The 115,042-nt window shown below is 34.5% G+C and overlaps 21 protein-coding genes and 1 non-coding gene across 25 annotated transcripts in view; 14 read left to right on the top strand and 8 right to left on the bottom strand.

Moving 5' to 3' along the window:
- The first annotated feature begins 3,549 nt into the window (after positions 1-3,549).
- On the top strand, positions 3,550-8,871 carry LOC120261845 (protein ALTERED PHOSPHATE STARVATION RESPONSE 1-like). Its single transcript, XM_039269849.1, has 4 exons — positions 3,550-5,135; positions 5,970-6,166; positions 6,673-6,896; positions 7,405-8,871. The coding sequence occupies exons 1-4, from the start codon at positions 3,917-3,919 to the stop codon at positions 8,177-8,179; spliced, it is 2,415 nt and encodes an 804-aa protein (XP_039125783.1). The 5' UTR covers positions 3,550-3,916; the 3' UTR covers positions 8,180-8,871.
- A 1,434-nt stretch (positions 8,872-10,305) lies between these two features.
- On the top strand, positions 10,306-14,625 carry LOC120261727 (protein disulfide-isomerase-like). The gene is made up of 11 exons (XM_039269709.1): positions 10,306-10,558; positions 10,739-10,769; positions 10,857-11,144; positions 11,247-11,435; positions 11,558-11,683; positions 12,508-12,645; positions 12,744-12,863; positions 13,018-13,135; positions 13,428-13,540; positions 13,918-14,153; positions 14,377-14,625. Exons 1-10 carry the CDS (start codon positions 10,365-10,367, stop codon positions 14,146-14,148), a joined length of 1,548 nt encoding a protein of 515 aa, XP_039125643.1. The 5' UTR covers positions 10,306-10,364; the 3' UTR covers positions 14,149-14,153; positions 14,377-14,625.
- Positions 14,626-15,051: 426 nt separating this feature from the next.
- LOC120260207 (acyl-coenzyme A thioesterase 13) lies at positions 15,052-17,495 on the top strand. The gene is made up of 3 exons (XM_039267647.1): positions 15,052-15,277; positions 15,345-15,488; positions 17,108-17,495. Exons 1-3 carry the CDS (start codon positions 15,095-15,097, stop codon positions 17,249-17,251), a joined length of 471 nt encoding a protein of 156 aa, XP_039123581.1. The 5' UTR covers positions 15,052-15,094; the 3' UTR covers positions 17,252-17,495.
- Positions 17,496-18,052: 557 nt separating this feature from the next.
- LOC120260470 (cx9C motif-containing protein 4, mitochondrial) lies at positions 18,053-19,372 on the top strand. Its single transcript, XM_039267952.1, has 3 exons — positions 18,053-18,222; positions 18,294-18,470; positions 19,088-19,372. Exons 1-2 carry the CDS (start codon positions 18,059-18,061, stop codon positions 18,406-18,408), a joined length of 279 nt encoding a protein of 92 aa, XP_039123886.1. The 5' UTR covers positions 18,053-18,058; the 3' UTR covers positions 18,409-18,470; positions 19,088-19,372.
- Positions 19,373-19,583: 211 nt separating this feature from the next.
- LOC120260469 lies at positions 19,584-20,676 on the bottom strand. The gene has a single exon (XM_039267951.1). The coding sequence runs from the start codon at positions 20,442-20,444 to the stop codon at positions 19,983-19,985; it is 462 nt and encodes a 153-aa protein (XP_039123885.1). The 5' UTR covers positions 20,445-20,676; the 3' UTR covers positions 19,584-19,982.
- A 1,835-nt stretch (positions 20,677-22,511) lies between these two features.
- LOC120260558 (probably inactive leucine-rich repeat receptor-like protein kinase At2g25790) lies at positions 22,512-26,085 on the top strand. Of its 2 annotated transcripts, none has more exons than XM_039268055.1 (2): positions 22,512-23,001; positions 23,921-26,085. In XM_039268055.1, exon 2 carries the CDS (start codon positions 24,000-24,002, stop codon positions 26,031-26,033), a length of 2,034 nt encoding a protein of 677 aa, XP_039123989.1. In that variant the 5' UTR covers positions 22,512-23,001; positions 23,921-23,999; the 3' UTR covers positions 26,034-26,085. The 2 variants fall into 2 exon arrangements, with proteins under 2 accessions (XP_039123989.1, XP_039123988.1); XM_039268054.1 differs by having other exon boundaries at positions 23,142-26,085.
- Positions 26,086-27,521: 1,436 nt separating this feature from the next.
- LOC120261454 (probable leucine-rich repeat receptor-like protein kinase At2g33170) lies at positions 27,522-31,106 on the top strand. The gene is made up of 2 exons (XM_039269353.1): positions 27,522-30,478; positions 30,572-31,106. The coding sequence occupies exons 1-2, from the start codon at positions 27,880-27,882 to the stop codon at positions 30,877-30,879; spliced, it is 2,907 nt and encodes a 968-aa protein (XP_039125287.1). The 5' UTR covers positions 27,522-27,879; the 3' UTR covers positions 30,880-31,106.
- A 1,229-nt stretch (positions 31,107-32,335) lies between these two features.
- On the top strand, positions 32,336-32,899 carry LOC120261578 (neuronal PAS domain-containing protein 3-like). The gene has a single exon (XM_039269517.1). The coding sequence runs from the start codon at positions 32,336-32,338 to the stop codon at positions 32,897-32,899; it is 564 nt and encodes a 187-aa protein (XP_039125451.1).
- Positions 32,900-38,096: 5,197 nt separating this feature from the next.
- LOC120262413 (amino acid permease 3-like) lies at positions 38,097-40,243 on the bottom strand. Its single transcript, XM_039270517.1, has 5 exons — positions 39,971-40,243; positions 39,653-39,886; positions 39,464-39,557; positions 39,146-39,360; positions 38,097-39,066 (listed from the first exon to the last, which is right to left on the bottom strand). The coding sequence occupies exons 1-5, from the start codon at positions 40,098-40,100 to the stop codon at positions 38,270-38,272; spliced, it is 1,470 nt and encodes a 489-aa protein (XP_039126451.1). The 5' UTR covers positions 40,101-40,243; the 3' UTR covers positions 38,097-38,269.
- Positions 40,244-42,928: 2,685 nt separating this feature from the next.
- On the bottom strand, positions 42,929-46,353 carry LOC120260900 (ultraviolet-B receptor UVR8-like). Its single transcript, XM_039268479.1, has 12 exons — positions 45,844-46,353; positions 45,566-45,752; positions 45,318-45,464; positions 45,048-45,129; positions 44,813-44,968; positions 44,405-44,578; positions 44,023-44,094; positions 43,848-43,919; positions 43,585-43,703; positions 43,413-43,498; positions 43,280-43,332; positions 42,929-43,202 (listed from the first exon to the last, which is right to left on the bottom strand). Exons 1-12 carry the CDS (start codon positions 45,914-45,916, stop codon positions 43,143-43,145), a joined length of 1,281 nt encoding a protein of 426 aa, XP_039124413.1. The 5' UTR covers positions 45,917-46,353; the 3' UTR covers positions 42,929-43,142.
- A 138-nt stretch (positions 46,354-46,491) lies between these two features.
- On the bottom strand, positions 46,492-49,944 carry LOC120260899 (lipase-like PAD4). Its single transcript, XM_039268478.1, has 4 exons — positions 49,429-49,944; positions 49,020-49,344; positions 47,484-48,209; positions 46,492-47,397 (listed from the first exon to the last, which is right to left on the bottom strand). Exons 1-4 carry the CDS (start codon positions 49,449-49,451, stop codon positions 46,624-46,626), a joined length of 1,848 nt encoding a protein of 615 aa, XP_039124412.1. The 5' UTR covers positions 49,452-49,944; the 3' UTR covers positions 46,492-46,623.
- A 1,300-nt stretch (positions 49,945-51,244) lies between these two features.
- Positions 51,245-63,153, bottom strand: LOC120260897 (protein translocase subunit SECA2, chloroplastic). Of its 3 annotated transcripts, none has more exons than XM_039268475.1 (31): positions 62,935-63,153; positions 62,696-62,827; positions 62,541-62,610; positions 62,370-62,434; positions 62,156-62,276; positions 61,938-62,029; positions 61,697-61,762; positions 61,549-61,613; positions 61,387-61,474; positions 61,201-61,266; positions 61,006-61,121; positions 60,598-60,688; positions 60,008-60,091; positions 59,802-59,894; positions 59,620-59,715; positions 59,435-59,520; positions 58,953-59,031; positions 58,765-58,878; positions 58,235-58,330; positions 58,052-58,115; positions 57,663-57,946; positions 57,233-57,288; positions 55,821-55,938; positions 55,644-55,724; positions 54,678-54,757; positions 54,015-54,069; positions 53,861-53,930; positions 53,559-53,748; positions 53,343-53,466; positions 51,609-51,683; positions 51,245-51,505 (listed from the first exon to the last, which is right to left on the bottom strand). In XM_039268475.1, exons 1-31 carry the CDS (start codon positions 63,121-63,123, stop codon positions 51,341-51,343), a joined length of 3,171 nt encoding a protein of 1,056 aa, XP_039124409.1. In that variant the 5' UTR covers positions 63,124-63,153; the 3' UTR covers positions 51,245-51,340. The 3 variants fall into 3 exon arrangements, with proteins under 3 accessions (XP_039124409.1, XP_039124410.1, XP_039124411.1); XM_039268476.1 differs by having other exon boundaries at positions 61,938-62,005; XM_039268477.1 differs by lacking the exons at positions 51,245-51,505; positions 51,609-51,683; positions 53,343-53,466 and having other exon boundaries at positions 53,615-53,748; positions 54,712-54,757.
- Positions 63,154-64,094: 941 nt separating this feature from the next.
- Positions 64,095-66,973, bottom strand: LOC120262365 (40S ribosomal protein S14). The gene is made up of 6 exons (XM_039270464.1): positions 66,891-66,973; positions 66,568-66,690; positions 66,452-66,497; positions 65,211-65,296; positions 64,978-65,107; positions 64,095-64,361 (listed from the first exon to the last, which is right to left on the bottom strand). Exons 1-6 carry the CDS (start codon positions 66,891-66,893, stop codon positions 64,294-64,296), a joined length of 456 nt encoding a protein of 151 aa, XP_039126398.1. The 5' UTR covers positions 66,894-66,973; the 3' UTR covers positions 64,095-64,293.
- Positions 66,974-67,163: 190 nt separating this feature from the next.
- Positions 67,164-67,243, bottom strand: TRNAL-UAG. Its single transcript has one exon. It is a non-coding gene; the product is annotated as a tRNA-Leu (tRNA).
- A 5,256-nt stretch (positions 67,244-72,499) lies between these two features.
- Positions 72,500-75,173, bottom strand: LOC120260504 (protein ORANGE, chloroplastic-like). Its single transcript, XM_039267990.1, has 8 exons — positions 74,921-75,173; positions 74,196-74,310; positions 73,980-74,093; positions 73,797-73,883; positions 73,434-73,510; positions 73,218-73,345; positions 72,846-72,982; positions 72,500-72,752 (listed from the first exon to the last, which is right to left on the bottom strand). The coding sequence occupies exons 1-8, from the start codon at positions 75,130-75,132 to the stop codon at positions 72,675-72,677; spliced, it is 948 nt and encodes a 315-aa protein (XP_039123924.1). The 5' UTR covers positions 75,133-75,173; the 3' UTR covers positions 72,500-72,674.
- Positions 75,174-76,457: 1,284 nt separating this feature from the next.
- On the top strand, positions 76,458-81,023 carry LOC120261563. Its single transcript, XM_039269498.1, is given in 6 exon segments — positions 76,458-76,472; positions 76,546-77,623; positions 77,626-77,668; positions 78,003-78,126; positions 79,936-80,102; positions 80,372-81,023. Coding segments are annotated over 4 exon segments (1,149 nt in total). The 3' UTR covers positions 78,016-78,126; positions 79,936-80,102; positions 80,372-81,023.
- A 121-nt stretch (positions 81,024-81,144) lies between these two features.
- Positions 81,145-82,306, top strand: LOC120261204. The gene is made up of 2 exons (XM_039268988.1): positions 81,145-81,370; positions 81,603-82,306. Exons 1-2 carry the CDS (start codon positions 81,193-81,195, stop codon positions 82,034-82,036), a joined length of 612 nt encoding a protein of 203 aa, XP_039124922.1. The 5' UTR covers positions 81,145-81,192; the 3' UTR covers positions 82,037-82,306.
- Positions 82,307-89,832: 7,526 nt separating this feature from the next.
- On the top strand, positions 89,833-90,663 carry LOC120261559 (NAC domain-containing protein 90-like). The gene is made up of 3 exons (XM_039269493.1): positions 89,833-89,983; positions 90,058-90,323; positions 90,403-90,663. The coding sequence occupies exons 1-3, from the start codon at positions 89,833-89,835 to the stop codon at positions 90,661-90,663; spliced, it is 678 nt and encodes a 225-aa protein (XP_039125427.1).
- A 5,012-nt stretch (positions 90,664-95,675) lies between these two features.
- LOC120261105 (probable UDP-N-acetylglucosamine--peptide N-acetylglucosaminyltransferase SPINDLY) lies at positions 95,676-103,601 on the top strand. The gene is made up of 18 exons (XM_039268803.1): positions 95,676-95,816; positions 96,390-96,819; positions 97,073-97,234; positions 97,392-97,567; positions 97,657-97,732; positions 98,194-98,322; positions 98,561-98,680; positions 98,808-98,876; positions 98,999-99,080; positions 99,486-99,580; positions 100,188-100,252; positions 100,782-100,980; positions 101,207-101,401; positions 101,576-101,670; positions 101,772-101,907; positions 102,046-102,263; positions 102,364-102,491; positions 102,882-103,601. Exons 2-18 carry the CDS (start codon positions 96,421-96,423, stop codon positions 103,304-103,306), a joined length of 2,769 nt encoding a protein of 922 aa, XP_039124737.1. The 5' UTR covers positions 95,676-95,816; positions 96,390-96,420; the 3' UTR covers positions 103,307-103,601.
- Positions 103,602-104,369: 768 nt separating this feature from the next.
- On the top strand, positions 104,370-107,966 carry LOC120261755 (vesicle-associated membrane protein 714). The gene is made up of 4 exons (XM_039269738.1): positions 104,370-104,692; positions 106,353-106,543; positions 107,178-107,341; positions 107,634-107,966. Exons 1-4 carry the CDS (start codon positions 104,470-104,472, stop codon positions 107,722-107,724), a joined length of 669 nt encoding a protein of 222 aa, XP_039125672.1. The 5' UTR covers positions 104,370-104,469; the 3' UTR covers positions 107,725-107,966.
- Positions 107,967-108,690: 724 nt separating this feature from the next.
- LOC120262357 (NDR1/HIN1-like protein 2) lies at positions 108,691-109,490 on the top strand. The gene has a single exon (XM_039270455.1). The coding sequence runs from the start codon at positions 108,696-108,698 to the stop codon at positions 109,362-109,364; it is 669 nt and encodes a 222-aa protein (XP_039126389.1). The 5' UTR covers positions 108,691-108,695; the 3' UTR covers positions 109,365-109,490.
- A 5,007-nt stretch (positions 109,491-114,497) lies between these two features.
- LOC120262007 (cationic amino acid transporter 6, chloroplastic-like) overlaps positions 114,498-115,042 on the top strand; it is a 2,996-nt gene continuing 2,451 nt past the window's right edge. Inside the window, exon 1 of the mRNA XM_039270043.1 lies at positions 114,498-114,915. Coding sequence (XP_039125977.1) covers positions 114,498-114,915 — 418 coding nt within the window. The remainder of the gene's footprint in view (positions 114,916-115,042) is intronic.

Raw genomic sequence — 115,042 nt, 5'->3', positions numbered from 1 at the left:
TTGATATTTATTTTATTAATAGTGAAACAAAAAAGAAAGAATAAATATAGGAAGAAATATTATTGATATTTGGTTGAGAGATAAAATTGTGAAATTAAAGACATTTTTTTAATATGTTTGATTAGAGGGAAGGATTTTGTAAGTTTTAAATTAGTTAACACTCATCAAAATTCGATATTTAAAAAATCGAAATTTATTTTTTTAAATAATATTTTTTATTAATATTAATACTTTTGTATATTTAATTGTTAGATGTATTTCAATAGAATTAATTAAATAACTTGGGATTGGGCTCATTGCCGTCTAAATAGTGAACACAGGCTTAAGGGGTTTTAGCAAAGTGAAAGAAATGAATATGAGTTCAGAAAACTCTCAAAGAAAGGACAAATATTTGCTGTTAAGACAAAAGATGAAAGAGAAGCAAAAGATGAAAATGAAATTAACAATGTGAAATTTTTTAGGAGAAAATTACCTACCTTGATTTTTCAAACCGATTTAAAAAAAATATTAGACAAACGTTACTGGTTAATTAACAGATAGATACATAAAATATACTAGTTAAAGTGATTTATCAACCTCATAGAAATAAATCACTTTATCCAACGAGTTAGTGCATGAATCTTTTATAAAAAATTTAGTACCTTAGAAACATGGCAAGTGAGTAATTATTAAGTTATGCTTTGGTTTTTATGAACAATACTTTAATAATTTAAAATACTTTTTAACAATTTTATTTTTAATTATATTTTTATTAGGTCAATGACTTTATCTCAAAATTTTTATTTTTAATTCCATTTTTTATTTAAGAAATTATAATTGAATTTAAAAAAAAATAAAAAATAATAATATTACTAAATAGAATATTTCACAGTGTGAAAAAAAATCATATATATATTTATATAACTATGAAAAACTCCATGAAAGATTTATTTATATAAAACAAAAATAATAAAAGAGAATGTGATCCACCAACCCACTTTATTAACCCCATAAATTTGAAAGAAGAAAAGAACAACAACAACAACAAAGAAAAGAAACAAAAGCCGACAAGCTTTTCTTTCTTATCTCTTTCATGGTTTTGAATGAACCTGCAACTCATTTCCTCTCTAAAAACAGAGTGACAGTGATTGAGCTTGCTTTGAGAGGAGTAAACAAAGACAGAGAGGACCATGAGCTTCATTTTTTGAAAATTCAAAAAAATAAAATAAAATAAATGCATAATAATAAAAAATAGGAAAAAGGAAAAAAAAAGGTCAAAATGAGAGGGCATTGGGAATGGAGTGCAAACAAAAAAAAAGCTCATAGAAATGGGGTCCAATATTAACTTTTTGTGTCCACTCTTTTGTACATCTCTCTCAAGTCCCAATGCTGTTGTTTTTATGGCTTTAAAATTTTGATTCTCTTTTTGTGAATTCATCTTCTGCTTATTTTTAGTGAGTTTTCATTTTAAAGGTTTGAATGGATTTAATGCCCTTGGTGTGCTTGAATTTCTGTTTTCTCTTATTTTCAAATCAAACCTTTTTTTTTTTATATAAGGATGAAAGCTTGTCATAACAATTGGATGATGGACTAAATTTTGTATAAAATGTTTATATTTTTATTCAAAATGTGAGTTTGAACATCACTTTATGTAGGGTGAAGGAGTAATCGAGTTAAAGGATTAATAATAATCTAATTAGAGTTCATACCAAACATTTTTGAATGAAAAATAAAAATTTTATCTATAAATATTACTATTATTTGTTAATAAATTGATCCACAGGATAAAAGTTTAATTTTTTAAATAAATAATTTTGAGTTCAAGTTTTATGTATAAAAAAAACTCAAAGAATAGAAAAAAGTTTATATACGTAATGAAACTCTCAAAAAATAATTTTTAATAATAATAATAATAATAAAGTTAAATTTTAACGGATATGAACGGATTTAATGTTTACTGTGTGCTTGAAGTTTCTTTTTCTCTATTTTGAAATTAAGCTTGCTTCATTGTGAAAGTTTGTGATATAGGATTGGATGATGGGTGAAGCTTTTATATTAATATTATTTATATTTTACAGACTAGATATATCACAAATATTTAGTAAAAATTAGCAAATTAAAAAGGAAAAAATCACAACATAAGAAAAACACAAATAAATAAATAAAATTAAGTTTAAGCTCACCAAATATAGTAGTGTTTACTGAAATCATGTGTGTTTATTATTTAATATTATATATAAATAGGCTAAACATTTTTTTTTTTTTTAGAAATGCGACAAGCGTCGAAACCAAGGGATGAACACGTTGGGAAGCCACGCTAACTACCGAACCGTGCCCTCACCTTGCGCGAGATGTGGATCAAACTCGGGGAGCCACATCCGACACTCGAGGCAAACACCCTACGTAAGAGACCCGATGCCAATAGATTAAATAGTCGTTAGCGGCTAAACATTTTCCTGCGTATGTCCGCTGAAAAGAAAGAGTATAAAAAAAGAATGAGTTGGTGTTGTTTTTGATTTTTTTTTTTTTTTAATTGAGAACACATGGGGTTCACACACATATATATTTAATATTTTATCAAATATAATTAAAATTTTAGATTTCATTGGTAGCTTAATATTTTAACATTACAAAATATTAGTAACCGTGAGAAAAATATTTTTTTTCTTTAGAAAAGAAAATTCAATCATCCATTATTGTTGATTTTTTATAAAAGTCTAATGCTAATGTCCACCCATAATCTATTGAAGAAGTATTTAACTTATAAACTAAATCATTTTGACTAAAAAACATTAAATATATAAAATAAATAATTCCCAAAAGCTAACAAAATTCTTTGTTATTAGGTATGTGTTAGATAAGTGACATATATTGTGATTTTATAATATGCTTAGATGTCTCAACTAATTTTAACTTGCAACCTAATATTAAACCTATCACTCTAATTAGTATGTTTTGGTTATGCCTTCAAAACACACATCACTTACACTTGCCAAGTAGGTCAATGTTAGATGGGTGGGACACAACCAACAACCTTAATCACTCTCTTGAATTTTTTTTCCTCAAAATCTTATATTTAAGAGTTTTTTTTTTTTAATTTTCCATATTCTTAGAATTAGAAGAAATTTCTTGCTACCTTTTTTTGTATTATTTTCTCCAAAATTTATTATAAATAAATTCATTTTTAATAATTATATAATACCTCAATTAATATTTTTTTTAAAAAATAAACTAAAATAAATACATTTATACTGATTGTGAACTCATATTTTTGGTTAGGCAATACTGGTGGCTTATTGACTATGCTCAAAACGGGCTCGACATTCTGATGAAAAAAGTCATAGATTAGGGGTTTGGACTTGATATCTAATCCATATTCATCCCGATGAAGGTACATGGGTGGGTCTTATTGTCTCATGTGTGCACATCTACATGCTTATTGCATTTTGTAAAAAAAAAAACTAATTATAAAATTTACATAATTAAAAATAAATAAATATTTATTTATATTGTTAGTTATTAAGTTGTTTGCTATCAACACCATCACTTCTTTATCACAAAAGTTAATCAAAATTAAGCCAAGCCGAGCCGAGCCGAGCCACCGCCTTTCGGTACCAACAGTGGCATTCTAGCAATTTAGTTTGAAGTACAGGGTCAAACACGTCAAAACACGTAAAAATTTTCAGAGAAGAACATCGGCGCGTGGATCGCCTTCAAAGCTCCAATTTCTCGCTCACGAAAAAATCGCCGCTTCAAACTCGCCCTTTCTTTTCATGCCCTTTTTTCCGTTTCGTTTCCCCTTCGATCGCGTGAAACGCTATTTATAACCCAAACCCCTCTTTCTTGGGAAACGCTAACGCTTCTCCATGAACGCCGGCGAGGTCGCTGATCTAATGCCGGCCTCCGACGAGCTTCGCGCCTTTCTAGTTACCCAGTGATGGGCTGCGCGGGGTCCAAGGAGGAGGACTCGCCGGTGCTGGCCCTTTGCCGGGAGCGCCGGGACCTGATCCGCGCTGCCGTCGATGGCCGCTACGCTCTTGCCTCCGCCCACGCCGCCTATTTCCACGCCCTCGCTGCTGTCGGCGATGCCCTCCACCGCTTCGCCCGTGACGAGCTTATCCCTATCTCTTCCTCTCCTTCTTCCCCTCACCTCACTCTTCCCTCCTCTGAAGGTAAACCGAAGCCGTCTAGATCGTCCTCCAATGGTGCTGCGTCTTCGTCTTCGTCTGCCACTCCACTCTCGCATTCCCTCTCCTTTGATGGCTCTCATATCCATTTATCTTCCGATCCTCCATCGGAACACAACGTCGAAGGTGAACGTGATGATGTTCGAACTCGATCGCCGTCGCCTTCACCGTCTCCATCACGGGCGGCTCCTTCGGCTATGCCGAGCCCGTACTATAACTACATGAGATCATCTGCGATCCCTACCATGGTATATGAAGAGAACCCCTACGCGTATTCCTATGCGGGATACGGTGGTTATGGGTATAGCTACCCGCCTTATGGTGATCCTATTGGATCGCCGGATCCGCCGGGGACGGATGCTGCTCGCCGTGATTCCTCTCCTCCCCCACCTCCTCCCCCAGCGGGCTCGGCTTGGGATTTCTTCAACCCGTTCGATTCGTATGAGCAGTATATGCCGGAATATTCACAGTTTCGGATGAGCTCGGTGGTGAGTAGCCCGGATTCGGATGAGGTGAGAGAGAAGGAGGGCATTCCTGATTTGGAGGACGAGATGGAGCCTGAGCCAGTGAAGAAGATGGAGAAGGAGAAAAAGGTAATAGAGGAGGACTCTGGCGCTGGGACTTCAAAGGCCGTGGCTCCGGAACAAGAAAAAGAGGAGGTGAAGGACGTGGTGGAGGAGAAGGAGAGCAAGGAGAGTGCCTCTGAAGGTGAAAAATCTAAGGGGAGTGGGTCGGGAACAGAGGAAGGACATGTAAGGCGGAAAAGTGTGAGCTTTGAAGAGGATGCGTCACTAGCTACGGAGGCGAGTGGTGTGACGGCATTGTCAGTGCACGCGACGAGGAATGTTATGGAAGCTGTGGAGGAGATCAAGGAGCAGTTTAAGTTGGCTTCAAGGTTTGGGCAGGAGCTATCGGTAATGCTTGAAGTTGGCAAGATGCGGTACCGCAGTGCCAATGGAATTCTGAGAGGTTGGTATTCCGTTGATTTGCTTATCTGTGCATTTCTTAAATTGTTTGCTGTTCTTTGTAGCAACTTGGGATGGTTTAGTTTGATGTTGATAGGAAGAGAGGATTATTTCTTAGGATTGCTTTAGCCTGATCCTAAAAAAAATAAAGAGAAACCGTTTTGTGATTGAAGGGATTCAAAGTGTTCTGCTCTCTTTGCTAGAAAATGTTTGCCAAAGTGTGCAACTTTCCTCTGCAACACAATTGATTTTAGGGAAATATGGTCCCATTGCTAGACTTGAATTTTATGTTCCATTTTAAAATTTTTAACTCTTGTATGTTCTTCACTGCAGTGATTTTTATTTTATCTGAATTGAAGGGCATCATGCTATCGCCATGCCATTCCATAGTAGGTGCTCTGTAATTTCTTGTTGTTTAAGATCCTAAGAGTATTCCAAGTCAAAATGTGACGGCCGCTAGAATATGATTCTTCCTCAGTTTGTTAAATTGATATTGTCCATATGACCAGTTCTTCATTAAGTTTGATTAGTGGAGAAATTTCTAGCTTTCTCACTTAGCCCATTCTAGTCATGCTAATGTCATCAGTGTATATCTGACTTGTTACTATGTACAGGATTTAGATGAAGTTTTCCTTTTCTTAGCTTACAAGTTATTAAGAAGTTGTTGAATAGCCTGTCAAAAGATAAAAATAGATGCTCCTGACTGTATAATTTTCGTTGTTTACTGCAACCAGCTAGAAAAGATACCGTTTCTTTCTCTATCTCATGAATTGTTCAATTACGTGAAGTAATCACTTATAATTTTGTGGAATTGTGAATCCTGTAAGTCTTGTTGCAGCAATCTTTTCCTGGATCTTGGATTTCATGGCTCTGCCAGTCTTGGTGTCTTCCCAAAATTCTTATGGTAGTGTGTTGGAAAGGAACAATATGGGTCATGCAGCTTCTGAAAGTCACACTAATATGAAGTTTAGCAACCTTTCATCAACTCTGGAGAAGTTGTATGAATGGGAGAAGAAGCTTTATAAGGAAATTAAGGTACTACTTGTAGTAATTATGTACTATAAATCATAGAATTGCTTTATAAAAACCTTAGAATGAATTTCTACCTTTTCTGGTTTTTACCTTTTTTGTTAAGCTCTATTAAATTAGGCTTTTATCCCATATTAATTGATCAATGTGAGGTATAACTTGAACTCCTCAATAAATTTTGAAAACTTGTTCCAGTTATTTCTTTGTATACATTTTGTGCTTCAAAGTTGAATTGCCCACTTTGGCCAATAGCAATTTCAGATTTATATACCAAGCAATGTGTTAGTTACTGTTGCACTCCTGATTGCAATATGGACATTAGAAATCATACAAGATTATATATAAACTAATGGATTTTTTCCTTTATTGTCAAGAATATAACTGCTAACTTGTGCTGATGGCCTGATATGTTCCGTTTACTATCCTATTGGAACGAATGCATTTCTAAAGAATTTGTACCATTTCATTTGAGGTCAAACTTTCTTTTAAAATTGCTTAGGTGGTTGTGATAGGAGGAAGAAAGACTTCGGGTCATTTATGATAAGAAGTACATGGAACTGAAAGCTTTGGATGACAGTGGAGCCGAGTCAAACAAGATTGATTCTGTTCGGGAATCAATAAGAATTCTTCGCACAAAAATAAGCATTGTTCTCAAATCTGTGGATGTCATTTCAATAAGGATGCACAAAGTTAGAGATGAAGAGTTGCAACCTCAACTGGTTGAGTTAATTCAAGGGTATGAATGTTCATAGTTCGTTTTTTACTTGTTCTACCTTTAGTATGTTCAACCCAATTTCTTGCTCTATCACTATCATTAGTTTTCAGTTGCATTGATTTAATCTGACATTTGTTTGTTGAGTGTATGCATGTGTGTACAAGCTCATATTTCCATGAGTTATTATTCTGGTGGTTATTGTTGAAATTGCTTCCCTGTTGTTAGTGGTGTTCAAGTAAGCTTTACGACTTAAGTACTTAACTACCTGGTTTTTTTCTGTAGAATGAAACAACACAGAAGGATTTCATGGAGAGTATGATGAGGTTTATTAAACAAGAGTAGAATTTTACCTAAAGTCATAATGTTAGACATGCTGGAACTAAAATTTAATTCTTGAAACTGATAACCTTTCTTGAGTCATTCTAATCCTAATTGCAATGGATGGTTTTAGGTGACGTAGAACATCCTTATCTGGTACCCTACTCTTGCCAAGCTTAATTTGAATGCAAAATCATTATCTGGTGTGCAGGTTGATAAGAATGTGGAAATTTGTGCTCGAATGCCATCAAAAGCAATTTCAGGCCATAGTTGAAAGCCAAAATCAAAATTTTATGGCTAAAACAGCAATCCAAAGAAATTCTGTAGATAAGGCCACAATAGAACTAGAACGGGAATTGTTACACTGGTGTTCTTCTTTCAATGAGTGGATCCAAAGCCAGAAAACTTATATCGAAACCCTGAATGGATGGCTGATTAGGTGGCTTCCTCGAGAAGAGGAAGTAACACCTGATGGTGTTGTACCTTTCTCACCTAGCAGAATTGGAGCTCCGGCCATTTTTATCATATCCAATGATTGGTTCCATGCTATGCAAAGGATCTCAGAGGTTGAGGTCATTAGAACAATGCGTGCTTTTGCTGCAAATGTGCATCAACTTTGGGAGAGTCAAGATGAGGAACAACGACAGAAACTGAAAGCTGAATATTTGTCCAGAGATTATTCTAGGAGGCTGAAATCTCTGTATCAAGAGAACAGCAATCTGAATGTTATCTTGGCCTCTGAAAACAACCAGGCACCCATTGATGATCGTGTGTTGGCACTAGACTCGATCAAGAAAAGAGTGGAAGAAGAGAGGGCCAAACATGCAGAAGCTGTGAAGCAAGTTCAAGAAGTAGCTTCCGGCAGTTTGCGAAATGGCCTTGTGCCGATATTTGAAGCATTGAAAAATTTTACTTCAGACACATTGAAAGCATATGAAGGGCTTCGAATGCCTGATGAAATAGCACAGAGCGCCGGCACCACTTAGTTACTCTATCATAGTGCAAACTGGGTCAATTGCAATACTTCTAGCCCATATGATGGGATTGCAAGTGATATCCTTTACAGCTAACATATCTATATATTCACAGCTAATATTCGGAAATGATTGGTATTTGGTGTGCCCTCTTCGGAGACAGAAAAATGCTTATTGAAGCGGAGAATGGATGGAAAGATCGGTGTATCATCTCCGCGGGTTCTTGAGGTACATTGATGCTAGCTAGTTAGAGGAGACAGATGTGTATATAAATTCATTCATTTGTTCATTGGTTGTAGAGTAGTAGGAGTTCCTCTGATGCTTTCTTGCAGAGCTGGTCATGGCCATGGATTAAGAATATCAAGATATGGAAGAGCTTTTTGGTGACCAGTTGATTAACCAGTAACATATCATTTCAGTTATTCAAAGGAGGTTTATTTTATCATCAAGCTTCTATTTTGTGAATCATATTAGGGTGAGCTGCAAGGGAATTTTGTGTTTAACCCTAAAGCAGCAAAGAAACCATTCTTTCCATGTTCTATTATGCTTATGTTTAATGTCTTATTAAGCTTTGTTGTTGTTGTTGTTGTTGTTGTTGTTGTAAATGGGAGATATGATCCCCTGTTTTACTATCATTTTCTATTGTTGAACATTAAGAGCAGGCCCTTTCTTCTTAATCATCATCATCACCATCATCTTTGAGTTGGCAATTTGGCATGTAGTAGTTCACATGGCACCCCATCTGTATTTGAATCCATATTTTTCAGATCTTCGCTCTAGATCCAAACTTTGGTGTGTATAATAAAATTTATTCATATTTTCAAAATTATCATTATTTTCGTGATGACATATACATATAATTATGCATTTGTATACATATATAGTTTCTTTAAACAACAAATCATTTATCAAAAAATTTACTAACCAAAAGATTTATATTTCAGTTGTAACGGATCACCAGTTGTGAGTGTGCATTGATTTGAGAGCGTATGGAATAAATGACAAAATTTTTTTTTACCAGATCGATAGAAAATTAGGATTTAAATAAATGTCCACAAGCAATTCGCGGACTATGTGTATATTTATCAAGTCTAGCTACGGCATGTGAAGATGGTTCACGGGAGCCAACCAACGATACGACAAACTAACTCACTGGACCAATGTCGCCCAGAAAGTAGACTTGCATCAAAGATGCTTTTTTATATTTTATATTTTATTTTATTTTTAATATTCCTGTTGAGCTCACGGTGGTAGTTAAGATTGCCTTAGCTCACCAGAGCTAAGTACAAGTTTAACTAGACCGGATTAAGGCATCAGGCCTGAGTGACATATTTTTTTGGTGTACACAAGTCTCTGCGGAGCAAATGGGAGTAGGATCTGCATATGCATGGGTGTTGGGACCATTCATACATAACCTCAAATATACTCTCACTTGCGATTCAAATTTTCATCACTTGTGAAAGGTTTTAACAAGGATCTAAATACTATTAGACCATTTGATTGTCAGTCTCAATATCAACTTAATTAGTTTTGACATAAGTTCACATAAGCATGATGGGTGAGCTCACTTTGTCCTCGAATCATTTTTGAGGTAAGCTTATATTTATTGAGGTTGCTAAGTGAGAAAAACTCACTTTTATTATATGATAATAATCAAATAGTTTAAGTATTGGACACCCATGCAGAAGATAAAAAATTTGGTTCTCTTAATTGATGTGCAATAATAAAAAATTATATATTTTCCAAAACATGATGATTGGATTATAATAATAATATATATATATAAATTTGCGGAGTTCCCGCTAGAGGCTGCAGTTGATGTTATAGGAAAATAGTAATATTAGATAAATTTAATTAAATTAAAAAACATTGCCGATATATGAGAATGATTTTGATATTATGAAAAGACGTATAGAATAGTGCAAGAAAAAAAATTCCAAAGATTTATTAGACATGTTGACGTTTAAGACACTGCCCTCCGTTCTTCCTTACAAAGTCCACAGAACCTATACATTCCGATCACGTGATCCGCTACGCGTATAGAACACGCAACACGCTGAACATATACACGTGTCATAATTCTATTGGACAAGACCTTGACCCAGCTTGCCACGAGTACTCATCTTATGACCCGATCGCTGCGGTGCAGCGATCTCGGTTCACGCAAGAAGCCCTTCATCTCTCTTCTTCTCCTCCAATGGCGGTCTCTAGGGTTTGGATCCACTTCGCCGTAGCCGTTCTGCTACTCTGCGTCTCGCCGTTGAGGGCGGAGGAGACTGCGGAGGAGAGTGTAGTGGAGGAGCCTTCTTTTGTTCTTACTCTGGACTCGGGGAACTTCTCTGAGACTGTAGCCAAGCACCGTTTCATCGTGGTCGAGTTCTATGCGCCTTGGTAACGATTTACTTTGGTTTATCTCTTGTTTTGTGCTCTGAGAGTGTTGATTTCTGTTCAAAATTCCTTCTTGGTTGTATGCATCGTGTTTTGGGGAGTTTTGATGGTGTCTAATTTTAAGTGAGATTTTTGTGCCTTTTTTTTCATGGAGGAAATAAGTTTTGCTGGTTTCTTTAACAGGTGTGGGCACTGTAAGAGTCTTGCTCCTGAGGTAATGGTCATTTAAAAATGGAGGTTTTACTTGTTGGGAAAAAACTAATCTTTGCTGAAAGTTTGATTTTTTTTTTTTTCCATGTAGTATGAGAAGGCGGCGGCAATTCTTAGCAAGCACGACCCTCCTGTTATTCTTGCAAAGGTTGATGCCAATGAGGAAGCAAACAGGGATCTTGCCTCGAAATATGATGTGAAAGGTTATCCGACACTTAAGATTATAAGGAATGAGGGGCAGAGCATTGAAGATTTTAAAGGCCCTCGAGATGCAGAAGGTATAGTTGAATATCTGAAGAAGCAGGTTGGTCCTGCATCTTCTGAGATCAAATCGTCTGATGATGCCATTAGTCTTCTTGATGAGAAGAAAGTTGTTATTGTAAGAACTTATGTTTTTCATTTTCCCTTTGTTTAGTTAAGTGGTGTTCTGATTTTTGTTTTTTACTTGGTATTGATTTTGTTTGAATTGACTTGATTGCAGGTGGGGATATTTCCTGACTTTGCTGGCGAGAAGTTTGAAAACTATATTACCGTAGCTGAAAAATTGCGTTCAGATTATGATTTTCGCCACACTTCTGATGCTAAACTCCTTCCCCGTGGAGATTCCACTGTAAAACATCCCACAGTTAGATTACTTAAGCCTTTTGATGAACTTGTTGTTGACACCGAGGTATTTTTTAATCTCCATATTTAATTGATTTTATGGAGTCATGAAATTTATCTTTCCTTGTCTAAAAGGGTTTAAAAGGGTATAGACTACCCTTTCTCATGAGTTGCCTTTTTTGCTTGCAGGATTTTCAAGTGGATGCTTTAGTGAGCTTTATTGAAGTTTCCAGTACGCCTGTTGTAACCATGTTTAACAAGGATCCCTCTAATCATCCATATGTTATAAAATTCTTCAACAGCCCTAATGACAAGGTAAGGGCAGATTGTATAGACATAGACTTGTATGTATGGCATCATGCTTTCTATGTTTCTCACCTGTTTTATGTATATTGTTTTTATAGCTCATATTGAATAATATTCTCCGCTGCAAGTTTTAGTTATATTTGTTGTTTACACATAATTACATCTGGTATTCTTGGCATTCTTATATGACTAATAATGCAGACTTTCATCTCCTTGCATCATTGCTGTTTTAATAATGCAATGTTTAATTATTTGGCATTGTCACTTAAGTGCACTCTTTTTATGGCGTGTTAAGACTTTACATTAACCTTTATATATTTGTCATTGTCTTCTTCTTTCTGATTAACTTGTAGTTTCTCTTGTGAAGGCTTTATGTGAACCTTTATTAATTTCTCACTGTCTTCTTCTTTGTAAATGACTGAATTTGTCCGTCACCTGATTTTTTAATGGTGCTTTTTAGTATCTCACATCTTTGTCCTTAACTCTTCAGATGTTAATATTCCTATCTGGCTCCCTGCATCTTTCTCATTTACTTTGCAACTCGCATTTTAGATCTATATGATGCCCTGATTTTAATTTGGTATAGTGTGGTGATGCTACTGCATTATGTATCAGAGGTTCGAAATTATCATGATTTAGCTGCTTGCATCATTTTAGGGTAATGCAGTCAAAATTCCTAAATAATATTGGATACTAGAGAGTTGCTAGTAATATATCTCCTTGGTATGCTAATTTTTTATGCATGATTAATGTTTGAAGTTTGATATGGTCAAACCAATGGATTTGTTTTTCATCTACTTATGTTCTTCCTATTTGCATCTGGTAATTTACAGGCTATGCTCTTTCTCAACTTCAGCAATGAGGATTTCGAAGATTTCAAGTCCAAGTATCAAAGTGCTGCTGAGCATTACAAAGGGCAGAACATAAGCTTTCTTATTGGTGATATTGATGCCAGTCAAGGTGCCTTCCAGGTTGTTCCTTGTTGATATTGATTGATTCTTCTTTTTCTTTTGTTGCTTCTTGGATATTATTTGACAAGCTTTGCACTTGCGAATGAATTTCTTGACAGTTCTTTGGACTTAACGAGGAGCAGGTGCCCCTTGTCATTGTAATAAATTCTGATGGCCAGAAATATCTAAAGGCTAATGTGAAACCTGATCAAATTGCCCCTTGGCTGCAGGAGTTCAAGGTAGGTACTTCTCCCTTATCACAGGAGGGTCTAAACAAAGAAGTTTGATTATTTTCTCTTAATATTATTTGTCTTATTGATCTATTCTCATAAGCAGGAGGCTTCCTGCTCCAGGCTATTTATTTTATTTTAACGCTTGATGTCATGCCCTCAGGATGGAAGTTTGACACCATTTAAAAAATCAGAGCCTATCCCTGAGGTTAATGATGAACCAGTGAAGGTGGTTGTGGCCAACACCCTGGATGATGTAGTTTTCAAGTCTGGAAAGAATGGTTAGTTCATTTGTATCCTGTCTTGATTGTAATGCACATATAAATGTTTGCATCAAATATACTTGATCAGCTCATTGCACACATATTAACCTTTTCTGAAATTTTCTGTGGACTTGTTGGATCATGCTGCTAGGAATGCATGGTATTGTAGCTCTTAAAATTCGAGAATAGGGGACCTGTCTAGTGTTTGCAGAAATTTATATTTTTAATTTTTTTTAGCACAAGATTAGCCTTTTGTGATTATAAGTTGCTTCATTTGACAATACAGCAATGCACTGATTTTATGTTGCAGTTCTGCTTGAATTTTATGCCCCCTGGTGTGGACATTGCAAGAAACTAGCTCCTATTTTAGATGAAGTAGCGGTCTCTTTTCAAAACGATGCTGATGTGATCATTGCAAAGATGGTAATTTTATTTCATCCACTTAAGTGCTACACTATCTTCATTTCTCTAAGCTGAAGTTTTATTTTCATCTTCTTTTGCTGATTCTACATTTCTCTTTGTAAGTCAGTTAATTGATGAGCCAGTCTTATTTAATCTTGAATCTGTTTCATGTGATCTTGTCTTAGTCCTATATCTCCCAGAATACACTTTATGCTTTTATTTAGCACAAACACCTGCTTCCTCTCACTCTTTACCTACTTAGTGGTAGCATTTTTTATTATGCTGTATTGTTTCTTATCCACAATCCAACAAAATGTTAAATTGCATGAAATATACTGAATCAATTCTCTATTGATAACTTTGTTAATCACATTCTCCATTGTGCCAATCATTTGCAGGATGCAACTGCAAATGATGTTCCAAATGAGTTTGAGGTCCAAGGTTATCCTACCCTCTTCTTTTCATCAGCCAGCAACAAGCTCGTCCAGTACGATGGCGATAGAACAGCAGAAGACATGATCAATTTCATACAGAAAAACAGGGTGACCGACAAAGATAAGGATGCTGCAGTCGACCCAGTTGAATCAGTTGAACCAGTTGAACCTGACTCCATTAAGGATGAACTGTAACAAAGGTACTTTTCTTATCTACTTAGCTTTCTACTTGCATTCTTAAAATATTCATCGATGAACCAATGTAGCGCTTGCCATTTCTTTTTAAATAATTATAAGAAAGCCAGGCAATCTGCTCAAATTTTGAAACATGTTCAGGTCTCCCGAGGTAAATGTGATGAATTATAACCAATGTTTTTAACTCTTTGAATAATTGCTAATTGTAATTACTTGTTTTTTCTCCAGAGAGAACGGCTGATAATCTGGAGAGGCAGAGTAGATGTAGGGTCTTGTTTCACCACCCTCTTTCAGGAACATCAATAAGTGAAGTCTTGTAATTTTCAGAGTTTGCTTCTACAAGCTATTAAACATTTCCATTACCTTTTTTTTTTTTATTTTTTGTGTGATGAGTACTTAGATATCATAAAACTTTCTAGATTCAAATTGAACAATTTTACCCATAATAATAATTTTATAGCCGATGTGGGACTAAAAGGGTTAGTTCATTTGTAATTATTACATTACCCGGCTGATAAAGACACTGACCGGCCTAGTGGTGGAGAATGCCCATCACTTATATGCACACAAGGAGTCCATCTCATAGCCGATGTGAGATTTAAGGAGTTAGTTTATTTGCAATCATTACATTAACAAATAGAAAAATCTTGTATGGAGTTGGTCCAATCTGATTCAATGACTATTAATAAAAATTAAACATTTAAAAAATATTTTTTAAAATGTTGTTTAATTGAAGATCATCAAACATATTATAAAAAAACTAATTGAAAACAAAGCAAAATAAAATAAAATAAGAAATTTCCAACATGATGATCAAGAGCACACTTATTAAAGTACACATGTAACTCTAGCAAAGAAATAATCTGGATCAACCTTTGACCACGTGCTTTATATTGAGATTTTTATCATCGTCTCGAACGGGACGCAAAGAAGAAATCCCAAAGCCATGGATTCGCAGGAGAAGGTGAAGAAGTCCCTCGAGGCCGCCGGCGAGGAGATCGTCTCCACGGCCACACTCAACTCCTTGCCTCCCCGCTTCTACGATGCCTTCATCGTCAAAGGTCTCCGCATAGACGCCATCGAGCATGGCCGCGTCCTCTGCTCCATGACCGTCCCTCCCCGCCTACTCGTACCCTCCTTCTCTTTCTCTTTGATCTTTTCTTTGGATTCATCTAATCTGGTGGTTTTATGGGTAGAATACGGGGAATTTCCTGCACGGGGGCGCAACGGCGTCGCTGGTTGATATCGTGGGATCGGCGGCTTTCTATAGTGTTGGGGTGGTGAGCAGTGGTGTCTCCCTTGAGATCAGTATCTCTTATCTCGACTCCGCTTTCGTCAATGTTAGTGATTATACTCTAATTGATACTTTTTTTTTTCTTGTTTTCAATGCTTAGCCTTTACTCTGACTATCTGGTTTGTTTTTCTGAATCTCCGATAACTCCATCGATGTTATCATTTCAATTTTAATTTTAGGCTGGAAGATTTAGAGAACGTTTATTAGTGAATTGGATTTATTCTAAGAGATCATCAATGAGCACAAAAGCATGAAAAAGCGTGAGTTTTGGGATAAGTTTTGATTTTAGAAGCTTGTGGCTGGATTTTGGTTTCTGATTCATTTTGGTCACTGAAAATTAAATTAAAAAAAAAAAATCATTGTTATCCAGGTATTAAAAATAGAAAATGAGGACTCTTGTCTTTAGTTTGTTGGCCAAAGAGTACATCTTCTTGGGTTTTTTGGAACAAAATGAATATATGGGTACTTTGGGAGCTATTCTGGAAGTTTTGTTATTCCCTATTATAAATTTTGTCTTTACCCATTTTTGGATGAAACCATAAACTCTGGATTAATATACGAACTTCGCCTATTGTTTTTTCAGAGTCTGTTTCTAGCATCATTTTCTATTCAAATGTAAGATGAATAATGAGAGTTTGTTCACTATGGTGTCTCGGACTTTCTGCTCATAGTACCTCTAGACACTGATATTTATTTTGTTGGTGGCTTTGTATGTTGATCATTGGGTTAATATTGGTATTTTTGAAGGTTCGTCTTTTGCAGAGTAACCTGTAAATTGTAATTGTTTGTTTGCTGACTTAGATTTGGTGATCTAGTTGAAAGTATTAATTTCTCTAACAATGTTTCCATAGCTTGCATATTAATTGTGTTATATACGAAAATGCTTAAAATTGCCGAATACATCAACTTATGCGGATGACTTTGATGCATGTTTCTTCATGTTTTGAATCTTGTTATTCAATGCGTGCCTGCTTATAGGTCTGCTGTGAGTGTCCACATACCATCAGACTTGGGATTCTGATTTATGTAAAGTCCATATGTTCTAGTGTTACAGTTACAACAAATTATCAAGTCCATGAATTCATCTTCGTTTGCATTAAAATCACAATTGCATATGTTCAAATGAACATAATTCTTTTTCGTTCATGGTGGAATTTTCTGTCTTCAGGTGTGTATCTATATTTTGCTGTTGCTTTTGTTGATTTGGGTGATCACTGTCTTCACAATATTTTGTGGCATAAACAACTCACAGCAGAGCTACTACTACTACTGTTTTTATTTTATGATAAAAAAAGATTCAAATAGAAAAATAGTAAATTATTTCTTCTATTTAGTTTTCATCCATTAAAAAAGTAGAAAACCTATTGTGATGATGCCCATAAATGATGCCTCTTGATATGTCATCTTCATTATATTCATCCACAGCTTTTGTTTCTTTCCAGGATAACTTTTTTTTTTATAAAACTTGGAGAATTATACTTGAAGGCATGGGTAATCCTGAATGGAATCCTACTGAATATGTTCCTCTTTTTAAGTTACATATAATTATACATTCTGCTTGGATGATTGCCTTGCATGTATCTTTGCATTGTAAAGCTGCTAATGCCCACTAGAAGGAATACATTTTATTGAGTGAAGTTTATGTTGGAGTTTGTTTTCTTTCAGGAAGAGATTGAGATTGAAGCCAAGGTTTTGCGAGCTGGAAAGGCCGTCGGAGTTTCCACAGTGGAGATCCGAAAGAAGAAGACCGGAAAGTTAATAGCTCAGGGCCGGCATACCAAGTATCTCGCTGCAAGCAGCAAGCTATGAGTCTGAACTATATACTGTATGAATAACTCATCCTCCAGCAGAAGCCTTTCCAATGATCTGCAGAAGGCTTTAGATACTACACAATTTACCATTTACTACTTACCATTTGAAATGATTTCGGATCATGATCTAGAACCATTGTGATGTATGTTGTTACGGAGTTTGTGATGAATATCATGTATGCAAGGATTACTGAATTATTGTCGATGATTATAATATATATATTGCTTGTAAAGTTTCTCCATTCTTATATGCTACTTCCTCCGTTTCTTTTTATTTGCCACAAATCCATGTTTTTTTTTATCTGTTATTTTCTAACATTAAAAAGCATTTATTATTTTTTTTTCAAAATTATTTTTAACATTAATATTCAACTCCCTTGTTAGAACTAAATAAGAGAATGTTGGAATTAAATAAGGGATTTAAATGCGAAGATATAAATTAAACTTAATTTTAAAAAAATAATTATTTTTTTATAAAATTTTGTGAAATAACTAAGTTTGGTATGTGAAATTCAGTTAATCATAAAAAGAAATGGAGGGAGTAAATGAAACAGAAATTATTATATATTTTTTCTTCTGAGTCCAATCAAGTAATTTTATCATTTGCTGATTAATAAAATATATGTTTTTATTTTTATTTTTTTATGTGCATGTCTTGATGCTTAACATGTTATGACACTCCAAATCATTTTAATGATCTATGTACAAATTTATATATCGGATCATGAGACCTAATAAGTATGTAGGATCCGAATCCGATAAGCAATTATACGGATCTCAGGCTCATATCGGGTCAACCAAATTCATGAGACCTATCGTGTTTCTCTTCTCCTTCGTTTCTCCGGAGACGAAGCTCTCGAGGTGGGAATCCATGGCGACTGGCGACCAGAAGAAGAACAAAGAGCCGTGCAAGAAGGAGGCATGCGACATCCAAGCTTGCCTCACTAAGAACAATTTCAATCCTCAGAGGTACTAAATTCTCTCGTTTCTATCCCTAATCCATGAATCATTTTTATTTCTTGTGATTTTTTTGATTGCAGGTGCCTCAAGGTCATTGAGTTGCTGCAATCGTGCTGTGAGAAATGCGATTATAATTCGACTCATTGTGCTTCTCTTTCTGGACTCCTGAAATCAAACACCAAACGAAATTTGTAATTCTGATGCTGCTTAAGGTTTACCATGGATTGGGGGAGGTTTCCAAATGATCTCTTTTAAGTGTAAGTGAGGCTTTGATCTTTATTTGTTCTTTGATGCAAGAGAGTTTTGTTTTTTATGATCAATTTTGTTGATAAAGGAGAGACCTTTGCATTTATTTTGATCCTATGATAGATATAGTTAGGAACAAGTAGAGAGAGTGATAATATCTAGGGTTTAATGAGATTTAGGTTTACTTGTGAGATTGGAAGTAGACATCACCTTCCCGTAGGAGGACTCTTTCAATACAGTGGGGTTGATTTGCATTTAAGGAAGTTATAGATTCAGAAAATTCATTATTGCCTTTGGTTTGAAGTTCTTCCAGAGGTTTTCGGCTACATGTGAACATTTATGAGTTATTTTTGGTGTCCTTTGTGTAGGTTTCACACATGATCTCATTTCCCTCTATTTGTGCAATGTTTATTTTGGTGCCATAGATTCTTATCTTCCCAATTATGTGACAGCATTTGAACCTCTATTTGTTTTATGAATACTCTTCTTGCTGTGAGCTGTGAAAAATTTTGATTATTCTTGTTGTCGGTCAGCATTTTATTCTGTTTGTTCACAATCCTGAATAACATTTATGCCTCGATATATATTGTCTATAACATTTGTTGGAATTCTTTATTTTGTTTCACAGATTTGCTCTCGGATCCTCGTGTGAGAAAGGAACACTTAATGGAGATGTTGTCATGGCGTTGCTACATGAAGATAGCTTTTACTGACAGTTATTTTTGACAAAGCATTGCTTCGTAATATATTTGTCTTTAATAACACTTCTACTGGTCACTATAAATTGAAATCCCATTTGCTGGCATTCGTGCTCTCTTTATTAAGCCTTCACTGATGGGAATGAGTTTGGAAAAATTTGCTGAACATTTTGATTGTTCTGGAATTTTTTATGGGAAGGCCATTATTTTCTTAATTTTTCACTAGGGTACATTGATTTTAAGTTGCTGAAATGTCATGGCGAGTGGTTTTAGCACATCACCAGGCTGGCATCCAAAATGTTCTATTAGACCATGCTTATTAGATATTAATAAGTTTGTTGGATGTTCTTAACAGAGCTGTCTTATTGGCTTGCACACAAGGGCATCATCTGCATAAAAAGTCAGTACCAGCTAACCAGGTTGTTTCATCCCCACTTTGATTTTTCCTGCTTTTAATTTTCTGTCAATATTTGGGTTTTAACCTGCCCTGTTCAGTTGCGTGAATTTAGTTCAGAACTATATACAATTTGTTTGGATCGTGAAGGGTAAAATTCAATAAGAAACAAAGAAATCTAAGATTTTCGATGATGTGGCTCCTTTTCATAGAGATAGAAAACACAGAGACATCTTCTTCTTCAGTCATTACTTAGAAATCAAAGGTTTAACAACACACCGGCACACCAAACTAGACTCTCATGCATTTGTTCTTCCTAAGTATATGCAGAATTTCCTAGATATTATATTAGAGTTTTATACCTCCATGGTTTACTCATTTATGTATATTACATTGGAAAGAAAGGAAAATTACTTTGAAAGATTGAAAACTCATACTTGATAAATTGATGCCTTCTTGGACGCGCTAGTCTTCTGAATCAAGATCAGTTTCTTCAGCACCTTCAGCATTATCACCAAGCTCGGTCTTTGGTGGCGAAGCATGTTTCGGGTCTTGGGCACACAACAGAGCTCCACCGCACCGTGCTGCGCCATTCCAGATTCAGCATCGGAGCTAGAGCTCATCTCTTCTCTGGTAACATCTTTGTGCAGCTCCTCATTAAAGTCCTCCCATAACATGTCCATCCTTTCCTCCTCATCAACAAGACACTCACTCTCGTCTTCTTCCTCTTCTTCATTTCTTGCATGTGAATCCGTCTGAGTCTCCGGGGAGCTCTGATGTGGTCGTTGAGCACCGGTGACAAACCACACCGGCAAGGTGGCAAAGTGAGGGAAAGGGGGGTTGTGGGGGTTCTCTGGCTCACCAACGATCGTCGGGAAACTGAATTCATCCATCCTTTTTTTTTCAATCTTTTCCTTCTCTCCCAGTGCTTTCAGATTACAAAAACCAAAGCAGCATTGAAAGAAAGAATGGTGTCATTGTTTCTTATAAATTATAGTAGTTATAAGCTGTAGCAGAGAGTTGTGGACCCTAATATGCTTGTTTTTCAAAGAGTTCTCTATCTCATGGCAGTTGGGCATCTCATCTACCCGCCAAATGAGGTTAGACAAGGACTCAATTTAATGCATGGAATTTTTACAATTATTTTTATATATATATATATATATATATATTTGGATTTATATTTTTTATATTGAAGTCTTGTGATTGAATTATGCTGAAATGCAGCATTGAAAAGAAATTGGTGAAAACATATAGAGAAATTTCATGCAGAAAGTTTGCTTTTCTTGATTTATGGGTTCATCATGGAGTAGTCAAACTTTTGAACTAGAGCACTTTCAACAGCAAAGTTGGTTTGGGTTTGATCAATTGTGATTTATAATTAAATCATTAGTGGAGCTAAAGCAAAACTTTCAGCATCTCATTAATCGTTTTTATCATATTAATAAAGCTTTGCAAACATGGGACCTGGTTTTCTGGAAAATGGGAAATAAAGCATGCAATTCGAACTATTAGATATTAAAATGATAAATAAAGTTAATATTAAAAAAAAATAAAGTAGTTACATAATCATCATAAACGTGGAAGTAAGTGTTATGATTATTGAAATTTAAGAGATTAGTTTATTATAATTAGATAAAAGCTTGTTTAATCTTTGTATTTTAAGGATTTAGTAATTTTCATCATGGTGATGAATCACAAATGCATTGAATTTGTTTATTTTTTTTATTTTTTTTAATGTTACGACTGTTTTTAAAAAAAAGCAAAATTTTTGAAGTTAGGTAGTCTCTTGGTTTGGGTACCTTCTATGAGCCTTTTTTTTTTTTGGTTCACACAAAAGTCAAATAGCAGAAAAAGACAAGGGTTTTGTTGCAAAATTAGCTAAATTTATTATTTTTATTTTTATTTCAATCTTGATTGGGGGCGTGATTTTTTGTAATTGTTTTCATTTACTATTATGTTTAATTGAGGACTGAGATTGTGTTTTATAAATATCTTTTTTATGCGCGTCTCCATGCTTTAAAAAAAAATAAACAGGAAAAAAATCAATAAATGATGTGACATTAATTTTTATTTTTCATTTTTTTTAAAACCACGTCAAAAGTTACGTACATATATATATATATATATATAAACAAACAATTTTTTTGTAATTTAAATTAAATTATTTTAAACTGATAGAAATAAGAGGAGAAAAAAAAAACTTTATTATTATTATTATTATACATTTTGGGGTGTTTTCTTTCATTATAATCAGCACAAGATATTGGCCTGCACCCAAGAATGGCAGAAGTGATCATCGGCCGGGAGGGGGGGACGGCGACGGCGGCGCTGGCGGCGGTGGACATTACCTCGTTGTCGTCTTCTCTTCCGAAAAGGGCAGATACCTGGAATGATTTTTTTTGTTGTTGGTCTTTCGTCTTTGCATCGTTATTTAGAGTGAAATTTCATATCTTTGGATCCATTGATCTAATGTGAACATTAGGGTTCTCTATCGGTATCTACATATTTATGCATTTGAGTGTAGATTTTAGTGGTAAAGGCTTGTCCCAATGTTCATCTCATAAATTATTTTTTTTAATGAGATGTGATGTTAATGTGACATTTTAATGTAGTTTTTACAATTGATGAAACAATTATGCCAAGCATACATTGTATTGTTTTTGCCTTGAATTTCCCAAATTTATGAATCCTCTGACCGTAATTATTTGTGTGATAATTCAAATGAACTATTTATTTATTTATTTATTTGAATAATAGACTATAAGTGTATTTTTTTAAATAAATATAAACAATATCAAACAGTATTAGAATCCGGATGTACAATATATATATATAATAAAAAATAATATAAAAATTCAAACAGTATATGAACAGTACGAAAACCAAATGAACTATTTGAATAAAATAATGAGAGAATTTTTCTTGTGTTTTATAATTGTTTTGGTTTCAAGAGTTGATTTAGTCTGTAATCATCTGCAGAAAAATTTCTCTAGATATCATTTACATTTTCTTTTCAGAAGTTTACTTGTTTATTAGCAATACGGAATGATTCGATTGAATTTTAGTTTCTTGGTCCATAATTCTGAATTTCCCAAACTAAATATTACTGAATTCTTAGCACCTCCTCCTTTGGTTTACCTGAAAGCAAATGGCTGGTAAATTATCATTTGCAACAAGGAACAAGCTGCAAACTTCTCCAATTTTTGAAACAATTTGGGATATGAGGCATTGCATCTTCTGTAATATGTTTTTCTCCTACTTGCATGGCTGGAAAAATCTGATTACCATTGAACCATTTGAGTTTGATATGTTTCTTTTGGGGAACTTTTATTTTTGGTATATTTTGCTTAATATTTAACTTGAAGCATGTCATATGATTTCTGCGTTTCAGGTTTCTGCCTATTTGCCCCTTAAAACATGATGATTTGGATGGTTTTTCTGCTGAAGGTATGCGTCCCTTTTTAATTATTAGGAATCCGTATGCTCATCTTGATCTACTCTTTGTAATAGCATTCCATGCCATAGAAATGGGCTATTCCCTCTGAATTTACAGGCTTTGATTCATGCTTATACATAATTATATTTAGAAGGCGTAAAGAGAGGACTGCTGTGTAGACAGCATAGGCAAATAGTTCTTCCTGATTTCAGAGGCCACATGGCGATGTGAATACTTAGAATCACCAGAATGCACTGACTGACAGAAACTTGGCATGCTTATGCTCCGACCTCTTCGGTATTAATAAATTTGACTGCAGTGTCATGTACGCAATTGTGGGAGTTTTAATTCTTTATCTCATGTGAGAAACCCGAAAGTTATATACTATGCTCCACTTAAGATCTGTCCAACTGTTAGCTTATGTATCTTCGTTGTGCATTCCAACTGTAATCTGAATGTTAAGGACTCTTTTAAACATGTTGCAATGCATTTCATGTACGTTGTATATATACATGCAGTTTTCACAAGGTCTTCTTTCTTATTGCTTTGATCAAGCCTTCATGGTCATCATCCAACACTTAGGGAAATTTTTAGCAAATTTGTCCAACATGGGGTATACTCCAGTCCAATTTCCTCCAGTCGAATTCATTATCACTGCATTTCTTGATCATTGCCTCTTTGAAGAGTAGCCTTTATTTTTTATGTTCTTCTTAATTGTTTAAATCAAGTCTTCATGGTCATCATGAAACGCTTTTGGAAATTCCTAGCAAATTAGTCCAACATGGGGTTTACTCCAGTCCATTTTCCTCCAGTCGAATTCATTATTACTGCATTTCTTGATCATTTTCTCTCTGAAGAGTAGTCTTAATTGTTATTATTTTTTTCTTCTTAATTGTTGTCATTATCTTCTTAATTGTAACTGGTTACCAGGAATCCCATTTGCAACTGATGGTTCCTCTCCATTTCCCATCTCTTGACATCCACTCTTACAGCTGTTCCATCTTTTAAAATGAACTCTAGTTGCACTTCTTTCCAACGTCTTTCACACCAAGTATTTCATTGTTGCAAGTTATCAGAAGATCCAGAACAAGAAGCCATGAAGAGCTATTCTACTGTTCTCCTTCCCTTCTTGCTATGCTTCTTACTGAACATTTGTTCATTGGTTGAAGGAATGAGTAGTGTCTCCTCTTCTTCACTTTCTGGAAACCAAATCAACACCATGTTCAATCTCTATGACACTCTCTCCGCCATACTATCCCCCAAGTCATCTTTGGAAACTAACTATGATCGCAATCCTTGTTCATGGACTTCTTGGGTGACTTGTTCTACATCGTCATCTTCTTCATCTTTGCAAGTGACTGGCATCAATCTATCTGGGCATGATCTCTCAACAGAAACCACCAAGAACACCTCCTTCTTCTCCCTTCTCTGCCAGATTGATTCCTTGCAGTACCTAAGCCTCTCAAACAACATGTTTGATTCCCTTCCTGACTCCTTCCTCTCCAACTGCTCTGCCCGCTCTCGACTCAAATTCCTCGATATTAGCTTTAACAAGTTGTCTGGCCAGCTGCCAAACCTTTCACAGTTCACTGGTTTGGTGAGTCTTGATCTTTCTAGGAATAACTTGTCTGGAAAGGTAGACAGGCAGTTGCATGGTCTTGTATTGTTGAAGAGCTTGAACTTGTACTTTAACTCCATTACTGGAAACCTTCCAATGAATTTGAGCTTAGCTCTTGAGGAACTGATTTTATCATACAATAAGTTTGAGGGTTCAATCCCCAGGGAGATGTTCAGACATGCCAACCTGAGTGTCCTGGACCTCAGTCAGAATCAGCTCTCTGGGTCTATTACTGATGGAATTGAAGGGTTGCTCAAGCTTGAAGAACTACTCCTTTCTGGCAATTATCTAGCAGGGGAACTCCCCATGATTAAGACACTCTCCTGGTTTGCTGCCGATAACAACTATTTTAATGGAAGTATTCCTTCTGGGATCACTACAAATTTGCAATTCTTGGACTTGAGTTACAACAATCTTACTGGAGTTCTGCCAAACAATTTTCTTTCTCACGGCAGTTTAGAGCATCTCGATTTGACTGCCAATTCCCTTGAAGGTCACATCCCGCAAATTTCAGGTAATTGTTTGACAAAACTTAACCAGTTAAAGCTTGGTCAGAACAAGCTCAATGGGAGCATTCCTCCGGCAATTGGTGAGCTATCAGGTCTGATGTATTTGGAGTTGAATGACAACCAATTTGAAGGAGATATCCCCGTTCAGTGGCAGAAGTGTAAAAATCTTTCTCGTCTGAATTTAGCAGGAAACAAATTGCATGGTACATTACCAAAGGACTTTGGAAGTCTTGGTGAATTGAAGGTCTTGCGGCTTCAAATGAATAATCTTGATGGTAGCATCCCTGACGAAATTTATAAGTTGGTGAACTTGCATATTTTGGATCTTAGCCTAAATTCCTTTACCGGTGGGATATCTCCATTGATTTCTAGCTTGAAGAACATTTCATTCTTAAACATGAATGGCAACAAGCTCGGAGGAAGGATACCTGATTCAGTTGGTAACATAGGACCATATCTGATTGAACTCCAAATAGCCAACAACAAGTTCAAAGGAAGTATTCCTCAAATGTCCAGCAACTCACAGATGACTACTCTCAACCTCAGCAGCAACCTATACATGGGGCCTTTACCTGAATCTCTTACTGAATTGTCCTCTTTGAAGGTTCTTGATCTCTCGAACAATAAGTTTACTGGTGGCATTCCAGCTTCTTTTACTACAATGCAAAGCCTGACAACATTGGACCTTTCCAATAATCAGCTTTCTGGCATCCTTCCAAACTTTACCAAGTGGGTGAATGTCATTACCACTGGAAACGATATACAAAATGTTACATATCCGACTCAATCAAAGACAATTAATTTATCCGTTGTCCTTGTAGTTGCCATATGTTCCTGTGTTGGCTTTAGTTTGTTCTTTGGAGTGATTACATTTTTGAGTTTGGAAGTGCCCATTCGCAAGCGCAATGTAATATAATATTATTACTATTTGGTAGGTTTGTTGTTGATTCTACTCAAATGAATATTTTTAAACTTGTGAGTAAAATAGTTCAATTCATGCAAATTTACATCATGAGGTAATATAGTTTCATTTTCTCTATTTTGTTCATGCACTAGTTGAAGTTTTCAGAGAATGTTCAGTGATCATGGATCTATAATGGAAAATTAAGATAATTGGGATATGATTTATCAAGTTTCTTTTTCAAAAAAATTTGTGCTCTTTAATTTTGGTCTACTAATCATAAGGCTATCAAGGAGATACAAAGGTGGGGATCTAGTTATAACAATGGTAATGGTCAGGGTATAATATTGGTAAAAGATTAAAAATTTAGAACCAGTAATCGTCTTAAAACCAAAAAAAAAATAAATAAATAAAACATCATTTGCATTGATATGTAAGTATTATTATTATTTTTTTTTGCGAAGATGAAAATAATATATATTTTTTATTTAAAAATAATAATTAAAAAACAAAAAAAAAACAAAAAACAAAAATCCTTCATTAAGACGAAGTTTTGGCTTTCCATATAAACCTCACAATACGTACAAACTTTATAGATCAGGTGTGAATGCCCCTGGCATTGACTTTTAGAAACTGTGTTATTTGACTAACCAGAGAGTGTCATAATCAACCTTTCTTCATCCTTCACAAATGACCAGAACCGTCATTCTTTAACCCAAGTCTTACTTTTAATAATAATAATAATAATAATAATAATAATAATACTTTATTTTTTCAATTATTTTATTTTGATAAAAGCGACAAATATCACCCATAAAAAATTGTCAAAAGACAGATAAGTACAATAGTGTATCATTATGATAGCTTAACACCCCTAGGGTTTTATTAATTCGATCAAACGCCATATAAGACGATTATAATCCAACCGAATTAAAAATCAAACTAAATTAATAAATCATTTTATCATGCAACTTTGAACCGCTGAAGAGGAGAGAAATAATATCTACCACAAAAGACCCATAAATAGTTCTATTATAATACTTATAGAATATATTATACTATATATATAGTATTATAATAATATTAGGATTAATAGATTTGATTTTGGGTATGTTTATTTACTATTTTTATAACATCCCACTACACTAATTAATTAGTGGTTGGTTAATTACTTTTAAGTTCCACCATTTAAAGTCGTGTACATGGAAAACAAGTAGGCATGTATTTATTTATTTCTTTCTTCAAAGTCTTCTGAGTCAAATGGTCGCCGGCAAACTTTGGAAAAATTTGGCACAGTGGTCCCACACGTTTGGAATTTTCAAACATTTCAATTTCGTGTGATTTGCTCCATCTTTTAATTTCCTTCTTCCCTTTTCCTGGTCTTTGGTTGCCATTATAAGCTCAATAATAATAATAATAATAATAACAACTGCAATATATATATATATATATATATATATTGGTTTACCCAATAAAAGGTGGCAGATTGGAGCAATGCATTGTAAATAGTGATACTTTTTTCACTTCCTTTGGTGCAACTGAGAGCCACACACAACAATGAGAATCCAAAGAATCCTAAATGGAATCCAAGTCTTCCCTCACTTTGCAGTCAAATTCCATGCCTGGGCCTTTACAAACCAAAGCTTTCCTTTGTTCTTTCAGTTCATATGAATCATATCTATATATTTAAGTCATCCCCAGAACCTGGTCAGTCAACCCTGTCAACCTTCTCCTCATCCTCTGAAAACTTCCTACCTCCAACTTCATCTTGCACTACCTCATTAGACTCTGCAGAGGAAGAGCAAACAGAAGTAGAAGTAAAAGAAGAAGAAGAGGAAGAAGAAGAAGAAAGGAAGGAACTATGAAGAGGTTTGTTCTTGTATTCCTCTTCCCCTGTTTTCTCTGTTTCTTGTTTTCCATTTGTTTATTGGTTGAAGGAAGGAATAACATCTCCTTTTCACCACTTTCTGAAGACCAAAACAACATTATGTCCAATCTCTCCACAATACTATCCCACCAACCATCTTTTAAAACCAATTCTAATCCCAATCCTTGTTCATGGACTTCTTGGGTGATTTGTTCTACATCATCCTCATCTTCTTCATCTTTGGAAGTGACTGGAATCAATCTATCTGAGTATGGTTTATCCACAGAAACCACCAAGAACACCTCCTTCTTCTCCCTGCTCTGCCAAATTGATTCTTTGCAGTCCCTAAACCTCTCACACAACAACTTTGAGTCTCTTCCTGATTCATTCTTGTCCAACAACTGCACTGCCAGCTCTCGACTCAGAATCCTTGATATTAGCTTTAACCAGTTGTCTGGCCAGCTGCCGAACCTTTCACAGTTTACTGCTTTGGTGAGTCTTAATCTTTCTATGAATAAGTTGTCTGGAAATATAGATAGACAGTTGCATGGTCTTGTGTTGTTGAAAAGCTTGAACTTGCGCAATAACTTCATAACTGGCAACCTTCCAATGAATTTGAGCTCAGCTCTGGAGGAACTACTTCTATCATACAATAAGTTTGAGGGTTCAATCCCTGGGGAGATGTTCAAATATGCCAACCTTGATGTCCTGGACCTCAGTCAGAATCAGCTGAATGGGTTTATTCCTGATGGAATTGAAAGGCTGCAAAAGCTTAAAAAAATCTTCCTTTCTGGCAATAATCTAGCAGGGGAACTCCCTTCAAATATGGCCATGATTAAGACACTGTCCCAGTTTGCTGCCAATAAGAACCATTTCAATGGAAGGATTCCTTCTGGAATCACAACAAATTTGCAGTTCTTGGACTTGAGTTACAACAACCTTGCTGGAGATCTGCCACATGATCTTCTTTCCCACGGCAGTTTGGGGCATCTTGATTTGACTAACAATTTTCTTAGCGGCCCCATCCCGCCTATTTCAGGAAATTTACTGACCAACCTTACACGGTTAAGGCTCGGTCAGAATAAGCTCAATGGGAGCATTCCTCCGGCAATTGGCGATATATCGGGTCTGATGTATTTGGAGTTGAATGATAACCACTTTGAAGGATATATCCCTGTGCAGTTGCAGAATTGTAAAAATCTTTCTCTTCTGAATTTAGCTGGAAACAATTTAACTGGTGCATTCCCAAAGGAGTTGGCAAGTCTTACTCAGTTGCAGGTCTTGAAGCTCCAAATGAATAACCTTAATGGTAGCATCCCTGATGAAATTTATCAGTTAGCAAACTTGAGTACTTTGAATCTCAGCCGGAATGGTTTTACTGGTGGGATATCTGCGTCGATTTCTAACTTGAAGAAGATTGCATTCTTGAACTTGAATGACAACAAGCTCGGTGGATTGATACCTGATTCAATTGGTAACATAGGACCATCTCTGATTGAACTCCAACTAGCCAATAACAAGTTCAATGGAAGCGTTCCTTCAATGTCCAGGGACTCGCAGATGACTACTCTCAACCTCAGTAGCAACCTACTCATGGGGCCTTTACCTGAATCTCTTTCTGTATTGAACAATTTGGAGGTTCTTGATCTCTCGGACAACAACTTTACTGGTGACATTCCATCCTCTTTCACTGGGTTGGGAAGCCTGACAATACTAGACCTTTCCAATAATCATCTTACTGGCATCCTTCCAAACTTTCCCAAGTATGTGAATGTCATTATCACTGGAAACAATATACAAAATGTTACAAATCCGAACACTCCAACTCCATCTCAATCAAGGAGAAGAACCAATGTTCTTGTTGTCGTTGTTGCTGTTGTGGGTTCCGTGGTAGTTTTTGGCTTGTTTGCTGCTCTTCTCTTTTTTGTGGTATCACAGCGGTTCAATCGTGTTGAAGATGAAGACCCCCTGGTCAGATACAATCCTTCCCAGGTGATCAAGGGCTGCTTCATAACTTCAAACAATACTCACAGATCGAACATCGACTTCATGAAAGCAATGGTAGCAGTTAGCAATCCAGAGAACGTAGTGCTGAAAACAAGGTTCGCAACACACTACAAAGCTGTCATGGCCAACGTGTCGACCTATACTGTCAAGAAACTAAACTGGGGCGACAAAATGTTTCAGATGGGGAGTCATGAAAAGTTCGAAGAAGAACTCCAAGTCTTAGGCAAGCTGAGCAATTCAAATGTGATGGTTCCATTAGCATATGCCTTGACACAAGATAATGCATACCTTTTCTATGAAAATGTACACAAAGGGACCGTATTCGATTTCCTTCACAAAGGTTTGGAGACCGCTTTGGATTGGTCATCACGATACAGTATCGCATTGGGTGTAGCTCAAGGATTGACATTCCTCCATGGCTGCACTCAGCCGGTTGTCCTCCTCGATCTCTCAACAAAGAGCATCCACTTGAAGTCACTGAAGGAGCCACAAATCGGCGACATTGAGCTCTGCAAAGTCATAGATTCATTTAAGAGTTTCGGCAGTCTATCTGCAATTGCAGGCTCTGTTGGTTACATGCCTCCAGGTGAATACACACTTATTGTTGTTACCTTATCTTATCTTATAAATGCAATTGGATGATCATCACTAATATTCCCATGTTTTCAAATGTTTGCAGAGTACCCGTATACAATGCGAGTGACAATGGCCGGCAATGTGTATAGTTTCGGTGTCATCTTGCTCGAGCTGCTGACCGGGAAGCCACCGGTGAGCAAAGGGATAGAACTCGCAAAATGGGCTCTGAGTTATTCGGCTAGGACAATCGGAAAGGATCAGATTCTGGATTCTAGCATTAAAAGAACATCACCAGAGGTTCATAGTCAGATGCTATCAGTGTTGAAGGTTGCTTTGAGTTGTGTTTGTGCATCTCCTGAGTCCAGGCCTAAAATGAGAAATGTTCTCAGGATGCTATTCAATGCAAGGTAAACAAAAACAAGAAGATCATGAGCCAAATTAAGAATCTTTATACTTATATGAGATTGAAATAAACTGTTTTGAGTTTTTTTTTTCTTCAAAGATGAGGAGCTTTGTATTGTATAGCTTGCAAACGTTAATACTTAATCAGACTTACATGTATACATGTTAATGGTTTTGTATTGATTTGTCTGTTGTGGATTATGGAATTAAGCATGAGTGTCAACAAATTTGGCAAAGTTACCGGGATTCTTATATTATTTTTGTATTATACATATATTGTACATCCGGGTTTCAGTACTATTTTGTATAGTTTATATTCATAAAAAATGGCACTTATCGCCTATTATTTAAACAAATTTGACAAATGTTTGCGGTAAGATTTGAGTGAATTTCTTATTCCTTTGTTTGTTGAATTAAATTTACGTAATACTATTCTTGCATATATATAAAAAACACATGTTGAGAAAGAGTCATGATTTTATATTTTCTTATTAATTTAGTTATTAATATCTCAGTCGGACTGCTGTCACTCTTTATATTTTTACATTTTTTTAAGTAACTATTAATATTTCTAAGTTTTCTCTTTTATAATGCATAATTAGATATATTATAACTCGAAAATGAGTTGGGTGGTATAAATAAAAATGAAATGATTCAAATGATATGAACTTGGCTCCAAATCTCACTCCACCTATATATATATATATATATATATATATATATATATATATATATATATTTTCAAGGAAAAATTACTATTTACCCCTACACCGTTTAAAACTTCTCAAACAACCCCGGTAAGTTTTGAATACCCCAGACAACCATTCCTTTATCATTTCACTTCTTTTTTACCCCTTGTAGGTCATTTGGACTTGGTCCATATTGTGAAATTCCATCATTGCCCTTAAAAATGGTAGGAAAAAAACCGTCCAATCACATCAAGTCTAATATTTATACATATTTTTTTAAAACAAACTTTGGAAAGCAAATTTAGAGGGTGTTTTTGGCAATTTCCACTATTTTGAAACATTATCACATTGTACACAAATATTTATATATATATAATATCTTTTTAAAAAATGAATAATTACAATAATATAATAAATAATGATAGCATCTAGCAAGAAATAGTCAAACATCAAAAATAAAAATAAAAAATTAAAATTTAAAGAAGAGCGTTAGTTACAGAGACATGTAACGCCCTCCCGCCAATTTCTCTGTCCCTCCCAAATGCACAGCACCATTTGAACTTGTCCTTCCGCATCTCCCAACATCATCTCATTTCCTTTCTCTCTCCATCTCTTTGTCTCTCTCTTCCTTTCTCTCTTTCTGCAACTTTAGAAAATTTAAAAAAAAAAGGAAAAGAAAATCAAGATCATTGATCAACAATTACCAACCATGTTATGTTGTTAGCAACATAATTTTGCATTGATCAATTGCAAGGTCGGCATTCCGACAATCCCCGATGCCGGCATCGGAGGGACGGGCCGGCAACGTATGCATCTGGATCATTGCTTGCCTCTTCTTCATCCTCATTCTCTCCGGCGGAACTTTCCTAGTACTTTACATTACATTACCGGCCTCACCGGTTACCGCTTGGTTTCCAATTGCAGGTCTAGTCCTAGTGGGGATCCCCTGGTTATTTTGGATCATGACTTGTATTTATCGGTCTATCACATTAAATATATCTAATTTATATGAATCTCGTCCACCTAACCGTATAGCCACGGTTGCACCTATCGGTGGTGGTGGTGGCGATGGCGGTGGTGGTGGCGGTGGCAATGCTACTACGCCAGGTGGTGGAAATTCACCTGGAGGCTCTCCAACAAGTGCGAGAAGAGTACGGTTTGGTGCGGCCACTGTTTTAGGCTCGCAAGAAGGGGCCGGAGATGTTTCCGACCGCAATGTGACTCCGGCCCCGGCCGATGCCGAACCAGATGGGAACAATTCTACTGCAAATTCAAACTATGAAGGGTCATCCCTAAATTCACATGAGAGTGAGAGGCCATTGGCTTTTTCTATGTCTTGATCTTCTTGTTTTTGTTGTGGTTCCTTACAAGTATGCCCAATTTCTTGTATGTTTTTAATGTTCTGTTTTTTTTTTTGGTAGTAAATTCTTTTTTTTTTTTTTTCGAACTTTGTGGGAAAACACGGCAAATAAATTTCTAAAATCATCAATCAAATTATAAGCATTTAACACATGAACATTTCATTTCAACACTAATGTGCTTAATTAATGGTCGTGTGGTTGGGATAAGAGATCCTTTTGTTCTGCCATATTGAGGAACATAATAATACCATTGATTTTGTTCTTTCCATTGAACAAAATTAACATGATTGTTATCCTTTAGTTATGGTAGGATAAATCCATCCCATCATAAGACAGGACACTTTTTATCGATTATGCTTATCTTTCAACTAACATATGTATTTGTTTTTTATGAAACATGAACAAATCTTAAGTTATGGACATATATAAATGTAAATTTATCACCTCGACACATTTGTGTTTTTATTTTGTATTAGCTAAAATTCAAATTCACATTATTACATATGAGATTTGATGTTTATAAACTAAGGGTTGTTGGCTGTTTACTCTTTACAATCTATATTTCTCTATGTTTTCATTGAATTTCATTTTAATTATAAACTCTTTATTGCTCAATTATATATACACACACTAGCACAAAATAAAGCTTTGGCTTCCTATGCTTGGATTGATATGCATATTATTTTTATTTAAAAATACCAAAGAAACATATATATTGTATGTAACATTTCGTTGGTTAACGGAATTTTACTGTAGAAAAATATTTTCAAGATAATTATGATTTACTTTAGATACTAGGAAATTAATATATTTAATGGATAACTATAAATTTTAATAATCAATTATATTCAAATCATATTTCTCTAAAAAAATTTGGAGCTACTGATCGATAACTTGTTAAAGAGACAATATTTATTTGGAGGGTATGCTTATGAGATTAAAAAATCTTTTTAAAATATTATAGCCCAAAAAAAAAAATTATTTGCACTGAAAAAAGGATTTGATTAAATTAATATTTTTATTAAAAAATAATTGTTACAAATATTTTATATAAATAATTATTTTTTTATAAAATAGACTAGCTCCAAGGACATATCCAGTTTGGTGAATTGTCACTCTCCCCAACCAAAGAAAGTGCACAGGTACTAATTAAGCCTAATTTTTTTTAACAAAAACGATTAGTGTTGTAAGAGACTTGCGCATGGGCCAAATTTTGAATATTTAATCTTTGTATTTCACCCAATGACATAGCAATTTGGATTTTGGATCCATAATCAAAGGTCCGTCAACACCATCAAATCTAGCAAGGTTTGAATTCGAGACATTTTGAATATTCTAAACCAATACCTATTATTATATTTTATACTATCTATTTATATCAATATTTTGTCCTATTTAATATTATTTTCTCACGTATCCAATGTCACACACGCAATTCCTAAATTTGTACATAATTTATATCTTTTCACTTAACCAATTTTGATCGTGCAATTAAAATATTAATACTACTAAGAGATTTCATATAGACGTAATAATTATGTTCACATTTAGATAGCATTGATGTCTACCTTGAAAAAATAAGCTTCAAAGTACATAAAAAAAAACTCCCATATATACATCACTAAAATCAAACATGAAGTTTGATTGACTAATGTAACAAGATTTATTTATCATTAAGATAAATCTAAAAAAGTTTATTAAAACAACAAGTACAATATACTCAATTTCGAATATATCTATATATATATATATATATATATATATTTATGACTGATAAAACAATAATATTTATAATGAATAAAACAATTATAAAAGCTAATAGAATTATTTTCTAATATAAATTTGAGAAGAATGGATAACATTATACAAATAGAAATTTCTCTTTTTACATTTTTAACTAACATATATATATATCCTTGAGAACCCATCATCTAGCGACGTCCCTAGATTTCATATCTAGGGATGTCTATAGTAGCCATCGGATGAAAATCTGACGGCTCTTATTATTATGAACAGTAGAAACCGCGTTCTACAGTGTTGTACAGTGATCATGAACAGTAAAAAGGTGTACAGTGTTTATATAATCAATCAACCATCGGATGATGATCCAACGACTTAGATTTAAAAACATCCCTAGAATTGAAATCTAAGGACGTCCCTAGATGATGTTTTCCCTATATCCTTACATGGTCCAAATTGTCAAAGTACTTCTGCCTAAATTAACACAACTATATATTAAACAGATTAAAATAATTTCGATACCACGGGCCCAAAACTATAATAATCTTTTTGACCTTTTCTTGTCTTCCAATTAATAATAATAATAATAATAATAATAATACAAGAAACGTTTGGAGACGTGATGAGCCGGAAATGCATGGCCAAGCCTTTCCCTGTCTATGCACGTGAAACTAGAACAAGTACCAATCTTTGTCTCTTTCACTCTCTCGGTGTTCTTTTTTTCGTCTTTCATTTTCATAATGACCATAACAAAACGTGCAAATCCTCCCAACTTTTTGAATTCCATAAGCATCCTTATTTTAAAAAATAATAATTATTTAAAGGACCAAAAAAGATGCGAGAAATTTAAAGTAATCATAATTATTCAAAAGAATTAAATAAAGAACAAGTATAATGGACTAAATTTTTTTTTTTTTTTCGAAAACCAGCGAATGTTACATTATAAGAAAAATTAGAGTGATATTTTTTCGATGAAAATATAAGAGGGATCTATAAATTATAATTTTTTTCTATAATAATAATAATAATAATAATAATAATAATAATAAAGAGAATAACCTTATCACAATCTTTATTATTGATTCAATGAATGGTTAGTTTTCAAGGGATGCTCATGCAAAACAATGTTCCACAAGCTTGTGTTTACTTGTGTTTGTTTGTATGTGGATATATATATGGGTAAACATCAGCTGGGGACATTCTACGAACGTCCCCAAATAAGCACAGTACCAAATATGGTGGTACAGTGAGAGATAATAAAAAACTAACTAGGTTAATTAATTTTGGTTTTGTTTATAATTTGGTTCATATTGGCCTAGTAGAAATAGTATGGTTGAGATTGGTTCAGATACTGTTCACAAATTAATTGAACGGTTTAGATTAAATTATTGTACATCCCACTTTTTAATGTATTACTATTTATAAATACAGTATCACTGTTTATAAAATAGTGTTAAACGTTGGATTGAAATTTATATGTTAAAAACAGACAAGCATATTCACTAAAGTTGTTTTCACTATTCAAACTAAAAAAAAAAAAGGAAAAAGAACAAAGAACAAAGATTTTAATTAAGATGAAGATCATGAGCATTATTTTCCGTATTATTCCCAAGATAAGAAAGGAATTTTCATGTCGATTGCTTTACACTGAAATTAAGACTATTTAACTTGGACTTCAAATGGAATAATAATCTCTTTTTTGGACAAATCTTGCCTTTTTATTTATTTATTTATTTATTTATTTTTATTTTTATTTTTATTTTCTATTGTTCATCAAATTTATAAACCACTCAATTTGCTTTGCAGATGATCAGTGTTTTGATATTAATTTGGAATCTAAGTTTTTTTTTATTTGCTCATAAATCTGATTAATTTAAAACATATAAGTTTATTATTATATATAAATTTAATATTGTATTATGTTTTTTTGAATTAGGTGGATAAACCACTAATTTATTAATAAAAAAGAGAAACAGAGTATTACAAAGTTCAAAAAACAGATGTGACAAGTAAAACTAATAAAGTAGAAAACTGTAATCCTCACAAGAGATGAGAAGAGGAAAAAAAACACACACACAGAAAAAAGAGAGAGAAACTAGAGCTAGCGAAATCAACCATCTGGAGACACAAGCCTACTCAGTATCGAAAGAGGCGGATTACTCCTGACTTGAACTGGGTGCCATATCACCGGTGAAGTCAGTGGATCAGGAGCTCAGGAAACTTAAGGAGCGCTTGATTTTCTGAATGTCCTTTGTAGCTTCCTGCTGTGGGACTCCGAGTCTTGTCTCAATCGTATTATTTGCATGTGTTGCCTAACAATATATATATATATATATATATATATATGTGTGTGTGTGTGTGTGTGTGTGTGTGTGTGAGAGAGAGAGAGAGAGAGAGAGGGATTAATTGATTAATTAAGTGGTTGTAAGTCACAGGGTATGTTCATTTATTTGGCCAAATTTGGTATAAAGATTTTTAAGTATTAAGAAAAAAATAATAATAATATTTTTTTGACAAAAATGATATTTAATGACTGAAATAGAAATGAAATTTAAGATATATTGACGCCAGTAAAAATTCCGAAAATATAAATGTTTTCATAATCACAAACCTTATGTATAATTCTATTATTATTTTTTTAAATAAGCATGAACATCTTTATAAGTTCTATATTTTTATTTTTAAATCAATTTTATTTAATCTCATGGTTTTATGTTTTCATATGAAGGAAATAGCTAGATCGAATAATTATAATTTTTTAATAAAATGTTAATAAACTCAACCAATATAATCAAAAGTTGAAATGCTAATATATATATTGAAAAGATAAATAAATTACATGTAAGAATTAGAAGAAAGTATATATGGATAACAACACAAACGAAGCAAAAAATAAAAGCAAGACATAATTATTAGACGTGGAAATATAACAAAAAATAAACTAAATCAATGAAGACAAAGAAAACAGTGCCATTAAGGTAGATGATGGAGAGAACTAAACATAACTTTTTTTTAATTGTGGACCCATAAAATAGAGTGAGATACTCAAAGCTGTAAAAATGAACCTCTATATATATATATATATATATATATGAAATCATTTAAATGGTTCAAATCTCTATCATGACCGGATAACCGGATGTCCATTGATAACCAAATCATCTTAATCTAATAAAACAAAAATAAATAAATAAAATAAATATGACAGCTAAAACCCAACGTATCTCCACTCCATGAAAAAGTCAAAAATCCTCAGCCCCAGCACCAAAACCATCCTCTGATGAGTCTGATCTGATAGATGCTGCTATTGAGGAGGAGAATTCATCCCCTGTTTTTTTCAATTTATATTTTAATTATTACTATAAATATAAACATATCTCACATTAATTTAATTTAATTACTTAGTTATCTTTTACTTGCATCTCCAATTTATACATCTCATCACAAACAAACTTCCATCTTTATATTCATAATTAATTCATAAACATAACAACAACAACAACAACTATTACTGCAACAACATGCACACAATCAACAACAAGTAATAAAATTTTTTAAAAAAAAAGAAAAAAAAAAGCATCAATTGAGTTTGAGAACAATTGCATGTTCTCAATAAGTTGTCTTGAATGGTTTATAGACTTGAAGATCAGTGATAACTCCGGCAATGGACCCTGCCGCCGCGGCAATGGTGATCACCAGACAAGCCAAGCTAAGCATCTGGAAACAAACCCATCTTGTGCTCCACTTCTCCACCTTCTTCTGAACAATGTACATCTCTATTGGAAAATATACGGTAAGAGGCCAAAACCCGAGAGCTCCAAGAAACCCGACGACGTCATTAAAGAAAGGAAGAAGCATAGAAATGATCGTCGTTATCACGACAAATATCGTACGCCAAACCAATCTAAAAAGATTCAGATTAAAGGTTCGAGAACCGGGCAGAGAGACTGAGATTTCTTTTGTTATGAATTCTAAGTCTGGCCAAGTCTGTACTGCCCATTTTTCAACAAAGGCAAAAAGTGGTTGGCAGTAGACTTGATATGCTCCAACCAAATGGATGACAATTGCGGCATTTGCAATGTCCAAAAGCCAGTAAGGATTGAAGAAGCCGAAGCCGGTGAGGAGGTTACCGGGGGCGAGATCGCCGAAGGCAGCATAACCAGTGCAGCCACAGAGTAAGTAGAAGAGTGTTGTGACTCCGACACTTATAAGTGTTGCCCTTTTCATTACTTTGGTTTCGGAAGGAGGCGGAGATTTTATGGTGTCTTGAATTTCGATGAGAATGATTGAGTAGGAGTAGGCGAAGGCGATGTCGCCGAAAGCCTGGAGACTTCGCCAAATTTTTTCCATTTCAGTGACTGTGCCGATGCTGATACCGGTTAGACTACCTTTCACTCCACCATTGGCTGGTTTTAGTAAAAGGGTGAGAATGAGAATGAAAAATAGAAGAAGGAAACAAGGCGAATTGTGAATAATTGAACTTGCCTATGACTTGGATGATGCCGAGAGCGAGACCGATGGTCGAGTAAGTGAAAGACATGATCGCCGCGACGATGGATAGCCACCAAATCTGATCGAAGTCGGGGATTTGAGAAAAGAGAATCTCTGTTATGCCGAAGATTATCATGTACATGTTGCTTGATGCAGGGCAGGGACTTGTGTCACCATTTTTATGAAAACAATTAGACCTCTCTATTGCCCTGTGTATGCAAATATATATATACATATACATGTAAATAATACAGACAAAATACATCCAAACAAAAGAAAAGAATAAAAACAAAGGAGATGTAATTAGCTTACATCATACTAATGGAAGCAGCAATAGTGTACCCAATGGCAACTCCAAAAATATTGAGATATTGAATCCAACCGCAAAGTTTCACCTTAAATCCACCTATTATTATAATATAGATAACAATCTAAGTTAATAGGATAAGAAACTCAAGCTTATATATTTTGATAAGAATTAAAAAAAAAAAATAGTTATACCTAAATAAGCATGAACCGCGTCCATATAAGTATAATTCCGCTTGCCGGAGATAGGATCACCGGTCCGGTAACAGTCAGAGAGAAGAGATGAAGTGTAGTAGGTGACAAAGCCAAACAAGAACATAACTATGGGTCCGGCGATCCAACCAAGCTGACCGATAGCCCAAGCAAGCGAAAGCACGCCGGAACCGATCACCGCCGTGATAATATGCGCACTCGCCGTCCATACATTACCTTAAAATTCATAACTTTGCTTCAATGAAACATGAATCCAATGAAATAAATCAAATTATATATATATATAAAAAATATATATACCAGTTCTCTTTGCACGGCCATCATCATCCATGAACTTAGAACCTCCAGTGTGGCCAAGCTCTAATGAGGAGACATCCATTGAAGGGAAACCAACTTTTTGTTGGTACTTAGCTCCACTCTTCTCAACCATATCTAATAATTAAGCTTATTTTTATAAAAATAAGAAGAAATGTTGGGAAAACAACAGAGTACAAGTAAATAAGATTAATGAAGAGTTAGTGTGTGTGTGTGTGTTTCTATTTCTAGGAAGGCAAGTAAGGCAACCTTTGGTTTGGCAGTGAGTTTGAAGGGGGCTTTAAGGGTTATATATAGTGTTGGTTTTGGTGGGAAGTGGTCACAAAGTTATGGAAGTGCTCGCACGTGCGAATGATTTGGTCCATTGATGTTGAGGGAATTGGTTCCTTCTCTTGTGTTTTTTTCTTCCAACTCTAATAATTGAAAATTATTATTATTATTATATGTTATAATAATTTTGGTATTTATTCTCATCTTTTGATTTGCACTTTATTTGGAGCAATTTATTTAGTGATTATTATATGGAGGTGATTAGAGATGGAGAAGTGTGAACTATTGCCTTAACTATATATGATGCTTAATGCTTGTTGGAATTTTTTTTTTATTTGAAATTTTAGTCAAAAAATTATTATAATCTTTTTCTTTTTTATTTTTACTTTATTCTGGTTTTTGGTTTGTTTTATTTACCTTATTTTATTTTATTTATGTCATTATTGATAACTTAAATGTCTCAAGGCTTAACTAAATAAAAGAGAAGATTAAATTTTTAATTAACCAACTACCTCTTAACCTATTAGTACCAAATTCTTTATGTCAGGTGTTCATTTTTGAGAGCACATATATATTGAGGCATTAACTTTATGCATGTTTATATCTCTGTTTTTTTTTTAAAAAAAAATGAAGACCGTTTGTCGTCTATTTATTAAAAAAAAAATCTAATTTAAAATAGTTGGTCAAAGAATGACCAAGTTCTCAAACAAAAGAAGGAATAAAAAAAACTCTCTTTAGGTTACCATCATTAATAAATTGGGAATCATTATCATACACTTGTACATTATGATATGGTGGGTGTGTATTATTCTAAGTTCCCCCAAGACTGAAGGGAAAAGCAATTGGGAAGAACCCTAATCACTTCATTGAAGATGAGGAATATTTGAACTTTGATGTTTGATTGACATTTATATTTTTCTTTTTTGATGCTGATTTTAGATAAATTAATGTGGACTTTGTTGAGATATTTACCAACTAATAAAGAGGTGTTCCCAATTGGACGGTTGAGGAATTTTTTATATATACTCTTTGTGTATATTATTTTAATTATACATCTTCTTAAGCAATATTTCAAGAAATTACAGTGATATTACAAAAAAAAAAAAATCAAAAGAAATATCATACAAAAAAGTATAGAGATTTATATGATTTGATATCATTCCTTTACAAAATCTTCTACAAGATATATTTTTTTTCCCAACTATGTAGAATAGTAAATTTTACCACTAAATAAAAATAATTCTTTATAGTAAACCCATCAACATAATACTTTCTTTCTAATCACTCATCAACATAGTTCGAAGAGATCAACTACAAATCAAGTTATACAACTCTATTCAAGTAAAACACCTATACATACATACATACATGCATGCATGCTTATCAACAAAGGAACATAGTAAAAAATTATTTAACTCACTATTTGAAGAAAATGAATCAATTTAGTAATTATTTCTGAGAATCATTTTATTGATATTTGAGAGGGAGAGGAAATTGAAGGCAATTGTGGTGGAGAGATGGATGATCCTCCTTAAAAGAAGACATCCACCAAACAATAGCCATTCCAAAACTATGGCTTTCCAATGGTGTGTTCTTTCTTTTTTTTTTGCACCTTAAAGAGTAGGTCCCTATATATAGATATATTATTTAAAACATAGACATGTGTGTGTGTGTGTGTGTGTATATATACATGCATATATATAAGACAAGCATTAAGAGCACTACTGTATGCAGCTCCAAATTTTATGGAGCTTTTCTCAAGGACTGGCATGATGCCACAAAGGCCAAAAAGTTAATTGACTTTGTCAATATTGCTGTCATTTTCCTTGAGCTCCATTGAACTAAATCATGTCCTAATACTAATAGAGAACTAATCAAGAAATCTCAATCAAATAAAAGCAACATTATCAATATATCATCATCCATTGTCTCTTCTTCTAACAAGGGGAAAGAAAGTTTCATACACGTTTAATCCTGTTAGTTTAACTGAATAATAGATGATGTATAGTGAAACATTAGTTTTGATGATATAAGCATGAAAAAAACATTTAAGTATCACTTTCTGTTATTTAAGAAAGATGGAAACCAAAATGCTAACAAGTCATACCTTAAACTCTAACAAATTAATCAAACATTGACTTAGAAGAGACAATTATGAGAAGCATAAAAAAGGCTAAAGATTAACAGAACAAGACTAAAGATCTCAATAGTGCAAATGTATTTGATATTGATCCAAACGAGAAACAACGAATAGCTAAAGATAACTTAAAATGGCTATCACAACACAAGTGCCCAAGTTCTCACTTCTTTTTTAGCAACCAATCAATGGAAACAGTGATCACAATAAACAAGTTTGATAATTAAAGAATGAATTCTTCTGGGAAGAGATTCTAATAATGGAGAGGAAAAGGAGAGGTGAAGAACAGGGGAAGCATGTCATACAGAAGATGATGAGATTCGGATCATAAACAAACACACTAGTTTTCTCTTTTGATCACAACCAGTGAAAGTTTCTGAGCTGAAGGTCCTTCCTCTACTCAAAACCATCAAATTTGGGATGTGGGCCCCACCTTCCTTCCGGAAGAGGCATCGGTCAACCCATGGTCAGGGCCCACAAATATCTAGTTTTTGACTAAACTTGCAATAGAAATGCTTCATAAGTCACAACAATGAGACACAAAAATCTTTTATTTTTATTCACTCATAGCACAAACATGTACTCATGTAGTTCACAAGTGCAACTGGATATAGGTAACAGCATTGGACAAAATATGTGTATATATTGACTTGATACCAGTGCAAAGAGACGAGAAAGGAATACGACAAACTCATATTATTGATTTGATATTAATCTAAGAAGAAGATGGAGAAGGAATATGACAAACTTTTAGATTCTGATACGTTTGGCATCATTCCCGGGTACATTGGCATCACCGCCTTTTGAAACCTGAAAAAAAAAAAATTACAGCATCATGTCACATAAATGTAGCATGATTCATATTTTCTATTCCTAATAACTATTACCTTATCATCAGGAACAATCGCATACCGATCTGATGGCGAGACCCAGGCTTTGCCTGTCCAACAGAGTGAAAATATTAGGCCGTTTTTAGTTTTCTGTGAGTTTAGTCAGGAAAATAATTGATAGAGTTGCCACCTGATACTTCCTCTGTTTTTGATGTTTCAATCTGCTTACAAGCAGATCCATCAGCACTTAAAATCTCTATCATCTTCGGTGTATTCCTTCAGTTTTTGAAACAAAATTTAGTTAACATATTATTATTAAGCAAACAAATGCATAAATAGAAGATAATATCTGACTACATTACCTGTCAAGAGTATCGGCATGGCCAAGTTGCCCACTGGTCCCCCTCCCCCAAGAGAATATATTTTTCCTTTCCGTGACGGCAAGAGTATGCCTCCATCCACAAGAGATATTAACAACTTTCTGACAAATAGTGCCACAAGCAAAGAAACATAAAAGATTAAGAAGATCATCAAGCACAGTCCATCTCAATGCAAATCTTTTTTATCAGGGACCACATCAATTCAGACATCTTATGTAGTTATCACAAAAGAAAGTTGATCATACCTGTTCATCAGGAAATTTTACTTGTACTGGAGAACAGTGATCAGCATCATCGCCAACACCAACTTGGCCAAACTATAAAAATCAAAAACAAATGGGAACAATTAGTGAGCTGCCAAATTACATCTCTAATACTTGTTTGTGTGACTGAAATTAGAAATATGCCTATTATTAAAACCTTATTCCATCCCCAACCATAAAGCTTTCCATCAGAAGTGAGCGCCATTGTATGCCTCCAACCACCTGATATCTGAAATGAGAACATATGATGAATAATAAAACACAATGGAAATTGTTGGAAATATAGTACCCACGTCGATTGTGTGATAGAAGTGTAATGAGTTTATATATAGGTATAGGGGTTGAACCACTAAGTTTTGAGATTTTTTGGTGTAAGACCCATGAGCCCATATGGGGCCTACTAGTACCAAAATATATAATCTAACAGAAATCATTCATAGACCATGACAGATCTTTCATGGATACAGAAATGCATACGAAGATAAGATGAAAGGACCATAAATTGCAAAAAAGAGTTCGCTTTGGACATGAAACAGGACCTGTGATATGCAGTTATGTTTCAGAGCTTCCACCTGATGTGGAACAAGGTGATCCTCTAAGTCCCCGTGTCCCAATTGGCCGTATTTGCTCCACCCATATGTGTATAAACTTCCAGACGATGAGACGGTAATTGTATGGCGCCATCCACAAGCAACAATTACCATCCTAATCCCCTAAACAAAAAATAGTTCATGCAATGAAGCCTCTATAGACACAAAATTAGATCCATCAAACTACTTGCATATGTTTATCTGTTCTCTTGCTAGAATTTTTATACCAATTCAATGAGAACTAACCTTCCATAATATGCAAATTTGGTACATGGTTTACGGAATTAAGATTGAACCCTATAGTCATATATAGTGACAAAAAGGTTGTGCAGGCCATATTAAGATAAGTGTACATACGTCGATAGAAGAAACCTTCTCTGGAAGTAGTCGGTCATTCCGATCACCTAAACCTAAATTACCATACCGACCCCAACCCCAGCCATAGAGCTCACCATCTTCTGTAACTGCAGCAGTGTGTTCAGCACCTGCAGCAACCATTTTGACAGGAATTCCCTGGAAATAATCATAATAAATTAGCTATAAGCTTTTAGGAATAACACTTATATGAAGCAAAAAAGACCCTTAAAAAAACCTGGAAGGATTGAATTTTTTGCGGTACAAGAGAATCTTCAGTAGTGCCGAGGCCCAGTTGACCATTTTGGTTCCGTCCCCAACTTCACATTGATCATTACAAGACATACAAATTAGTGGAATTTATGAAATCCAAATAGATAGTTTTACTTAATCACAAAATACACCACCATCAACACATTGAGAGAATATATTAACCCCTTTGATCTCATATCTTGAACAAAAGAGGAAAGACTTGTACAGGATACATGAAGAGTTGTAAAGTTCAAACCTTTGCACCTCTCCATCCATAGTAACAGACAAACAATGGCTATCCCCACAAGCAATTTGTTTGATCTTGATGCCTTGTAATGCTTTGATTGGTTGCGGAGTAAACACATCACTGGAATTACCATGACCTAACCTTCCGAAGTCACCCCTGTAAGCACAATAAAAGCACACATCAAATTATTACAGATATTAAAAGTAACATAATGACTATCTGTGTTGACCATGCAAATTACAAAGAAAACAGTGTACCATCCCCAACTATAAACTTGCAATTTAGACTCAGAATAAGCAGTTGTATGATCAGCACCACAGACAATGGAAACTATCCCTGCATTGTCCAAAGCATGCAGCAGCGTTGGAATTAGCCGATCTTCTGCATCTCCATGTCCCAGTTGTCCATCTTCATTTCTTCCCCAGCAACAAACAACGTTCTCAGCTGCCATACGTCAGCAAAATTCATTCAAAATCTCTCTCAAATCAGAAACCATGCTAAACACCAGACAACATGAAGTTAAAATGGTATTTACAGAGGAGAGCAACTGAGTGGCTGGCCCCGGCCGAGACAAAGAGGACCTGGTAAGCAGGAGACTTAACGTCCATGGCGTCTTTGCAACAATAGGAGAGGGGAAGAGTGCCTCCATATAAAATGGAAGCAATCTCTGTGACTTTCCAAGATGGTTCACAGAAAGAGACATGAATTCACAGCACATTAAATGGGAAATGACCCACCAAAGATGTGTAGTGCTTTTGTCCATATCTACTTCACCTCATTACCTTTGTGAAGTTTTCACAATAAACAGTTTAAACTTCTTCTTCTTCTTCTTCCTCTATCTCTATGAAATAAATGAAGAAGAAGATGAAAGTTGGCAAATAAGGTGGTGGGTCACAGAGTGGGTCTGTCTGCAACCCATCCACCATCAATGAATGTATTGCAAGTCTCTATCTACGTACATATCCTCATGTGAGAGTTTTCTTGATAACAAAACCTTCAGTTGGTTATGTCTCTTGAGAAATATAGATTGTCCTGCATCATGGAACAACATGCACCAGACATGTCTATGCAAAATATAGTGAAACTGACATACTGACAGTTTTTACCATCCTCAGCAAATAACTATATATAAAGCAGTAGGGGCCATTGATGAAGTTGAATGCTCATAAATGGAGTCTTTGGGTCATTGTAAAAGAAATCAATAGTAACACGTCTGAAGGTATATATATATATATATACATACATCAAGATATGTGTGTATATATGTAGAACATGGAAACACCACACAAGCGTAGTGTAGTAATTACCAACTCATTTACAAAAATCCAATGTCGAGGTTGGATTTTAAGCCTAGCTCTGCTTTCAAACTATTCCACTCTGCATTCCATAATGTATAGCTTGATCTTGGAGCTAGTACATCTATAGAGACTTCCTTTCTGTTGATTAGTTCCTTCGCATAAAATTCAAAACTAATTAACTTCTGACAAAGATCAGTTAATCCTGTTGCATCTCTCCCCCTCCTAACTTCTTCCATCCACTCTCTGGCCTCTTCCACTTTGGCCCAAAAGCATGAATCCTGAGTTAACCCTGCATATTTGCTCCTCTTGGTGTCCACAGTGTACTTATTCCTAGTTTTCCACCATTTATCAAACACTTGATACCTCCTCTCCCTCCCATGACTTATGTAGTGTCCTTTCCTCTTGTGCATTCCAGTCTTATAGTATTCAGCTATGTCCAGTGGCTCAACAAGGAGCATGTAGAATTGAGAGGCATTCACCCACTTGGCTCTCTTGTCGAAGTCACTTGGCAATAGGTTGTCCTGCAACATGTTAATGACTTCATTCCAGAACTGAGCTAGCTTAATACGGTTTATATTCACTTTGAATTCTCTCTTGGATGCCTTTCGCTGCTTGAATGTATCATAGTAGCCCATATCATCGTCACAGGATGCCTTGTACCATTCAATTTGCGCACGGCATGGTGTCACCTTCGCTAGCTTTATTGCCAAGTTTGCGCATTTCAAGTTCGGGTTTTGCCACATTCTCTTTGATATCCTCAAGCATTCTTGAGCCTCCACTGCCTCCATATCCTGTCAATGTTTGGTTAATATCGCATGCCATTCATTTAAGTTTTACTAATTGAATAGCTAAGATAGAATTATATGTACATATGTACCTGAAATCCAATGCCTAATGCTCCAAGGGCTTGTTGAACTCCTGTACTATAATATGATTTTGGAGCCTCCTCTTGGATAAAGAACTGCTTCTTTACCAGTAACTGTTGTGTGATTGTAACAAGCAAATCACCGTAAAAGAGGTGCTCATCCTCAACACTATGATCCCCACATCCTGCTGCGAATGTCAAGTAGAGCAGGCGCAACACCACATCTGAATTATCAACATAGACAGCACCTTCCTTTGAGCACATAACATAACTACCGAATGGTTTATACAAGCTTCCATGAGTCTCTGTTGCCGCTTTATCAACATGCATAGCAACAAACTGAAATAAGCCTTCCTTCTCTTCATCAGAGAACTGCATTATGGTATTCTTCACAAGGTGAGGATACCGCATGGCCAACTGCCATGACTGTAACATATGTGCAACTAGTTGGGGGTCGATGGAATTTGGTGGACAGAAGAGAAGCCTGGGCATTATGTCATGCTGTGCTACAAGATGGCAGAACTTGTCCCCCCAACGTTCTCTGAGAATGGCTAGAGCTAACGCCTCATTGCCCAGTAATGGGCTACCAAATGTGACACACAAGAGAGAAGCCGGTGCCAGAGAATTTGAATAAGATGCCAAGCAAAGGAAGTAGAGTGCAGCCAGGGAAGCCAGTGATCCACCCACAGAGTGGCCTGTGAATATCACAGCCTTGTTTTGCACCTCATTTGCTAGCATCTAAAACAAGAACTCAGGCCACCATACTTAGTTCATGATTTCTGATGTCAGTTCTAATAAAATTATCTATATGATTTCAAATTGGTACTTAGAAATAATAACCAATTAATTCAAGAATCTCTCTAGGACCATCTACCAGATTCCTATGCATATAGATTGAGACAAATAGTTAATGTTTGTTGAATCACAATATGGATCAAAGGCACGCACTTGTGGTTGAAAACAGAGTACATAATTACGATAAACTTAATCAAGGGCAAAAGCAATGCCTAGCGAACTCCATAATTGACCATTGACAAACGCAGGAAGCTAAAAGTCCAGATGATACAAACCTGCAACTAGTTCATATATCACATCATCATTAAATGTCCCACGACAAAAAAAAAATACAAAGTTTGAAAACAGAGCATCACATTGGGAAAAACGTGTCCAATTCTTAATATACTAAGTAAACCTCCTTAATTAAGAGACTAAATGTATGAGCTAACGTGTTTGACCATCCATCCCCTTCCAATTGATATCGATCAATATCAATGAGAATGAGAAACCACCCGGGGTGAAGCTTCCCCCCACTTCCTTCATTCTCAACACTCCAACAGAGCAAAAGATTTTTATAAAAAATGCAATAAGGTATGAAGATGACATCTAACCATTATAAAACTCTTGAACTATCCAAGCCTCAAACAAGCTATGTCCTTTGCACTACTGTTTGATTCAGTAATCGATCTCCAACAAAGCACCAAAAGTTTAATACGAAAAAAAGAACAGAGTAAAAAATCATAGAAAAGATGAAGTAAAAGAAATAATCACCTGGAACTGAGGGGAATTACACAAAGCCATAAACAAGTGGAGAGAAGAAGCATGGAAAAGAAGTGGCTCTCCATCATCTTCCTCCCTAACCAACGGAGAGAAGAAGCCATGTCCAACTGGCACGGCTGAGAAGAAGCGGCCATCCGGCACACCGGCGACAGATGACATGGCCTGCACCGCAGAGAATCCAACATAGACAACATCGTCCACTTGCTGAACAAAGAAGGCGGTGTTGGTGGAGTTGGCCAGCATGCATTGCTTCCATGCACGAGGGAGTATAGGAGTGGACACCAACAGACCACCCAGGACATGGCTTGTCTCAAACCTGTTGAAGAAAAAAGTGTTTGAAATCTGAGAAAATATAGGAACAAAAAATAAAGGAGAAGGAAGAAGATAGGAAAATACTTACATGGGTTCTTCTTCTTCTCTCATTCGCTATCTCTGTAGTGGCTCTTTGAAAGGGGAAGTTACCACTTAGCAGGCGATTTTAAAGCGTTGGTTCGGAGAAGACTCATGCTGACTTGCGTTCGCTGATATCATATTATATAATAAAAAAATTAATTTTTTATTACTAAAGAAAGTGAGGAATTATTTTTTGGATTATGACTTGAAAAAAAAAAATCAATAAAGATGGCGACAACAATAGAAGCCCATGTGACACAAACTTGAGGACCACTTAGTGATCATCCCCTGAATTTATCTGAGCAACAGCATATGGAGTTGAGTGCAAGAGAAGTGGAGCGGAGAGATAAGGCTTTGATTTGACCTGTTTGCTTCAGTAGATTCATAAAACCTGGTTAAGTCTTGAGAATGAAGACAAAAGAAGAACGAATTACGTGGGAACCCGTTAAACATATAAACAGGGCTGGATTGGTGCACCAAGATTAGATTCCATTGCTTACAAATGCAGCCTGGCTACCTGGGACCACATGACGATTGATAGATGGGAACGTTCAGAGTCAGCCATTCAAACTTATAGCCGCCACCCCTGTAGCTCACTGTAAAAATATAAAAAAAAAATTATATGAATTTTACACACAGAGAGCTAGAAAAATATTTTCAAGTTTTTAATTAACACAATAATAAAAATAACACACGGTTCCTTTCATCGCCCAACAACATTTCTTGCGGGAAACCGAGTACATGATAGATTTAGAGTCCAACCACCATTAATTTTCAGAAATCAGTACACATTGATGCAAGTTGATCGACTTTCACAGTTCAACACAAGAAAAATCAAAGTTAGACTCCATTTTAAAAACCTTTTTATTTCAAAAGGTGCCCAAGTAAAAGTTTCAACCATCCCTTTCCAAGGACAGATGAGTGGCAAGGACAGCCAGTGGACCCGTGTACATTTAATAGCGAGGGACTCAATAAGTCACAAGGGTCATCATACGAAGAAGGATTGATCAAAGTGAAAACTAATAAATTAAACTAGTGGGAATTGAACCAAGAGGCATCAAACCCATAACAATATTTTTGCACTTTAAAAATTTATTACTTGAAATCTCGTAGTACAGTCTTGGGCTAAAACGAGGGAACAGGATTTAGAAAACTATAACAACATTAAGTCAGAAGGTGCAAATAATAATTAACAGATCAACATATGAATAAAGACTTTGACTTGAATAGTTATATGCATGTGCATCATTACAAGAAGTGCAGCGGAATAATGCATATAAAATATTCTGAAAAGCTAGCATAAACAGATGAGCCTGATGGTGAGTAAAAAGTAACGATACAATAAGCCCAAAAACAATATTTGAAACTTTTAACTTGACGAAAATCGTGCAATAAATAAATTGGTGGAAATACAGAAAAACCGTTAAGAGGAAAAGAGAGCACCTGCGATAGCATGAGCAAGCATACCCAGTTAGATAGCTGCAAAAAATTTCCAGCGCAAGATACAAAAGTGAAAAATACTTGGTAAAGTAAGGCCTTGTAATACTTTTGGAAAAGCATTCAATAAGTCACAAATATCTAAGTTAAGACAGCAAATTAATACAGGAAAAATAGGCTTTCGGGAATAACAACAGTAGGTAGCTAGCGTGTGAAAATCTCCAGCTCCACTGTATCAAATTTAAGAATATGAAAAAGCAAAGACAAGTTTGTAGTTTACTTACAAAAATTTCTTGCACAACTCCATGCAGTTTGTAGGAGATCCATTGTCATAATCTGTTGAGAGAACTTGGACTGCAGCGGAATACTAAAGCCATTCAAATCGATTATAACCTAAATTAGCAAATATAATAAGCATGTCCACAACCACCAAAAGAAAGATTGTACATAAGAGATACATATTTAACATTAATTGTGCATTTCTATAGTTCAAATAATTCTTCGGAGTTCTTCGGAGATGACCAATACTGAAATAAAGATTCAACTGTCAATCTTCGAGTTGCACTTAGCATGGAGATGAAAAAGCGACACCCATCTATCTTGTACTCTTCTAGTGGATTTCTATGCCCAAAACTTCTAACATTCACCTGCCAATAAGAATTCACTTTTAAAGCTGTGCCATTAAGCTATTAAGAACTTACCATAGATCAGAGCTTGCATTATTTGAATTTCAAAATAAGGAAAAGTTACCGCAGAACTGAGCCTATTCATATTTATCAGATGGTCCCTCCAGAAACAGTCTAGACTTTTCACAATTACTTCTCTCTGTGATTCAAATAAAGAAGAATATCAAAAATTTAAGAAACTAAGCAAATTGAGAGTTGAATTATCAAATAGCCGACTCGCAATTTCATATAAAACTTAAAAACTGGAGTTTCTCCTTGCATCACAACTTAAAAATATTTAGATGAAACTACACATCCTTGGAGACAAGAATTTCCTTGTGCAGGCAAAAAATGTAAACAGCAAGTACAACCAAATACAAAAAGTGGAGGAGATGAAGCATCAGAACTCTGAGTTGTTGAAATGCTGTAAAAAGCTTTAATTCCAGTCCATGCTTTTGTTTGGAAGAATAATCACAAGAAAAGAAAAATAGCAATCAAAACCGAACTTTCCCACAATAAAATTAGTTCTACGAGAAATTATGTTCATGTTTCAGATATATTAGCTGAACTTCACATTGGATGTCAGATGTTTTCAACATATACTAAATTAGCTTGCTTTACACCAGATCGCAAGATCAGTCATTTTTGTTTTTACTCCTATACCTACATGCCATAAATAATCTTGGCTTCCTAATTACCTGTATTATGAGCGCATTAACAGCTCATACTATATTCCTGTTTTCAGAATTGACTTGTTAAATTAGAGTTGAATTAACAGTCACATTGGTGTTGCATCACTGGATAAGATATTATGCAGTTGCTTGGATAATCAAATAATCAAAATCTGGAACCATTTATACTACATAAAACTAGTGTGGCCTTCTCTAATGCCCTTCAAGAATTTCCAAATCTACTTTTGTTACTCCATGAGACTTTATTGGCAAAGAAAATGATTTGCCACAGAATGAGAGCATAAACAGAACACATTATTTTGGTGAGAATCATGTGAAAAGAGCATAATTTAGTGCAGAATGAGATTTCATAAGCATAGAACATAATTGAGAGCAGAATAAGAATTCATAAAAAGAACAGGATTAGAGCAGATCAAGGTTTCATACACTACTGCCGCTGCATCTAGCACTTCCGTCCATCGTATGCCACTTATATGCTGTCAACTAACTTATGGGACGAGTGCAGAACAAACTTGATGATGCATCCATGGTCGAGTTTGGGATGGAGAAATGGTAAAGATTGTTCAGGAGTTATTAAAGGCAATGCTATATCTATCCTACAACTACATGTATTATTTGTAAAATGAGCTAATATTGCAGAGATATCTCAACTCAGTACAAGGATTTTTTTTTGCATGGTTACTACTTCAAGCTAAATTTATTATATTGTTAGAATTCAAAAGTTGCATACAAACTACCATGCAAGTGAAGAAAATTTTGAGAAAGCATGATTATGATGAGTTTACCTATAACATAAAACAAAGATAAAGGTAGGTTATACACATTAATTATGAGACGCCAACACTCTACATAGGGCCTCTTAGCATGACAGCAGCACTTCAGTTATACACAGTATTTATCTCATCTTAAAAAAATAAATTACACCTTAAGAGTGGTAATTTCAGCGCTTCAGCTAAATTAATCTGATCTTAAAAAATAAAAATTAATAACAATAATAATAATAATAATTTTCAACTCAAAAGAGCTAAGGACATTGAGTATACAAGAATACAAAAGCCAGATCAAATAAAAAAAAGGAAAGAAATATATTTTAATAGAAGCATAAGATATGAGTGAGATAAGTCTACCTCAATTTCCTGAAAATAGGTATCATCATAGCCTGATTCTTCAACAATCTGCAAATATGAAGCAATCAAAATGTCCCCAAGGTACTTACGGAGAAAATTGGCAATTCTTCGGAATCCTCCATTTCTACATGATAAGAAACCAAAGGAATGTTTTAGTTTAAGGAACATGCACATTGATCAAACTGTTGAATTGATTCAGACAAAGAGTTCACTTACTTCATTGACTCATCTGCACAAATATTGAGCCAACGCTTTAGCGAGGATTGCTTCTTGCGTATTCCTCTGAATGTTTTTGGAGGCAATGGCAAGCCCGGAAGGGAGAAAGCGTCAATGACTGTAAAATCTAATCCATGTACCTTTTCAAGGGATGACAGCATGTCTTCCTCCCTGATTTCTGCAAATTGTTCTGGCAAACTCCTTCTAGTTAGGATCATGGAACACTTAAATTGCAAGGTTATCAACCACTGTAAGCTAGGAACGATCATCATAATTAGGTAAAGTGAAACATTATAAGGTACCTGCCAAACAAGTTCCACCAATATCAACAAATTCATCTAAGAGCTTCCCCAAAGTCCAATCTCTAGGGCTCTGGCACACAGAAGCAGTGAGAGCTATGTTCACTGTACAGTTAAAACTACAATCTCACATTACATAATGTATAATGCTTCATACCTTAAGTGGATCAACATTTGCAAATACAATTTCATCCGCAACCTCTTGCATGTACCTACAAAGTTTCTACTTACAGTGACTCACCACAAACAAGTAAATAATGACTACCGAGAGAGTTGAAAATCAAACCACTGTTATAAGATGGTTTATGGAATACTAGATAAATATAGGTTCCCCAAATAACATGTCATCTCGTATCCCTTAGTTACTTGATTTCCAATAAGCAATGTATAAAAATCAATTAGAAAAATGCTTTTATTTGCAGAACCATCTCTTTCAAGAACTAGAATGTGGCATACTTGACATATGTATAGTGTATACTTTCAACCAATAACAAAAAGCAAAAGTGATTGCAGTTAGGGGAAAAAAATATAAATTTAAAACACAAAATGGCATGATTATAAGCATGGAGGCAACTCCACTGAAAAACAAAAAATAAAAAAAGACTCAATAAATGCTTGAACTATATATTGTTAAAGTTGATGTTTTCTTCTTATTCTTCTCCTCTTTTCTTTTTGCGGATGTAAAAGCTGATGCAGTTTTTACAAGGACGTCTTTTTTATCTATTGTTCATAACAGGAGGTAACCATGTTACATGTATGAACAAATTCATTGTAATTCATACACATTTCCAATACTAGTCATCTAAGATGTAATACCAACCGAAATATATGTTCGCAGCAGCTCTCAGAGTCACCTGTTAATATTAACTGCCTCAAGTCATAGACATGCTTTCTTTGAACCTGATTAGAAAAATAATGTGCAATCAAGCAACAGGGATTGCAGCACCAAACAAAATGGAGTGTCACAAACCCCCTTTAAAAACTCAGATCATGGTAAATGCATGGGCCAAACTTTTTGCAGGCAAAATTAAAAAAAAAAAAAATTGCTAACTAGGATAGTCAACCCACATAAATGAAATTCAAATATAAACTGACTCAAGATTTTTGGATGCAGTCCATGGAGAAAATTTCTTCCAAGATAGGCAGATGCATCATGAAGCATATCTTGGCCATCCAGAACTGGCTCTTAGAGACAACAACAGTCATCACAGTTAAGTAGGCCATAGGTATGGTTTTAATACCCAAAGATCAAGCTAAATTTCATATGTAACTAATCCTGTACATTAAATAAAATAGTTGAGAAACAACATATTGTCATTTGTCATAACCTTGGATAATAACAGCAGGCACATTTTAAGGAACAGGTCACGTTGAAGTATAAATAGATATTCCACTACCTTATCAACTTATGTAGCAAGGACAACTGCAATTTTCTTGGCAATTTGCAAAGCTATAAAATGTTGCCATTGGAGGAGAGGCCTAGGCCAACCCTGTTTACTGTCCACAGATAAACTGCCACTTAAATGTGTCCTTTTCTCAGAAAGTCAAAGTTAGCTCTACTGGTTAAAATGTGGAGGCAAGTTAATATAATCATAGTTTACATACCAATTGGCCTTCTTAACCTAGGGGCAAGAGAGCCATGAATTGGACCATTAAATGAAAATTTTGGCAGAAATGCATAGCACATGATAACAAATTAAATAATAAACACACACACACACAAAAACAATAGAGTTAGTTTAGCAAGTGCAAAATTCGGCTGTGTTGTTACAAGTAATAAGCAAACCTCTAAGACTTCATCAAACTCAACAAGGCTCTTTCTTATTCCAAAGTAATACTTCTCTGCATTTATCTGTAGTCCAAGAAGCTGCAGAAACAAAATCAGATCAGGAAGGATTGAAACACTTTTTACTGAATAAAAATGATATGCACTCCGTCACAGGAAAATGGTAGCTCAACAGACCTGTTTTACAATAGTGTGGCCCTCAATCGGTATATCTTCATTATTAGTTATCCTTGATATTAACCTTACAGCCCACTCAGTATCAAAGTTGAACTTTTGAAACATCTCATCCTGTAAGCTGCCCCATTACAAATTTTGAAAAATGGTAACGATAAAAAAAGAATTAATAGTAAATCACAGAAACAAAGGGAACATTTTATAGGTACAGTGGCCAGCTAAAGCAATATGCACAAAGTATGTATCAAATTCAAAATCAATCTTATAAGCAGTGTAGTTAGAATCGTACGATTCTCGATACGAATCGTACGATTCATATCGTTTTTCATCCGTAACGGTTCGAATCTTATAAAGAATCGACATTGATCTAGAATCGTGAATGAATCGTTTGAATCGGTCCCGAATCGGTCGAATCGATATGAATCGAGAAGATCAACGATTCCTAGTTAATATGAGTTTTGAATTAAAAAAAAAAAAGAAAAAGACAAATTGGCCCTTATTTAATTAATCTTTGAATTTGTTATCGAAAAACAAATTCAAAGATTAATTAAAAGATAATGTTTTCTTTTAAAATTTTAATATCGAATTAATTTGTTATCTTAAAAATCTTGTTATGGAAAGAAATCTTTTTATTTTAAAAACTAATCTTTAACATAATTTAATCTTTCTGTGACTATTTTATTAATTTTTAAATCTCAATTATTTTTAAAAGAACTAAGTTTTTTTCAATATATAGGTTTGCTTAACACTTGAAAATGTCTTCCAAACTTAAAAAAGATCTCAAACTAGGAAAATGTCTTCCAAACTATTTTATGTTTAATGCATGACTTAGAATTTTTTTTTATATATAATCATGTTATATATATATGTATTAATGTATATATATGATTTTGAAATATATATATATATATATATATATATATGATTTTGAAATGTGAACGGAATCTTACGATTCGATTCGATTCACGATTATCGATTCACAAATTTAGAATTTCGATTCACGATTCGAATCTCGATTTGACTACCTTGCTTATAAGCATAGGTAAATAGTTCAAAGTCAAAGAGATTCATGCTCACATGATTACGACTATGATTTTCATCCCTAAAATGTATGTATGATACATCAACCTTGAAAGAATAAATCTTAGCATGGACATATAAGCAATCATAGTTTTAATACCAGATTAACATAAGGAAAAGAGAGCATATTATCATACTATTTGATCCTGTTGCAAAATTACCAAGATTCTTTTGGCCTCTAGAGGAACTTCTAATGTTGAAAAAACATGTTTAAGTAAGGGTTTGAGTTATCTGATTAGGTATTCTGATTTACACCAAACTAAATAAAAGTGAGAAAGAAGTTGTTAGCATTCAATGGATGCAATGAAGGAAAAACTTGCTTTAATCATCTGTACCTCACCATAAACCTTGTTGATCCTGGATCACCTTGTCTACCAGCTCTACCACGAAGCTGTAGAAGACTAGAAGGTATAAGTGGATTTACATGACAAAAAAAGAACTGAGAAAATGTCAAATGAAAAACACTTCCTTACAAACAACAAAGAATAATAGACATCTAAAATAAATGGATCAGTCACACTCATGAATCAGCAGATGCCTACACGTCTCTTGAGAAAGAATTTTCAATTATTTCAAAAGCAACTCTGGTGGTTGCTTCTACCTAGTAAACGCAAAGTAATATTGAACAGCAACATATAGAATGTGAGACCTGATATGTTGCAAATCGATTGTCAGAAACATGAAATGAAACATCAAAAGCATTAAGATTCAAATGTCTTATGCCAATCATCGATATGTTATTATTGCAAGGGTGATAGTACTAACCTGATTGTCTATTCGCCTAGACTCATGCAAAGATGTTCCAATCACATGAAGTCCCCCCAGCCTTTTCACTTCAGCTCCTTCATTAAGACAATGTGCCTCACAATCTTGCAGCACTGAGAGATAAGCACATGTGATAGCATCACCTAAGAAAAGTTCAGATTCCTCTGCCAACAGTTTTTCTAGTTTATCAATGTCAACGGATTGACTTTTTTCAATTGACTCTTGAATGAGAAGCTTAGCCTTCTGATACGGCCAATCTTCCTTGCTCTTACGTCCATATTTTGCTGTGCAGTGTTGTTTACAAATACATTTGCAAAAATAAGAAACAAAATTACACACTAGACCAACAAGTTGATTTTGAAGGACCAGAATAAACAGAGAGCACTAACCAATACAGGCAGCCTTAGCAAGCAGAGCGATTGAAGAAGGTCCTATCTCGATCTTTGATAAACCCTGCAATATATATATATATATATATATATATATACTTTAAAATAAAGAGAGAATCCACAGACATTCAGGTAAACAGACACAGCCAGACACATTGTTAGAGTTGGCATATCAAACATTACCTTTTGAGAAATTTGCTCGCCATCAATTTCAACATTAGGAGCCTCTTCTGTCATAAATGGTAGTAATCTGTCTTCCAGAATTTTTTTGGCCAACATCTTCACGAACAGAACACGTGTGAACAAGTGGATATTTTTACTTTCTAAGATGACATTAAAACGAACGCCTTAAGACATATTTCGATTAAAAGAAAATTGGGGAAAAGCAAAAAAGAAAGGAAAATAATTAAAAGCAAGGAAGCTTTGTAACAGCACTTTCTTCCGTTTGCATTTGCATTTCATTTTATATTCCTCATTCAATGAACCGCCAGAACAAATTTTCATTCTAGTATTCTTTTTCTAATCAACCAGATGTGAACCTTAAGGCATCTAACAAGATCTGATAAATGTAAACAAAATTGAATTTTAAAAAAAGCGTAAAAATGATCATTTTTCCTACCAAAGGCAAATGCTAGCAGAAAATTAAGGCGCCATCATCAAAAGATTGCATTGGCACACAGGATTTTAATAACAGATGTACAGTGCAAGCCCACCTTTGGATTACCACCTAATATGATATCAGTTCCTCTACCAGCCATGTTAGTAGAAATAGTGATGGCATATTTCCGACCTGCTTGGGCAATAGTTTCTGCCTCCCTTGCCGCATACTGCAAAACAGAACCTTTTCTTTCAAAAAAGGAATAATGAGATACTAATCACCATACAATTAATGTGGACAAACTTTAGGCCTGGCATTGAGAACATTGTGTGGAATTTTCCGGTCTTTCAGAAGCTCAGACAAATATTCAGAATTCTCAACACTGCAACAAGCAAAAAGATTTAATGGTTTAGTTTGCTAATCATATATGAGCTGAAGAGAAAAATGGCAGACACATGCAAACAAATACCCTCTTAGAAGTAAATTTCGATAGCTATGATCACACAACCCGCACAAGTAGTCCAATCAATCAGGAATCAGCTATTGTTCACAAGGCTCCAGAAATCAAATGGAAATGGAAGAACTCCTTAAATGATTAAAATGCTCTTAGAATGTAGTTATATATTCTGATACCTTTACAGCATCATAATGAAAATTTGTGATTTGTAACTTGAGTTCAAAATATCTTTTCATTTAAAATAAAAGAAAAGAAAAATCTGAACAATATGATCCCAAATAACCTCTACCAAACCTGACTATAATAATGGTGCCATTGAAAAATTTACCTTGTTGTTCCAACTAATACAGGGCGACCCAATTGAAACATGTGTTCAACTTCTTCCCGTACATATTCCCATTTCCCACGTGCAGTCTAAAGACATTGTTCAAAGAATGTTAAACACTTGATCACAAAGTGCAAGATGCTGGAAAAGAGAATATACTAAATCTAAATGGTAATCATAAGGCCTACAGCAAAAGCCTGAATGGGCAAATCCATCCGAATATTTGGCAAGTTTGTTGGAACTTCAATAACAGGCATTTGAAACATTTTTAGAAATTCCTTCTCCTGCATGCACAAACAGAGGGGCAACTTATGTTAAAATGAATCAATAGAAGAGATTAAGGATTAATGCAACAATTCATCAGAAATACTTCAGTTTTAGCAGTCCCTGTCATCCCAGACAGCTTCGGATAAAGCTTAAACAGTGATTGGTATGTGATTTGAGCTACAACAACTGAATCAGCCTAATAGACAGAAAGTTTGGTTAAACCTTGAACATTCAAAAACAAAGTGCAAAGGAATGTCATGAGTAAATTAAACTTTTAGAGATCATGCAACTGAAATGTTAAAGTCATACCTGAATTTGCAGGCCTTCTTTAGCCTCCACTGCTTGGTGAATGCCTTCAGACCATCTCCTTTTCTCTTCAACCCTGCCTGTAAGCTGCAATATTTTTTAAAGGATAATTGACCCAGAGATAATTCAATAAACACACCATATAGAAAAATGCACCAAAAGCAAAAGTTCAAGAGAAGTTATAGAATTCCACTGTAACATCTCAGGCAATACCATACCAGTAAAACAAGAAACTAGACTAGATAGACACTTGACTATCAAAGTTATTCGTGTTAAAGAAATAAATTATGACAACATCAGAAGTCTTTTCTCCAATATTCTGTCCGAAGCCAATAAGAATACAAAAGTTTCAATACACTAAATCCCTTTCTTCTAGTTATGCAGTGCTTAGAAGAATTTGGAGAAAGAAAAAAACTGGGTCTCAAAATTCCTAGCCAAAATTTCACAGGAATTTAACACAATAGATATGATGCATTCATTAGTAATCATAACAGTAAACTGCAATCATCCTCAAGTTGAAAGTTTTCATTTCATTTACCAGTATAACATTCGAGTAAGCATCTCCAAATATAGGAAACATATGGGTGAATTACCTCATTAATGATCAGAGCCTTCCCATTTCTAACAATATATTGGACATCCCGGCGATAAAATTCTTTAGCCTTCAAGGCGTTCATTAGAAACCTGAAAAAATCACAAATATTGCTCACAAATACATTATGATGATAAAATAAAAATGATACAAACAGACAGTATCAATTCTTTGGATAAAACTTTTACCCCTGCTACTGGCACTTTCATTAACAACACAATGACCTCATCTTAATTATTAATTTAACTAACTTGCATATGAGAGTGTGACCATACAGTTTGTTCATCAAAGTAACAAGATTAGAAACAAAATTGAAAATAAAATCATAAAAAAATCCAGTAAACAAATTTCTTCAGAGATTTGCAAAACTTGGTCTTATAAATTCCAATAAACATATCTCATAAGGTACCTTGCCCAAGGATCATTCTCATCCCATAGGTCATTTGTTTCAAGAACCATCTCTGCAAGTGCAACTCCTTCCTCAGTCAGATTTACAGAATTATCCTTAAGCTCCACATCATAATGCTGCTATGCAAAATTATTTCCAGTAATGGTGCAATAGTTCAACAGTTACATTGAGTGAACAGCCAATATATGAACTTACGATGCCTCGTACAAGCAGCTCAGCAACTTTGGCTGCAACTGGGTAGCGTGCAGCATCCTTATTCGCCTGACAGGAGAAAATATTAGATTCAAAAAACTGTTGAAGCAAAAGTTCTCAGCTTACTTATGACAATAATGAAATAAAAGATGAAAAGAGATATCTCCAAATATTTATACCAAGAGTTACCTCACCACTTATCAATAAAGGGTTCCTTCCCTCATCAATGAGGACAGAGTCAACTTCATCAACAATAGCAAAATGGAATGGTTTTGGCCTGTTTTGAATATCCCATATAACTAGCAACCCATTCTGGCAGAATATGAACATAAATGATGCTTGAGAATGTACCATCGCATAACAAGTTGTCCTTTGTTTCCACAAAGATTGTCTCTTAGATAGTCAAACCCAAGTTCCTACAGGCAGCAAACAATGATGAGAGCATAGAAAAATAAATAAAACAATTGAAAAGACAGATGAAAGCTAAGGTTGGTCTCACTGAATTATTAGTGTATGTTATATCACATCCATAATTGGATCTCCTCTCATCAGCCCTCATGCCCCTCTACCAATACAATGCAAACCATGGTCAAAGAATTCTAGTCAGAAGTTGAGTGCTATCATTGTAAGGACAATGTCTCAGATCAAGCCCACATCTTAAAATATGTAAAAAGAACTTACAAATGATCTCGGTTTAAGCAGAAAGAAGAATAAAATGGTAAATTTCAAATGGATTCTACCTGTATGAGACCTACAGAAAGACCAAGAAACCGATGAACGCGCCCCATCCACTCCGCGTCACGTTGAGCTAAATAATCATTCACAGTCACCACTGCAAGACCAAACAATAGAATACCAAGAAAGAGAAGAAACTATTCTGAAACCCGATAAAAAAATCATTAACAAGTTTTGGAAACTCATATGTGCATCTGATACAAATAGACAAAGTAGTGATTACCATGAACACCATTGCCACCAAGTGCATTCAAGTAGGCAGCTAGTGTGGAAACTAGTGTCTTCCCTTCCCCAGTCTTCATCTCTGCAATGCATCCATCGTGTAGCACCGCACCACCAATAATCTAACACCAATGAAACAGCATTATCTAACAAACTCATTATCTGGGCATGTAGATTATATGCATAAAAACAAATGAGATACTTAGTCAAGATACCTGAACATCAAAATGCCGCATTCCCAGTGTCCTTCTAGCAGCCTCACGAACCACAGCAAAAGCCTCTACAAAGCACAAGCTTATCAACCAAAAAAGAAAACAACACAATAGGAAATACATTCATCCACTAGAATTCTGTTAAAAAAAAAATCATCATTGCAAAGAACTAACCAGCCTGAATATCCGCAAGGGTCTCCCCCCGGCTCAATCTCTGTCTAAACTCTGTCGTCTTTAATCTCAGCTACAAACATCGTAGACAAGAACCACATCCCACACATTAAAAACCTAATAGTCTAAACATGAACCAGAGACATGGTGCAGACAACCTGTTCGTCAGAAAGCCCTCGAACGCTCTGCTCCAAACCATTGACAGAATCAACAAGACGATAATAATCACGAACTACCCAATTGTTCAAGCTCCAAAGATCGCCCCATTTGACACCTTCGAAGCTACCCAGCTTCTCCTCAAAAACCAAACAAAAGAATACCGCAATCACAAACATCGAAACACAAGAACAAAACCATCAAAGAAGAACACAGAGAGGAGAAAAAGGGAAAATAGTACCTTCAGAGAAGTAGAGAAGAGCTTGTGAGGAGTTAGGGTTGTAGAAGACGAAGAGGAAGAGGGTGAGGAGGACACAGAGGCGTGAGGAGGAGGAGAAAGGAGACGAGAGGGCTTGAAGGAAGTGGAGAAGAGGAGAGTGAGGGGAGAGAAGGAGGGAGAGAGGACGGAGAGACGGAGAGGAGAAGCCATTGGAGGTGAGACGCGAGCTTCACTTCACTGTTCGGGGGGATCCTCTCTATTTAAAGACGATGAACATGGATCGGGCGGGGGAATGAGCAATCATGACAAAAGATCCGATAACGGTTAATGGATCCGATGTCATGATAAAAAAAGATCCGATATCAAGGATAAGGGATCCGAACTCATTTCCAAAGATCCAATATCAAGAATCCTGCAATCACTAATGGATCTGAAATCATTTCAAGAAGACCCAATATCAAAGATTTAATTGGATCCCAAATCATTCCAAAAGATCAATATCAAGGATCTTGCAAACGGTTAATGGATTTAAAATCATTTTAAAAGATCCGATATCAAGGATCCTACAACGGGTTAATGGAATGGATTCGAATGAAATCATTGGAGAAGATCCACTATGAAGGGCCGATCATACAACGGTTAATGGATCCAAAATCATTATAAAAGATCCAATATCGAGGATTCTATAATGATTAATAGATCGAAAATTTTATTCTAGAAGGTTTGATATCAACATTCTTATGATGGTTAATGAATCTAAAATCATTTAAAAAAAAATAAAACATCAATATCAAAGATTCCACGATGCTTAAAACATGCTACCCATTTTGTTATCCATGTTTTTTGAGATAACATTTATAAATAAAATCCTTTATTTTATTTATAACATTTTTTGTTTTATAGAAATATGTCAAATTTTCGGATATAAAAAACCATAGTGTCATTCCTATATAAATTTTTTTTTCATTAATTTAATATTTAAGTATTATTTACATCTGCCCAACCATAAAAAGGTTACCCGTTCACTACTTGACAAGAAGTTTAAAATCCACACATTTAACACAGAAATTTACATTTTTTTAATTAATAAAGAATAATGTAGGTTAGATAAATGCCATTCAGTGTGAATACAAGAACGGAAGAACCAGGTAACATTGCAATGGGTGACGGTTCTAAATAACTTAAAAAAACAATTCTCAGGATTTTTTTTTTTAATAAAGCATATAACATGGTGGATAATTAATAATAAGGAAGAACATAAGACCAATTCAAAACCTCTCAGAGAAAATAAAATCCCAACAACAAAATCTTCAGCTAACATCAAAGTTCCCAATAAAAAAAAAAAGGCAATTGGAGCAAGCAATGCATGTTGAAGTGAATTTAAAGCCTCCTTCCTCTTCTCCCACCCTTTCTACGAGTGCTATCAGTGGGAATTGGTGTCACATCCTCTGAAAAAAAAAAAATGAAACAAACAATATTAATTTAACAGAAGGAAATGTGTTGAAGTGGTATAAAATGTAAGCATGTAATATTAAATCCAGAGAAATGATTTGTCAAAGCAACAAATTAAATTAATCGGTTCATTGCAGGAACAAATGGGTGACATCTAGACAACTAAAGCAGATCCAGTCCAAGTCTAACATGCACACTATTGGGTTGCTACAATCATCACAAAACATAAGGAGCTGAACTGAGTCAACACTCCCAAACATAAGCAGACATGTGCACCATATTCATAACTTGAAGATTGACAGAAGTCCTGACAGTCTATTCAGGGTATAAAAGTAATTATGGAAATAATGGTGGTGTGAGATATGCAAGCTATTAAGATGAGAAAGGAAACAAACACAAGGAGCATGTACAATAGAATGGAGAAAGCAGGACACAAGCAAATGTAAGTAAAAAAATTCAGGGATCTTTCTGATAGCAAATATTTCCATTGCATATAGGAGTTTGTGAATGTCAACTTCTTGATGTTGTTATTGTAAAGTGTGACTGAACATCATGCTGGCAAGACATTTCAGGATATAACAAACAAAGACAGATTTCCCAGAGACTACTCACCAATTCGGCCAATTTTCATTCCAGAACGGGCAAGAGCACGTAGAGCTGATTGAGCTCCAGGACCAGGTGTCTTTGTTTTGTTCCCACCAGTGGCACGGAGTTTAATGTGCAGAGCAGTGATCCCCAACTCCTGCACATGCCATACAAAAGTATGTTACTTGAAAGAAAAAATAATGCAGAATGCGAATGAGAAATTCCAAAAGATAACATCCTGTAATTATATAGTTAGAAACCTTGCATCTTTGAGCAACATCCTGTGCTGCAAGCATAGCCGCATACGGAGATGACTCATCCCTGTCAGCTTTAACCTTCATTCCACCTGAACAAAAGAAATACAGAACACATTAATTAATAGTATTTCGTAGCTAATTTGGTGAGCGGGCGGGACAGTTTAGAATCAGCATAAGCCTCAAAACATCCATGCATTAAAAAATAAATTCTCAAATACAAGGTCTTCACTCTGTTTTGAGTGTGGGGGGTAGACATTCTGTTGCCATGAAGTTAAGATAGTGGCACTTCCCCCAACTTTACACCAAAAACACTTCTGTATAAAAATAACCTAAGCAGGGAAAGTGGCTAGCAATGAAAGAAAACCATTTCAGGGATATCACATGTCTACCAAAAACAATAAAGTGTGACTTCAATATTATTTCTCCCACTTAAGCCTTAAGGGGAGGCAGACTTACACCAACTTGGGCCACATTCCCTCAGGCAAACAACCCAAAATGAATGTGTACTTTTGACACTCAATCTATCACATTTGATAGCAAGCAGCAATTTTAAAAAGGATTACAAACACTGCAGCACAGTGTACTTCCCATGGGCTTAAGCCCAGTGTTATAACTACAAAAATAGAGCACAAATGTCTTCCACTATCAGAAGCAAAGCATTTCATAAAAATTGGAAAGAAATATCCTCCACTGAATTGACATAGATGAATCATGCAATGGCCACCATTCATCATATGAATCCACATTTCAGATAATCCAAGTTCCAATTTTGAGATGCTTACAAATATGAACAGAGGAAAGTTCTCAAAGAGGTACTCTTTGTGACCTGAATGTTAATTTTGCATAGTTATGACTCAACACACTTCCACTAGGAACAAGGAAGACGATCTTAAGGACTATGCTTGAATACTTAAGGATGCAGAAAAAACATTGACTTCTTGCAAGGGTTGTGCATACTAATGTAAATGGAACACTGAATGCTTCAGCCATGGGTAAGAATTAACATACCAATAAAATTCTTGAAAATAAACTAAAGCAGTTAAATAAATACAGCCTCTAAATGCAACTAAATTATACTCCTTGAAAAAATAAATTAATTAATTAATAACAGAAAGCCAGCTAAAAATCAATTAACCATCCCATGCACATGAAATACGAAATAAATCAGCGCATAATCAATTCACCTACAAAAACAGCAAATTTAGCATAAATGAAACAAGAAATCCAAAAGTAGAAGTTCTCACCGGTAATGCGAACAAGAGTTTCTCTGCCAGACAGATCGGTAACATGCTGAAGTTCAACAAATACATCACATCAAAATCCAAAATCAAAAAGAAAAACACTAAAAAAAAAAACTCACAATGAAAGTGTCATTGAATGAAGCAAAGATGTGAGCGACGCCAAATACATGCTCGCCATCGCGAACAGTTGGTCCGAGCGTCACATTCTCCTCCTTCGGCTCCCTAGTCTTCTTTCTTCCAGACTACCAAAAAAAAACACAAATGCTCTCATTTATCCACAAAAACAATCATCCGATCCAAAACAAAGGTATTGCTACACAATCCAATAGATTGATCCCAAAAAAAAAGTGAAGATCTAGCTATCTATACAGGAATCAAAGGCGAAGAAAAGTGATATTGGATTGAGAACGATAAGTAGGAGACGATGGTGGAGATCACATACCATGGCGGCGGAGCGAGAACGAGGGTTCAGGGGAGCAGGAGCGGCGGCGAAGAAGGAAACGAGAGGGAAAACCTAGCTCGATATTTATGGGGACTAGTTGGAGTTAAAAAGACGTTAATGCCCTTATACTGATAGGAGTTGGGTTACTGTTAGTGCCTTTTAATTGGGCCGGGCTTATGGACCACGAGCTTGGACTATTTTTGACAAACTTTTTTTAAAGGTTATTATAGGGATTTTTTTAAAAATAAAAAAAATAAAAAAATCGTGATTTCTTGACAGCTGTGGGATTTGAACCCACGCCCTTTCGGACCAGAGCCTAAATCTGGCGCCTTAGACCACTCGGCCAAACTGTCACTTGAGTAAGGATTGTCAATAAATTTTTTTATCTTACTTAAAATGGTTTTTAAGTAATAAAAATTATATTCATATTGTTTTCATAAATAATGTATTTGTGTATAACTTTAAAAAAAATATATTTTTATATTCCCTCCATTCCTTTTTAGTTGTCACGTTTTAGAGCTTTTCTATGTTCTTTTTTATTTGTCACATTATAAATTTTATGCATCATTAAATAATTTTTTTTCCAAATTTACCATTTAAATTGATATACTTGTACAATTTTAATAAATCATAATCAACTAAGTATTAAATTATATACTTCACTAATGAAGTTTTAAATAGTGGTGGTTTTGAAAAGTAATAGAATTTTTTATTAAATATAGGTAATCAACTAATTTTAATTAAATTTTCTTAATCGGTATGAATTTAATAAATATGACAAGTAAAAAGGAACATGTGACAAATAAAAAAAACGGAGGAAGTATGTTAGGTATTAGTAAAATTAATTTTAACATTTAAAATTAAAATATTTAAAATATCTATATCTTCTCAGATTTTTTAAACTTCTATTAAATTTAATGTTTTTTAATTTGTTCGTCTTTACACTTTATTCTCTTACATCTATCCCAAAAACTCTCTAAACCAGCTTCAATCACATTTAAACAGATAAGTTACCATACAATTTTGAAAAAGGTGGATAAACCACAATGATCATTACTAAAAGAAGAGCTTACACAAAAGAACAAGAGCAACAACGGCAATCTCCACTAGAAGTGGAAAAAAAAACATAGCAAAAAGAACACAAAAGCGGTGTAAACACGATAAACACTCCCGTGAGCGGAAAAAGCCGGGAAGTGGGAAATGTGTCGGTCTAGATCTCCACCTAATCTGGTTCCAACTCGCCGGTGAAGCTCCTACTAGCACTATCGGCGCAGGGTCCCAAGGCGACCAAAGCAATTTCCAGCATCATCTTTTTACATCCAGGGGCTGTTGGAGACTCTCTTCGTGCCAACTTTTTTTCTTCCTGCATCGGGTTGCTTCACTTGGCTTCACGGGCTTTGGAAGAAGCCCAACTCCTTCAACTTCATTAAGATCAAGCCCATGATCTTCCTTGTGTAGGATTGATGGACCATCAATGGGTTTTTGTGAAGTTGGCCCAACAACAGAAAGGGCTGCTGAAAAAACAACAATGTCTTGCTCTTTGGAAGTGGATAGATCATGGGTAAACACGTCATTACCCACCAGCACATCTATCTCTTTTGAACTGCGCGCCACACATGACTGCATCTCCACCGTGTGATCTTCAATCCTCACATGCAAGCCATGAGAAGCTTCACGTGGGTTGCGGTTTCCATGCAACCCATACAAAGCTTCACGTGTGTTGCAGCTTTCCTGTATCCCCATCACCTTGGTGGCATCACCATACATCTCCTTCGACATATCCCTTGATCCATGAGACAAAGCAGGACGATCCAAACACCCCTCAACACGTCTATACTCGGAGATGTGCCAAATGTAGGTGTCATACATTCGTACTGTCAGTGAGCAGAGTTGAAGAACTATTGGTCTCTCAATTGTTCGCCCGTACATTTGCGATGAACCAACGGTCCGACTTGGTTCCAACATTGCTAAGCGCCTATCTCTGTCATCGTGACGGGAGTCCTCCTCCACCGTCACCGGAGCTTTGATAGAGACTTCCTCGACCAAAATTCGCTTCACTCCATGCTGTTCCTCATGATCACGGCCATAAGGACGGGAGTTGACCTCCATCGTCCCTGGCCTAGAAGCCGATGGTCGTCCCGCCTGGTTTTGCTTGTGGCTGTGTTATAACCCAGCCCGTTACTATAGCAACTTTATAAAGCCCAACACCGTAGCACGGTACTGTAGCAGCCCAAAAATACTTTTCTTCCCTTCTAAAAGTTTCAGCCCCTCTCTTCCATTTCCCATTCATACTTGTTGGAAACCCTAGCCATGTCCTTCTCCTCTTCTTGCTTTTAATGGTTAAAGATAGGTAAGTAATTCTTGTTTCCATTAATTTTTATTTTGTGTTCTTGTTGATAACCTCAGTATAAACTTAGGGTTTGTGTTCTCCTTGTTTTCTCTCTTATTTTCCCTAGATTAATAGAAGTAGAGAAGATGAGAAGAGAATATGGCAAGGTGAGTGGGCTAACCGAATCATTCTTGATTTATTTTGGTTCTTGTAAATTATTTGCATGTTTGGGTGTTGTTTTGGCATGATGTTGATTGGAAACTTGGCATTTGTTTGCTACAATCTCATACTTGTTGTTAATTGGGTCCATGACAATGTAAGGCCTTGGGAGTATATTTATGGTGAATTATGCAAGTGTAGATTAGTGTGTAAAGAAATCATATTATTGAGTTATGCTAGAGTCCATGGAATGAAATTTGGGTGATGCACATAAAGTGTTTGACTAATTGCCTCCTAGTGTTGAATACAAATATTTGGGGATATAATTGTGAGAATTGTGTGATTTAATTTTGTAATGGTTTCAATGGTATTGATGGGCTTAGTTGTTAGTTTGTATGAGCACTCCTACGTATGAAGGAATAATAAGTGTGGATTCCTTGTTTGTTACTAAATATGAGTTGAAATTCTTAAATGTATTTGATTGATCTCATGTGTGGGTGATAATATGTATATCTTGTGGAATTTGGTTAGGAATCAAGAGGTAAGGAATGTGTTTTTATACATATCATGGTTTGTGTTAAAATACTAGAATGAAAGAATTATGAGAAGATGGACATTTTACATTATAGATTATAAGTATATGTATGTTGGCAAGGGAAATTTGTTTATGTGAGGGAGTTATGTTTATGTAATTCTTTTGCATGGGTTTGGAAGAGATTGGAAATGCTTTGATGATATGTCAGGATGACGCGAAGGAGTTAGAGAAAGGGGGAGAGATGTATGCTCATAATAAGATGTAAGATATTGATAAAAACTTATGTGATGAGAACTAAAGCATGAATGTTCAAGAATGAAAATAATAATGTGAGTTGCTTTTGAATTTAGAGGAATGGGGTGGTATGAAGCTAGGATTGAAGACATTTTAAGGGTGAGGTGGCATGGCAATTATGGCCGGTAAAGAATTGAAAAGTTGGTGAGTTGCTTGGGTGTTATTGTATCTTGGATATTGGAGGTGACCTTGACCTAATGTTAATCAAAATTGGGGTAATTGCTTTATATAGCTTATGTTGGTTGATGTTCAAGGGTTGTTTTAATATTGGAAGGGAAAACTAGGTTCATGCCTTTGAAATGATAACTTGTTTTAGATGAGCAATTATGATAAGATACATTATTGATAAAATCGAAATGATGGGGAAACCAAGGGTGTGGATTGGATTTATAGATTAGAAGTTTTGATTTATTAAAGACTTGTGCAAGATGATGTACTACAGGGAATCTTAAGGTTTAGCTTGATTTTTCTCACTTATGGGGACAAAACTTTGGGAAGCATTTGACAAGGAAAATGTTCAGTATGGTCCTGAGTTTCATTCGGCAAAATATCTTTGCAATTGTTAGTATGATCTTGGAGTTATGTGTTGTGAAGTGGAACAGGTTAGAAGTGATATTATGCCGAGACCTTAAGAGTGTAATTCCCAGGGTGTTTGGTTTTTATTTGATGATTTATTCATTTGGTAAATTTTGTGCATAATTTCTGCTCCTTCAGTTATTTTCCCTAATGTGGGATTCTGAAGTTCTGTATTTCTGTTCGTGTGAGTATCTGGGAACTTCTGAATTTGCAATTTCTGAACTCAAACTCTGTGTTTTGGTGTATGATTATTTATTTGTTTATTTTGTTCTTGCATTAATTATTCGGTATTTCCTCCATGCGTATTACGTATCTCCGCGGTTTTAGTACGTCTCCATTTTACGGCTCGCCCGACTAGGAGGAGTAAGTCCCTAGCCATGTGCACATGTTTTTTTACGTAGTAGCGCTACCCCCGATCTGCGGTCGAAGATCCGCTACTACTGTTGATATTCGTTTACGTTCTATTCCGACTTCACGATCGAAGATCCGACCTCGTGTTGTTGATTTACTTATTAGTCGGGGAGATGTACATGTCTGTTTTGCGTATTTTCGGCATTTCTGAGCATTCTCTGTATTTCCGTTCCGCTATTATTATGCTATTTTGCCATTCTGTATGGAAAGTATTATGTTTGGGATTGTTTCGATAACCAATTTCCGTATTCTGCTGGTATTTTGAGTTTTCTCGTGTTTTTTTGCCCCACTCACTTTGAGTAACCGAGTTACTCGACTCTCTTCTTCTATCTTTTCGTGTACTCGACTCTTAGGTTGTGCTTAAGACCTTGTTGATCGACCCGATGCTAGGATGGATCCATTAGGGTTGTCGTTTTTCTTGTAAAAAAATTTTTTTATAACCCTGTATTTATACCTTGGATTCTCGTATCTGTGAGTCTGTGTTGTATTTCTGTACCATTTTATATTGTTTCCTGTTCTGCTTGTTAGGGTTGACTCTGACCAGGTCAAATCTGAGGCCTTGCACCCAGTGGGGCCCAGCCCCGTTGGATGCGGCCGATCTGTCAACGGGCCCGGCTTTGGGGCTGGGGCGTGACAGGCTGTCGCTCGCTTCAGTGACAATCACCAGCTCTTTCTGTTCACCTTTGGAGTGGGAGATCAACTCCACCGCTCGAGGGAGGTTGTCCTCCGTCGTTCGCTCTCCACCACCATGATGGGTGAACCTTATCGTCCTCAGCTGCTCAACGGCATCATTTGACTGTCCAACAGTCGTCCAACGTCCATCACTCGCAGCACTTCCACAAACACCAAAGCAGGAGCTAGGCTCCACTGCCATTAGCCTCAGCCTGGACTCATTCTCATGCCTCCGGTGATTGTCAAGAGCCGATTTTGGGACTTGTAGAGTCTCTATGACTTTCGACAAAACCCCGGGAGCAGAGCTCACCTGTCGGGCCTTCTTTGACCTCATCGTATCAACCCCGGGAGCTCCGCTCACCGGATGGGTCTTCGCCTGTTACCATACATATATACATACAAAGTAAATTTTACCTTATATTTATATATGGTTTAAGTTTATTTCAAAATAAAACTTTGGTACTTTAATTAAATCTAACTAAAAGTCCAACTTGTAAAAAAATTCATATAAATCCAAAATAGCAAAATCAGACTTCTGTGAAACCACACTTTTGCGCTCATATAACTTTCACCAAACACATACTATGGCATTATCCCCTTCTGATTTCACTTCACTGAACATAGACCCCATTATATCCCAAACCATGTATTTATTGAACAAAAAACATAATACAAGATTCCCGGAGCATGTCCAGCACCATATTCTCCGATCATTAAACATTCATACAAACAACAAAACATAACTCAGAAGGACGACAGTCGACTGTCTGGAGTTAGCAATGCCAAATAACTAGATTTCTCTTTATCTTTAATCGAACGGATTAATGCGAGGATCATGTTCACTTGCCATTACCATACCGGTGCAAAGGCATGTGGGGCACATAACCTGAAGGCAGATAATTCCACAAGATTGACAATGTATCAGTGAGGACATATTAGTATCTAGGAAACAAATTACTAAATCAAGTGAATGCTGCACCTTCCCCGCCCCGGCACAATTTGGACACCTTTGAGTTTGAGGAGGTTGTAAAGGATGTTCACAGCCACCAGCAATTGACAATGGTTTAGCACTTACAAGCACACCGCTCGACGAGCATCGAGCACAAGCCAAGTATCCTATATTCAAAAGCTTATAGCATAAATATATGAATCAATGATACTGATGACGTTAAAAAGAATTTGTGAATTACCACGGCTGACAAAACAAGTATCAAACAACCAGCTGCTGATAAACAGCAACATTCATCTTATGTGAAACACAGACAATAGTTCAGCATCTGTCACTAGATAATAGTCTATTAACAGTTTAAATTATATATGTATATATAGTTTTGATTAGTTCAACACATACCAGTGCCATGGCAGTACTTGCATCTCTTCTTCTCTTGCTGCTCGACATTGTTGGCTTCAAGCAACATCAATGCTGAAATTACACCCACTGCTCCACCAGAAAATGATGCCACAATAGGATCTACTTGACTGCATCACAGTCCAAATTTGTCGCATTTCAGAGGAATGAATATTTTGTGCGAAATCAATGGAACAAGCATGAAACATTCAGAGTCACCTTAATTGCAGTGGCAAATGCATGCTGCGAATAAAATCTTCATAAGAGGTACCCCCGAGTCCAAGCTTAAGCTCCAACTTAAAAAGAATAAAAACAAGGTATTATAAACCACTCGAGATGCTTGTGAATGAACAGAAGTACTCATAGTGGGAATTAATAGTTCATAAAGTATTTAAAATCTAGCATCCTTGCTTTTGGAGAATAAGATCCATAAACAAGCCTCTATAGCAAGAGAATTGAATTTTCACGTAGTATGATCAACCTACAACAAGAGTCAAACTAAGGCACTCCTCAATATGATTTCAAATCCAAACTTAAACAAGCTAAAAGCAGCATGCTTTATGGAGGCAAATTTAAGCTTACCACTGGTGCAACAAGACCTCCAAAGACAATTACCCCAGATATGAATGAGAAAGCAGTCAAGTATAGTTGCTTCAAAGTTTTCGGTGTCTGGTTAAAGAACAAATATAGAATTGCAATGAGACAATAACCATAATGGCCTTATGCCTAACTTTACCAAACATGCAAAAGAACACAGCTCATCACCATGTGGGGAAGAAATGGAAGAGTTGACGGAATATCAGGCATCTCATTTTCATCATTGTTCTCATCAATATACTCTGCACTCTTTATGCGCTGTTGTACACGCAATCTCCTGACCTAAAAATTAATAGCAAATTCATCATCGAGGTTTCAGAACACATCAGAAGAATTCAGACATGTTGAATCTCATTCCTTGCATTGAAATATCAGCAAGTGTACCTCTTCCATGAGGAGAAAGATTTTGTTTCTCCGACTTTTTATGTTGTCTTGAATCTCTTGCTGTTCCATCTGCACAAAATCCCGGAGTGTCTCCGGGCCTTCGATGATGCAAAAACTGCACATCCCCAAGAACAAAGATAAAAAAAAACTACTCAGGATCGAATAACCTAATCAAACTCTATTCCTGCCCAAAGTTTTAAAACCCCGTCCACAAAGCCAACTAACTGAACCAGAACCTAAATTCTAAACCTTTTAACATCCTAAAGAACAAACACACACATTCTGTGAATTACAATAGGGCTAAACAAGAACCAAGTCAATGTCTTTGCAATATTTCTTAGCAAGAGTCCTCTTGTCCAAAATCAGTGAATCATAAAAATCAAAATTTTGCAGTTAAAACATCTGATTTCCCAAATTCAGGCAATTGATTGATATCAGTCAGAAAAACAAAAGCCCTGCTACAATCAATCAATCAATCAGTAAACTGAAAAATCAAAATTTTGCAGAAACAGCCTCTCATTTCTCAGCTTCAGGCACTTTAATGATATCAATCAGGACACAAAAGCCCGGTTACAAAACCTCTGGTTTCTCACATTCAGGCACTTAAAAACTGATATCAATAAGGAAACAAAAGCCTTGTTTCAATCAATCAAGAAACCTAAACTCTAAGACTTGCTAAAATTATACATCAAACTGGAGCTACGCAACCAAAATTAGTCACGAACCTTGATCCACTCTCCCCGGAGGTATTGGGATCGTCCGTGGATGAGCAACGAATCGGCGGAAATAGAGAGGAAACCACCAGTTTACCTCGCCAGACAGACCGCGACCTCCATGTCCTATCGCCGCCGGGGAAGATAAGCATAGATTTCGGAGGAGACGATGGTTTCCGGAGAGAGAGAAGAGAAAAGGCGGCAACTTTGCACGAAGAGGCCATCGTTATCTCGACAACGAGCTCTGTTCGACAAGAGGATACAAAAGGACAGGGAAATGATACAAGTTTGGATATACCATCAAGGATCTTACGGTCCTCCGACAGCCGTTGGATTAGAATCTGACGGTCTAGGCAACATATGTTTGACTGTTGGATTCCCAACGATGAAGCACAATTTTTTCTTTTTTTTTTTTTTCTTTTTTTTTAAAGCAGCAGAATACTCAGGTGATTCCCGCTGCTATTGTGATTTATTTAATTATTTTTGAATGGGTACTAAATTTAAAACTAAACTCAAAAAAATAATGGTATTAATCTCTTGTTTAAAATTTTTGTTTCGGGTAGATTTAGAATCGAAACCTACGCGAAGTAATGGTATGATATTGTTGATCTTGTGAATGCGCTCCACAGCCGTGTATGTCTGTGACTATTAACATTAAAAAATGTTTGTTAAATAATATAAAAAAAAAAAATTCATAGACTGATCTAATCACTTTTGCTCTATAGGAACTATACAAAATAACCCCAATGGTATCTTTAGTGTCTATGGGTCACGGACTGACCATAAATCTTGTTCAATAACTGAAACACATCAGTTATATTGGTTCTTGTTTTTTGGCAACTCTAGTAAAGATGAAGGATCCCTTTTTCTTCAGAGGGAAAGATGATGTTGCTAGACAGAGCAACTCAAGCAAAGATGAGTTCAGTGTCTATTTAGCTTAGTTCATTTCATTACATGGCTTCATTCAAGACAATGTAGAGATAAAATCTTTAAAAAAAAAAATTGAAAGAATGGAAAATTCATTACTATCTTTTAGAAGCTAGAGTACATATGAGTTTCTCCTCTGTTTCATCACCACTACAGTCAAAATTTTCAATTAAAACTTCAGTGATTTTTCTGATTGTACTGCTTTGTTTTTATATATTTGGAAACTAAGTTTAAGCAATCAAAGTAGGTTTGGCTTTAAAGATCACATCATTAGTTTGATAAACCCCATGCATCATCACTTCAGCACTCCCAAAAGCAAAAGCAAATCATGGAGTAGTGCCAATTCCAAATGTGAATTTTTATCTCATCAGAATTGGATAACACATGACAATGACTTCTAGCAGAGCTTCACAAAAAGGATTACTAATGATAAATAAGACACTCTTCTTGTGCTATGCTATATTAAGACAGTAAAATAGACAAATATACATAACATTTTAAGTAATTAGCATAACCTTTTCATCTCATAAATGCAACAGTATTTTTGAGAATTAACTTAATCTGTCACTATACCAGTAATAAAACACATTTATAGATTTGATAATTTCAAGTCACTGGGAAAATGAAGTACTTTTCTGTATGATAATGAAATAATGAAATAATGAAATCACATCACTGGGGAGATGACAACATAATCTAATCACTAACAGGATAAGAACCTTCACCAGCTATCACGACGGTCACCGGATCCGAACAAACAAGAACCAATCGCCATCAAACTGGATCCAGTCACCGCAAACCGTCAATCGTTGGATCAAGTGATCCAACGGTTCCCAGAAACAGCGTCAGGGAGCCTCACATCTGTCTCAAGATCCACAACGAGTTCGAATCTCAAATCAAAGGAACCAATCAGTATAAAGTGGAAATGGGCCCAAATAGAAGCTAGACCTCATCCTGAAAGCCCATGGGCCCCACCAGTCACCGTCTCCGTTCCTGCTGCCACGTCACTCCCCACCATCCCCTATATAAATCCCTTCACTATCGCGGCACCGAGGTCCTCCACTCATGGCCGCGATCGCCGGAGCTACCGACGACGATCCCCGCCGGTTGGTGTCAATCCTCTGATACCTTGCTTCTGCTTCAGCATGGAGCGCTATCGTCCCCACCGATCCCCCCAGCCGGATCGCTTTCTCAGCATCTTCTCACGCTCGGACCCTGTTGCGCCGGCCATCAATGGCGGACTTGGAGTCGAGCTCCTCGAGGATGAAGTCCTATGGACTGTCTCCGATTCCCCCGAGATGATCCGTTCTCCTAGAACCCCATCTCCCTCCATGCCGTCTGCCCTGGACCCTAGAGCGTCCCCCTTCAGCCGAATACCGGGAAGGAACTCCGGGATCTTGGTTGCTCTTGCTGAGGAGGAGAATAAGCAGCTCTCTGCCGCTGTCGGTCCTTTTCTTCAACGCAAAGCTTCGATCTCTGCTTCTTCAGCGTCCACCTCACCATCGTCCATGTCTTCAGTTAGAATGATCCCGACAATCCCCAAGCTTAAACCAGATTACAACGATGGTAATATGCTCCACCAGTCGGTACCGGTGAACATCCCGATGATTCCGAGTATGGCGAAGCACAGGCCGGAGGCGAACGGCAGGGGAGCAGATGCTGGTGATGTAGTGGATGGAGATGACGATGAGATGCTTCCGCCACACGAGATCATTGCGAGGAGGTCTGGCGTGGAGTCCCCGATGACGACATTCTCGGTGCTGGAGGGTGTAGGGAGGACACTCAAGGGAAGCGACCTGCGCCGCGTGAGGAACGCTGTGTGGCGCAAGACAGGTTTCGTTGATTAATCCCATCTTTCTTCGGTGAAAATCGCTTCCTTTTCCGTCGGAAATTTTTGGTCTTTTTTAAGTGTACGGATTAGTGGAAACATAAATAGAAATGTTTCCGTGGTCGGGTTATAATAAATAAGCAAATATCTTCTTGATTAATTTTCCTATATGTTATGATTTTGTTTGAAAAACTATGGCTTTTTGTTGTTGTTATTGTTGTTTTCTTTTCTTTTTTCTTTTTTTGTTGGAATGAGTATTGTATCATCCAATTGTCATAATGTGAAAATTGTTTAAACTGTTAATTGCTTGGTATGTTCTTCTTTTTCATGAATCTTCAGAAACTTTGGATGAAGTCTCATTACTGCACCGAAAATGCTTCTAAGGCTGCCCATTCTTCACATAGCTAACAAATGTAGTTTGATTTGCTGATCTTGACTTCAGTTCTTACAATGGAGTAGTCAGGTGATTAATATATTGTTTAGTTGTAGTTTTAAAAATATTTTGTTGTACCAACTTGTGTACTTATCAGGCTGTATTCCATAGGCATAACAAAATGAGACTTGAATTGGGTGTTGATGCTCTCCATTTCACTTTTGTTCTGTGAATTGCATGTGTTTTGTGGATATAATTTTGATAGACAAATGTCTGACCTGTCAAACGTAGATATTCACTTCATGTTTGGATTACTATTTGACTTGTATATCTCGATCGGTTGTCTCTTGCTTATTTCTTCAGCCAGTTTACTTGTGATTTTGGCAATCATGTTATATGCAATGTTGCGTGAATCATGTTTGGGTCTCATCTCATTTTGGCTGTGAATTTTGAGTATTGTAGATTCGTAGGGTACTTGATAGTGGCCCATGCAAGTTAAGGTCGTGCTGTAAATATTGAGGCCTGGTTTGATTTCTAACTAATTTTTTGTAGAAAGAACTCATCCTGGAAATGTGTTGTTTCTGTCGATTGCCCCATTTCTGACATTTTTACACTACACTATCTTCACTGTATGCATACAATTCAGATGATTTTGTCTATTATTGATGTGGAATTTTTAAACATCTGTGACTTATAATTGGATGATTATTTTATGACCAAGTTAATAATGACTCTTGGAAAGAGATGTGTGAGGTCAACAAATACTCACCTGAGCATATTCAGTAATCACTTTTCCTTGAATGTTACCACTTGAGTCAAAAAGTTTAAGAAAGTAAAACTTTTTAATATTTCTGTACTCACTTTTGACCGGAGTCTGCTTTTTTGTGTGTATAACTGATATTGTGCTTCAAGTTTGTTCTTCTTTTAAATAATGAGGATTGCAACCTGGTTGGAGCAAGACAAATGAAATCTTAAAAACAAGATGGCCTAACCAAATTATTATTATTCTAAGGTTCATTTGGTAGGGTCAATTAAACACTTAATGTAATGAGCACCTCTGTGATTCTTCTGTGTTCTGGTGCAAATTCTATCAAATAACTATCATGGCACAGTACTTTATTTGGAAAAGAAAGTATGAGCAACTTTAGTGCTATTGTTGTTTGCAGTATTTCTTCTTAATGTGAATATTCAAATTATCTTTTCTTTCACTTAATGTATTAATTGCGTTTTCAGATTTGAGTAAAATAGATGGTAGAAACAAAAAGGAAAGAAAGGAAAATGATCAAAGAAATTACAACGACGACAACAATAATAATAAACCTCAATCTGTGTTTATTTTCCCTTCACTTGTCCATCTTTTTTTTTCAATCAATGGAATACAGAAGAAAACATTTTCTTCTTGGTTTCTTTACACCTATTTTCCTTCAGTACAAAGTATGAACATACCCTAATTGTTATGAATTATTTGCTTTGAAATTTCTTTCTTTGATCATTTGTTTCTGGACATACATCTTGCCTTTTGTCTTCATGAACTGTGTCTGTGTCTGCTTTCTTTTGATATTTGGTTCATATCCTTGTCCTTGTTCACAGGGTTTGATGAATTTTTATTACACAAAATAAATAAATAAATAAACAAACAAATGTTTAACTGCGATTATAATTGTCTTGCTCCTGATTGTATCCTGCCTGGGTAGAAAAGGTAGAGTCAAATCTTTCAGTAGTGCTTTTGTATGAAAAGATGCTGATGGTGCCTCTATGTTCGAGTATGACTTAAGTCATTATTTGCTAGATGTATGTGCATTTTGATGGATAAATCATGATATGATATTCTACTATCCCTGGTTTTTAGGGAGGTAAAATGTTCTTCTATTTGCAATTTGAACTCTTTTATACATCCAGATTTACTTGTTGTCAGTTGGACATTGATGGTACTGTCATCCGGAGAACAGAACTATGATGATAACAGAGACTTCATCAGTTGTACAATAACTAGGATTGGCTTTCTGCTATGGACCTGCAATTCTCGCTATTTTCTGCGACTCGAGTTGATGCTGTCCCCAGAACTGGTTGGTAAAAAATTTAAGCTGCGTGAAATTTTGTACCTCTATATCAAATTTTCTCAACCGAATTGTCTGTTGTCGCATTAAAATTGCAATCTGAAATTTTGTACCTCTATTTGCCTGTTTTATTTTCTATGGTTTGGCAATGTTTCTGGTACCTCATATTTTGCTGTGAACTTTTAGCTTAGTTTCATCAAAAGTTCAGTGAATGATTATTTTATTTAATTTTTTATCAGCAGTGCTCCTGACTATGCCATTGCATTTTTATTGTCCAGGCTGTTCATTGACTTTAGATGCATAAGCCATTCATTGCTGTAAGAACAAGTGGCTCTCATTTTGATTGAAGGGAAAAAAAGAAACAGGTATTTTTTTTTTTTTTTACGCATCTTATTCCATTTGATCAATAGAATGCTACATCTTTGGATTTATTCTTCATTGATGCTCCCCAACTACTTGTTTCACCATGGCATCTATATATCCCCCTATCTTCAAGGCAAGTCTATATAACTACAATCAAAAGACCTTATAAATTAGGCTTCACTTGAATCATGAAAATCTCACAACCACAACCATGGAGTAGTTGTAGATTTAAATGCTCTTTGCTCCCCATTGAGTGCCACTGCCAGTGATGAGTCATTATTCAAACAGTGTCACTTGTAGAACCTTCTTATTAGGTGTGTATAATACCAGGACCACAATTAGTCCCAAAAAAATATAGTTTTCTGAAAAAGAAGCGTTGCTAAGATTAGAATGATATGCTTTTTTTATGTGACATATGAGTAGATTTTTATAAAACAGAACTTTTACTTTTAGAGAGCAAAGTTTTATTCCCTAAAACATATATGCATCCTAAACAGATAGAGAAAAGCTTTTGTCTTCTGAAATATGTGGATGAACATGGTTAAATAAAAAATTGAAAAAAAAAAACATTAAAGTGAACCAAACTCTAGTCACCATTGTTCATTGATCCACTTTTATGACCTCAACCACCCTCTCATTGAATAAACCAGTGCCCCATCTTCCACTATATGAATGGTCCTAGAGGCCTCACTCTGATCTCACACTCAACCAAACAAACATTGCAAATTCTGTCTCCATGGCTCTTCCTTTTCTAGTAACAAAACCTCTTCACTTTCTTCTCCTCATCTTCCTCATTGCCCATGCAAACCTTTCAACATGCACCACCGTCACCACCACCGCCACCGCCGCTGCTGCTCTACTCTTGAAAGGCTCAGTTTCTTGTCTTGATTGCACTTCTCTCCAAGACTTCTCAGGTTGTTCTCCATTCTTTTTGGATTGACTTATTTATATATTTTCTTTTAAAAACATAGTTTTCTGTTAGCATTTCACTGCTAAATGGTGTTTCATATAATGCTCAAACCAAGTGATCATTTCAAGGGACATTATTGTTTATAAAATATGTTCTTTTTTTTCCTCTAAAAACAGGTCTTTAATCTCAACCCTTTTATGCTGCTCTACTAACACAAAAAAATAAACAATTTTCAGGTGTGAAGGTGGCAGTGAGTTGCAGCCATACTAGCCAAGTAGTATCAACTCTAACCAACAAGAAGGGTGAATTTGAAGTTAAACTCCCTTCATCTTCATCTTCATCTTCATCTTCATCAGCTAAATGTATTGCTACTCTCCTTGGAGGCAAAGTTCAGCTCTGTGCCTACAGAAAAGACATGGTTTCTAAACTTGTGAAACCTCAAGGATCAACATCAAATTCTTTTGTCTTAACCACTCCTCTCAACTTCTTCACTACTTCATGCCCATCAAGAACAGTTCATGCGCCTACCATGTATGAGAAACTTGATGATCATGATAGATCATCATCATCATCACCTTCAACACCTGAGAACATCCCTCAGCCTTATCCATGGGGACTTCCTCCACCTTGTTACTTCTGCCATTTCTTGCCCATCATTGGAATTCCATAAAGGTTATGGGCTTGAGCTTGCACTACTGTTTAGAAGTGTCATCTTTATATATATATATATAAATAACATGATGTTCTCTTTAGTGTGTTATGTATATGATTAAGGCTTATGTTTATGTTTTATGGTCTTAATAAGCTTAAGTATGTGTTTAGTTTGTTATATATATATATATATATAGAGAGAGAGAGAGAGAGAGATGATGTAATGGTGGCCATATGTTTGTGTTCTATGTTTAAATATATAGATAATTAAGCTAGTGCTATTGTTACATGACCTTGTTTTGTGGTGAATGTGTTTTAACGTTTTATAATGAATTTGTTAATAGTGCTATAATTGTGCTTAATTGCAGTGGGGCTCTGATCTGATTTTTGAGGTGGCACAGTGTTTTATGTTGAGCAACCAACTAATTAATAAACTGAATTGACTGGAATCTATTTTTTTATTTTTATTTTTTTTATTTTTATTTTTTGTTAGGTCTGGTAAAAGATTGTGTTGTGATTATAAATTACAGTTTTATATTGTTGGGTGGGTTTTTTTTTGTAATTATAAGAAATTATAAAAGTTTTCTTTGTCTTTATTAGCATCAGATTTTTTTTGTAGGGTGTTCATTTTAAGAAGAACTAAAATCGAATCTGAAAACTCATTTAAAATGAATGCATAGATGTTTACATCTGTGTATATCCCGACTTCCTTGAAATAAGGAAGTTGGGAAAACATCTGTGCATATCCGACTTCTTTGAAATAAGGTATTTATTGTCTATTTGTAAAAAAATCAAAAAAAAAAAAAAAAAAAAAAAAAAAAAAAAATTCAAAAGCTATCCAACATGTGCTTTGGGAGCAAAATACTTTCAAAAAATAAAATAAAAAATAATAATAATGAGGTTTATTTTATTAGATCAATATGTTTTTAAAATACAAAAAATATACATTCTTGAAAAGGCAAGAAGACACCAACGACCTTTAGGTCAATTGGTATCGGGTCTCTTACGTAGGGCGTTCATTTCGGAGAGGATCCGGGATCGAATCTCATGTTCTACTCAAGATGAGGGCACGTGGGTCGGCATTGAATCTTGCTCCCCATACTCTGGGGTTCTAGTGCTTGTCGCCTTTCTAAAAAAAAAGACAAGAAGACAAAAATTTTGCTATTATACATAATATCCGAACTAAATTCTATAAAACTAGCAGTATGTCATGGTAGTCTACATGTTTAAGAGTTTAATTAAAAAAGAATTGCTAAAATTGTAAATTATCAAAATCAGATGATAAACATACACCCATCTATACCATATAGAGATTAAATTTAATTGTCACAAAAAATTAACTTTAACCTTATTGTTATGAAAATTAGTAAGAAAAGTAGGTGAGACTGATTGAGATGGGAGAAGAAAGATCACTTAATGAGACATATAAAAAAAATAAAAAAAGTGATGATGTGAAAGAACCTGGAAAAGTTAGACACGGACTAGACCAAGCCTTTTATTATTAATTTTATTGCATGAATTAAATTCATTGTCTTGATTGTCATAAGTACATTTGAGCATCCTTTGATATGGTCTTAAACGTTTTACAAAAGACTGGACCTTGACCCATGCATGTCTCTCAAAATCCAACTTGATTAAATCAACTCACACCTTGACCCATGCATGTCTCTCAAAGTCCAACTTAATTGGCTAAATCAACTAACACCTTTACAATGTGTTATAATCAAATAATATTATTTAAAATGCTAACAACATTTCTCAATAAACAATACTTTTACCTACCACCCTTTTAAGTTTTTTTAATACGGTTTTTACATAATATATTTATATTTTTATAAAAAAAAATATGTTTGAACCTTAATTTATACATGATAAAAGCACATATGTATTAAGGTATTAACTTTTATATTTTCATGTAGCATCCATGACGTAGACTTTATCTGTAGTTTCATAAAAATCTTTTTTTAAAATTTGTAAATTTTGACATTTGTTATGTAATATATATATATATATATTCTAACCTCTAATTATTTATTTATTTTTGTGGATATATGTTTTATCTGATATCTAGGAGATTTTTTTATTCATATAATTATTTTCTTATTTATTTATTTATTTATTTATTGTGATGTGGAGTATACAAAAGGTCTCATTATCCAAATTTCTTCATCCATCTTCCAATTATTATACCCTATGGGGCGTCAACACTTTTTTCCAATAGTTGCTAAGTCAAACACATCATGTTTGGTTGGTTTTAGAATATATGCTCTTTTTGAAAAAAATGTGGATAAACCACGAACTTTTATTGAAATAGCAAAAGGATACGATGAGACGATCTTCTCACCGGGAGGTGAGGACAAAAACCAAGTACTAACATAACAACAACATACGAGAAAACGAGAAAAAGCCAAAGATAAAAGCTGGACAGACGAAAACACCGTCTGGATCATTAGGCCTGTCCAGTCAGACATGTGTAGGGACTACTCCTGTGCTACATCTGGATCTTGATCGCCAGAATGAGGGGAGACTCTGGCACTAAGGAGATTGCTGGTTACGGTCAGAAGCTAAAGAAAACCAAGAGAGCAGCATGTTAGCAGATTTAAAAATAATAGTGTAGAACGGTAAAGCATTAAGTTGAAAAATACCGGTATTCCGTTCAATCCAGATATTCCATAAGATCGCTTGGAAGATGAAATCCCAGATACATCAGAGTTGAAGATTAATGGATGGTAACCAGGTAGTTCAGAGCGAGGGGATAGATTGTGGAGGGAAGATTGGGTCAAAGAGTTGAAGAAAAAATGCCCAGATTCGGTTTGAGAATGTGCAATTAAGAAAAAGATGATCACGGTCCTCTGAGGCATTGTGGCATAAAACACAAGTATCAGAGGTGTTTTGAAAGTTGCACCTTCTTTTGAAAAGATTTGTAAGAGTGAGAATTTTATTCTCTCCAGGAAGTCAGCAGAAAAGAGTTATTTTGCTAGGACTATGAGTTTTCCAGAAATGCGAGTAGAGTGGACTACGCAATCCACCGTCAATAAGGAATTTATAAAAGGATTTGACAGTGAACTTCCCATTTTTTTCCAGAACCCAGTGAACTACGCAATCCACCGTCAATATATGCTTTGTATTTAGATATATTTTGTAAATTTATGTTTAATATCTTATTATATTAAATATTTTTTTATTATGGTGTTGTTATTATTTAGATTGTTTTGTATATAAAATAATATTGTTATTAAAATTATATCCTATGTTTTAGTAACATGAAAGTTTGTTTGTGTATATTTTGAGGTAAATTTTTTGATATGACACCAAACTATGTTATTTTTTCAGTTGGGGTCCAAACATCCATTTGAATCAAAATGGTTATCCAACTTCAAATTTGTTTCATCGAGTGATCATTTGAGAGATTCTAGCCAATTTTTAATGATGTATATGCCCAAAATTATCTATCATCATATATATGACACTTTGTCTATTTAGCTGATAATTCTAACTCACCTGTTAATAAAGAATTTCTGACATTACATTATCAAAAAATAGCCCGAAATCTATCAAAATTGAAATTGAATAATCATATGAACTCCAAAATGAAAAAGTATCATAGTTTGATGCCTTATCAAAAAATTTACCAGTATATTTTGTATGTATATCGTTGTATGAGTGTGGAGGAGTATATTCAGCTTTTTATAATACTGTAATTAGGGTTTAAATCTCTGATGTGAGATGTTAGACGATGAGGTGCAAAAGAAGATGATGACAACCTCACAAGGAATTGTAAAAAATGAGAATCAAAGTTGAACCAAATCCCAGATTACCAAGGTTAGGTTTAAACAAAGAGGATCATTGCCCAGTTTGTTTATAAAATAACATGAATCAATAATATCAAACAAAAGGATTAGTGATCATGAGTTCTTTATGAGAAACAATAATTGATAATATCATATTGTTGTGTTTTGAGCTTCATGAGCTATTACACTTGATTATTCAAAAAAGTTAAATGAAGAGTGGTTGGAAAAAATTCTCATAAGAAAATATCATCAAAATTTGTAATTGTCTTACAATGTGGGTTTGAGAGCCTTTATATAGGCATACGGTTTCAACTTTAATGACTAAAAAACTGATCACTTAATTAATAATAAACAAAGAACCATTAAAAAAGACATATAACATTGGAAATTTACTTAAAAAAGTTTAAAACAAAAAGGCAGATCAACAAACTTCATAGCCAAACTAATCTTAGTTTCCATAAATAAAAAGCATACAAAAAAGAAATTAAATGACAAATAAAAATAATGCTATATAATCCAAAAGTACATAATCTTACTCTTAAAGAAAATTGGTGTCAAAGGTTTTTGAAAACGCAGGTTAACCCATTGGTAACTATCAGTGCTTGTGATTGAGAGCCTCTCATATTACAATTTATTTTTTGGGTCCTCTATGAGAGTTTTGTGTGAAGAATAACTTTCATTTTTTCCTCCAAGATTGTATGGATGGGGTTTATCCTTAGGGGGTCAGTCAAGTCAGTGTAACTGGTGCACCTCCGTACTTATTTGTCTTTTGTTTTGTCACTTGTCAATTTAAAAAAACAAAAACAAAAAACATAGTGTCAAAAGTAGATCTTCTTGGGCTTGTTGTGTATGCCAACCATCTCACTTAAGATAATCTTTTATGCATCAATTTCAGCTAAGGCCTCCGGGAAGTTGCTCACATATAGACAAAGGTAAGGCTTTATGAGACCCAATATATTAAAGCAAAATTTTGTTAACTAATAAAGCCATTAATCTCGCACAAGTCTTCTATGTCCATGTCATTATGAGCAACAACCAAGCCCTTTAATATATAGCATGTTGCATCTGTTTTACCCTCGTTCGCATGATTAGTCCACTTGGCACATGCATGCAAGTGAAGTGATCTCCAAGTCCAAGGGCCCATTTTCTTGAATCCCATCTTCATTAGGAGGAGTTAGATCTTTTCTCTCCTAATGTTATCAAGTACAAGAAGACAACTGAGATCCTTCATAAGGTTTTGCAAATGGTTGTGTTAATGTGCAACTTTAGTTTAAAGTGAAGGTTGTGTATATGTGTGAAAAAGAAAACACTTTTATTCAAGACAAACAAGAAACATATACAAAAACCTAAAAAGAAGATTAATTATGAGAGTGTGTTACTCTTGATTTATGCCTTTTGTGAGCAATACTTTTGGTCATTTTTCACCTCGAAGCAAATAACAATGTTAAAATTATTATGTAGTGTATACTCATGTTATCTAGGATTAGATAGTGACTTAGAGGGTTGTTGATGTGATTGCATTTGCCAACAATGCCACAGACGTAACTTTAAGGATTATATGATATGAAAAAAAAAATATATGCTATGGAGATGGTTTAACAAGTAGTTGTTACATAAAGTTAATATTGTGGACAGAGTACTAATTTTTAAATTAAACAATTAGTGAATAATCAAAACAAAGCAATGTTTGGTTTGAGAAGTCCAGATACCAAAGTCAAGAATACCGAATTTAAGGAAAATAATGTACATGCAGTTGATATTGTTGATAACACAAGTGATGGCAAAGCTAAAAGCTTGAAACTATTGAATTAGAAGCATGCCAATATCTATAAAAGGGTTGTAGGCCACTATCCACAAAAAAGTTGTAGAAAAAACTGTCTCCTAAAAATAAAGACATCGATCGTTTTTAAAGAAAAGAGAAATAATAAATAAAATAAAGGAAAATAAAGACATCGAGATTTATGTATGTTGAAAAAATTTTAAAATTTTCCATCATGCTTTTTACCCGCATAATCTCTAAAGAGAAATGAGTAAGGCTTAGACTAGTGCATGGAACGCAATGAACCATAACTTAATTGTATTAATTTTTACATTGTATCAAAGCAAGAAAATATATATTTGGATTACTAGCCAATTGTTCTAATTCTAATTTGTCATACCGGAAGTTTTTTGCTCAACTATATATATATAGTTGTTATCTTTTTTTCGTGTAACTTTTTTCTTACAATTTAATTACATTTTAAAAAAAAAATTATATAACAAATGCTTCTAGCATATCTTTGAATTTTCCGTATACATTCAAACATGTGTTAACTCATGATCTTCTTGTGCTAAATAGATATATAGAACTAATGCTCTTGTTGTACAAATGCAATTTTTAGCACTAGTTTAGACATACTGAGTTTGATGGCTCCATAGTCCATATTAATCTTTTATTTTAACTTTTATTATCCTTCTTTTTCTCCTTTTATGTTTTCTTGTTAAAATTCTATTTTTTAATTATATATATATATATATATGTAATCTCTTTATGTTAATATCATGTTAACTCTTTTAAAGAAATGTAATGATTATTTAAATTCATTTATATGTATTCAATTTCACCTGTTGTTGGACAAGCAACCCTGATATTTTATAGCCATCAACTTTTGCGAAGCTCTATTTCCCTGTTAGTGTTTGTTACAACAATGGTCCATAGAGTACTTTATATAGTTTATATATATCATACACTTGATTCATTTTCTATTCACTATGAGTATGTGGAGGTGTACTAGGATAGACATAATCAACATTTAAATATATTTTGTGAGTTTATATTTAATTTATTATTATTTTTGATTTTTTATATTAGATAATATAATTATTATTTAATAATATCAATGCATAGCACTAACAGTAACATTGCACACAACCCTTATAAAATAACAATCATTATATCATGTTCTAACGGCTATCATTAAATATCCACAGTTTTTAAAAAGCTACGGAAGTATTTTTTTTAAAAAAACTATTTTCTAAAATTAAAGACATCGATCATTTTCAAAGAAAAGAGAAAAAAAAAATAAAATAAAGATATAAATATATTGAAATATCAACCCTGTATATGTACGTACATGTTCCTAATACAGAACTTATCCATATTTCGTCACTATATATGTATATATATTAATTATTCAACAATATTTTTATGTATTAATGATGTAATTTTACTTAAAAGTATTATAACGAAATAAATAGGAATAGAGTATTTTATGGACATGAAAATCCATGGCACATATGCACTTCAGTGGAGTCGCTTTCAAAATGGAATAAAACCAAGTAACCAAGCACTCATTATTCTATGCGTTTACAAATTCGTATATCCCATATATAATAATACTATCTCCAATTACTTTTGAACAAATCAAAGAGGAAATTAATTAAGTTGCGAAAATTCTATAAAACGGGCCCTGTCATACACGGCATTAAGTTGAGAGTGTTTAACTCTTTCTTGAAACTTCAATCACTCTTTTTCAACTTTATTGAAGTCTTTCTTTTTATCTGTGCTCCTTGACTTCATATATTACAACACTTATACAATTAAATTATAATTAAAATAAACAAGCTTTAGAATATCAAATATTATATTCTGATATCACATATAGGAACCTCTTGAGGATTTTGAAAATTTTTTCTAATTGCTTAAACTTCAATGCTCAAACGCGTACAAGACTAATATATAATCATCTTTCCATTAATTAATTGTGTTTTAGTAACTTACCTTAAAACTTCCTGTCTTTCTATGTACTAATTAATTAGCCCACCCTTTAGCCATAGACTTGATCAAAAACACATTATCTACTTAATTAATCATACTTAATTCTTAAACAGTTTTTATTCTTGCATGCAAGAAAAAAGAAAATTAAGAAGCTAAGCTTGACTCATTCTCAATCTCTCTTCTATTTCTATAGCATTTACACCTACTGTATATATATATATATACAAAGTTAGAGTTTGAAAAACTAATAACAAGCTCAAGAAGAAGATGGAGAGATCAGTAGGCTTTCGTTTCTCTCCAACAGAAGAAGAGCTTGTGAGCTTCTATCTTAAAAACATGTTGGACAACAAAAGACAAGACATTCAAAGTGTCATTCCCATCCTTGATGTTTATAGTTTTGATCCTTGGCAGCTCCCTAGTAAGTAATGTTAATATTTAATTAGTTTTATATGCATTAATATATATTCATGTTTGTTGTTATTTCATGTGCAGAGATGGCAGGAGAACCATGCAATAAAGATGGTGAGCAATGGTTTTTCTTCTCCCCAATGCAAGAGAGTGAAGCTCATGGTGGAAGAAGAACTCGAATGACGCAAGCGGGCTTTTGGAAGGCTACCGGCTCTCCTAGTTTTGTTTATTCAACTGATCGGGCTATCGCCGTGAAGAAGACAATGGTTTTCTACACTGGAAGAACTCCTTTTGGCAAAACTAAATGGAAAATGAATGAATACAAAGCTCTCGAGGGAACTACTTCGAAGGTACTAGTATTGCTCTTCGTTCACTAGCTCTGACACCATGATAAAATAAATGGCACTCATTGTTTAATAATCAATGCAGTTGAGAAATGAATTTAGCCTTTGTCGAGTTTACATTAAATCGGGATGTTTGCGAGCTTTTGATCGTCGCCCTGTCGGACTAGGCATTGAGAATCAGAGAATGGGAATAGAATCATCATCAACTTCTTCGTCTTCTCCTTCTTCAATTATTGCACCATTGGCAGTTGAAGGAACAAGCTCTCACAAGAGTTCTTCATCTGCTGAACTTGTTATTACTGATGACATGCAAATGCTTGGTGATATTGATTTGAACTGGTTTTGATACCAGAGACCTAATTTTGTCTTTTATTTATCATATGCTTTTGCTTGTTTGTTTCACTGTTGTTGTTATTAAAGACTCTGTTATACTTTTTATTTGTTTGAAATCTATATATAAATGCTCGTCTTCCATAGTCTACATTGAATAATTTGGAGTTTGGATTTGCATTTTCTCTGATATATATCTTGTTGATCAGATTAATATGCTGAGCTCTTCATCTATCTGTATATTTAATTATAAACTTGATCACAACTTTGTTCCGGTTTTATAATGCAAAGAACTGGAACCGAACTATAGTCTTAAAATTTCCGTTATAGTTATAATTCAAATTTTAAGACGATCTCAAATAATTTAAATATATTAAAAAATTTATGATATTATATATTATATAAATTTTTATTTAAAAATTTTTAAAAAATGGTTGGATTATGGTTTATGTTTCCAACTTGTAAGAACCTCAACAAAACCTTACAGTCCCAATTAAAGTTTCTAGTTTGGAACCAAAATAGTAAAAAAAAAAAATTTCGTTTGGTTCAAATAACAATGGCTCAAGTTCAAACTGAACCTAGTTAAATCTATATATCGATATATATACATGTATATTAAAGATAAAACACTCTATCTAATGTGTTTTATCCTTCTCTAGAAGTACTAATGTGTTTTATACCTACACATACATTATTTAAGTTTTCTTTTCTTAGAATGTTACGAGCCGAGCCATTGGACCTTTGAGTTGGGTGAAAAATAAAATAACCCTAAATTTATATACTTACTTTGAAACCTCAAAATGTTTGTTACATAAGAGAGTTTTCAATGTCCGTCAACCTAGGACTTGGTGTTAAACTTTTTCATTAGCCCGTCTTTCTTTTGTTTTGTTTATTTTATTTTTTTTACAAATAGACAACAAGCACACCCATCTAAGGGTAGTCAGGGACGTACACGTGGGAGCGACCCTCACCGAACTGTGCACTCACTTTGAGCGAAGCGGGATTCGAACCCGGGTCTCTCCGAAATAAAAGACCTACGCAAGGAACCCGATGCCAATTGACCTAGCGGCCGTTGGCATTAGCCTGTCTATCTTAGTAAGACTCTCATGTGGGGGCAATAATTATTTTAATGAAAAATTTTCAACCATATCTTGTTTGCCATGAGATGTTTCGAATTTTTTTTATTATTTTTAACTTTTTATGCATGTTTTGAATTCTATGGTTGAGCCGCCATCATGTTGATTGACCGGTTAAAGCATTTAATTTTATAAGATTCAACTCTCTCTCTCTCAATAAATAATTAAAATATTATGGTATCTGTTCCAAATAGGTTAGTTTAGTGTTCTGTGGGTTTAGTTTAAGTTTTTGTTTTTCAATGGTATATCTAGCAGAAATGTATTTGGACATTTGAAATTGATTCAATTACTGTGTTGCATTTGATTGAAAGATTGAGATTAAAATACTATACATACTATTTATAAGCAACTGTAGTTGAGATTAAAGTTTTTTCAACTGTAGATCTAAGAGTTGATGCCCAATAGTTGGGGATCAACCCTTGTGGCATGTGCATGTCCATGTTTGGGCATGCAACAAAGGACATAGGAAGGAAATGAGGGGGGAGTGCATGCCTCTCAAACCCTTTATGCTCATCCCTCTTATTTTTGGGTTTTGGGGGAGGGGGGATTGAGCATGCCTTGATGAGGTAATGACCTTTTTACCCCTTATAATATTTTATTTATTTAAATTTTAATGATTTATATTGTATTTATATATTGTATTTACATTGTATTGGGTGAAGATTAAGAAATGACATGATATACGTTGTATTTATTTTTTAAATATTACAATTATTTTATATTTATTTTATATAAAAATAATTAAATTATATCCCTCAATTAAAATGTATAAATTTAAAAATTTATTTAGAAAATGAATAACTCATTTAATTTTTTTTATAGAAATTAGAGCTATTTAATAATAATTGTTTATTTTACTAGATATATTATTTAATTAAAATATTAAAAGGTTAGATGACGGAATAGGAATGGAAATAGGAATGGGGGTAATGAAGAAAGGGATGGAAATGGGGGTAATGGGGAGGGGATAGGAATAAAAACTATGTTTGGTTAGAGAAGGTTATGCATTGGGAATTTAAAAAATAAGTGGAGGATATATGAGACAATTACCTTTATACCCTTCTTAAAAAATAATTGTGTATATATGTTTAATGACAATTAAGAATTATTAACTTAATTAATAAAATTAATTAATTAAATTAAATTAATTATTCAATTAAATTAATTAATTATTTAGGTTAATTAATTAAAAATAATTAATTAAGTTAATCACTTATTTTATTAATTAAGTTAATCACTTATTTTATTAACTATGATTAATTAAGTTAATTAAATAATTAATTAAGTTAACAAAATTAATTATTTTATTAACTAGAATTAATTAAGTTAATTAAATAATTAATTAAGTTAACACAATTAATTATTTTATTAACTTAATTAATAAAATTAATTATTTTATTAATTAAGTTAATCAATTATTTTATTAACTGGATTAATTAAGCTTTAATTAATTATTTTATTAATTATTAATTATATTAACTTAATTAATTAAGTTAATTAAGCTGATTATTTAAGTTAATTAAAGATGGTTAGGTTTTAAGTTGGGATATACAAATAATATTTTTATTTTGAAATGAGCAAAAATGTAATTTCAAATCTCATTAATGGGTATTCCCTCAATATGGGGGGAGCCGTGGAATGACTTATACCTTTGGGGGGAGGTAATGAATTCCCCCTGCTCTCAATGATTACATGCACAAAGAACATCCAAACAAAGGGAAGGGAATGTGTAATCAATGATTACCCTACCAAGGATAATCATTGATGTCATCCAAACACACCCTTATTCCCATCCCCAATCCCCCTTCTCTATTCATATTCCCCTTCCCCTTCTCCATCCCCATATTCCCATTCCCCCAAACCAAACGGACCCTAACAAAAATGGATTTGATTGAATGATTGTGATTAAAATATAGTATATCCTATTTTTTACTATACATCCGTTTTCACTCTGCTATTATTTATAAGTACAATTTTCTTAATTGTAGGTCTAGTAGGAATGGCTTTGGACGACTGAGATTGATTCAGTTACTATGCTAAATTTGATTTAACGAATGATATTAAAATACTATACATTCCACTTTTCACTGTTCTACTATTTATAAGTAAAATTTTCTTAAATGTAAATCTAGCATAAATAGATTTGGACAGCTGAGATTGATTCAGCTATTGTGCTGAATTTGATTTAACGATTGATATTAAAATACTATATATCTTATTTTTCACTGTTCTGCTATTTATAAATACAACAATATTGTTCATGAAACTTTACAGTACTGTTGGTTTTAACGTTTATAGAGAATTGCGTGTGTAAATATATATATATATATATATATAGTGGTTATGTAACAATACTGCCTCATTTATAATTAAAAAAAAAAATGAGTTAACAAGATCACTAGCCATTTTTTTTATTATCATTTGTTTTTCTAGTTGTAACCACGAACCATTTAATTACATCTCTTGTGAAGCAGAATTAATTCAAAGTAAATAAAAACAAAATGTTTAAATTGTGCAAAACATTACACTTTTGCTATGCTCCATTGAATGTAAAAGTCAATTTAGTCACTGTTCTTTTTTTTAAATCTTTATTTTTAGTTTCTTCACTTTATATATATATATATATATGTTACGCAATTAAAGAAAAAGGTAACAAAAGCTAGCAATGAAGTAACTCTTAACATATATCTTTTAAAAATTTGGACTTCCTCTGTTTTTGGGGAAAAGGCACTTGGTATCATTCCTTGGTGATGGTTCATTATTAGAAAACAAATAATTAGATATAGTACCAGAATAATAATATATATTAGAGTTTTGGGCCCACTATCATTGCGATTGCACCATCAACTAGAAAGAAATAAATAAATAAATAAAAATTAAAAAGTGAAGGAAATAATTTAGTCTTGTACCAAAATATAATATTTTTTCCAAATAGACGACAACAACTCCGGTTTAAAAGATTGTCACATATTGATATTTACAAAAGTGAAAATCTCTTATCATGCAATGTTGAAGAAGAGGAATAGTGTTTTTTATAGGAGATCAAAATGTGTATTTACAAGTTAAAAGACTAGAACTTAAATTTCATTTAAACGGAAAGCACATAAGAATTAGTAGCTATGTCCATTCTCACAAATAAAAATAAGTAAGATGAAACTGAATTTCAAAACTTAACTCAAAAACAAGTCAATAAGTACTAGTTAAAATAAATACTACAATAATAAAATTACACTTTTTAAAATATTTTATAGTTTTTTTATAATCAAATATTTTCATATTTGATAACAAATTATATAAAAATCTCCAAGATAATTTATCCCTTTTATATTAAAATTGAAAAAAAAAGAAAAAAAATACTAACCATAACTCATGGCAAAATAATTCATTTTGAAACCAATGACCTCTTGGTCTAATAGTTTCCAGTCTCTTGTTTAGGGTGTTTCACCGTAAAAAAAAAAAAACCTAAAATTAAACCCCAAAACGCATACACGATAATGACATATGTGGCTGTTAAGTTTGCCATAAGTCTAGACACATTCTTAAATTTTTTTTAAATGAGGCTTCTTGTCCGATTTGTAAAAAAAAAAAACAATCCATTTATTTTTTTTAAAGTAATTAAAATAAATTATGAAAAAATATTTAAATTATTTTTAAAAATAAGATCTTCAGAGTGGATTACAATTATAAATATACAAACACTTGTTTAAAAGTGGACCAGGCCAGCAAGGCCCAAATTCGAAATATCTTTAATGGGCCTAATTACATAAATTGAAATGGGCCCTGACCATTGACTAGCGACAAAAGGAGGTGGGGCCCATGCGCTTGGTACCGTGTCGGAGAGAAATAAAAAGAAAAGGGGAAATAAAAAGCTGTGAAAAAAAGAAAGTGAGAAAAAAAAGGGCCCTTTTTTCTTCTCCTCTTTCTCTCTTTGCTGCACCACTCGCGCCCAAAACCCTCGTCTCCATCCCTCCTCCTCCTCTCGCCCTCCACGCCGGCGCCCCCATGGGATCTCCCCCCTGGCTCGCTCCCCAATGTGAGCACTCGAATCCCTAGCTTCTCCTTCTCCTTCTCCTTCGCATCTCTGACTTTCTTCTTTTTTGTTGCCTTTTTTATTTTTCCCTTTTGATTTTCCTTTTTATTTTTTTTTTTAAGAACTCTTGGATGGTGGTTGTGTGTGGATGTGTTATCTTTTCTATTCTCTATTTTTTAATAGTTTTTATCTCGGGGTTTTGATTCTTGTTATGTGGGTATTGGGGGTTTAAGCGTCCGGAATGTGTTCTTGTGATCCCTATTGTGTTTCTCGTTGAATGTTTGGGTTGTTTGGTGGTGTTCTAGGTTTGTGAAATTGATTGTGGTTTCTAATTTTTGCTGAAAGGATAATGGACTGCGGATACTAAATGAGTTCCAAGTTGGTAGCTTTCTGAATGGGACTTACAAATCTTGATTTTTCTTTTGGTGTTTGTGTTGATTCTAGTCAATTGTAATTTTTCGGAGTAAATCTATCTATCCAAGTTCTGATTTTAGTTCTGTAGTCCGTGGGACTGAAGCGGCTGATGGAAAGATGGTTTTTTTTTTTCCTTTTTGTGATGTTGTTTTGCTTGTTCAGAGAACTGTGGAAAGGGTGTTCCCTTTTTTGAATGGCGCGGATGGAGCCGAATGGGTTTGAGAGGGATGGTGTGGTTTTGGGAAACTTGAATGGACCCGGGACATCTTCGAGTGCAAGTGTGGGTTCAGACCAGGCTTCTCCTCCTCGGCAAAGGTTTCAAGGGAAGGATACTCTTTCATATGCCAACATATTGCGGTCTAGGAACAAGTTTGCAGATGCTCTTGTACTTTATGACAATGCCCTTGAGAAGGACAGCGGAAACGTAGATGCTCTCATTGGAAAGGGGATTTGCTTGCAAATGCAGAACATGCCAAGGCAGGCATTTGATTGCTTTTCAGACGCCGCCAGGTTGGACCCATTGAATGCATGCGCCCTTACTCATATTGGAGTCCTTTATAAAGAGGAAGGCCGTCTTTCGGAGGCTGCTCAGGTATATCTTCTTTCTTATGCTGTTCTCTTCCTGATATATTTTCATTGAGTGGCGCAAGGTGGAATTTGACCTGGATTGCTTCAAAGATAAATGTTTAGCGTCCAATCAGCTTGTTTTCAATTTTCTTCCAGGCAATTTATTTGTTTATGTGCTTGTTATAGACTAGATAGTCTATATGTACTGTTTATTATTTATTATTTCTTACAGTATCTCTCCTTGAAAAGTTTCCAACTTTTCTGTGACTTAAATGCAGTCATATGAGAAGGCTTTGAAGGCTGACCCTTCATTCAAGCCTGCGGCTGAATGCCTTGCAATTGTCTTGACTGATCTGGGCACCAGCTTAAAGCTTTCAGGGAAAACTGAGGAGGGAATCCAAAAGTACTGTGAAGCTATAAAAGTTGACAGCCACTATGCTGTAAGTATGCTTTTATGATTAGGCTTCCTCCTTTAGTTCAATGTTTGTGACCGTCAAAGCACCTAACCATATATCTACTTTCTTTTATCTTTCAATCTAACCTATGTATTTCATATATCAAGAGTGATAAACTTCCCCCACTGATGATTTGATGCAGCCTGCATATTACAACCTTGGAGTGGTTTACTCAGAGATGATGCAATATGATATGGCTCTTGGTTGCTATGAAAAGGCTGCCTTACAAAGGCCAATGTATGCAGAAGCTTACTGCAATATGGGTGTGATATATAAAAATCGCGGAGACTTGGAATCGGCTATTGCTTGCTATGAGAGGTATTTTATACTATGTTGAAGTGTTGCATGTAGTGAATGATATATGTTGTATCCTGACTTGAATTTTCTTGGTTGTCATGCTCCATCAGGTGTCTGACGGTTTCTCCAAATTTTGAGATTGCTAAAAATAATATGGCAATTGCTTTGACAGACTTGGGGACAAAGGTATGCCTTTATTCCTTGATTGTTTTTTATTTATTTTCTATAGCTGGAAGCTTGACTCTACTTTCTGAATGATTTGCTAACACAGCCATGACAAGGTGTTGTCTGTATGGCTTCATGTTTCTTCTTTTAATTTCGTGTCACCATTGATGGTCATGCTGCTTTGTGATCCTTTTTAATTGCCATTAAACTTTGCACTACATATGACACCATATGATTTGATCTAAAGCTGTGTTTGATTCACTTTCACTTCCATATTTTTCTTGGTTCCTTTCGGTTCTGGTTTGGTGTGAGGTCTTATTTGTCATTTGATTATTATGTGATTCACTTGTATTTTTTTTATTTTTTCAATGGTTTGTACACAGATCTTACCACTTTTGACTGTCAAAATAAAACAAAAGTAACGAAACAGAATATGCTTTTGTTTTGCTCACCAGGCCATTCATACTCTATGATCTTTCCAGGTTAAACTAGAGGGTGACATTGACCAAGGTGTGGCTTACTACAAGAAAGCTTTGTATTATAATTGGCACTATGCTGATGCAATGTACAATCTTGGTGTTGCATATGGGGAAATGCTGAAGTTTGACATGGTAATTTGAATAATTTTTTTTTTGTCCATGTCATGCTAGTTTTCCTTTGAGCTCAGAATGCTGTTTTTGATCTGGTATTCACCTTCCTATTGCGAAGCTTCAAGAAATCTTCTGGTCAAATTATAAGTTTCTGTTTTCTTGATCACATTTGAATTGCTAATTTTTTTGTGTGTAAGGTTTTAACTGAGTTTTTAGTCACTTTCAACTGATATCTAAAATGTCGGACCTCTTTATGAAGGCAGTTGTATTTTATGAACTCGCACTACACTTCAATCCTCACTGTGCGGAAGCCTGCAATAATTTGGGAGTAATATACAAAGACAGGGACAACCTTGACAAAGCTGTGGAGTGCTATCAAGTGAGTTTGGTCATATAGAGTGCAGCCAATTAATGCTATATATTTCTGTTCTTAATGGCCTTGTTTGTATATCGCTTTTTTATTTATTTTGAATGGGCATTCAACTAATTGGCTTTGTATTTTGTAGATGGCTTTATCTATTAAGCCAAATTTTTCTCAATCTTTAAACAACCTCGGTGTTGTCTATACTGTTCAGGTTTGCCTTAACTCTTATCTTTCATGCACTCACACTCATGTGTGCACACACCTGATATTTGTTTACTTAATATGTTTGTACTTTGATATCCGATGCTCGCCCCAATTCTTCAAATTTTACAGGGAAAAATGGATGCTGCGGCAAGTATGATTGAGAAAGCCATTATTGCAAATCCTACATATGCTGAAGCATATAATAATTTAGGTGCCTCCTGAATACTATGTCCCTCCTTGCTTTCTTATATTGTTCTTTTTTTTTTTAATTATTATGTGGCTTGGATAAGTGATAACTTGCTAGTGCAAATTGCTGTATTCTCATCAAATGAGTATGCTTTGTTGGTACTTTCTGATCTCTCTGAATTATCTTAATTTATAGAATGTCTATTTAAATTCTTTCAATACTTCAACATTGTTCCAGTTGACTTCTTTTATATGCTATTATTTTATAGAATGTCTTATGTGATTATACAAAACAATCATACTACTATTGTTGTTTGTAGTCAATTATCATATTATTGACCTTCAAATGGTTCAAGGTTATTGACTTCAGATAACTAGAATAAGGTTAACGTTCTATGCTCATCTTTATTCAAATTTATTGTTTGCGTAGGAGTTCTATACAGAGATGCAGGCAATATTTCTCTTGCAATAGAGGCATATGAGAGGTGCCTTCAGATTGATCCTGATTCACGTAATGCAGGGCAGGTATTCCTCTTGCCAGTAACCAGTGATCCGTTAGTTGGTAGTCTGGCTTAAGTTATTTGGGCTTGTCTTGGTGTTGGTCTTAATGCATGCAAGTGGTTGCACCATTCCATGTTTATTGATTTCAGATGTAAATTGAAACCCATCTTGCACTTACAAAATGAACTGAACCAGGAAACTCTAGATAATTTGTTGCATGCTTCAAGCACCTGGTCCAGGTTGATCACGAGGCTTCTATGCTGATTAATCAGCCCTTGAAAAACATGATGTTCAGTTACACTGAATCTATCCTGTTCTCTGACCAAAGAGCTACTCTACAGAACTAAATTACAAATAATGCTAGTTTTACTGTGAAAGTGAACAGTAAGTCTTACTGGATTACTATGATTTTGATGATCCAGGTAACATCTTAATCATTAAGCATCCATGTTTTGGAAGTAGAGAGCTCTCTGTGGCTGATCTTTTTGAGTGGCATTGCTAACTGGATATATCTTGTTCAAGAATTTTGTTGTACTCTGTTCTCTTATATGTTCTCATCTTTTAATTTTTCTTTTCAAATAATTACCTTTTTCACCTTTCCATACGAATCTTATTACTGCCATTTTTGCAGAATCGATTGCTGGCTATGAATTATATAAATGAAGGAGCAGATGATAAACTTTTTGAAGCTCACAGGTAAAACATTTTCAGAGTTACATCTGTATGCCATCTTTGTCAAGTACTTAACTTCATGTAACTAAGCTTGCATGTATAGCAGCGGGCCCATGGAAATACATTTATATTAGCTACGTAGAAGCAAACACAATTCTGTTCAACTGATGAGGATAGACTAATTGTATGGTCCATATGAGTTTCTTCTATGGCTTTCTCATGTTCTAATTGACTGATAAATTATTTGGATATTAAAACAAACCAATTAATATTAAAAGTCTTTTTTGAGGCTCACCTTGCCATGGTTTGCCATGACATGAGGTAATGCCCCTGTTGATGATTCTTGTGAAGTTCAAATTACGCGCATTGCTTTTAATGCTTGAAAGACTGATATGAGCATATTTGATTCATGTGAATTGACATATTTATGTTATAATAATTTAATGTTCCAGTAATATTCCTGTGTAATTCATGTTATTGGCTGAATTTACAACTACTTCAAATATATAGTATTTTATGGTCTTTTTGTCTAAATCCCTGTTCCATTTTGCAGAGAATGGGGGAGGCGTTTTATGAAGCTATTCCCACAGTATACTAGTTGGGATAACACAAAAGTTAAGGAACGGCCACTGATAATTGGATATGTGTCTCCTGATTATTTCACTCATTCTGTATCATATTTCATAGAAGCACCCCTTCTGTACCATGATTATACAAGATACAAGGTGGTTGTGTATTCTGCTGTTGTCAAGGTACTATCACATTGTTCATGCTTCATATTTTAGGTTTGGGTGCTTATAGTATGTGCGCACCAATATGTTGTACATATTTCATTCTTCTCATGAATTTGATTATAATGCGCCGCATCTTTGTTGCTGCCTACCTTTCTTTTATTCTATTTTTCTGATTGTTATTGTATCACATCTTCTGAAAGAAATGATTCCTGTATCCTTTTAACTGGTGAATATAAATTTGTAGGCGGATGCTAAGACTCATAAATTCAGGGACAGAGTCCTGAAAAAAGGTGGCCTTTGGAGAGATATATATGGGATAGATGAGAAGAAAGTTGCATGCATGATCAGAGATGATAAAGTTGACATTCTTGTGGAACTCACTGGCCACACAGCTAATAATAGGTTAGGGATGATGGCTTGCAGACCAGCTCCAGTTCAGGTATTTGTAAATTAGAATTGAATGAGGACGTGATCTTTAATCACCTGATGTTTTCCTTTCACCTTTTTTTATAATGAATTGATTGAAATTTATGCCACATCTTTGTAATTCTGTTACAAATACAGTATATTTCAGTCAAGATATTATTTGATCTCTTTGCTTGTTTCCTTGTAGGCAACCTGGATTGGTTACCCAAATACAACTGGTTTACCTACAATTGATTATAGAATCACAGATTCGCTGGCAGATCCACCTAATACAAAGCAGAAGTAGGCCTGGAAGTTGTATTAATTTTCAACAGTAGATTACCATGTTGCCAAGAAACTGTTAATACAAACAATGGTTTCTAATTGAAATTTATATTGGACAGGCATGTTGAAGAATTGGTACGCCTTCCTGAATGCTTTCTATGTTATACCCCTTCTCCAGAAGCAGGGCCTGTTTTACCAACCCCAGCTCTTGCCAATGGTTTTATTACTTTTGGCAGTTTTAACAATCTGGCCAAGGTACATTTCTGGTTTGCTTTTGTTATTCCAGATTAGCACCTAAATAGCATTGTTATAAGCTTCTTTCCTCCTCCTTTCTCTCTCTGTCTCTCTCTTTATGCTTGTTTTTCTTTTATTTATTTATTTATTTTTCTGCAGATAACACCCAAAGTATTGCAAGTTTGGGCAAAGATATTATGTGCAGTCCCTAACTCTCGATTGGTAGTTAAATGTAAGCCCTTTTGTTGCGATAGTGTCAGACAGAGGTTTCTTTCAACATTAGAGCAGCTAGGGCTGGAACCATTGCGTGTTGATCTTCTGCCTTTAATTCTTCTCAATCACGACCACATGCAAGCATATTCCCTGATGGATATCAGGTGAGCAAAAATCTTTTTTGTGTTTTGTGTAGGGCCTAGCTTGTGGCATCTTTCAATTTTGATGATATGAATGGATTTTTTTCTTTTCTTTTTTTTGTAGCTTGGACACTTTCCCATATGCGGGCACAACTACTACATGTGAATCTTTGTATATGGGAGTTCCATGTGTCACCATGGCTGGTGTGGTACATGCACATAATGTTGGTGTCAGCCTTCTCACTAAAGTTGGTCAGTAAATTCTATATCTACTTCTGCAATGTAATGCCTGCCTCATTTTTATTCTGAATGGCATTTTATAACCTTGCTAGTGTTGTAGTTGATCTAGTTCTGGGTCATACTCTGGTGGTTCGGTAGCAGCCTACTTATAGTTAACATGGATGATCTTGCATGTACTTTCAGAATGCAATTGTTTATGCAGGCAATCAATGCTAAACAAAATTTTTTATTTTACCTGTGATTCTCCTCAACCTTTTCTACTTTACCTGTTTATGCACCAAATATATATGTATATTTATATTTCTGTCTCTCTTTTAGTGTAAATTAATGTCCAAGAGATTAACCAATATAACAATCAGACCATCTCAACAATTTACAATGGTCTTATTTCTTTCTCTGCAGGATTGGATCGTTTGGTTGCTCACACAGAGGATGAGTACGTCCGATTGGCGATCCAATTAGCCTCTGATATCCGAGCTCTTTCCGAGTTAAGAATGACTCTCCGGGAACTAATGTCGAGATCTCCTGTCTGTAATGGGGCAAAATTTGTTAATGGACTAGAGTACACCTACCGAAAATTATGGCACAGGTATTGTGAAGGCGATGTGCCATCACTAAGGCGCATGGAGCTACTTCAACCTCAACGAGCCCCCGAGGATCTTTCTGCGCCATCCTCTGAACCTGTCGTAACTGTAAACTCAGAAGAAAATCATCACATACATGTCAAGACGAATGGTGTAGGTTCGGCAGCATTATCCTCCCCGAGCTCCAGCTCTTCTGGCGGCTCAAATCTGAGAGAAACTTCAGTTGTAGAAGAGCATAGATAGAACTCAGAAACAGCATCACAATGGCTTCTTCACCTTTTCTGATCATCATCATGAGTTGAAAATTTACTGTTGCTATTGTTTGGTGCCTATGTATTGTTACAAAAGATGGGCAGAAAGTGTTAGCAAGAGTTTTTTTTAGGAGGAATGCTGCAGCTGCTACCTTGCATTTCACTGTAATGTTAAAATCTAGGCTGAGTTAATGTATGGTGTGATTTTGCCCTCATTACTTCTGGGTGAAACACTGCCTTTTCATATATAAATTAGATCAAAATAGAATGACTCAATTGAGTCTAAATGCAGTCCTTTCTTTTTTATATATGTATATATATATATATATATATATATTCTTGTGCAAAGATATCTCTATCTGAAGGTTCTGGGTTACTCAGTTTTAATGTTACATTATAAACAAAACAGAAAATAATTTTTAAGAGAATTTTGGTGGATGGGCCAGCATCAAGTAAAACTTTTTTGCTTTTTCGTATTTACCTGTTAGCGTGAATACAAATTTAATTTATAAAAGAATAGCGTTTCTTGATTAATTGCAAGGTTTATTATCTTTTTGTTATCTACAAAATTATTATTATTATCTTTTTGTTATCTACAAAATTATTATTATTATTTTTTTTTTTCAAAAAAGAGGAAAGTGCTGTCAAGGAATAAACAAATATGGAAGTGTAATAATAACAGTGGCTTAATAAGATTTTGATGTCTAGAGTTGTCCATCATAATATCATATAGTACTATACATTGGAGAATTTATACAATATTAATATATTATATAGTATTTATATACTATTTTTACAGTCGTGTACCGAGACCTAGGAGTTTCAATCCCTGAGCTGTTTATTGATTGGGCTAAATTTTTCACTATATATGTAATGAAAAAAATATTAACAAATTTTTAAGTCAGCGGTGTTATTACAATATGATAACAGTAGCTAATATAACTGATGCACTATTGTACATGTCTGTCTTTGACAACAGTTTATTATTTTTAAAAAAATTATTACTAATATCTATATGCTTTTTTTATAATTAAAAACAAAAATCCCGTTGTCGTCACTCTTTATAGTACGATTCTGGAAGAATATTGGGGGTTTCAGTCGATAGCGTGATCTCCGCCGTCTCCGGTGAGCGATCGATCGTTCCCTTCTCCTCCGATGGCGATCCTCTACGCCGTTGTAGCGAGGGGTACCGTGGTCCTCGCCGAGTTCAGCGCCGTCACAGGCAACGCCGGTGCCGTGGGTCGCCGGATCCTGGAGAAATTGTCGCCGGGATCGGAGCCGGACTCGAGGATGAGCTTTTCCCAGGATCGCTACATATTCCACGTCCTCCGATCCGATGGCATCACCTTCATTTGCATGGCCAATGACACCTTCGGCAGTTCGTTTGCCATCCCCTTTATCTATTCTTTTCGGATCTTGTTTGGTTTTTGTTTTTGTTTTTGTTTTTGTTTTGTTTTGTTTTTTTTTTTCTCAGTGTAGGATTTCGTTTCTCCGTTAGTTTAATTGATTTTAGGGTTTTGGATTCACTTGATCTAAAGATTTGTTTGTTGATTCTTGGTGAAATAATTGTGCTTCTATTGAAATTGTTATCGAATAAATTTATGATTTTGATGTTGTGCCAAACACGCTTTTCTAACCTGCTTTATTGATGTTCATCAAATTTTACAACTTTTGCCTTTCTACTGAATAAAAAGTGGGTCTTGGTCGCTTTCAGAATACATAGTTCCATTGGTTGTTCTTAGGAGAGCAAAAGAGCTTTTTTTTTTTTTTTATTTATTTGTAATAACTATGTAGTTCTTATTAGCCTGGGTAGTGTCTATTGTGATCTTAAGCATCCAACTCTTTCGTTTTTGTAGTATCTACTCTGGTCTTAGATAAGCTTTGATACGGTATTAAGATCATAGTGGCAGAAATTCTCATTGTAAGAGTATGATTTTAGTTGCCCAGTTCAGACAGGTTGTGGTAATCTTGTAGAAGTTTTAGGTAGAATGAGTCTAGGAAAGAATGAGTCTAGGAAATTGAGTGAATAAAGAAGGATTGAATGTGGAAGTTTGGTAAGCATATATCTATATATACACTCAGATGTGTTATGCTCATGCCACCTATTGCTAAACTCACACTAACACACTGTCAAAGTTTTTTATGATGAAGTGAGCCTCTTGAATAGTGTAGTAATAAAACAATATGAAAGGAATGATTCTACTTGATGACTTTTATGAATACGGGATGAGGAGAGGAATAATCTCTTTTGTTAACTTAGACTGGTATGATATGGGATCATAGAAAGGAATTATCTTTCTTTTTTGTCCTAGACTGGAATGACAAGGCAGTAACTACTTTCATGATCTACCTTGAAATCTTGGTTGATTTCAGGATGAAGTTAATTTCATGCACGTCATGGATCTAGCTTGAGTTTTCCAGCTCTTTCAACTTAATAGTGGTCATGTAACCAGATTACTTTACCAAGAATATCTTCGTGCCCTATTTTGATCTCTGCTGTGACTAAATACCAAGGCATGAATGAAACAAAGTATGCTGGTTTAGACTTTCCAAAATTATGAAATTGTTGTTGTGCCCTGATTTCCAAGATGGTCATGGTCATCTGATTTTTTTTTTCCTTTACTTCTAAGGGAAATTAGGCAATGGTTTAATGGAGGTTATATCAACTCATTTATCTGAAAGGGCACAGTTCTAACTTTTATGTTTGTTGCTTGTAATTTCTTGTTTACCCTGTGTGGAGTAGGTGGTTTTATCCACTTTCCTGTTAGTTGGTTTTGCTTTCCATGCTAAATTGTTTCATCCATCTAAACTCATTTCTTCATGAGCAACAACTTACAATTGTGGTGTTTCTGGCATTCAATATATTTACTCTTGTGCATTTTGCATTTGTGAGATTAGTTTATGAGGTCTTGTTATATTTTTTATTGTCTCTCTCAGATTTATTTATATACATGTTTTAATTTATTTCATTTATCATTGTCTGTCTTGTTCATATATTTTGTATTTTGTTGGTTTTCCTTACGTTGGTTCCTTTCCAGGGAGAATTCCTTTCTCTTATTTGGAGGATATTCACATGCGATTCATGAAGAATTATGGCAGAGTTGCCCATTCTGCGCTAGCTTATGCTATGAATGATGAGTTTTCTAGAGTATTGCATCAGCAGATGGAATATTTCTCTAGTAATCCCAGTGCTGACACACTCAATCGTGTGCGAGGTGAAGTAAATGAGGCAAGTAATCCTTTCAAAGTATTTGAAAAGAGGTTTGAGACTTGCTTAGTTGATAAAGCTATATAGTATTTGAAAAAGAGTTTGAGACTTCCTTGGGTGATAAAGCTCTGTTTAAGGTTCCTGTCAGGAGTTTTTTATATTCTCATTGGGCATTTTTGGTTTAGGCATATTTTCCTTTACTGTAAGTATGCACAAATACATCCAGTGAATGAGCTGGGCTTTTTTTAGTTTCAACGAAATGGGGCAAAATTATAAGAAGAGATTGATCAAAATAAAGTCTGATTCTATAATATTTTGTTGGTGTTGTTGTAGTTTGTCATCAAATGAGCAGGTATTTTGACATGTTTGATGCAGCTACCCTTTTCTTGAACCCTTAATCAGCTTCATAATTATTCGTTAGGCATCTTTAGCGTAGTTGGTCAGTGGGTCACACCTGGCTGGTTAGCCCCTCCACTGGATGTAAAGTCTATAAAACATTAAAACATATCAAACCTTCTCATTGTGTGACTTAAGTTGCTGAGTTGTGTTTCAAGATCTTTGGGACTAGGCCCAGTCTATAAACTTTGCATAGGAATAATTGGTTTATGTGAAACTAGTGAAGAGTATTTTGCATAACTAAAGAAATACCATGCAGGTCCGCACTATCATGGTGGAAAATATAGACAAGATACTAGAGAGAGGTGATCGCATTGAACTTCTTGTTGATAAAACTGCAACAATGCAAGATGGAGCCTTCCATTTCAGGAAACAGTCAAGACGCCTCCGTCGTGCACTGTGGATGAAAAACGCTAAACTTTTGTAAGTAATTATTCAAACATTTTTAATTCACAGGATGGTTATCAATTACATGGCTTCTGAGGAATCTGACCATCGCAATTCTATAAATTATTCTTTTCATATAAAAGTCTACCTACCAAGGTATCTTAGCTTGCGTATAAATTATAGATAACTATGTCCACACTCTGTTAACATAGGATTGTATTGCTTACAAAAGTCATTAGCTTATTCTTTCTCGAATTAATGTTTCTCGACATCAATTGGTTGTTTTCACCAGTAGCTGCAAGATTTATTATTTTTGCTGTCATGGCAGGGCCTTGTTGACATTGGTGATAGTTCTGTTACTGTATATAATAATTGCCGCGGCTTGCGGCGGCTTAACACTTTCTTCGTGTAGATCATGAATCAACCGAAGCTCTACTGAAGTTTTCAGAGAAGCATGTAAGCCTCTTCTGTGGACTTTGTTTGGTGCTCTTTCACTCTTCTTTCTTGAAGCAATAATTTCATTGGGAGCACTTGCAATGTATCTGTTTTTTGTGTGGACTATGTAATCATGTGCAAAGTCATACTGCTGAAAAGGCTTTCTTTTTCTTCTGTATTTATGTTTTTTTAAATTTTTATAATATACTTTGTAGGATTGTAAGCAGCTTGATGTTTCCTTGTTTTTCTTTTTAATAATTTTGTACATTAATATAAGTTAAAATAAATTGTGCAAGTTACTGTGTCTGATATGTTTTTACCCTTTTATGAGTAATGATGTTTATGTCAAATAGTTTTATTTTTCTTTTATTAAAAAAATAGATTAAAAAAAAAAATATTTTGTGGTGGACACTAACAAGTAACAACTACTCTCAATTGTATAGATGGTATACCAAATGGCGAAGATCATTGCTTGTTTTGACCATTAAATAAAAACAACTTTTTTAGCTCTCATTAATTTAGAAGACAAAACAAATTCCAATCTAAGTTTAATTCTATATATATATATATATATATATATTCATCACGTCTCTGACAACACAATGTCAACTCGTTTTAGAGCAAAGTTGAGGCTTGCGACTCTTGGACAAAGTCAAACAAGTTGCATCCCATATTGTTTCAATTAGACTTTCATTTTTGACTGGTTCTTTGAGCTCTTCTATAAAACAAATCTAGTTAACTTTTCAGTGAATATAAAACTCAAAAACAAACAAATTAAACCAAGGCCCACCCCAAAATATAATCACTAAAACAAGCTGTCTTTGCCCCTACTCTTCATTCAATCCCTTCAACAACCTCCATTATTGTCCAAATCCCAATCTCATCTCTTCTTCCTATAAAACCTCTATCCACTAATTATTAATCCTCAATCTCTTATTCTCTATCTCCAATGGCAATGGTTGAATCAAAACAAGAAGCTATCTCTAATGGAAAAGCAGCATTCATACCAAGGAACAACACTACCAGAACAAAGCTTCAATGGCAACCTTACTCCCTCCTCTGCATGGCATGCAAAACCTTAACCACCACCTTCATCATCTTAAGCATCATGGCACTCATCTTCTGGCTTGTTTTCCTGCCTGAAGATCTCAAAGTCCACGTGGAAAGTGCATCATTAACAAGGTTTGAACTCTCTCAAAACCACACTCTTTACTACAACTTCTCCTTTCAAATGAGCTTAAGGAATCCAAACAAGAAGCTTGGCATCCATTACAAACATATTCAAGTCAATGCCTTGTATGGAGATTCAAGGTTTGGGTTCCAAGTCTTGTCTAAACTTCACCAAAGCCATAAGAGCACCATGATGATAAGTCCTGTGTTTAGAGGCCAAGCTTTGTTGATTGTAAACTCTAGCATGGATACATTTGCAAGGGAGAAGGAGAAAGGCTTCTTTTATATTGGTTTGAAGCTCTATACAAAGATCAAGTTGAAGATGCTTGTGTTTAATAGTATTGAATACCGGCCGGACATTGATTGCTATTTGAGGCTTCCGGTGCCCGGCACTGTCACCGGCGCTGCCGGTGGCTTCATGAGGACTAGATGTGATGCTCAAGGTTTCTCTTGATACTCTTAATTTGTTGATTAAATAGAGAACAATGAGATAAGACATAGAAATTAAAGAGTCTTGTTTATTGTACGTTTATGTGATTGAGGAAATTATTCAATTTCTCATGTATGTATGTATGTATGTATGTATACCTTAGTAACTTAATTGTTATGGTTTGCACGTTAGTTTTTTTGGGGTTTTTTTTTTTTCTTTTAATTCTTGAGATGAATGATAAGTAAGAAGACTAATAGTAACTGAGATCTCTCCATTAATCCCATTATAAAACTCTTGTTGTAGTTTTGATTTAGGCCAAGTGAACAAATGCCATTAAAAATAACTATTCTAAAAATAACATAAATCAAATCTTATCATATAATGATAGCTTGAAGCAAGCTCTAAAATTTGGGGAAGTTTGAGTGGAGGAAAAAAAAAAGAATGTGATATTAAAAAGGTTTTTTTAAATAGATAATGGGTGACAAGCATTACTAATTTAAGGATTTGTCAATGGATAATTAAATAGATATAGAAGTGCACTAGTTAAGTGTGGTTTATCGACTCTCTAAGAATTTATTAAATTAGTCAGACGTTATATGGAGCAATGAAAATCTACTATATGCATACCTAGAAGATTTACAATAACTACACCGAATAAATAAATTCCTCCTACCATGCAACTCGAAAGGAGAAATACAATATCTTTTTAACAGGAGACTTGATCAGATCCCTTTGAATATTACTATGAACAATACTTTGGCTCAAGAATATTAGATAAACAATATTGCTAAAATGCTACCATACATAAATTTGATTCTGTGTTTACTCATTCATTCTCTATATGATTGACCACTGCACTAGATAGTGGTTGTAGGTTCTTTAAAAAAAAAATTAGGAGAAAGTTTTTATTTGAATTAATTAAAATTTGATTTAATGAATATTAATTAAAATATTGTTTTTAAATAAAAATATTTGTCAATATTATTAAAAATGTATTTAAATAATTATACATATATTTGTTTAAATAGATTTATGAGATGTTTGGGTTAGGTACAGTGTATATCCCTAACCAAACTTGTTAGGTAATTAAAATTAAAAAAAAAAAATTGATTTGAAGAGCTGTAAAAGGTTTGAAAGAGCAATGCAGGGAACCATGAGATCCGTTAGCTGTCATCCTTTATATATATATATATATATTTAGGTACATGATGGAACAACTTGGCTTCTCTTTTTGTTAGTCAAAGCTCAACATATTATTATATTTATATATTTAAAAGTACAACCTCATGTTATGCCTGAAAACACCTCATGCCATGCCTTTGCTCTTGTTTCACCTCTCAGTCTTCACTTTTCATTGCTTTTTGTGACTTCTCACTGAATCAACCATGCACGAAGATGCTCTCCTTTGGACAGTGTAATACAAGATATATATATATATATATTTTTTTTTCATCTGCAATTTTATCAATTGAATTTGATATTTTATTTTTGTTGCTATATATTTCTTTCCACCTAATTTTCCAATCAAACAAGGATTATCTCTCAATTTAATATTGTAATCATAAAATGAATAGATGTTTGTATTTGTTGGGGGGTACGGTTGAAATGTAGTACGTGCAAAGAAAAAATAGTTGTTTGTGTAAAAAAATTAACTCCGTTTCTATACACATCGTTAATATATAGTTGATATATATTTTATAAAAATTATTTTTTATTTATAAATTTTTTTAAAAAAATATGAATAGTTAATAAATAAATGATAATTATTTGAAAAAAATACACATATATTTGTATGTTACGATAAATATGCAAAGTACAAATAAAATTAATGACATTAAAACATAAATTGATATTTAGTTTATAATTGATATTTAGGTAGGTTTGAAATCATGGAAGTCCTTTAGATAAACAATCACTAGTTAGGTCATGACTCATGACTTAGTTGAAGTTTGAACAAGTAACAAGTTGCTGATATAAAGAACAATAGGTTTAATGTTTGTTAGCGCATGGGTGGAACTTAGCCATTATATAATTTATATGAGAAGACCTACTAAAAGCTTAATAAAATTATATTTTGGTGACTAACTTGTTAATTAATTAAATCTCATTAAAATCCTTTCCATGAAAACTTAGGTATCTCCGAGAAGAATCTTGGCAAAATCTAAATATTCTTAGTTATAATAAAAAACTATATATATTTATTCATAGACTTCGTGTATATATTATAATTAATAAAACTTATTTTCAAACAATTATACTTTTATGTTTGAATGCATGAGTAATTTTCTTTGCAGTTTTTCTTCTTTGACCCAAAAAAAAAAAAAAGAAAAAACTGACAATTGTGTTGATATTGTTGGAAGTCTTAAGAAAGATCAATTATTATTTATTTAAGGACAAGCCAAAGGTGGTGAATTTTTCAAGTTAGGTATATAAATTTTAAAAAACAATGCATGCCTTCCATATTTAACCAAAACATACTTTTTTTTTTAATGGAAACATTTCTTTATCACTCTTCTTTTTACCTAATAAAAAGAAAAACCCTTCTCTTTTTGGGGTTTCATGGTTTATAATATTAGCCATTCCCACAGTTGCATGCATGTGAAGGAGCATGCAAATGACTGTGATTTGACTAAAATGCTCTTCACATCAACCAAAGCATAAGAATTTCTATTATTATTATTATTATTATTATTATTATTATTATTATTTATCCCACCCATCAATTTTAACTTTTAAGACAAGGTTTCAATATTATTTCAGAGAAAAATACATTTAAAATAGACCTCTCTCGACACTGGGCCAAAGTTCTACCATTTATTATTCCAAATATTTCAATCTATCTATTTTTAATGTATTTTTATTACCCACATTTATTATATATATAAAATACTTAAAAAAAAATTTATATAAACAACCACCGTGATAACAATCAAACAATTAAACAATTTGATTCCCATACAAAAACTAAAAAATTTGACTCGCTTACACGAGATGTTTGAGATATCTTATAGTGTATGCCTATGATAATTTACCCTCTTTATATTATAAATAAAACCAATCATGTACAAACGTCTCTAGATTTTAAATATAAATACATCTATAGTAACTATTAAATTCTAATCCAATAGTTACAATCCATTCATAAAACATTGTCAAACAGTGACATACACAATAATTATATACAATAAATTTATATTGTATCTATATAAACAATAACTATTTAATCATCATCTAACAATCATAAATTGTTAATATAGTATGTGTGAAAAGTTTAGTCCCATATCTAATAAAGAGAAGAATATACATATATTTATATACTACAAGATAATAAACAAATCAATTAACCCGTTTATTCACGACTTTTCATCTTATTTAAAAACTTCTACTAAGTTTTAATTTTTAAAATTTATTTATATTTTGAGAAATTTATAACAAAACCAATAATGCAATTTGTGGACGATAAATACAGTATATTTACGCACCTCAAAATCTATCAAATTTTTCTTCCTCCCTGTTTACTCTGACATAAATAAACATCAATGGTAAACAATGATGCATATATAAATATATGAGGATCAATCCTCTATGCACGTTCACAGATTAAAAATCTGTGAACGTTGCTTTGGACCGTTGGATTTCGATCCAACGGTCGGACACTATTCAATGAACAGTGTTACTGTGCTCATGAACAGTAGCACAGTAAAAAATGGGATTTACAGTAAGGGGCGTTTGGTTGGATGTAATTCTAAATGTAGTGGATTTTCAGTTACAATGTAACTGGAAATACTTGGTTTTCAAAATACAGTGCAGTCAAATCTTCTGTTTGGTTTAATTTAACTGGAATTACTGTATTATAAGATTTTATGTTTGTTTGGAAGGATTTATAAATTTGGAATTGAAAAACACATGTGTATATATGCATATATGTATATGAGTATATATATATACATATATACAAACACATACATATACATATGTATGTGTACATATGTAAAAATATCTATGTAAACACATACATATACATATATATGTGTACATATGTAAAAATATCTATGTATGTTTATATGCATATATATATATATACATGTATATGAGTATATGTATATGTGTGTATATGCATATATACATATATATACATAGATGTATATTAGTATATGTATATTTGTGTATAGATGCATATATATATATATATACATACATGTATATGTGTGTTTATATGCATATATGCATACGTATATATATGTTATACATATGTAAAAATACCTATGTATGTTTATATAAATATATAAATGCCTATGTATATATATATATATGTGTGTATAACTATATGTATGTGTGTATAATACATATGTGTATATGTATATATTTCTGTACATGTATGTATGTATGCCTATGTGTATGTGTGTACATATATAATTTTGTGTGTGTGTGTATATGTATGTATATATATATATGTATATACATGTATATATACATCACTTAAGGATTTTCAACTCCCGGGATTTCGACTTACGCTCAATTTGGACGTAAATCCAAATACATCCATTGGAGTATTTGGTTTTACCTTGGTATTTTAAAATCCCTCAAACCAAACAAAGGATTTTTTGGATGTGGGATTTGAAGTTACATTGTAACTTCAAATACTTCCAAACAAACACTACCTAAAAACAAAATTAAAACTAATGAACTCATTAATCTAAGATTAGCTCTCACTGTAGCTAAAGGTTACCATTACTGTAGCTCTCTGTGGACGTCTATGCACGTCCACAGAGAACCTTTTCTCTAAATATATATATATATAAAATGAATCATCTAAGAATCTTCATAGATTTCAATTTCAATCAAACGGTTCAACACTGTTTATAAATAGTGATACAGTGAAAAGTGAGATACACAGTGATTTGATCTAAACCGTTCAATAAATTTGTGCATAGTATCTGAACAAATCTAAATCATCCAACCCTATTTTTTTCTAGACCAACCATAACTAAACTAAAAACAAAGTAAAAACTAATCAATCCGCTGTAGCATCATGTTTAGTCTTGTGCTTACCTACGAATGTCCGCAACTGATGTTTTCCCATATATATATATATATATATATATATACACACACACATAGAGGTGAGAGTGAACCTTCTGAGAAAGGGCTACAGAGATGCATAGAGGTACCACCAGTAACAACAGCAGCAACAGCAACAGCAACAGCTCTTCCTTTTCAAGCCCCAAAGCCTACTTCCACGCTTTGACCCAAACCCATCGCCGCCTCGTACGACGAGCATGCTCCATCACCACCACCCGCGACGAGATGAGCCACGTCCGTGCGCGCTCCGGCGCTCACATGGCCCGCTCACTACGCTGGCCAGACCTCATCACTCTGGGTCTCGGCGGGATGGTTGGCGCTGGCGTCTTCATCTCCACTGGCCGTGCTGCTCGTCTCTACGCCGGTCCCGCCGTCATCCTCTCCTACGCCATTGCCGGCCTTTGCGCTCTTCTCTCCGCCTTTTGCTACACTGAGTTCGCCGTTCATCTCCCCGTCGCCGGCGGTGCCTTCAGCTACCTTCGTGTCACCTTCGGTCATTCCTATACCTTTTGTTTTTTCTTCTTTTTTTTTTCTTTAGATTTTTTTAGTCTATTTTTTCTAAAGACAAATGAATAAATAAATAAATAAATAAATAATAAACAGACTTTAACTTCTTTTTT

This window comes from Dioscorea cayenensis, chromosome 5 (genome assembly GCF_009730915.1).
Source record: "Dioscorea cayenensis subsp. rotundata cultivar TDr96_F1 chromosome 5, TDr96_F1_v2_PseudoChromosome.rev07_lg8_w22 25.fasta, whole genome shotgun sequence".
NCBI classification, from domain to species: domain Eukaryota; kingdom Viridiplantae; phylum Streptophyta; class Magnoliopsida; order Dioscoreales; family Dioscoreaceae; genus Dioscorea; species Dioscorea cayenensis.
The sequence above is the reverse complement of the archived record's forward strand: the minus strand, read 5'-3'. Positions and strand labels throughout refer to the sequence as shown.

Bases quoted from the DNA above. Each gene is read 5' to 3' on its own strand.
- LOC120260899 (XM_039268478.1), bottom strand. From the start codon at position 49,451: ATGAGAGAAGAAGAAGAACCCAT. The intron at 49,345-49,428 runs GTAAGTATTTTC...TTTCTTCAACAG, and splicing joins AGAGAAGAAGAAGAACCCAT to GTTTGAGACAAGCCATGTCC. The intron at 47,398-47,483 runs GTACATATGTAC...AAACATTGACAG, and splicing joins CATTAGGCATTGGATTTCAG to GATATGGAGGCAGTGGAGGC.
- LOC120262357 (XM_039270455.1), top strand. From the start codon at position 108,696: ATGGTTGAATCAAAACAAGAAGCTATCTCTAATGGAAAAGCAGCATTC.
- LOC120260897 (XM_039268475.1), bottom strand. From the start codon at position 63,123: ATGGCTTCTCCTCTCCGTCTCTCCGTCCTCTCTCCCTCCTTCTCTCCC. The intron at 57,947-58,051 runs GTTAGTGCTCTC...AACACTGCACAG, and splicing joins TGCTAAGGCTGCCTGTATTG to CAAAATATGGACGTAAGAGC. The intron at 54,758-55,643 runs GTTTGCTTATTA...TTTTCTAATCAG, and splicing joins AGTTTGATGAAGTCTTAGAG to GTTCAAAGAAAGCATGTCTA.
- LOC120261845 (XM_039269849.1), top strand. From the start codon at position 3,917: ATGGGCTGCGCGGGGTCCAAGGAGGAGGACTCGCCGGTGCTGGCCCTT. The intron at 5,136-5,969 runs GTTGGTATTCCG...GTCTTGTTGCAG, and splicing joins TGCCAATGGAATTCTGAGAG to CAATCTTTTCCTGGATCTTG. The intron at 6,897-7,404 runs GTATGAATGTTC...TCTGGTGTGCAG, and splicing joins CTGGTTGAGTTAATTCAAGG to GTTGATAAGAATGTGGAAAT.
- LOC120262413 (XM_039270517.1), bottom strand. From the start codon at position 40,100: ATGGTTGAGAAGAGTGGAGCTAAGTACCAACAAAAAGTTGGTTTCCCT. The intron at 39,361-39,463 runs GTAAGCTAATTA...TTGCATACACAG, and splicing joins GCTGCTTCCATTAGTATGAT to GGCAATAGAGAGGTCTAATT. The intron at 39,067-39,145 runs GCAAGTTCAATT...TACTAAAACCAG, and splicing joins CGGCATCATCCAAGTCATAG to CCAATGGTGGAGTGAAAGGT.
- LOC120261578 (XM_039269517.1), top strand. From the start codon at position 32,336: ATGCCGGCATCGGAGGGACGGGCCGGCAACGTATGCATCTGGATCATT.
- LOC120261204 (XM_039268988.1), top strand. From the start codon at position 81,193: ATGGCTCTTCCTTTTCTAGTAACAAAACCTCTTCACTTTCTTCTCCTC. The intron at 81,371-81,602 runs GTTGTTCTCCAT...AACAATTTTCAG, and splicing joins TTCTCTCCAAGACTTCTCAG to GTGTGAAGGTGGCAGTGAGT.
- LOC120261559 (XM_039269493.1), top strand. From the start codon at position 89,833: ATGGAGAGATCAGTAGGCTTTCGTTTCTCTCCAACAGAAGAAGAGCTT. The intron at 89,984-90,057 runs GTAAGTAATGTT...TTTCATGTGCAG, and splicing joins TGATCCTTGGCAGCTCCCTA to AGATGGCAGGAGAACCATGC. The intron at 90,324-90,402 runs GTACTAGTATTG...TAATCAATGCAG, and splicing joins TCGAGGGAACTACTTCGAAG to TTGAGAAATGAATTTAGCCT.
- LOC120261755 (XM_039269738.1), top strand. From the start codon at position 104,470: ATGGCGATCCTCTACGCCGTTGTAGCGAGGGGTACCGTGGTCCTCGCC. The intron at 104,693-106,352 runs GTTCGTTTGCCA...GTTCCTTTCCAG, and splicing joins GGCCAATGACACCTTCGGCA to GGAGAATTCCTTTCTCTTAT. The intron at 106,544-107,177 runs GCAAGTAATCCT...AATACCATGCAG, and splicing joins TGCGAGGTGAAGTAAATGAG to GTCCGCACTATCATGGTGGA.
- LOC120260504 (XM_039267990.1), bottom strand. From the start codon at position 75,132: ATGGCCTCTTCGTGCAAAGTTGCCGCCTTTTCTCTTCTCTCTCTCCGG. The intron at 73,884-73,979 runs GTGATGAGCTGT...TTCTTTAACCAG, and splicing joins TTCCATTTCTTCCCCACATG to ACACCGAAAACTTTGAAGCA. The intron at 73,511-73,796 runs GTAAGCTTAAAT...ATTCTTTTTAAG, and splicing joins GAGGTCTTGTTGCACCAGTG to TTGGAGCTTAAGCTTGGACT.
- LOC120260470 (XM_039267952.1), top strand. From the start codon at position 18,059: ATGAGACCTATCGTGTTTCTCTTCTCCTTCGTTTCTCCGGAGACGAAG. The intron at 18,223-18,293 runs GTACTAAATTCT...TTTTGATTGCAG, and splicing joins AACAATTTCAATCCTCAGAG to GTGCCTCAAGGTCATTGAGT.
- LOC120261105 (XM_039268803.1), top strand. From the start codon at position 96,421: ATGGCGCGGATGGAGCCGAATGGGTTTGAGAGGGATGGTGTGGTTTTG. The intron at 100,253-100,781 runs GTAAAACATTTT...TCCATTTTGCAG, and splicing joins AAACTTTTTGAAGCTCACAG to AGAATGGGGGAGGCGTTTTA. The intron at 101,671-101,771 runs GTAGGCCTGGAA...TATATTGGACAG, and splicing joins CCACCTAATACAAAGCAGAA to GCATGTTGAAGAATTGGTAC.
- LOC120260900 (XM_039268479.1), bottom strand. From the start codon at position 45,916: ATGGACGTTAAGTCTCCTGCTTACCAGGTCCTCTTTGTCTCGGCCGGG. The intron at 43,704-43,847 runs GTATGATCAACT...ACTATTTGTCAG, and splicing joins TAAAATTTCCTGATGAACAG to AAAGTTGTTAATATCTCTTG. The intron at 43,499-43,584 runs GTAATGTAGTCA...CAAAAACTGAAG, and splicing joins CATGCCGATACTCTTGACAG to GAATACACCGAAGATGATAG.
- LOC120261454 (XM_039269353.1), top strand. From the start codon at position 27,880: ATGAAGAGGTTTGTTCTTGTATTCCTCTTCCCCTGTTTTCTCTGTTTC. The intron at 30,479-30,571 runs GTGAATACACAC...AAATGTTTGCAG, and splicing joins TGTTGGTTACATGCCTCCAG to AGTACCCGTATACAATGCGA.
- LOC120260207 (XM_039267647.1), top strand. From the start codon at position 15,095: ATGGATTCGCAGGAGAAGGTGAAGAAGTCCCTCGAGGCCGCCGGCGAG. The intron at 15,278-15,344 runs GTACCCTCCTTC...TTTTATGGGTAG, and splicing joins CCGTCCCTCCCCGCCTACTC to AATACGGGGAATTTCCTGCA. The intron at 15,489-17,107 runs GTTAGTGATTAT...GTTTTCTTTCAG, and splicing joins TCGACTCCGCTTTCGTCAAT to GAAGAGATTGAGATTGAAGC.
- LOC120260469 (XM_039267951.1), bottom strand. From the start codon at position 20,444: ATGGATGAATTCAGTTTCCCGACGATCGTTGGTGAGCCAGAGAACCCC.
- LOC120262365 (XM_039270464.1), bottom strand. The intron at 65,297-66,451 runs GTGAGAACTTCT...TCTTTTGTTCAG, and splicing joins AACTCTTGTTCGCATTACCG to GTGGAATGAAGGTTAAAGCT. The intron at 64,362-64,977 runs GTGAGTAGTCTC...TTTTTTTTTCAG, and splicing joins AATGAAAATTGGCCGAATTG to AGGATGTGACACCAATTCCC.
- LOC120260558 (XM_039268055.1), top strand. From the start codon at position 24,000: ATGAACTCTAGTTGCACTTCTTTCCAACGTCTTTCACACCAAGTATTT.
- LOC120261727 (XM_039269709.1), top strand. From the start codon at position 10,365: ATGGCGGTCTCTAGGGTTTGGATCCACTTCGCCGTAGCCGTTCTGCTA. The intron at 12,646-12,743 runs GTTGTTCCTTGT...ATTTCTTGACAG, and splicing joins CCAGTCAAGGTGCCTTCCAG to TTCTTTGGACTTAACGAGGA. The intron at 12,864-13,017 runs GTAGGTACTTCT...TCATGCCCTCAG, and splicing joins CTTGGCTGCAGGAGTTCAAG to GATGGAAGTTTGACACCATT.